The sequence below is a fragment of the Diadema setosum genome, chromosome 14 (genome assembly GCF_964275005.1).
Source record: "Diadema setosum chromosome 14, eeDiaSeto1, whole genome shotgun sequence".
Lineage (NCBI taxonomy): Eukaryota > Metazoa > Echinodermata > Echinoidea > Diadematoida > Diadematidae > Diadema > Diadema setosum.
The window spans coordinates 18,624,416-18,733,333 of NC_092698.1; the positions used below are offsets into that span (position 1 = coordinate 18,624,416).

Sequence of the window (108,918 nt, forward strand, 5' to 3'; positions counted from 1 at the left end):
ACAAAAACATGCATTCAAAACAAAAAGATATTTTCCATCAATGACAGCATGAAGGGGTCTTCTATCCTCATACAGAAGAGGCTTTGAGCATGAAATGCTTAAGAATGTTTTTTATTTTCTCTGCACTTCCCTGGGTGGTGATATTTGCTGTTACTGTATATGATTCAAAACATCATTCATGCGCAAACAATCCCCAGTCCACTATTCATTGCGAACTGATACCATATACAAAGTTACATCAAATTTTAAGACGCAATCACAATTAAAGATAATGAATTTACTTAAGCGCTCTAAATATGAAATATATAATTCTCTATTAAAGGTTCTGAGTTGTCCTGTAATAATGAGTCGCATATCCAACATCTTCAGAGTTTCCAATAGTACAAACTTCAAATGCAATGTCATACACGTTGACTTTTTGAAGTTGTGCAAAGATCAAAAAGGAGAAGAAGTGGGCTGCAATATAAAACACCAGTGTAACTTTCTACAATAATCATATCATGCAATTTTAGAATTTGACTGGCCACTTGGTCTGAAACTTTTACTTAGAATCATATTCTGTGGAACAAACATGATATATTATTGAATTTTCTACATAAGCATGGAAGTCTTAGAACCTAACTCTGCCTTTTGACTCTGATCTTTGTTGAATTTTTCCCTGATTCAATCGTATCATTGCTCTCTTGGGCTTAATCATAAGAATGAAAAAAGCAAAACAAAACCTAAAATCCACAACCACCTTGGCTAATAAACACAGATAGATGAATCATTCAATCACATACATTGTACTGTCTTCAGCACCCTCAGTACAGAGGCAAAAACATGGATTTTAGCATGTAAGAAGAAGGCCAGAATACATAAACAAACATACAAACAATGAATAAATGTCTTTTGAAAAAGTAGACAAACTAGAAGATAACAACATGCTATCAACCAATAATTGTACTTTTGTACGATAAAAGTTGTTGCATTTTAGCATCTCTGGTAACTAAAATATAAAATCACTCTATAAATTTTTTAGCTGTGAGGTATTTACTGGGAGTAAACTAACTAGAGCTGTCACGAGTTGCATCTCAACCGTACCATTTGCTAGGGCTTGAGAGGATAGGTGCGAGTGCAGAGGTGAACATGACTGACGACAACACACGGGTTGTGAACCTGACAGCTGGTTTACAGACACAGCATACACTTGAAACAATCAAAAGAACTATCCATCACATAGTGGAACAAATCGTCCTCGAGTACAAAAGAGATGTCTCGATGGTCTTCCGTGATTTTAATGCAGCATTATAGATAAAGGGAGCTTTTCAAATTCTTCATGGAAAAAAATCAAAACTGCCAAGCAGTAAAAAACGGAATGCAGTTTCCATCGTAGGTAACCTAAAAAAGTCTATAGACACATCAACTAGTGCAGAGACAGCAGCCTCACTATAAGATGGAGCAGCCCTGGAGAGGGGAAAAAACTGACTACTATTCCATTTTTGTCTTACGCTATCAAACTTACTGGGAAATCTTCTATGAGGGCCTTACTAGGGTGGCTATATCATGCTCTCTTTCCATGACCACCATCACTGCAATTTGAACAACTTTATGAAACGTATTAGTTTAGATATTCAATCTAATGGGTGATGATGAACGACAGATAAATGTTTTATTGTTGCTACTCGTAAAGGGGAAAATCCAATTACCAAATTAAAAACTAATCTAATTTGTGCATCATCATACATCTTTGCCCAATAATACTCATCTGCACAACCATCAGATGGTTATGGAATTACGATACGGTCAAGAAAACGCAGAGAGCACAAATTACTGAGACGTCACACTCCTGACTAGCGATGTCACTCTGACTAAAAAATAAACTCACCAAAATCATGCACTACACTCTTCCTCATTCCAAGACCAGAATTATTTTCTTGTACAGTCATCTGGTTCTCCCCATCACAGCATGCAAAGAATAAGGACGTCACAGTTACGGAGGATACTTGTCTCTTTCCAGCGTTATTCCACGAAAAGTGTTACACAGATAGCACTCCGTGATTCTTGCAGATGTCATGCTGAAAATGCTGCATTCAGGGGGTTGAATATCCCAAGCAGGCACAAATGAAGAGGCTTTCTCATAAACCCAACTCGGGCATGCAGACTTCTTAAAGAAATCACTTGTTTTCTTTGTTTCTTGCATAGATTGGACTTCCTCATTCCTCACCATAATTTCACAGAAAATGTCAAGTTAGTGACCAAGGGCACAATCAGCGAAGAGTTTCATCACTTCCGATCTACCAGCTCAATTCAAGCAAATCAGAGTTGCTTAAAGAGTGTGCACGCAACTCCCGATCAAAAACCATTCACACATCAGTCACATACTTAACAAGATCCATAACTCATCCACGTACCTCGAAAGTGAATGGGCCATCAAGACAAAACATAGTACTTTTAATCACAGCATCAACTGCAGCTTCATGTAAATATGGAATCAGCGACTTAGAGAAGTTTTATATAAGTCTACCAAATAAACAAAGTTCTGAAGATGCATGAAATCTTTCTACCTCTCTCCCACTAAACATCGACAAATACACAATTCCTCCAAAACCTTAACACTCTATGCTAGGCTTACGGTACTTGCGTGACCATTGCATCAGACACACTCAACAAAGTCTGCATGACATGATTTCGGGGGGGGGGGGGGGGGGGGGGGAATCTTCCTGTACCAGGCGGTCCACAGCATGTTGGACTCTAACAAACAGACTGTCTGAATGCACAACCAGTGTCATGTAGGAAGTGCACACAATGAACAGGTCTCTGCATGGGTGTCTCCTATCGCAATGTCTTGCTCACCATATACTTGGGGCCAATTCAACATGTTGCCAAGGCCTGGCAAAAGTCGGGTCATATCCTTCTACTACTGCAGAGAATCATATGCACCATCATAGCAGTGATGAGGGTAGCAACATTCTTTTCCACACAGACAATTTCCAGGGACCAAACTCACAAAGGTAGTGTGAAAATGAAACAGAGGATGAAGTTTAAGTCTGTGACTATCAAAAACAACCACAAACAACCATTGACTAGATCAATCGCTTAATCTCGCTTGTGCCCATGTCAGCGTGCATTCATAGTTGGAGGTCTGTTGGCACAGGCCTACGCAATGTGTCACCCATGAAGTTACATAATCCGTGGATCTACCGTTTAAACTACCGTCCTGAATTTCAGCCCAAGGGGCAATGTTGTGGCTTCCGTCCCTCTTCGGATGAGACAAGAAAGAAGTGTGACGATTGGAAGCGGTCCATGGATGGACTGGTGCCACCAGCATCCTCAGCTCTGGGTCAGGATGTGGGGTCAGTCTGGGACAGCAAGAGAGAAGTCAACATTCGCTCACACACAGGAGAGTGCAAACTTTCAGAAACACGTCTATTCCAAACAGCTTTGCAGATCACTAACTTCATCCGTCTGTGATAATCAAAGCTAACATACTGACATGAGGTATTTTGACCTACACTTATGATGATAAAAAAAAAAAGAGTCATCCCCATTTAGTTGAGAAACTTTCAAATGTGTGTGTGCTTTTTTTTTTTCTGTTATCCCTTTGTAAGAACTATTTAATGTATCTTGATATGCAACAGCATGAAACACACATTCTCTTCACATGAAGAATTGAAGGCAGAATTGAGTACAAACTTAATAGTATACGAACTGAAATATTTGTCATATTTCCAATGGAAGAGTAACAGAATATCTGAGTTGCTACAGTGTCTGAAAGCTTCAAATTAATGACTTGTGGACTGGTTTAACACAAGCTTTAATAGACAAACTATGGTATAACTGAAAGCTTTCCAGTGTGAAGACTTTGAAGGACAAGTACAAATCAAATTGAAAATCTTTCTTTAGTGGAGAAAACAGTTATAAGGGTATGTGCCAAACTTTCTCTGATGTTGAATAAGTGGACTTTGAAAAAGAATTATCACCAAAAAATAGTCTCATGAATTTAATCCCAAATTGTTTCTGCACTCTTCACCTACTGCAACCTCCATACCCTTGTATTGAGATCCAAATGGTCTTTGAATTTAGTGTATTACTGCACTACAAAGTCAAGCTATTTGGAAATTATCAGTGATCTTGAAATGAGTATTCTGATGTTTGGTTTTCATCTCATCACGAGATACATTAGCTTAAGCGTATCCATCAGCTGCAACATCGCAAATGACCTAAAACCCAACATGATTTTTTTTTTTTTGGCTGCATCTTTGAACATAACTGAAAGGAGTACGGACGGCTGGTAGTCAAATTATCCCTTGAAACATCTCCCAACTACAACACTACTCTACACAACATGTATACATATATATGAAATACCCATCGCCCCACTATGCAAACTGTATAAGCACCTGCCATTCTGAAAATCTCAAAAAAAGTGTTACATGACTGCTCAAATATACATTTACGAACCATTCCTTTACTAATACAAAAAGACAAACACTAGATCTCATGTACACACATATACTTTTATACATTTCTCACGATGACCCTCAGTACAGCAAATCAAGACCTCAACATCTCAAGTACAGCAAATCCCCACCATTAAGTCCCAGCCTATCTGAAACTGTCCTCAACTCTCCTGCATTAACAGCATCCTCTGCACTTCACAACCCTTGGAAAGTTAAAGGTCACCAAGCAGCAGGATTCAAGTTAACCTGTTGAAGACTAGTGCCAAGTATACTCAGGCAGGTGTCTATGGGGAATGCGTGTTGAAAAAAGTCAACACTCATTTTTTTCCCATCCATTGAGGACGGGATGAAAAATCATCCCGTCCTCAATGGGTTAAAGAAGTAAAAGTGGAGGAGACGAGAGAGAGGAGGGTCCATCGGGCAAATTGTAGTAAGTGACTCGAGTACTCCATCGCATCTAGTCATTGTCGACACCAATTCAAAGAATGTGAGGAGTTATACTGCGAGTAATATTCCCCATACTAATAGATGGGCTTAACGAGATGTTGTTGTACAATACATAGTCATAATCATAATATCATAATGATATCACAATGGTTACAAGTACAAATATTATATAGCAGGTTTGCTCCTTGATCTTCATCTGCCAAACTGTATAATTGACAGTATGTCAAAATCTCTCATGATTCCAGGAGTCATTTCAGTGATCACGGCATGATGCCAGCTACAAATGCATTACTGCCTGCCTAATTGTTATCATTTACTTCTCCTAGTTGAGCTTAGTATTCTACTACTCCCCCTCTTGTGATGCAGGGGAAAAAAACAATAACAGCAACAACAACATTGAAATGATGTACAGAACAAAACTTTGGCAGAACTGGCATCCTAACTTTATAACGCATTAAAATCTCATGCATACCTTCTGTATATCCTACAAAAGGGATTCGCAAAACAATGTGTGGTATCACCTAGTCAGAGGTTTTCCTCATGCTTATTATGAATTATGCAATCTGTTGGATTGCTTGTCACCATACAAGTACAAGACGAGCATATGCATCTTTGAATGTTTAAACTGACCAGGTTACCATCTGCCTCTACTGCTGCCTACAAAACAAAACAAGACCAAAAAAAAAAAAATATCCTAAGGCTTGGAAGAAGACTAGGAACACTCGGCAGGGTGTCTCTTCTTGAGGCCGTTGCCATTCATGGCTGCCGTCTCTTTCACAACACTGTCATGGAGTAAGAGAAAAAAAAAGAAAGGATACACATTTTAGTATAAACTCAAGGGCATGAAGGGTCCACAATACGAACGCATGACACAATTCTTAATATAGTCACCTTCACTTCAGTAGATGTAGAAAAATCCCTTCAAAATGTAATAAAGCCTTCCAAAAATGATATACAAATGATCCTAAAACTGTTCCAAACCACATCAGCGATTGTATACAGTAAATTGAGTCTCTAATGAGTTGGAAAGCGTCTATAAAGTGCTGAACTACAAAACGAGCTGCACTCAGAGAGTCCTATTAACATCTGAATTACCATTCCTAGAGGGGATTGGATACCTGATTCAACTTGGGAGCACTTGAAATAGAATCAGTGAGAACATGGGGAAATCATCATTTGGTTATACCTGAAGGATAACATGAATATAATTAGAAGAAAAAACAATTATTCAGTCCTTGGGGAGTTCTGCTGTATTATATGTGACACACTTGACTTCAAAGCGCTTCTTGAACCAAAGATTTAAACATTAAATATTCTCTCAAAATTTCATTTTCTGTTGGATATCAGTGAAACGTGATATGTCACCAACAGCATGTAATGCATACTTTATATATAAATGTAAAAATCCCAAGAGCCCATCTCCGACTGGTAATAACCTTTCAGTGTGTATCATTACAAGAAGAAAATAAAAGTGAAGTTTTGCTCATGCTTTGGTCAGTTAAATGGGCAACTTTGTTAACTACAGGTACACATTTTTTTTAAATCAAACATAGTCCAAGGTATTCTAAAGAGTGAGTCAATTTTGTAATACCCAAAGGATATTAAAGGGATTGAATAGATTTGGTTCAGACCTAACTTCATGTTTCTAAAATTTTAAGTGAGATAAGCAGAAACCTCTAATAAAATATGAAAGAGAATGTAATTCCAAGAGGAATTCACTGTTTATTTGATGAAAATTGGTAATTATTCAAATTAATGAAATTCTTCAGTCGAGAGGTTTTTTATGCAACTGATTGACAAATTGCCCTTCATTGACGTAAATAAGAACTGAATTGATCAGTGTTTTAGTAGTAGCCATGATAAAAGAAATCATGGGCACACGTACTCGAGCAGGATTCGAACCTATGACCTCTTGATCTCCATACAGGCATCATTTCCACTAGACCACCACTTGCTGTCAGGCAGGAGCTTGGTGATCTAGTGGAGATGACGCCTGTCTCGAGGTCAGGAGGTCGTAGGTTCAAATCCTGCTCCAGTACGTACACCCATGATTTCTGTTATCATGGCTACTACTAAAACACTGATCAATTCAGTGCTTATTTATGTCGATGTAGGGCAATTTGTCAATCAGTTGCATAAAAACACCTCAACGAAAGAATTTCATGGGTTTGAATAACCCTACAACTGCAACAAATCACGCACCCATTTGTGACAGGCTCTGGGGTTTCGTGAGTGGGGCCGTTCGGTACGCTCTTCGCCTTGATCTCCGTGGCCTCGTCATCCTTGTTGTCCTCACGAATGTCCTCCATCTCTTCCAGCTGCTTTGTGAAGATCTTGTACAAGAAGATGGCGATGTACTGCAAAGCACAAGAAGGAATCGTGAAGGTAGGGAACGTACACCAGTGTACATCAGACGCATGCCCCTGCTGCTTCACTTTGTTTGACAAAACTCATGTTTCAGGATGAATGATCTCCCCCACCCCTTTCTCTCACTGCTTCTACTTGTTTTGTTTTATTAACCAGTTGAGGATGAGTCCCAAGTATACTTGGGCAGGTGTCTAAGGGAAATGCGTGTTGTAGCAAAATCAGTCCATCCTAAATGGGTTAAATGACACGCTGATTATCAGATGCATTATTGGGGACTCAGGAATTGACATATTTTATGCACTAGGTGACTCAGATGGTACAGGCATGTAGAATACGCCATGTATCATTGTATCATAAAGTGGATTCAAGAATACAGCCTATCAGAAGTGCCGAAATGAGTCACATGTGTGCTCTTTATTTCACTAATATGCATGAGTGTGCAAAAAGTGTGCAGCTAAAATGCATAACTGCACGGCATGTTATCCTATGGCAGATTACCACTTGGTTTGTGCATACATGTTACATGTGTAGCTAGCTGTGCAAGCAGCTTTAAAACCCAAAACAATGTCTTTGATTCACATGGTCATCCGCATGGCCGATTGCATCTAAATTCAAAGTTTTACCACAGTCTTGAGTATGCCGATTCCTAGCTCCGCAGGACGTGGGAAAGCAAGGAAGATTTTGTCTGAATGCATCAGGGCCGACATGAAAATGGGTATACCCAACTTGCACTAACCCATGAAAGGGAGTTGCACAGAGAGTGGGTAATACACACTTGAGCCACCTCCTGCCAACCCCAGAATGTGGGAAACCCGCAGCAGATGTAAACTAAAATTCAGACATTGTGGTATGAGTCACACATATCAAAATACTTGATAAAAATCAGCCTTTAGACCAAAACTGACCACACAGCCAGCAGGACTACAGTAATTGGTTGGTTTGCATTTTTTCCAATGGTAACTTACCCAGTATCTTGTCAAAGGGGGAATAATTTTAATTCACTTCTGAAGACTGATGACCTTACAACAAACCAGTCTTGATGATGGCGAGAATTAACATTCTCTCAATATTACCTAATATAAATGTACAGCTGTTATGTGTATCTTCACTATGATTCATAACACTTTGTACCACTGTGTAATTTGTTTATGGACCATAAAGTTACATTGAAGTTTTGCTAGAGAATGATGCCATAAACTTTTGGGTTCTTTTCGAGAGCCCACTCTACAATCACTTATCATTCTGTTTCATCATTATCTTCCCCCTCTGTTTTCAAAGCACACGTGGATAACACCCATTCCCAGCGCCTCCTGTCGATTCTAAAACTTACCACAAACCAGTAGATGTCGAGGCACATGAGCAGCCACATCATGAAGTTGCACTCGATGCCAAAGGGCAGGTGATCATGGTAGTACACTTTGGCCGTTGCTGGTAGAACATTGTACAACACTTTCATAGGGAATAGGTACATCCTCATCAAAATCCTGTGATATTGGGAGGGGGGGGGGGCATGTGGAAAAGGGAGTTGGGGATTTCAAAGAATAGAGAGACAGAAATGATATTGAAGTAGTATTTGGTATTGCCCCAACAGTGGACTGTAACATCTGTATTGTAAATCATGGTTAATGCACAAGATGGCGCAAGAGAAACTAGGATTTTTAGCATACCAAAAATAACTAATCCACATGTACTATTATTACGCCTTTTTTTTTGTTTAATCTGGTTTCATACAACATGTATATGACTATAAAAACCTATCAGAATGACACTCTTTTCCTGATCTATATAACATGCAATAGCAGAATTTCAGCAAAATGAAATGGGATCTGAAACTTTGGGACATTTGGGGAAAAGGGTACTAAGAATACAGCTACTCTACTTACCCAACCTTTAGATGACTATATTTTGACATAATTCCAACAAGATATGACAGTATTTCCTAAAATATTTTCAACATTGTTGAAATTCAGCACAGCAAGTGATAAAACGGTGCATGAATTAATTTACTGGCTCTTACAGATTGCATGACAAATGATCAATCCCGTTCACTGCACTCATAGTCTCTTCATGTACACTCATAGTCTCTTCATGTACAGAGTAGAGAAAGTGGTCAGAAGAAAAGGTCGTAAAGGGTAGTATATTTAAGATATCATGGACAGAGGCCCTCCTGTGACCTTACAAGATTTCCTTGACCTCATGAAGAATATTTTACAAAACCAAAAATATCGCTACGGCAACTGGTGTGCCTCTGCCATCTTGCATCATTCCCCCAATAGGTCTACAGTACATATTGCCAATGTGAAATGGCAATGTCACATGACGGGCAAACAATCATTATCTGGTAATAATACATCAATTTCCATAGAAATGCTTTGGGTGACTTTCAAAGTGTGAAAAACAGACACATTTTTTAATTTTTACTTGAACTTTGACCCAATGGCCCAAAACTTCCAAGGTTTTATGAAAATACAGTGCAGAGGTATAGGAGGAAATAGTAAAATTTCAGCATTTGACCAGACATTTGACCTTGAGCATGTGCACCAAAAAGTGGACAGACACAACTTTGTCCACTCGCACATGCATATAGATGCCATGTTTCATTTAGATACCTCAAGCGGTTCGTAAGTCACATTGTCCACAAAATCAATTACGGATGGACAGATGGACAGATGGACAGACGGATGGACGGAAAACCTGAAAACATAACGCCTCCAGCTACACTTCATGGCGGAGGCTGTAAAAAAAGGCCTTACAAATGAGAAAGGAAAGACAAGGGAAATTGCTCTGGCATAGTGCCAGGGTCAGATGGCTTGTTGGACCAAAGACCATACGACCACATGGTTAACCTCAAACACGTAACACACACTGGCTCTGCATCCTACTTACCACGAGAAAGTGAAGACTGCAAAGCTTGCATTGGCGATGTATTCATGGATCATGTACTTCTTGCCACCACGATCCTTGAAGTATACATTGCACTTAGAAAACTCTAAGAAGATGTCGTTGAAGTCATGGTATAAGACTACCATTAGCCCTATATAGTGGTATCTGGGAAATAGATGGACAATACATAGGTATTTCATGATTTCATTATGCACTTGATAAATGGTATGGAAGGAAACGTACAGAATGATCAATCAGAAAGGCTTGAACTGCTCCATGAGGGAGGTTCAAGAGTCACAAAATTAATTTGGGGGACTTAGAACCTCCCCACAAAAGTATTTCAAATCATAAAGAATGGCTTTTGATGCATCTTTCTAGTTAATAAATAGCAGCTTTTGTTTGGCGAGATGGTTTGTACATCTGGAACCCCTTGATGTCAAGCATCAGATTCTCAAGGAAGGCTGGGCCTCACTGCGCGAAACTTTGCATTGCAATTGATTGCAACTTAAATGAATTGCATTTAAATCAAACAAAATTTTACTATCAATTGCAGGATATGTTGCATTTAACACAGAACATTGAGATTTATTGCAACATGCATTTGATATTTCATCTGTACATTGTATCAATTTAACAGAAAGTGCTGTAACAGTGCTTGAAAATTTGACATCAATAACAAGAGTGAATAATTTTTGACAATGCAAGAAAAGGCCACACTCAGAATCCACAATTCAGTTGGCAATCTCCATAAATTGCCTCCCTTTTGCCAGTCTCGGTTGCTGAAAATTCACAACACACAAATCAGTTAGTGGCAGTGTTGAGGCTGGATTGATGCAATGCTTTTTGGGACATGAATATTTCACTACCACATTCATCACAGCTCATCATGTACATCACAGTAATTTTTCATGAACAGTGGCTGTGATATTCTTATTAAACCAATGTGACCTTCTAATACCATAAAAACAACCAAGATGGTTTTGACGATATATACCTGGTAACCACTAATGTGTAGTAAGAAGCAGTCTTTGCAAGAGCTGCATGGAGGCATGACCTCTGAAAAAAATAGGGTCAGCTGCTATAACATATGCAACAAGGATATGATACTTATGTCTGCTGGCCTTCTAATTTGATATTGTATGCAATATTAACCAATCATGGCAGGTGTTGAATAAATTCTGATGTTCAGATTCATTAAGTAAATGCAAGTTATCTTCATCACCATGAATCCATGGTTCAGGGGGAAAAATATCTAAAATTTCCATAATAACTATGATGATTAGTGTAAAAAACATTTGGAGGGTGACTGGTATAGTCCTGACGCTTGAGGTCACAATGCTTTGTGTTATTTGAAACTGAAACAGTTCTGTACATACATGTACATGAATGTCTGCCTCCTACGTGTACATCAACATCTGTTACTGATTTCTGCATCACTATACTCCAAGGGGTTTGTCGTGTCTGGGATTACAGGTAAACTGCCAGTCTGACTGTGGTGACTGATTCCTTTGTTTTTGCTAAAATGTAGGCAGCTTTGTTGATATTGACCAGCAAACGCAAATAGCAATCACCTGCGAAAGCTACATTTGACAGATCGAGAATTTTGTGTCTATCCTTTAATCAACTTGTCGCCCCATAACATCTGAGATTAAAGTTCTTTTTTTTTTTCAATCTCAGAAATTTAACAAATCACTCCACTTTTTTCTTATCACTTTGTGCAGATTCAGTGATTTCAACCATATTACTTCCAAATTTTCTCTCTAACATCTAGGATGTGCAGTAGTATCTAGAATTGCCACCTTAAAGAAGAAAAGATGACAATTGCACCACAAAGATACCCCCCCCCCCCCTCCCCGACCTGATGGCTAACTTGTGGAGAGAATGAGGAATGCCTGTCGACGCCCTATGAAGTTGTACCTGCATGCATACGAGAGCGTGATTAGTACGAGGGTGAGGACATGGTGCATGCATAGCACCATGGAGTCACTCCGCCACACGTCGAGGACAAGGACAGTGGCCAGGCCGTGAAGGTAGTAGCTGCCCTGGATGAGGTAGGCCAACCTGATGTCCCACGGAATCTCCATGTCAGCTGACCAACCTGTGTCACGCATCAAAGGCATAGAGAAGAGAAGTTCATTGGGCAATACATGTACATTGGGGCAACTGCCAAAATCTTTATACTCTGAAGAATTTCTGATACATGACAATTAGTAAGTACAGTACCAACAACAAAAGTTTCATTTCAACAATAAGCATTACCATTACACATAAAGCATCTCTAGTATAATTACATTTGTTACATATCAATTTGCATACAGAACGGCTGCCAAGAATAAGCAACAAGCATGACTGTTTGGTAACTGATACTTTATACAATGAATAAAACGGGGGGGGGGGGGGGGGGGATCCAATATGATGCTAATGGAAGAGAGGTAATTCATTATTTACAATATATTTACACCAAAATCTACCATAACCAAAGCATGCTTGTGCTGCACAACGTTTGATATGACTTTAACAAACATTGACATTGTAATAGCAAAAATATTGATTATTATGCAGTCTTGATAAAAAAAGATTACATTATTTTCACTATTAAAATATATCCCCTTACTGTACAGAAGAAATGTAGTGTAATATATTATGCTGGAATGAATTCCATCATTATCTTAGTGGTTTGTTTGTTTTTGGTTTCTGTTATATGTCCTGATAATGAATAAATCGTTACATTTTGACTGTCACCCTTCACACCCAAGACCATCCATACCTGGTACATGTACTACATAAATGTATCTACATTCTGAAAATGGTACAGTATACTGTATGTACAGCGGTATGCTGTAAAGCAAATGTATCTTATTGGCTTTCTCAAGATCGTTAAACATTCACCTATGAAACTCTTAGGAGGGTCCCGCACGATGGCAGAATGGTTGTAGAGCAAGGCCCACGCGACAAACGACCACGACGTCAGGTAGAAGAAGAAACGCCATGCACTCTCTGGCATCTTGGTCTGGTTGGTCTTGGTCAGTTGCAGAACTCTGCCTACAGGCTGTTGAGATCAAAGAGAGACAAAAGAAATACTAGTATCAGGCAAAGCGGACAGCATTCGGAAAATATCAAGATGACATAAGAGCGTCCTGTAGATGACAAATATGCAAACACGTAGAAAATTATGATTTGTCTAAATATGGAGTTAATCCAGAGATATCACTTGCAAGAAATTAAACTGCCCAGGGTATTTTGCAACTAGCCACTCCCAGGAATGTCTGCTAATACAGTGTAAAGTGAACACACTCTTTACCTTTCTGTTACATTGTACCCTCCTGCAACTATTATGTGGGATTACAGGGACCATTAGGAGCAGGCAACTGTCTTATACACACTATTAGTATTACTAATATTGTAAAATACAAATGAATATATGTGCTATGTAGCAAATCATGTTCATTTTGTCACAAGTATAAGCATTCTTAATTCTAGCAATTTCTGAGTGTTTTATTATCCAGGAATGGACTGAAAAATATACACAACACACACTTTACTAAAACATATACCCGCATTACTTCAGAACTTCAAGAACCTAGTCAGGAGTCTCTAAATGTCACTCTACAGCTGCCCATCTTGTCCTATTCTGGCTCTACACGTGCGCCATGATCGCAAGTGCATTTGAAGAAGTGTGGCGACATCAGCATATCACACGTTTCTTGGTGTCATCACGCACTGCCCATCACTGGTGGCAGTATGCACCAAGAAAGCATTTTGAGGATTAAAGTAGACTATGATAGCTCTGTTATTACGACTTATCCTGTATTTTGCTCTCTACAAACATAAACCTGTCTGTATATCTGAGTGTTTCAAGGTTTCATGGAGACTGTCAGTTCATGGGGGTAGAATCTTGGGGTCAGTTCAACACTAAAAAAAGACATACAAGTTTTTTTTCTTCTTCTTCTCTTTTCTTTCTAAAGCTACATCTGTACAAAGCTACAATGTACCTAGATAGACTCTCTTTAGATTTTGCAAACCTGTTCAGTTTCTCGGCAGAGAAAATGTCAGGAAATTATGTGGCGCCTTGGAGCATGGTGGGAACCACAGTCATGTATTAAATTATGAAAGGCATACGAATAAGTTATGAAGATCAGCTGTGCTTTTAGCACACCTTGGGACATAATCACCCAGAGATGCCTTGAGCATGCTATCAACTCAACTTTGCACATTATTTTCTCCCCAGCTACAATGTACATACTAGGCACGTTTCAACAGTAGTAGGGGTGAGATTTGGATGGCGATCCAAATTGCGATCGAAATCTCACTTCAAGATCACAAGGCAAAATTCTTCTGAATAAAATTGTGATCAAAACTTCAATTCTTTTTGGGCAGGGGTTCATATGTACATTGTACGACAACCTAAAATTTCACTAACCCACTCAAGCGGAAATGCGGAATGCCTGTGACCCCAGTCTGACCTCCAGCAGCTGGAGACTACCCAGCATGTAGCAAGATTGTGCACGTCGCGCACATTCATGCTTTGCAGCACACTCGACACAGGCTCGCGGACATGGACATGCAAAATTACTACTGTACAATCCAAATCCCATTCCCAAACTGCCATGTGTATCCCCCTATTCCGACCTCAAACAGATTTGATGTCGTTGTTGTTGGAAGGGGGAAGGGATGCATTCTGATTGGCAGACAGAAGTCTATGAAAAATGACACATAACCATCTAAATTTAGTGGTTCGTAAAATCTAAAATAATATCATCTGTACTTCCAAATGATCTGCAATCCATCAAGCAACTGAAATGACACAGAAGAAATTAAAAGTCATACTGGTGGAACATTCTCGGTGACAGATAGTGAGGAGCAGATTACAAAGTGGCACTTAAGGTCCTTCTAATTTAATAGTGGTCGTCAAATTTAAACTGATATCTACATGTACAGTACCTCTGAATAATCAGCAGTCCACATTAAAAGTGACTTAGTCAAGGTAGAAGATAATTAAAAGCCATGGTAAGTGATGAACCGCTGCTTAATAACACACCCACCTGCCTTCTTCTTATGGTTTTAATCATTGACAACTCAAAGAAAAGAAAAAAAATTCAAATATGAAATGATTCAAAATGATGATATGTCTGTCACTTAGTGGTAATGGCAAATCCGTAGACCATGCATTACTTAAAAGTAAATGCACACATCCGGGCTTCAATATGCCCACTCCCTTATGCAAATACAAGTGTACACCATTTGACAGGCTCAATTACTCCGGAATAATACGCTTCTCAAATCCATCAACTGCCTGGACAACATGTCCAGGTCATTACAGGCCCTTCACTGGCCATGGACAGCATTTTACAACATGACAGCATGTGTACCCTGCCAAAAGTGGTGTGCCTCAGAGGCCTACAATGTAGGGATGGTGCTCTTATAGCCTGTTGTACATGTGCATTACTCCAACACATCATGTATTATTAATTCACAAACAGTACGTCTGTCAATCTCAACTGCTGTAAGGCGTGAGCAGTGAAAGTCAACTCTGAGATAGTGTGCACATACATTGTAAGATTTATCAAGTATAAAATTTCACCGATTACCTTTAAAAGCTCAATCAGGGATTTTAGTCATTTTTTTCTTTCCACTCACACACCCTCATCTTGATTACTTTCCAACTCCATTCATTAGTGATGGTTTTTCCTGTTTGTTCAAATAAAACTAATCTCAGGATTCCCCCCCCCCCCCCGTCATTTCTTTCAACTTTTTGTTTGACATACTGTACTGTAAAAGTATGTCCCCCCGCCCCCCAAAAAACCAAAAAAAACAAAAAAACAAAAATTACAACGAGACCCTCCACAATGATTACATTTAAAAATAGCGAATCAATCCAAATTCAATTTCAGGGTACAAAAGTATAACTCATTGCCCACATCTATACAGAAAACCCCATTTGATTTGCTTCAGTGGTCAAAGAGAAATGAGGAATTTTGTAGAGCATGTCAGGAATCTCTTCCCTCCAAGTTCTGTCTATTGTGTTCACACACAAGAGCATCCAAGTGCTAAACTTGGAAGAATCAGACTCATGACATGCTTTACAACAAGCCACATTTCTCTGTGACTGCTTAACCAATGGGGTTTTCTGCAAAATAGAGCTAAGATGTTATATTTTAAGACCCTGAAGTAGCATTTTGACAATCTAATCATATTGGGTGTTATCAATGCGAAAAGTCTGATTGTAAATTATTTTGGGACATACTGTATACCAGAAACTGGAATAATCCTTGGGTGTACTACTCCTCAATTTGCGGTGAAACTGCGAAATTTTGATACACAGGAGCAAGTGCTTTGCTTCTAGAACTCAGCTACAAATGAATTGAACACGTGCGCACATGTGCGATCTCGCATATTTTCATACGCAGTAATGGCCTGCATAGTCTCGATATCGAGACTTACAAAACAAAATTATTTTATAGCCTTGGCAATTGCCAATGTATCATTATAAACACAGTAATATTGTTTCACACAATGCCTAGTCTGAATTACATCACAAGTGGTACATTCATTATATAATTATATGAAATGCCATTCAATATTAACCTTGAATTAATCAATGAGAGAGTAAAATTGGGACAGTAACAGTTTCATTTATCTAACTTCAGCTTTAAAAACATGTGATGCAGAACTTCAAATCTCTACATGTTAACAAACGAGGGACATGAGTAATGTGTCAAATATAAACGCAAACCTAAAGTTTCATGTTTGACATGAATTCAAGCAGAAATGAAAATATTAATTTCACTGTTTGTTCTCTAGAGTCTCAATATCAGTAATGACTTTCTATAAAAGTTGAGAGGGTTGCAGTTGCTGAATCATTGACTAAAAAGAAAATTTTGTGATATTTATTATAATGCTAAAATCAGTGAGAAAGGGTGTTCAATTCATCCTTCTTGTCCACATCAACTTACGCAAGAAGTGGAGTTTCCTTTTAACAATGCTACAATGTGTAACAACCACACATTATCCAAACGAACATGATAGGCAAAACTATTAGTGTGTCTACCGGTATCTTCTACACTGTGCATGATATTCTGAGAAGGAGTCAAGATATCGATATTGGGGTTACTAACAACACAATGTCACAGCGGTCAATCATTAACAGTGGGCAAAGTTTGTCATTGCACTCTAAAGATTCAGACGCTTGGTCAATCCAAATCCTGCACAAGCTGGTAGGTCACATTCAAACCACAGTCAGTCTTGATATTTGCTGGTACCCCTCGTGTACTGAGCCTTAATTGGCATTGGTACAGCATGGTAATGTATTGTACAGCCCAGTACATACAATGTAAGCACCAGCAAAATTTGCTTAATAATTAATGAACACGACTGGATGAAAGCCCAGTGGCCTATTTGGCAAATCTCCGGCTGACTGTTAACACTTTCCTGTTACTTTCAATGAAATGTCGCTAATACCATGATACAATGTACATACATGTATATCCGTCGTCAGTGATAAATGTAAGGCAAAAGTCGGTGGCTGACCTCTAAAAAGTACAAGGTCACTGCTACCTTTTACGACCTATTTTTTTATTTTGCTCTGTCCCATCTACATGTGAAGAGTTTGTTTGCAAAAATCGAAAAGTCCATTTTTGAAGATTTTGAAGTGCGGTCTCTGTCATAAAGTACAAAATAATACCTTTTAAATGATATATTGGTCACTACGTATAAAGGTACATTTTTGAAGTTTCCGTCAAAAGAAGCAAAATTTTTCTTATTATTCTCTTTATTTTTCTTGACCTTTAATCGCAAATATCTCCATTTGGCAAATATGGACTTATCGGTTTTTGCGAACAAACTCTTCATGTGTGCCGGTACAGTATGCATTTTGATTGTTCCTTTTTTTGGATTTGTTTAAATGACTTTAATTTCATCTTGGTACTGTATGTCCATACAAGCCTCAGGGACTAAAACATCAGTGAAGGAAACTGACTATCTTATCACAAGTATACAAGCCCTACGCTTTACTGTGCTCAATAGAAAAGTTGCAAAACCAAAGAAGGAAAACATTTTCACTGGTGAGAGGTGCACAAGCACTTACTATGACAGGGAGAAACAAAAGCAATTCTAAGACAAGCGAACTTTTTAGGCAGGTGCCTTGCGACCTCTGGCTAAAGTCCAGACTGTGAGAAGACCCACATACAGTGTAATGTGCGGCTAATGTACACATCCAACTGTGTCAAGGAAACAAATCAAAGTAAAACAATTCAACAAAACAAAACACAACCCTAGGATGTCTCCAAGCAAGGACCCCTACAAAGTTTTCTACAATATCAAGTTTTCCTTTCCGTCAAAGTCGGAAAAATATTTTACACACGTGACGCTAGACGTCACATGCATGTTTGGTAACTCTTGCCTTTTGGTTGACTGCCTGTAAAGAATGCTCCGTTCTAACCTACCGGTAGAACAATACAATGTAGAGCTAGTATTTGACAGTGATGGTACAGATCCAGGATTGGCACATTGTTTGGGACTTTGAGTTGGGTGAAAGTGAAAGCTGAACTTCCATTTCTGTGCATTTCCTTTGCAATACAAAAACCAAAGGTCACACAGCCCATGATGCTGTGCATGTTCCACATTCATCCACCAAACTATACTACTGTACAATATGCCAATAACGACAACAAAATCATCGCCATCACCATTAACCACCATTATCATACCCTCAGCTGAAAACCATAAGGGCTTTATTGCAATTTTGGGGGTATTATTTATTGGTATCATGTTATAGAGCTTGATCTCCTCTACATTATGGTGTCAATATTGAATCATTTCAATTTTCAGTAAAATGTTTTTACCCTATATTTGGAACAATGCTTTACAAATCTAGCCACTTTTGATTGAAGTAGATGTCACATATGCATATATTTGTTAAAGCTGTTTAAGTTTAAAAAAAAAAAACTAAATAGATTTTTTATTTCATGAAAATTGATTGCTTTGTCTTTATTCACAGTTAAATCTTAGAAAATGGTAGCGCCCTTCTGGTTCTCAGCTGACGACATACTATCATTAAAGTGAAATTCCATGCCATGTTCAAGTTACATCATCCAGATCAACTAAAAAAGGTAGTGCAGTATGTTTCATCAAATAATTAAAGGGATGGTATGGTATTAGTTGAGATAAGGATTCAGCTTATCACTTCTTGTGAGATACTTAAAAAACACAAAATGAAATGCTCCAGAACATATTGTACAATTCAAAGAGGACTTCAAAGTTTATATCATGAAAATCGGCTTTGAAATGACCAAGATATCCAAAAACAAAGTAAAACAAAACAATCCTAATAAAAGATAGGTCCCACATTTTATTAGGATTGCTTCCTTTTGGATATCTCAGCCATTTCAAAACCAATGTTCATCAAATTAACATTGAATTCCTCTTAGAATTATATGCTCTTCCAAATTTCACAAGAGGTTTCTCACTACCTCACACTTAAACCACCATCAAAAATGTTGCAAACCTGAAGCCCCGGTTCAACCGAAACTGCACCATCCCTTTAAGTACAAACTACTGTACCAGCATGCAACCCTCTCCTCCCTGAAAGATATCAACACAGGAGAGGTTAAAAAGGACGATACAAGTTTTCCTTGATTTTGTATTGAAATAAGAAACTACATTGTAACATACATGTACAATGTATTATGTGGTGAAGTTTAACTCTATGTACAATCCATGGGCGACTTGGAAGGTTGTGACATCATCATGCATTGGATATGGTCACCACTGCATTAAAAGGTGAGAATTTGTAATTCTTTCACATGTCAAGCTCTGTGATTTCATGAATCCTGTAACATCTGACTTGCATGGTTTTACTCTACATGAATTCATGAAAGCTAATTTGAACATGGCATAAAAACGGCTGTATAACCGAGGACATTGCCAAGTGAAGTTACATAGTACAATATGAGGCAAGAAGAGGGCGTGGCACGGGTGCATCCTATAATACTGTAAAACATGATATTTTTGCGACATGAAATTTTTGCAAAGTGCCTCTGGCATTTTCTGCGTCTATAATGAAGACAAGAACTTTCATGTGCATTTAAATTTTGTGAATCTTTGCTCTAAATGCATGCGAACATTTGGCTAAATCGTTGACAGTGGCAAGCAAGTGCCTGGATGCATACCGGTAGATGAGATTCAAATGCTGACCTGCTTTATAATGAGCTTTCAAAAGAGGTTGACATTGACATTGTACATTGTAGTTGCAATGAACGGTGTGCTTTTTCACCAAGTCTGATGTGAATTTTGGAGCAATTACTCATGCTCACATGGATTTTCTATACTCGATGTACATTTGTACAGGCCTGTCTTCCATTACAAGAGGCACAGTGCAGCTTAAGTCATGGGTAAACAAAGAAAATCAGCAAAAAAAAAAATGTACTTAAAAAACATAAATCAGCAATCAAGCACTCCCCATGAATCTTCTTCACACATCACCGAAGTCTACACGCTCTGTCGTGCAGAATAAATATCAAATCGATATGAGTAGCTGGCTTTTATATAGTCTGCTACTTCAGAGACTGCGTCTGTCTTTTCCCAGGGCTCAACAAAGCTACTGAGAGTCAATGAAGCTCACTGCAGCCAAAATGCAATGCTGCAGGGAAAGTGGTCGGGGAAACTGGAGGCACTCATCACGTTTGAGCACCGTGAGGTGCAAACACCGTTGCAAAGCCACTGCCAGTAATCTTGTGGACACCAAACCGGGTCTCGCTGATTGGAAGAAGCAGTCGCAATTATTGCTCCAGTCATTGCGGATTGAAGGGTACACAGCACTTATACCACCATGCATGATTACCAGCAAACACAAGTCATCCGACATTAAAGACATCGGATGATATATTGTCAATTACGCCAACTATTCGCACAAGGATGAGGAGGCATCAAATTTGTCAAATAATGAGAAATTTCATATTTGCGCTGCAGGTAGACCGTCAATGTCTAAGTGGAATAATTGTCTCTTTCAAATGCGAAAGGAGTATACTTTTAAAGTATCATTTTTAACATAACACCCACAAGGAAGATTAGCTTTTTCAGTTTTTCAATTGTATTCTCGTCACATAATGAACTGCATTAATACAGATTTGGTGTTTTCATCACTTCAGCACTCTCTATATTCACCACTAACTGACAGCAGTTTACAATATACCACATATTAGTTACAGTTACTGTACATTCAGATAACAAGCCTTGACCTTGAGGTTAAGCTTGTACATGTAGTAAGGGACCGTGTTGAGGTAGTTAGCTAACATCGAGGTTAGCTAACCACGAGATACCTCAGGGTTAACGCTCCAACCAGGGGGGTGCGTAGTTAAGCACAGTGCGGACACAAAAATCAACAAGCTCAAAGGGGCAGGAGCTTAACTTTGAGGTTAAGTACACTATGTACGAGTATGTATGAATTTTTACAGTACATTGGGCAAGTTTTATGGAATGTTATCAATGGTATGAAAAAAAAAATCTAGCTTTTTGAAAGTTGAATGCAATAGCCTAAAAACTACAAAAGTGTGCTTGCAGAAGAAACAAAAACTCAGCATTAGTGCTTTTAAATAGTTCTTAAATGTGAGTTAGGGATAGAAACAACCACATTTGAATCCGTAGAATCGATGTTAAGTATTGTTAAATACACAAAATGTGAACGATAGTTTTAATAAACATGTTTCCAGACTAAACCATCTACAGTAGTTTACGGTCTAATGAGAAAAATACTGGTATCTCCTGGAATAGGCTTTATTGCAAAAATGTTATACAGTAGGATGTTTTGTAATACAACAAACCTACACATACAGTGCATCAAATGTGATATCTTGAACATTTTTAAATCACTGCTCCAAAAGGTAAACAGGACCTTTAAAACTTTGTCATGTGGAAATTGTTTGTAAATTGGTCTGTTTAGGGTAGCATCCTGCAGACCAAACAAGCTGAAAAAAAAAACCAGCACTACTCTCTGTGATCACTGGATGTAATTAACATGTACAATGCACATCTTTGGGGTCTTTTTTTTTTTTAAAGATATGAGCCTGTTCGTATGCAGCATAAATGGAAACCACATGACTTTAAACAGATTACAGTTAGTTCTGCAATCAATTGAGGGTTGTGAAAACACCTGGTGCCTGTCATTCGCTTGAACCTGAAGCTGAGCGCCACAACTGAACAACAGAAACAAAGAAACTCCACAGCAATTTTCAGGCAATTCTGACTTTTGTAGCAAAGGGACAACATCTATGTGCGTTTTGGACAGATTGGAGGGGGTGTACAAGCTGGGCAGAACTAATCAATGATTTGTGTCCAGAGCTGATCGATCTGCCCAACAATGGGACAGCGGTGGTCAGCGTGCAAGGGCTGAAATGACACCATCTGCCACCCCTTTGGCTCTTAAAATCTCTACTCAGAAGACAAAGGATCACAAAAGGATGGAAGGGGAATGAGCATGAATGAGCCTGTGGAATTGTTGAATGGCTTCTGGCTTAGCATGAGGCCAGGCACTCCCCCTTCTCAAGAGGAAAGTGTAATCCCTACTGACGAGGGATTAATGCCAATTACAGCCCCCCACACAGGAACAGATTTCCAACAGCTGAGAATGCAGGCTATATAAACATATCCATCATAAGAAATATTGGGAGGGAAGCTTTTTGTTTGATTTTTTTTTTTCAAATATAAATAGGCCTAATACCAATTAAGGTATTAGTTGCAAAGGGGGTTCCAATGTAAACAATTGTCTACAATACTTATCTTGGTAATCCATGTCTCTTTGTCAGCTACAAGGAATACTGAGGGGGGTGTTGCCTGACACGCTTACTGTATACGCCATATATTTCGCGAGTCTAACATTTCGCGAGTCTAACATTTCGCGAATCGGGTACTCCCAACAATTTCGCGAGTGGTTAAATTCGCGATCGTGGAGTCTTGTACTGGAACGGAGAAGTGTACATGCGTGCGCTACATTCACATCGGGATCAGGGTCAATATTTTCGTGTGTCTTTAATTTCGCGAATAGCACCTGACTCGTAAAATTTGCGAAAATAAAAACCTCACGAAATATTCGGCATATACAGCATTTCATGAAAAAATACTAGTTTGCATTTGACCAAATCCACTACTTTGAGATCGTGCTCCAAAATTGTGATGATGTGATTATTAACAAGCCAAACTGTCACGCAACTTCAGTAGTACATACACCCTGTAAAATCACTTGACAAAGGGCAAGGTCTCTGAAAATTTGTGTATTGGAAATATACTGATGGTGTACTGCATAGTAAGTTTCCGGAGGAATTTTTCTGTTCTCCTGCTGTTGATATAGTAATGATTAAATCAAGCAGTTTCTATCTCAAATGCTGCCATTGTTCAAACTTTTTCTTGTGAATGCAAACATATTTCTACAAATTTTTCAAAAATATCATCACATGATTTTGCTGCTTTTCTGATGAAATGTATGTAGGTCTACACAAGTCAAGTCATGACAACTAATGAACATTTTGGTGTACATGTACACTGCACATGCTACAACTGAAGAGTTTGTTTGCAAAAACCGATTAGTCCATATTTGCCAAATGGAGATATATGTGATTAAAGGTCAAGAAAAATAAAGAGAATAACAAGAAAATTTTTGCTTCTTTTGACCATAACTTCAAAAATGTACCTCTACAGTGTATATGTAGTGACAATATATCGTTTAAAAGGTATTATTTTGTACTTTATAACAGCGACCGTACTTCAAAATCTTTAAAAATGGACTTATCGGTTTTTGCGAACAAACTCTTCAACTGTATGTATGCATCTGTACTCTACCTTTGTCCTGTCAAATAACCCCCACCTTTCAGAGTACTTGCACTATGGTATTAAACTACTTTTCAAGCTCTTGCTGGTACCTTTACAATCAAAGAGATATGCTAAGTCATGTTCTCTCCTAATCATAACCCCCTGATCACCCATTACTACAGGTATATTGTATGACACATGATGCTAAATACACTGAAGAAATCATTCTTCCCTAGATTGAATTTGAATAAGAAATAATCAATGACATGCTCCATATACAATAAATGAACAGTTAGTTGTAAGCTCAGAAAAAACTAGAAATATCACTGAAGGTGATTAATACCCCCGCCCGTGACGACAGTCTTACCCAAGGAATGATCTTTCCTTGATCTTCTGCCATTTAAATGCCGTTACCATGGCAACGCAGCTTCCGACAAGTCCGAAAAATATGTCTTGCACATCTTCCCACCAAGACTATTGTGTGTGCCACATTTCATAAGCTTTTGTCAAAACCTGAGGAAGTAGTTCAATCCACAAGATCTTTCCTTGATCTTCCGCCATTAATATGCCGTTACCATGGCAACGCAGCTTCCGACACATCCAAAAAATATGTCTTGCACATCTTCCCACCAAGACCAATGTGTGTGCCACATTTCATGAGCTTCAGTCGAATACAGATAAAGTAGTTCAATCCGCAAGATCTTTCCTTGATCCTATGCTATTTATATGCCGTTACCATGGCAACGCAGCTTCCGACACGTCCGAAAAATATGTCTTCCACATCTTCCCACCAAGATCAAGGTGTGTGCCACATTTCATAAGCTTTGGTCAAAAAACTGAGGTAGTAGTTAAATCCGCAAGATCTTTCCTTGATCTTCTGCCATTAATATGCCGTTACCATGGCAACGTACTTTCGGGTACTGTCAAAAAATGTGTCTTGCACATCTACAACCAAAGGCACACATCTGTACCAAGTTTCATGGAAATTGGGCAAAAACTGAGGACGTAGTTTGCAACACAAAATTTTCCATCATTTTGGCTCATAATATGTGAGCTGTTACCATGGCAACATACTTTTTGTCACTGTCAAGAAATGTGTCATGCTGACCTATATCCTAAGACAAACATTCAATATGAATTCCATGAGAATTGGAAGAACACTGATGAAGCAGTTTTGCCATGAATCATTTTGCCCTATATTTTACCAATAACATGCCGTTACCATGGCAACACACTTTTTGCCACTGCGGAAATATGTGTCTTGCACATTAACATATTCAGATGAACATCTGTACCTAATTTCATAAAAATTGATCAAAAACTGTGGGTGGAGTTCGCGACGCAAGATTTGTACCCATTTTTGCCCATAATATGCCGTTACCATGGCAACGTACTTTTGGGTACTGTCAAAAAATACGTCTTGCACATCTACAACCCAAGGCACACATCTGTGCCAAGTTTTATGGGAATCGGTTGAAAACTAAGGAAGTAGTTCGCGACGCATGATTTGCAAAGGACCGACCGCCCGACCGTCCGCTGATTCCTATATACCCCCTTCAAACTTCGTTTGGCGGGGGTATAAAAAGAGAACTAGAAATGTCGCTTTGGCGACTGGTATGCCTCCGCCATACTGCATGATTTTCTCAATAGGTCTAGATAGTACATGTGGACAATGTGTGATTACATTTTCACAAAATTGGCAAAATATTGAAATGACAAGTTTGTCACAAATGTGTTGAATATTCACCTTCCTTGACCTAGGTTTAATTGGATGAATAGGAGAGCATGTATCTAGGGATTTAAGGACTTTAACTCGACTTTGACCCATTCATACATTTCGGCATTGAGTAATTTTCAAGGTACAGGTGTGGAGAAAAAGTGCAACTTCTGAATTGAATAGTAAATTGTTAAAATTTTCATCTGGCCCTTGACCCTAAAATTCATAAGATAATCACTTTCAGGTAGAACATGCATAATATGTACTAAGTTTCAAGATAACTTGAGCCACTTCCAAGATATGGAGGAAAAAGTTAGTTCAGCACTTTCACTTGATCTTTGACCTTTTGACCTTTGAGGCAAAAAAAAACTTTCCAGAGAATTTCTATTAGGTTACACATGTATGCATACACCAAGTGTAAAAAAAAAAAAACCCTGCTGGCATTGCATGATAGGAGGGAAATAGTAAAATTTTGAAGTGTTGCACTTGACCTTTGACCCCTGACCTTTGACCCCATGAACCCTACATTCTCTAGATAATCACTTCCAGTCAGTATATGTATATACTATGTTCCATGAAGATACCCTGAACAACTTTCCAAGGTATGGAGAAAAAAAAGTTTTAATATTTTTACTTGACCTTTGACCTCATGACCCAAACTTTCACCAGAGAATCTTAATTGGGTAATACATGTATACACTAAGTTTCAAGAAAATATCTTCAGGCATTCAATAGATATGGTGGAAATAGTGAAATTTTATGTATTTGACCCTGACCTTTTGACCTTTGACCTTTGACCTCATGACCCAAACTTTCACCAGAGAGTCTTAATTGGGTAATACATGTATACACTAAGTTTCAAGAAAATATCTTCAGGCATTCAATAGATATGGTGGAAATAGTGAAATTTTATGTATTTGACCTTGACCTTTTGACCTTTGACCTTGAGCATGTGCACCCAAAAGTTGATAGGCACAACTTCACCCCCTAATACACATACATGCCAAGTTTCATTAGGATACCTCAACAGGTTTTGATAGTTACCTTGTCCACAAAAGTCATTACGGACGGACGGAAGGACGGACGGACGGACGGACGGACGGAAGGACGGACGGAAGGGCGGACGGACGGACGGACGGACGGACAACCCGAAAACATAATGCCTCCGGCACCACTTCGTGGCGGAGGCATAAAAAAATAGTGATTATACCTGTTTATAAAATGGGTTCAAGAATGTAGCCAATTGGAAGCGCTGAAATGAGTCACGTGTGCGTGCATTAATTTCTTCAGGTATGCACTAAGAAGAGCCTCTCTTCCACCTCCCTGGCCTGACGTACGTCACAATGTTTACACTAGTAGTGCGCACTCAATCAGTTGTTACAAGTGCGTCACGCGCTACTATACGCGCTGTCAATCCTGTAAACAACTTCTAGTTCGGGCCGCGGGCTGCCACAGCAGCCGGCGGCCTTTCTTGTGCATAACAGTACGTGGCGTACGTATACTCTTATACGTACGTACAGTACTTATGTGCGGGATTTCCGACTGCGACGTGCGTAAATGTTTGGGACGAACATCTTCGGACATCTTGACTTTTGAGCGAGTGCTACATGTAGCTGACTGGTATTGACCCACAAAGGTACGTGAATAATGCTGTTAGTTTTCGACCCATTTTATAAAACAAATGATGCACAGGATTATTTCGTGGCGTTAGTGAAGGTGCGGCGCACTCTCGAGTATTGACAACGGTTGCAAACATGCACTCGGCTGCGCCTCGTGCATGTCGCACCATTGTCAATACTCTCGAGCGCGCCGCACCTTCACTAACACACTCTATCCTGTGCATCATTTGTATAACAACAGTTTTCTAAAATGTGACTTTGACATATCTCAAGGTTAAAATAAACACTGAACATGTATCAACAATAATCCGTCTCCATTCTTCAGAACTTTTCTATCATGTCTTCTAGCAAAAAACAAACAAAACAAAACAAAAACAAGACAAGAACTTCTCACCACACTGAGGCATCTAAACTTGATATTTTTATACCAATGTACAATTGTACTTGACAGCGCATACAACAGACCAATCAAGTAGTAAGGTTTACCATATGTAACAGGTCCCATTTGACATTTGCTCCTGCGACAATTGCTCCCATTAAATATCTGCATGCTAGCGTAAAGCCAAACATAAAATCTACCCACAATCATATCCCTATTAAACCCTAATCCAAATCCTCACATCAAACCAAACATAAAATCCTATCACAACCCTAACCCCAAGTCCTCGGAGAAAATCAGAACAGAGCAATCATCGCAGGAGCGAATGTTGTGTCAGTACCACATTGCCACAGCAAAACTGACTGCAGAGTAAAACAGACAAACAACCCTGCCTCCCCCCCCCCCACACACACACACATACGTGTATAATACAAATATGTAATGTGTAGTGTATGTAAAGTTCTAAATGCTTTCTGCCCATGCTTGCTTAGATTTATAAGTTTTGAATGTGGCTGACCTCCATTTCAAATGACTCTGATTACCACTTTCACCACAGCATGGAGCAAACAATACATTGGATCGTTGCACTTTACATTTGAAGAATATTTGATAGTCAAATTTAGCCACATTTAGTCACATTTCACTTTTGGTTATAATACAACATGTATACACCACCTACAATTGTAGTATGGGTACCTACAATGTATCCATGTACAACCAAGGAGCTACTACAGACATGGAGTCCCAACAGAGTAATTTACGACCGAACTCTTTACGCAACGCGCTTAACTTCAAAGTGCCGCAGCGACGTTATCACCAAAATCTTGCCCCCGGTGACAGCTGCAGCGCGCTTTCAAGATCAAGTTCGATGCCGCAGCTCTGTCCGTTAGTGGAGGAGAGTAAATATTGTCGAAACAAACACACGTCTCTTTTATGCATGCGCAGTCCATAAGTTTGCCATTTTAGTATGCGCAATCGAAATCATCGAATCCACAACGAAATTTCGAATCTGGTAGTCGTTATTTCGCGAAATTTGGACCTGAGATGGGTGAGTTATGATGAAATATGTATAAAAACATGCCATATTACCTTCACTTTTTAAATTCCTCTACATGAAACATGACTTTTGTGGGAACTTTTAAAGTAATTTCGTTCGAAAGAGGATACTTCAACCTTTCGAATGCAACCGAGCATGAGAGTGCCAACAGGTGCCAACACATATTAAAATGCATTGGAAGTGAGCTGACGGTGGGCGACACTGTCGTCTGCTCACGTCTTCATACAGTCCCATTTGTTCATATTTGTGTTAGTCGTCAATTCATGAAAAAGTTTTGATCTCTGCCCAAACTCAGACTTGATTACGAATACGATCCATATTACCTTCGCTTTTTAAATTCCTCTGCATGAAACATGACTTTTGTGGGAACTTTTAAAGAAATTTCGTTCGAAAGAGGATACTTCAACCTTTCGAATGCAACCGAGCATAAGAGTACCAACAGGTGCCAACACATATTAAAATGCACTGGAAGTGAGCTGACGGTGGGCGACACTGTCGTCTGCTCACGTCTTCATACAGTCCCATTTGTTCATATTTGTGTTAGTCGTCAATTCATGACAAAGTTTTGATCTCTGCCCAGACTCAGACTTGATTACGAATACGATTATCCGTTCATCACGATTAATTAACTTTATTCTTAAGATTTAACTTAAGTCTAAGAATATGAATAAAACTAAATTGTTACTTAGTTTACTATAGATCAAAATTTAGAGTAAGAAGCTTGATAAAATAAATATGTGATACTCAGTCATGTCTTAACTCACGAAATTCGTGAAAATAAAATCGCGAACATTTCAGGTAATACAGTAGAATCTCATTTTGTCATGTTTTCCCAAGCCAAGTCACCAATGAAACTCTTAACTAGATCTAGAGTTAAAACTTAAATCAGTAAATTTAAGCCGTTTCGGCTTTCTCCTTTACCTTTCCATCCCATGCCATGGTCTGTTCCTTTTCCCTAGGAGCTAGTTTTTTTTAGTAATAGTACTGTAGTAGCTCCTTGCTTTCCCTCATATTTTCACAACTACGGACACGAAAACATGCAGGTGGGTACCTGTAGCTGTAGTGCTGTACTGTAGTGTAGAATTGGTGTATAAAGACCGATTTGGGGAGGCCAAAAATACAATGAAAATCGACATTCTGTTTGAATCAATCTCAGAATCATCGGGAACCAATTCCAACTGTTCGATTTAAACAGGTTACACAATTCACTGTCCGCAATATTGTCAAAACCCGCCATATCGAACAAAAAAATAAATGTTTGGACGGTACACAACGAATTGAACAAGCAAAATCAAGCAGTTCGAACGCGATCGATCGCATGCATTATGCAGTGTCTCCCAGAAACCGCACAAATATCAACCAATTCCGCACTACCCCCTTCAAACACACATTTCCGAATTACGGATTACAAGTGGGTTTTCCCCGATGAAAACGCGATCGCTCCGTAATGTTTATCACAACGCAGTGCGGAAACCACCAAAGCGTGCGATAGAAACGCCAAACCCGGGCGATTATGCCACGGACGTGGACACAGTTGTCGTAAATCACGCTCGGCTCCCCGCTGCGTATACGCGCGTTCCTCGGAGCGGCATCGAAGCTAGATCAAAGAAGGTTGGCTTGATGGGACTCCATGTCTGTAGTAGCTCCTTGGTACAACTGTACATGTCTGTAAGTGTTACTACGGGGGTGTGTACAACCAAGCGATCACGTGTGGTAGTGGTAGATCCATGTATATTGTCAGTGAAGTACAGTACATTGTGTTGTACCTGATACGTTGTACAGTTGAAAGGAAGTCAAACTGAATGCCTATTATTGATCACGTGGCTCATCTGTTTTACTGACCCATTGACTGCATGGTGTGGAATTGACAATGCTAGCATTCTTGTTGTATAGTATAGTAAAGCATAACTGTACATGACTCAAGGATTTGTCACACTGCTATAAAAAGGAGAAGTCTGAACACCCTGTCATTCTGATGTTGATTACTAAAGGGTACTACAGGTATTTACCACTGATTTGTTTTATTCATTTCCATCTGAGCAGATGGCTGGATAGCCCATATTCAGCTGCACTAGCTGGTCTTCCATGGGGTCCAGTTGGATGTACATTAGGCCCGTTCACACACAAGGGAAAAAGTGTGATTTAAAAATTAATTTTCTTATCGCGATCAAAATTTTGAAATTTTTTCCTGTGTGGACAGAAAAATTTCACTAATTTTCGCGATCCTAATCGCGATCCAACTCGCACTATTAGAGCGATCCAACTCGCACTATTAGAGCGATTTTTCAGAATAATCGCAATTATTTTGCCAAGCGTCGTGTGTGTGAGCGCGATCGAGATTCGGAAATCGGTATTTTTAATCCCATCGTTCGTAGCGCGTGAACGTCAACATTATTGGGACCGCTGGGTCAGTCTTCGGTCATGCAAGTTTCGTGCATGCGCAATTTGGCCACTGATCGTTCTTTCCTTGCTGCGAAGTGTGATTTTTCCTTGTGTATGAACGGTCGAAAAAAAAAGTCGAAATTTGGATCGCGATTGTAATTTCGATTTTCGTTGTGTGTGCACGGGCCTATTGTATGAAAGCGGGACCACTTCACCGGGTTGAACACCCTGCTCTTTGCAATGAATAATTGAGGCGGGATCTTTTACGTGCACGAGTTGTGACTCTCTCACACACGGGACCTCCATTTTACTGTCCTATCTGAGGGACAGAGTTTTTTGCCTCTAACTAGAGGGAACAGTACATGATAACACACAACACTGCTTAGTGGGACCCAGGAATCGAACCAGGGAACAAGTTGGATCATGAGGCAGATGTGCTACCAACTAAGCAAACTCACTACCTACAGCGAATAGGGAGCAGTGATTTAAAAAATGTTTTCAGTTATCATATCTGATGCATATGTGTTCATGTATAGTACACTGTATCACATCCTACCATAAGAAAAATTTGCAATAAAGCATAAAATATCACTGTTTTTTTTTTTTTTAACTAAACCACAACGAAGACAGTTTATTCCACACACAATTTTATTAATGGTTCACATTTTGTAATTTGCTTACTGATTAACATTTTTACATTGGTTGTCTCTTTCCCTGACATTTTAGAACTATTTTGAAGCACTAAAGCTGTGATTTTTTGTTTTGTTTTTTGTTTCATCTGCAAGTGGTTAATAACGCATTAAAAGGGGTATGGGCATTAAATGATATCAGACGTATGACGGATTATGGGCAGTTCAATCATCCAAATCATCGTCCCACCCACATATCTACACTGTATCTACCGGAAAGAATAGCATTTAGTTTGAAGGCACAGAGTTAAGGATTGTAAACAGTCCACAAGGAGAAATACATGTATCTAAGTAGGCCTACAACTTGTACTGAACAAATAAAACAAAATGAGGGAATACAGAACAAGATGAACCCTAACAACATACATGTACAACTATGGTCATCCATAATTTCTGGCTGTGAACTGTGAAACATACATACAGTGTATGTACAGAGTGTACATACTGTATGAGCTTGGTTATTTTTGCATACCTTGGTACAGATGTTTTGCCAAGGACAAGGCCACAGACATTCTCACGAGATGTTGTTTTTGCAATTTGACATCAGCTATTGTATTCACATGCCACTTTTAGAGTACATGGCGATCATATTTGTACTGTATGATATTAAAGCAGTCCAACAGTGATTCGCAAAATTCACAAAAAAATTAAACCCATGCGAAAATACATGTAACAGCTTTTACAGTGACATCAATCAATACTGCTAAGTCACTTGGACCCCGTTTACAGTGCAGGGCTGGGCCGAGCCGCGGCCAAGCCCGGCCTCAATTGCGGGGCCGAGCCCCGCAATGTCCGTTCTCGACGTTGAGGGGGTTAATATCCTGAATAGCGAAATAGTACGGGCAGAGGGTCTGGAAGCCAGACTAAATTTGGTACCGCATTTGGCCTTTTGCGCGTTTACACTGAAATGAAGGCCGGGCTCAGCCGAGCCCGGCCTTTTCGCTCACTGTAAACGGGGTCCTATTCAACCAGGTTCGCATCTACAGACAAAAATATTTACAGGACAGTCTAAACATGGAATTCCACAAACGTGATGGTAGAGGTGGCATTGCCAATTATTTTGTTCTTCTTTATTTTGCTAAATGGGTCAAATTAGTTTATTCATAATCATATTGCAATGTTTGTAGTTTCCCTCCACCACATAAACTGTGAAGACTATAAAAGTTTCACTGTAACAAGTTAATCCGTTGTAACAACAACCTCAAGCTCATAAAAGTAGCCCCAGTCACATGACCTTTGAACTGTAATCTCAACAGCATATTTAGAGGGATGTTTGGATTCTTCTTTTTTCATTTCAGAGATTGTGTAGCCAGGTTAACCACTAATCTTTACCCAAATACATCACAGATTAACTAGGATAAAGAGTTTGTACATTGTGTTCAAGGGCCTAGTATGATACCCTATATACGAAACAGCTTTTGATTACTACACTATACATAAAAGAAATTAATTTGCCAATAGCTGTAAAATATAAAGAACTAGACTAGAGACCCAGGGGTCTCGCGCTCACCTGAGTATCACAAGTTCACCTTCCACGCATTCTTGCAGACTCTTACCTGAGAACATTGGAAACTTGTGGTGGGGGGGTAGCTATGAGAGCTGGGGGCAGCTATGAGAGCTGGGGGCATGTTGCCATTTGCATATTCCATCGCACTGGTAAAAATACCTGCCAAATACACTGTACTTTATAGAATGTTGGACTATGCAGTTTGGAAAATAAAAAACTTAAAGCCCTATCACTTCTGATTCTAGAGAAGAATATCATTGAATATTCCTTAATTTAGGAGGTTTGGGCCCTCCTGGGGCTTCAAAGGAAGGCATGGTGCCCATTCATCTGCAATGAACAAACTTGGAACTACACTCATCAATGTACAAACTCACAGTAACTTTGCTTTATCACCTCTGGTTCTAGAGAAGAATTGTAAATATTCCTTAATGTGGGGGGGGGGGGGGGGGGAGGGGAATTGGGTCCCCTAGGGGCCCCCAAAGGAGAGCATGGTGCCCTATTGAACTAATTGAGATCTTAACCCCCTGACATGTTAACTGTCAAGTTTGGTGAATATTCATCAAGGGGTTTTGAACAATTACGAACACGATTTACATCATCATTTGGACCCATCCCACCCCACTCTCTTGGGTCCCAAGGGGGGGGGGGGGCACCCCTGATTCTGCAATAAACAAACCTGAAACAACAGTCATCGATATACTGACTCACTGTATTAACTTAGCTACATAAATCATTTTTGGTTCTTGAGAAAATCTTTAAAAATTCCTTACTTGGGGGTGGGTTGGGCCCCCTGTGGGCCCCCCAGGTAGGACATGGTGCCCAGTGATGGAAATGAGATCTATCCCCCTAGGGATACTACCTGCCAAGTTTGGTGAAAATTCATCATGGGGTTTTCAAGAAAACGAGGAAAATTTATAATTTAGGCCCCCTGGGGCCCCCAGGTGGGGGCATGGTGCCCACTTGATAAGAATGAGATTCAATCCCCCTAGGGATGCTACCTGCCAAGTTTGGTGAAAATTCATCATGGCATTTTCAAGAAAAAGATGAAATATGTACAATTTGGGCCCTACAAGGACCCTCCCCACCCCTCCCCTGGGTCCCAAGGGGGGGGGGGGGGGGCAACCCTGATCCCACCATGAACAAGCTTGAAACTACATTGTACAGTCATCAATGTACTAACTCATTCATAGTATTAACTTAGCTCTATCACTTCTGGTTGTAGAGAAGATTTTTTAAGATTCCTTAATTTTTTTTTTATTTATCTACTTTTTTTGGGGGGGGGGGGCGGGGATTGGGCCCTCTTAGGGCCCCCCAGGTGGGGTATGGTGCCCATTTGAACAAATTGAGATCCTATCCCTCTAGGGATGCTACCTCTCAAGTTTGGTGAAAATTGGTCATGGGGTTCTCAAGAAGAAGATGAAAATGTGAAAAGTTTACGCACGCCGCACGACGGACGATACACGACGGACGCCGAACGCCGGACGAAGAGCGATCGCAATACACTTGAGCCTTTGGCTCAGGTGAGCTAAAAAGCACTCTAAGAGCGCAGACCTCCGCCAAGCAGCTACTTTCCCCCGATGATCTTGCTCTTCCATAGAGATCAGTAATTTCCACCCATACTAACATATGCATGCTGAAAAATCACCCGATTTCCCAATATAGAAGCCTTTGTTACGTCATTTCGAAACCCTCAGCTGCGCGACGCCTCACCCCAGCAGGAACTAGAGCATGCACTTTTAATAGTGTGTGCATGAAAACCTCAAAAATGCACAGCTTGAACTCCCAAGTTCATTGACCCTACCTGCCAAAATATCAAAAATTCTTCATAAAATCCATAAAAATTTCCGGATCACTACGAACATTTAATCATCTGTTCCTTGCGTCACTCTCAACCTTTCCTGCAAGTTTCATCCAAATCTGTGCCCAACTTTTTGAGTAATTTTGCACACGGACAAACAAACAAACAAACCAATGGTAATGAAAACATAACCTCCTCCTTTGGCAGAGTAACTAAGTCTGTCCAATCACATTGTGAGGTTCCCTATACAATAAATTAACGCAATGAAAACGAGTCCCAGGTGTATTTGTTCAAGCGTCTAGATGGGAAATGTGTGTTGTAGCAAAATCAGCCTGTCCTAAATGGGTTAAATGGGAAGCAGTCAGTGGCTCTTGTGCTCAGTCTGTGCAAGGAGACCGTACATGTACATTGTACAATGTACTAGGCGAGGTCTGTGATTCTGCAGACAGAAATACTGCACTACCAGAATGAGATGGTTCAGCCATACTGTACCATTCAGACTTTGTACAGTATGAAACAAAGGTAAAACAACCAGTTCAGCCTGCCTATTTACACTGTGCACACAGCAAGTATACACTGTACATTTGTATGATACCAGTTTGATTATCAGCACCTGATGCAGGTCTATGAAAACAATGTGCTCAACTAGCAAATGCTTTGGGTTTTGTGACAGTGATTTTATTCTTCTTTTTTTTTTTTTTGGACAACTTTTATTGAATAGCAGAATAATTGTGAGGAATTTAAAACACATATTGCCAACTGATATTTGATGTTTCTTGTATATTTGAAGTTTTTTGTTTGTTTTTGAGTATCAAACCTAAAAAAAAAAAAGAGAAAAAAGAAGCTTATTATGAATAGACAATACACTTTGTTTTGTTTTTTCTTTAAAGGACAAGTCCACCTTTGTAGACATGTGGATTGAGTGAATGCAACAATATTGGTAGAATACATCAGTGAAAGTCGGGGGAAAATCGGACAATCCGTTCAAAAGTTATGAATTTTTAAAATTTCTGCACAGTCACTGCTGGATGAGAAGACTACTACTGTACATGTAAAGTGCAGATGTCATAATGCGTACAACTATATAAAGAAAATAAAAAGAGAATTTCACAAAACTTCACTTTTTGAAGAAAGTGCGCATTTCCTTGTTACTGACATATATGTTAAAGGTAATATTAATGCCCCTGCCTTCTGAAAGAGAGAAGTCAAGTGTTCTTTTGTTATGCGAGAAAAGTGAAAATATGTTGAATTTTCTTCATTCTTTCTTTATATCGTGAATTGTACACGTGACATCACAAGCTACATAAGTCTACCTTCCTGCCTTGAGTGAGCAGTAACTTCATAATTCATAACTTTTGAACAGATTGTCCGATTCTCCTCAAACTCTCACTTTCCTATTAAAATTAAAGTGTTAAGTGGCAAAATTTGTGAAAACTAAACCACCAAATATGACAGAGGTTTACTAATTTTATGAGTGCAGTGGCATTTTTCAACATTGACGGTTTTGAACACATTTCAAAGTGTATGCATTATTGTGTATGCATTGATAATATTTGAGTGGAAGAAATAATCCACTGCACTGGTGGCCCGGACATCACATTCTTCAGCATCACCCAAGGTAGGCACATCAGCATCTGATGGTTGTTCAAAATTTCTGAAAAGACAATATTTTGGCTAGCCACATGGACTAGTAACTAAATGAATTTGATGATTTCTAGCAAGTCTGACGTGATTTTGGGTGGCCCATGGCTAACAGACCATTGCCAATTTGGAGCCCTGTGCTATTATGGCAAGTCAATCAATTCTTCTTCTTCTTCTTCTTTCCTTGAATTCTTCCTGTCAGGAGAATTGCCCAAATCCCTACAAGTATTAGTACAGAACAATGAATGAATGATCATACTCATTGATTCATACAATGTAGTATAACCATACAACTACACGTAGTACAGGAATACAGCCCACAGAGTAACAAAAGCACAATGCAATGCTATATAAAGTGCCAGTGCAGGGAAATTGGCAATGGAAATATGGGACTCCAGGGAGCACAGACCTCCTACCTCCTATTCCGATATGAATGTCCTATTATAGAGAAAGCTGCCCATAATTTGACCTACAACTTGAATAGCCCAACCAGACGCTGTGCTCGATGTGCGAAGCACATAGACTTCCGCACAGCAACTGTACATGTACGGAAGTCCGCGACTTCCGTACAGCAACAGGATTGTGTATTTTGTTGAATTCCACCATACAGTAAACGCCGTCCAAAGTTCGACCACCAACTACAAAACCATTTCAGATGCTTGTGCATGCAGTTGAATTTTGGCACAGGTCAAATTTTTGCCTTTGGTGCAGGTTTTTTTTACTAATAGTAGAAGTAGAAAACATGTAAACTTGTGCTAGGCCTACCCGGTTGAGGATGGACTGATTTTGCTACAACAAGCATTTCCCTGAAAGACACCTGCCCGAGTGAACTTGGGATTCGTCCTCAACGGGTTAAATACAATGTAGGTCTGTAGGGAGAATGGGCCGTGGTCATCATGCTCCTAAACCTGGAAACTTATGTAACTTGATTAGTCTTTTACCATAACAACATACCTGTTTAAAGTTGAAGAATTTACGCTAGAGTCTAAACTCTAAAGTCTTACTGATAGTTTGATACTGATACACAGCCCTGTGAGTGGCAGTGGTGCAAGGCAATGTCGCTGTACAGAAGAGGCGACATTAGTAATTCTGTGCATTAGTGAACGTAATAATTACTTCATTTATACTAACGTTAGAGGTAGTGTAGTTACAAAAACACTATCGATAATCACGAGTGTACACGTACTGACGTAGTGTAAACAGAAAAATCGGTCTGTCCGGAGGAGTCTTTGTCATTTTTAATTTTAGACCTTATCGGCTCTCCTTTGTAGGAGGGATTCCGTGACGCCAGACGCAATCTCCGCGGAACATTAGATATCCTGGATGACCAGATACAGACCGATCTTTCAGTCAAGACGGGGTATGCCAAGGCCAATTATCGCAAGGGCCGAGGGTACTACAAATGTAGTTTGTAGCTAGGGGCTAGGGCATTGGCAATGGGGTAATTTACAGTCAGTACTACAGAGTACAGTGTCAGTAGGCTTGCGCATGTTAACGTTAGAGATTCTAGATGTAGGCACTAGGCCTACATCATGTACATCAACTTGTACATGGTGGTCAGTTGGTGGTCTACCCAGCCAGGCCAGTCGCTGATTGACATTGTGAATAGTAAAATAAACAGAGGTCAGAGGTTAAGCAGAGACAAAGACAAAGTACTTATTTGCGGACGATTGCCGGTACAATAGTAGATTCTCATCTCACCTTGAATATCAACACTGTAAGAAGAGTTCTTACAAGAGTCCATACCACAGCCAAGATCACGGCTGTCTTTACTTCATCCATTGTTATGTAGCCATACTTTCGGAGTTCGTTAAATGTGCCTTCTGATGGTTCGGTCCGATAGTATTCTGGCAAGTCGGTGACGACCATCCGTATCAGTCCCACATAATCAGGATAGGGAAAATATTCCGACCATGACCACGGCACTGTTGTTGGCAATGTTGCTGTCATTGTGGACGATTGTGTATGTTACCAGAGCAGAAAACCTATCACAACGACTTTTCTTCAGTCGTTATCTTCCTCTTTGCAGCACTAAGGGACCCGAATCAAGGGCAGCATTACCGTCAATCCGCAAATAATTTTACTGCAAAATTCAGTAAATTTAGAACAGTTCTTTGGCACGTTGGAGTATCCTAGGCATGACACGATCGTACACATGCAAGTGTATTTCGTACGTCAGCTCGTAGTCACTGCACTCACACATCCAAGCTCTGTAACTGTACTGTGTGTTCACGAGCTATCACATGAGTCATCGCCACACGCACGCTACTATACTAAATTACTACAGCAGCAGTACACATACACAGCGATCGGATCGCGATTGCCGACCGGTCGGTTCGTCCGTCTGATCCCGTCAAGAAAAGAGCTGTCGCTCTATGGGTGCGATAGGTCCAGTGATCATGTGTGTTGCACAGCGAACAAATAGGAAAATAAAAGGGGGTGGGGCTACAAATCACCCCACACCCGCCGTTGACGAATTACCATTTAGATAAATAATACTTTAAATATAGTAAAATTTCCTTTCTGAAAATTGAAATTTAAAGATAAAATCATTAAATATATAACTCATCTAATTTTCTGTGAAAAATTGCAAAATTATTGATAAATTTCTTTAAAAGTATTTAACAAAATACAATTCGACACCAATTCTTGGCATCGATGAACGCCCCTATAACGAGAGATGGCGCTGCAAGAGTTTAAGCTGATGGGCGTGTCGTTTTTCAGAATCTCCGCATGGGCGAGGTTGACATGATCAAATTGGAAATACACGTATCAGCTTCTCATTCTTCCAATACAACCCCCAAAATGAATAACCTGGGGAAAGTTGTCTAAATCTTTAACTATATTTCTGCCTTTTGCATTTATGCGTGGGAAATCACTGATATCCTCGATTTCGATGGTCAAAAGCTGCATGACCAATATCGTTCACCCTTGTTCCCTAATGTGTTCGTCTGAAAACTATAAAAAAAAAAACAACCAAAAACTAAATAAACTAAATGAAGACATAAGACATCAGTGCCCCGTTAAAACGTTTTGTTAGTGTCTCCGCAATTATTCTCACGCAAGCGAGAATCTAAAAGTCACAGTAAAATACTAGTTTGAACAAAGAATTATCGGGAAATATCCCTCAAAAGATATAGAATAAATTATGGTGGTTATTGGTTTTGTAATAATCTCATCTGAGTCAATTCACTATTCCTTCATCAATCCATATCTAAGCCCCCCCCCTCCTTTTTTTTTTTTTTTTGCTTGTTCTCCCTTTCATAGATTTCATTAAATCACTTTATCTATTTCTGTGTCAAGTTAATGAAGCTGGCACCACTCGCGACCAACATAAACATACACACGTCTTTACGATGGTGATCTGCTAAGGTGATTTATCCACCTATACCATATCCGACATGTCCTGCGATGAAAACATGCTTTGAGTGGAAGTCAATTTTTGTTTTGTTTTGTTTTGTTTTGTTTTGTTTTGTTTTGATTTTGATTTTGATTTTGATTTGATTTGATTTGATTTGATTTGATTTGACTTGATTTGATTTGATTCGATTCGCTTCGATTCGACTTGACTTGATAATCTCTGAATGGCATTGCTTCACTATTACATTAATTTCCAGCAATTTCTTTAACACTGAACATGTATTTTGTTTAGTAGGTTCATTCTATTTTTTGTTATAATAAATAACTATATAGCATTATACATTTGCCATGTAATCATGTGCGGTACATCTTAAATTATACCAGAGCAATTGCCAAGAATAAGCACAAAACGTATAACTCAGTGTATGACTGATAATGAATAAATAGATTGAAGTAACTGATAGACCTGTCATCACTAAACAGAGATAAAGAATGAACATTTTGTTATTAGCTATGACCAATGACTTTATAATACATTTATTTTGTGACAAACCCGTGCAGCCAAGTGACAACGTCATCGTTTTGCAAACATCAGCATGCTGTTTCAACCACTATATATCACTCTAATTCTTTTGAAAAAAAAACACAGGAAAATGAAAAAAAAATCAAGCGTGTCGAGTCTGTCACGTTGAAGGTGAAACTTTTCTGATTTTTTAAATACTTTTGAATAAAATAGTTCACTTTAAGGAAGTCTATATGATGTGGAAGTGCATGGGATGGCGCAAGAAAGTGAGAGTTTGATGACTTGATTGTGATGGGCAGACACAGAGAGATAATATTATGAACTTATTCGTGAAAGAATAAAGGAAACTTGGCAAACACAAGACCAGAAAAAAAAAAAACACTGTTAACAGAAGAAACTAAAGAGGTGAATCTTCGTCTATGTAAGGCCTATTCGAAAGATTTCGAGCATGTCTTAAAAAGTGATTTGATTGTAAATACAACTGGGCTGCATAAAAGTAGTATGATTATGATCAATGTGCATCAGACTTACATTTTAATCATTATCCAGCGAGGTTAAAGGATGATTATGAATAGAGATTATGATATAGGCTAACTCCTTGCCGCTGTCTCACAAGAAGTGCAAGAAATATTAAACACACTTTGACTCATTCAACGTAAATTCACTGTCCGCCATACACTCTTATACCTATACAAGGATATGTCACGCACAACTTTTGTGTCACTAACGTGCATGCATGGGCATGTAAACATTAGTGGTTTTTAAAAAAAAAAGAAAGAAAAAAAGTGCCACTTCCACAGACCAGCATCCTATAGGCCTATACCTTTCTCATTCAAAGTACCAAGTTTTACGATGCTTCACGAATTGACAGTCTTAGTTTACAGGGGATTGTAGAAAATAATTTAAAGGGAAGGATTAGTCGGTATATATGTCAATGAATACACAATCTGTACAAAGAGAACAAAGGCCATTATGGGGGGGGGGGGGGATACTTCGTTCGCTCAACATTTTATCAAAGCCTCAATAATGGTTAGCGGGTAATATAAATCTCTGCTTCCCTCTACCATCGAAATACATGTATAGGGTTTATACAATGATCACTTATACGGGCAAGGGCAACGTTACTCGACGTCCTCTTAGCTCTATCATCAGATTATAATACCAAGCTTTTCTTGATGTCTTTGCTACTTTAAAAGAGAACCGAAACCAGCTAGGTCCCGCCAGGGCTTTTGTTATCCACCCTTACCACATCGTAATCTATTTCAACCCGAGATTTCAACGTCAAGTACAGTCTACTCAGTATTGCCGGAGCGTATAATCCCTTAGCGGAACGGTCTCATCCAGATCAACATCATCTTCTTCTAAAGGCAACTACAATGGGCAACTTTCGGGGCAACTTTGCAGGATAGGAAATGTCCAGAATAGTAACCCAAAGACTTATGGCTCAGAATGAGAGAGAGAGAGAGAGAGAGAGAGAGAGAGAGAGAGAGAGAGACGTGGAGAGACAGATGAAGGTATAAGGAAAATGAGGGGAAATCAAAGTTGAAGATTTATGGGAGTGCAGAAAACTTATAACATTGCTTAAAGGGAAGATAAACCCCAAGAGCAATGTGGATTGAGTGAAAGCAACAACATTAGTAGAACCCATCAGTGAAAGTTTGAAGAAAATCGGACAATCGATGCAAAAGTTATGAATTTTTAAAGTTTTGATGTTGGAACCGCTGGATGAGGAGACTACTAGAGGTTATGACGTATGAGTGGACAACAATACCAAGAAAATATAAAGAAAATTCTGCAAAAATCCATTTTTCATGAAAATTACAAATTCCATCAACTTGATGTTGACATAAAGGGTAGCAGATTCCCCCTGCTTTCTGAAAGCGGTTGGTCCATTGCTCTTTCATAATTCTAGAAAAGTGAATTTTTGTTGAATTTCCTTCATATTTTCTTTGTATTGTTGTCCACTCATACGTCATATCCTCTAGTAGTCTCCTCCTCCAGCGGTTCCAACACCAAAACTTTAAAAATTCATAACTTTTGCATCGATTATCCGATTTTCCTCAAACTTTCAGATGTGTTCTACTAATGTTGCTGCTTTCACTCAATCCACATTGTTCTTTGGGTTTACCTTCCCTTTAACCACATGACAGACTAAAGAAAAAACAAAACAAAACAAAACAGAGTGTAGCAGTGGGCCTATTTACGTTCGTCTGTTTCTATGCTTGTGTGTTTTTGATTGTCAATAGGCCTCTACATGCCGGCACAACAGCAATGTTTACTGTGCTGTGTTTTAGTTTCATTGTTTCTAACAAAAGACTGGAATGTTGAGCATTGTTCTGAAAAAAAAAAAAAATTAAATGTATTACTATCTACTCCACTGCAGTGGTCAATGTCATGTCTGCAAATGGGCATTCAATGCTCTCCATCAGTCTGGCAACCGTCACCACAAAATAATTATAACGGAAGCTCAATATGGCTAGAATTTAAGTAATTTTTGTTCAGGTTATTATAGATGTATTGGAATCGATGTACAAAATATGTGCACGTATGTACTTTGTACATTTTCTCGGAAGACTAAATACCAGCAATTCAATGTGTTTGTTCACAATAAAGACACGAGTGGTTGAATCAATATTTGCATACTGTCATTATAATACACGGTGCAGGTGTTGCTATGTTGGCCAAACCTGGCAAGCTTTCTTGTTGATAGGAGCGATCTCTGTTACGACGATGTGCATAGATTCAGAATACACTGTAACTATACACAGTTATAGCCCTGTCGCTGTACACAAGTGCTTCACACGGCGTTTGGTCGGGCTAAATACACTGTAAAGATTCACTGTACTAGTCATCAATTTTAACTCCGGGAGTTTAACTATACAAGTACTGCTCACGATTGTTTCTTTATACATGTAGTATGAGAGTTTGAAGACATTTGCTGAAATCACCACGTTTCATGGACAGTGGCAGATCCAGAGGGGGGCGCACAGGGCGCACGCCCCCTCTTTATTCGTTGTTAAAACAAAAGAAATAAAAAGAAAAACAAAATGCGAAGAAAACCGGAAGAAACACAAAAAATATTGTTTGTATCCCCTCCCCCTTTACGGAATTCCTGGAACCGCCCCTGCATGGAGGAAACGTGAGGGGTATGACACGTCCAATAGAACGAATACCTTTTTGTTATTTTCTTCTTTTCATAAAGAGATGGTATAGTAGTAGTGGTGGAGAAGAGGATTGGGCTTTTAACTTTTTGCGAGATACTACTAAACCACTTATGAAATACATGTAATACAAAACATAGCATTCTAAGAGGAATTCAAAGTTTATTTGATAAAAATTGGCTTTGGAACGGCCGAGACATCCGAAAACAAGGTGAAACAAGGGATCACCTTTTATCAGGATCCCTCCGGCATTTTGCATGTCTCAGCCATTTCAAAACTACAATTTTCATCAAATAAACATAAAATTTAACATGGAATTACATGCTCTTTCTTATTTTATAAGTGGTTTCTCATTATCTCACCTAAAGTGTTATAAAGCTTAAGTTAGGTTTCCATCAAAACTACAGTGTATATGACCCCTTTAAGTACTCGGGGTCCTGAATAGTAGGCAGCAATACAGTTTCACAAAACATTCTTGTGAACATGTTGACCTCTGTGTAGATACAGAATGATTGGAGTGACTGGCATAAAGGATTTGTACATGTACAAAGTTTCTATGGCTCGAGCTCTACACTCTGTACACACCCCATGTACTCGTGACAGACACAGACACACACACAGACACACAGACACACACACATAATATGCACATATTCAAACACTGGTTTAAGCAATCAATTTCAAAGAGAAATATCTCAACCCAAGCTTCAAAAATAACTGGGTTACATCCTTTGCAATCTTGTGCTAAACTACAGAACTCATATCCACACTTGTTATGTTCATGAGGTATTGATTTGAATGATTTTATTTTTGTTTATCTTGTTCATTTGTTCTTTTAGATACACCGTTTCTGTAATTCATTACAATTTATGGATGATTCTTTTCCTGCAGCGTAGTAGGGAAGCATTTCATTAAAGGGGAGTTCCAGACCAGTTATTCAATTCTGAAAAAAAAAGAGCAAAAAAAAAAAAAAAAGCACAACAGTGAAAATTTGATCAAAATCATAGCAAAAGTAAGAAAGTTATGAAATTTTAAAGATTTGCTAATTTCTGTACAACAGTTATTGATATGAATGTGTAAATGCATGAACTGATGATGTCATCACCTCAAAATTTTGAAAAATGTAATTGAACTGTTTATAGCATTTAATTGTGTTTCAGCATAACAAAAACAAAAAAGAAAAAAGGGAAAATTCCATGATTTAATGGACAATGTACCTTATGACAAATTGTGAGGGGATGACATCATCACTTCACTACAGTATTTGAATATTCGTATTGTCTGTTCAAGAACTGTTTTGTGAATACATATACAGTATTAGCGAAGCTTAAGTTAACGAAGCTTCACAATTTCATGACTTCCTCAATTTTCATCCAATTTTGAGCAAACTCCCACTGTTGTGCTTCCTTGCTGCTTGTAAGATTTCACTCTTTCTTTTTAGACTACAGCTGTATTCTTATTTGTCCCAGATTTTCCCTCTAACATCAACAGGCAGGGATACATTTAGCTGTTGCAAGGAAAGGCAGCCTCCACAAGCTTTGTTGGTTGTTAAGAGCAACTTTTGTGAACAAAGTACATTGTATGTATAAAACCAGAAGACATTACAGAACCAGTCTATTGTGCTAAAACATATATTTTGATCCATATAAGCCTACATGAAACTTTGAGTGGTAGTGAGTGTAAGACAGCATGGGAACAGGGTTTGGGAAATCTTCAGCACACTTCAACTTTATCAGCATTTTGTTTCAAATGATAGCATTCCCACAACATCTACAAAACAAAACTACATAGAGTGGACAACCTTTATAACAAAGTCCTCAGGACCGGCACATTTCTCTTGTAATATTGAAATTTTGTTATAACCGAACAAACAAAGAGCGTGTGATGTTGCGGCCTAAATTTTCACTTCGTTGTAACCGGAATTTCGTTATAACCATTTTCATTATAACCGGAGTGCACTGTACATGTATGTACATGGATCACTTTGAAAGAAGATGGAGTAATAGATGTATGCACATGTCCATGCCAAAGTCACACACAATCACACATGTTTCTTTACTGCTGGGTTTTATTTGTCAGTAAACTAAGTAATTCCAGTCAGGCTGACATGACACAGTGTATATACATCTACACTAAACCTTTGTAACAACATTACAGGAATTTTTTGTATGAGTTTATGACTACAAGGGGTAGCAACATCTGACTAGGGAGTGGGGAGAGATTTCTTGATGCAACAACTCAATATGTATCTACTGATTTATTTGGTACCACTTCATGCTGTACAGCATCAAAACTAATGCATGTCTGTGCATATCACAGAAAGCAGTCTCTAATCATGATTATGGCAAAATACTGTAGTTTGAAACTACAGTATTTTGCTGTAATCATAATTAGAGACTGGATGGTATTGATAACAGTTTTTCTGAATTTAAGAAAAAAAATGATATCCTCAGTCTGGTACTTTGCCAGAGTACTAGCAGAATGCCCTCATCCTGATATCATCTACAGGCAACTACAAGAAGTGAAAAAAAACCCCAAAACTAACAAATTACAGAAAGGCAGGATAATCTATCATGGATACAATGCGAGGATGAAACTTCACTGTGTTACATTAACATGAAACAAGTCATAGCTTGCTTACAGCATACTTGAACAAAGAGAAATTTTACAATTTGTACAGATTTGGTTAGTTTCAGGTGCTGCTACGATCTCATGGGTTCCTGTTCTTGGTGGTTCACTTTGTGTCCATGTTGTTCCAATTCTGCCCTGAAGTGGGGACAAAGAGTGTATTCACAGGAAATATAGTCAGCGTAATCTTCATGAGAAAAATACATTGTAGATACATAATACGAATCAGACACTCAACGTATAATGTAAGATGGAGTAAAGAGAATGCCAACATTCAGGGAATGTAACGACATGTAAATGTAAATGTTATCTCACATACGTACACTAACACACCTTGATGTATGCATTTTTGTCGTTACCCAACAAATATCTTGTTATTGCAGTATTATTCCACACATTTCTTAGGCACACTCAATACCTGTACATTTTGGAGTGAAATTTGACAGCTCTGCAGGTGTACGAGAACTACATGTATATTTTACCTTTAACAAGACTCCAGTGCATTGTAAAACTAAAAAGACAGTGAGTCCCAATATACTCAGTCAATATGACACCCGTACAGTCCATAGTATGGTGTACATTGTACCTTCTACAAACCAATTTGCCTCCTTGTCAAAGGAACCAAAACTCACGGTCAGGCAAGTAACATGAATTGACACTTGCTTGTTTGGGGCCTTTGCTTGAATGGAGATAAGTACCTTGGGAATATAATACAGTTTGTACATTTTTCATTTCATCCCATCTGTCTGTGTCAGTACACTAGATGAGATTTGAACCTGTTGAAGACTAGTCCTAAGTTTACTTGGGTAAGTGTCTTGGGAAATGTGTGTTTTAGCAAAATCAGCCCGTCCTTAACAAATTAAGGAATGACATCACAAAAGTGGAAATCTTTTGAGAGGTTTAACCAACTTTTTGATGCCCATTGGCAGATAAGGTCGACAATGATACATATACACCCACAAAGTGGAAGGAAAAAATGCAAGGTGTATAGTCAAACCTGCCTTATTGGCCATCTGTCTTAGTGGCCACCTGCCGTATGCAGCTACTGAGAAATCCCCCCAAGATAAAAGCCATGTTACAAACCCTCTGTATAGTGGCCACCTGTGTAACGCAGCCAGCAGCCACCATTTTTGCCTCCCACGGTAGACTTCAACCTGTCTACAGTGGCCACAGACCCATATGGAGCCGCAGCAAAGCCGATAATTTAGCATGTTTTTCCACTTTGCAGCCGTGCCTGTCATTCATGGCTGGCATTCAGTCATGGCCTTCGCTACATTCATCCGCCATTTAGTCATAGTAATGCACTTAATTGTAAAAACCTTGCTTGAAGTAGGCCTACGCATGCTACTGTGCAACAACTAGATCAATATTGGCATTGTTCAATGTATGAAGCACACGTGTGCCCACATGTACGCATACTACATAAATGTATACAATACATACATGTAGGCGACGCACGCAAAATGTCCAATAACCTCTCTAGAGCAGCCACCTGTATAACGGCCACTCTTTTTGTCTCCCTTGGGTGGGTGCTATAGACAGGTTTGACTGTATTAACTGATGAAAGCCCAATGTACTTTCCCATACCTTAGCTGCACAGAGAAGTCATCCTCAACATTATCATCATCCCAGTTGTCTTCCCACACGTTGTTATCAGATGGATCTTCTTCATCCCTCTTCCACTCTTCATATGAAAAAAGGAATAACAGAGAGATAGAAAAAAAAATATGAGGAAAACGAGGAAGAAAAAAAGGACCACCTTAGTTGTCAATATTCTACATTGTATGCACTTACTGGAACTCAAGTTCTGCATTGTTAACAAATTACTTTGAAATTCTTTGTACTGTCTGAAATATTTGATGTAAATCCCAATTTATGTTAATCATTTGGGTTCAGAAGACTTTGATAAAATGACAGAAAGTTCCTGCCTCTGGTGTGCACAAATACCTCACTTTACTTACCTGCAAATATTAAGAGCAAATGATAAGAATTTTGACTGTATCATTTTACTTTTTTAAGCTTTGTACTTAATGATTGTGGTGGAAAAAAATGAACAATCAAACAAAACTCTGTCATATTTCTGGAAATTAAATAAACATCAATTGATATAAGGGCCACTGTGGCTACACAACCAGTGCATGACAACCAGTAATACACATTACTTCAAAATCATTTTGCCAAGGCAGGCATCAGGCACCACACTGAGAGCAACTACAGCTTTTTATATTAACCAGTATTTTAAGAACTTAATTGAGTGAAGTACATGTAATACTTTCGTTAGAGAAAAATACATGTCATTCTGGTCCACCACATCCATTTGTTTGATTGCTTTCAATCATAGCTAGAGGTAGAAGGTACTCTTGAAATCGACTTTTGTTTTTATGCATGACTTAATTATTAGTTTTCATTTTTCTATTTAAAGGACAAGTTCACCTTCATAAACATAAGGATTGAGAGAATACAGCAATATTAGTAGACCACATCAGTGAAAGTTTGAGGAAAATTGGACAATCGATGCAAAAGTTATGAATTTTTAGAATTTTTGTGTTGGAACCGCTGGATGAGGAGACTACTAAGGCTCGTGATGTCATATGAGTACAATAGTATAAAGAAAATGTAAAGAAAATTCAACATATTTTCACTTTTTTCGCATGATAAAAGAGCACTTGACTTGCCTCTTTCTAAAGAAATGGGAATAATATTACCCATAATATATGTCAGTAACGAGTCAAGGGAATGTGTACTTTCTTCCAAAGATGAAATTTTGTGAAATTCTCTTTATATTTTCCTTATATTGTTGTACGCATGTGACATCATACACTGCAGTAGTCTTCTCATCCAGCGGTGACTGCACAAAAACTTCAAAAATTCATAACTTTTGAACGGATTGTCCCGATTTTCCTCAAACTTTCAATGATGTGTTCTACTAATATTGCTACATTCTCTCAATCCTTATGTTAATGAAGGTGAACTTGTCCTTTAATTCTGTCAAATTTTTCTGTGAATAAAGTCTGATACTGTAATCACATACTTCTGTGAACCTCATAATTCAAGACAAAGTTTAGTCGAGTATATCATTCAACCATGCACATATTTACATGTGGATGAATTCAGAGGTTTGTCTGCCTAAACCTGTTTGACACAAGTTCCATAACTCACCTTCTGCAGGGAATTCTTCAAATTCATCATCTTCTTCAAGAAGACCGAGGTCGACTTTCTTTTCCTTTTCGTTTGCTTTATCCGTCATGTTTCTGTGGGAGGTACATTTTCAGGTCATAATGAAATGGAATTGCCAGTTGTAGCATCAGTACAAAACTACCATAATTTACAAGTACTGTACATACATTTGAATTCTAGAATGGGAGCACAAAATGGCCAATGGCAAACTTCTGACATTAAGACGAGTAAGGGAAACAATCTGTGGATGCATGAAAGCAACCCTCTCCCTTTCCCAATATCAAAATTTAACTATAAGAATGGTTCTTGTTAAAAAAGCATGTGGTCCATGTGCAGGATGAATATGAATCACGAATGCATATCCAAACACATGCGCTCTGTAATTAATAGTGCAGTGCTTACCAGAAATTGATGAAGCATGAATATGGATGGAAATCTGTGCCCAAAGATTGCTACTTTTTGCGGTGAGCGAACTTAAATTCACAATGACAAAATATCACCAGGAAGGGGTGTGTGAATAAACAATAATTGTATCATACTGTACAAATAGGGCTGTAGATTCTACTGCTGTATTTACTGTACACGTGAACAAAGAATCAAATGTTTCCATGTATGATGTAGGCCTACACTGAAACATTAACCCCTCTTTTTTTTTTTTACTGAATCGGAGTAGGTCCTGCCATGCCTACGCCTAGAATTATTTACCTTTAATGTTGGTTAAGTTGTTACTTCACTTTAGCGAAGATACTGGAAGAATGCTGTGTAGCAGCAGTCGAGCTTCCAGGTCTATCCTCATCTATCATGAGGCCACGTTATTGGTGGGTGGTTTCTTTCTACTATTAAACTAGTTTAGTAGGCCTAAAAGTTTACTAGGTTTCTATTATTCTAGATAACCATGATAACTTGTGCATCAATGTAGGTTACACGTATTCAAGTAAAATTAAGATTGTGTATGTAGATTGTATGTATACATTATATATATATATATATATATATATATATATATATATATATATATATATATATATATGCAAGAAAAACATCTACTGGTTCATATATTCCGGCTGATTTTTTACCGACGGCGACAGTGTTTGCTCGGGAAACAAGAATCTAGAACAGTATTACAGATGTCTACTCGTAATCATTACACCACATTCAAGATATGGGACTGAGGAGGAAAACTTCCAACCGCGAAAACCGAAAAACGTGGCGTAACCTACGAAGCAGAGGTCCCATGATTCTTGTGAAAACATCCGCAGGAATCGATAACAGTGGCCATAACAGTTTGTTAACTTATCATTTCTATTTGTTTCTTAAGTTCATTTTATTTACCTTGTCGGATGATGATTTCACAGTACACGGCAACAGGAGAATACACAGCAGCACAAACCTTCGCCCCACTACCAACACGCTTTGTCATATCATTGGATTCCACAATGAGCTGTAGCTGGCGCTGCAGCTAGCGCGACGACTCTCCGCGAGTGAGGCACATGCGCTGCATTGCGAACATCACTCCGTACGTAACCAATTTGGCGCCGTTGTCCATCAAGTTGTACGGTAAAATATACTTGAAATAGCGGAAAAATGACCGCAAGAAGCCAGACTATGCAATCTCTTCTTTTCTCTGTTATTATTTTATTTTCCCTCCAAAGTTTCATGCAATAAGGTTAATTCAAAGGTCTGTTGGTCATTGATAAAAGGGCTAGAATTTAAACTTAGAAAATGTTTCTTAGATCCGAAAAAATGAGAAGGTTAATTGTCGTTTTATAGCATGTCATGTAGGCCTACACAAGTTTTGTATATTTTCACTAAACCGTAATATTCACAAAAATTAGTGATGTTGATCGTCACAATTCCAATTCTTATGAAACTTTTAGGGCCTATATATAATGATGAATTCACAGCTCTCCCAGCAGTGTACATGTATTGTGCATAAAGAGAAATTGAAGGAAATTCAAGGGATATAATATCTTCTTTTTGATTTCATTGAAAAGGAGAGATTGTGATTAAGATTATGATATCATATGTATATATATGTATATATATATATATATATATATATATATATATATATATATATATTTTTTTTTTTTTTGGGGGGGGGGGGGGGGCATGTCAATTAAAATCTCCGGAGGAGACGCTAGTGTGATCCATGCATAATAGGCCCTATTTGTAAAATGTATCACCATTGTGATAAACCATGACCGCTATTTTTTTTTCTTTTCTTTTTTTACATGGCAAAAACTTGTGTCACAATTACCTCTTATTTGTGTCCGGTGCACTGTCCGTTTGTTAAATCATTTTGCCTCTCAAGTTGAACATGGGCTGCATTCCCTCACTAAATCTTGCAATTATTCATTCAATCGTTAACAGCCCGTTAACGATTGCCCCGGCACTGTCACAGGCATGCTATTAAAACCTGGAAACATTGAACTGCACATTACTTGAATAATGAGACCATTCTGAAGCATTCCCACCGATTCCCCACTGATATAACTAGCCATCCCCTATATAACAATGATGATAATGATAAGATGACGATGACAGCATAATATGTGATCATTATGAAGTATAGGCCCTAATCAGGGCCGGCCGGCGCACTGTTTTCAAAAGTGTGGGGGCCAAAGTGTGGGGGCCCACTTCCGGGTTTCATGAGCTAACAAGCAAAAAAAAAAAAAAAAAAAAAAAAGTCCTCAGCTCATCTCTCCCCGTCCACTTCCGGGTTTCTTCAGCTAACAAGCAAAAAAAAAAAAATAATAAACAGATAAATAAAATAAAATAAAAAATAAAAAAAGGTCCTCAGCTCATTCTCTCCCCTCCCATTGTAGTGCCTCTTACGTACTTCCGGGTTGAAAAAAGTGTGGGGGCCCAAAGTGATGACACCTTATGTATTCCTTTGTATGGTGCACAAAAAGTGTGGGGGCCCGAGCCCCCACGGCCCCCACGGCTAATAATGATAATGTTTTGTGAATAATAAGAAGCCCTCTTAAAAGAAGAAAAAAAAATTGTGCGAAACATTCCGAAAGCCACATATTCTGATCTTAAATTGACCTCGTTTTTCTTCTTTCTCTATAGTATACCATTAGGGTAAAAATAAACTTGAAATTTGAATGAGAACATCTTATATGGCAGGCTCATGTGTACAGAACTGGCGTAGGTCATGTTTATAAAGGTTTTACAACACAACATTGCATTGGATGTCCTATCCCACGGACAATGGTTTCTCCACAGCTGCCAATAAACACTGCGTGTGGAGGGGGAAAAAAAAAATCAGCGCTGTGAAGTGGTAACGGGATGATTGGTCAAACATTGTAATATAAAACGAAATTAGAAAGCCCGTTATCCTTAGAAATTTTGGTATCAAAGCCATATTATAATGCTGCTCTCCTCATAGCGATTACAGGTCATGTTCTTTGATGACACGTCCACTGACTTACTGTTGGGAAGCTGAGATAGTGACGCTGTGAGCTCAGAGGATCGACCTATATGAATTTTCCAACATCTACAGACAAAACAAGCACTGACTATCTTTTTTGTTTTGTTTTTTTTCTTTCCATTCATATGGCATTATGATTCATCACCACATATTATGACCATATATCACCAAAGCATTTATATTGCGCAAAATCTTTCATCACTCAGATCTTTTCAAACAACTTTTCCTGCATGCCGCAAGATGATAAATTGCACAACAATTTGGCCAAATTGATGACATTTTCTCTTTCTCCTTCTCTTCTTCTTCTTCTTCTTCTTCTTCTTCTTCTTCTTCATAGGGCGGGTTGATGAAAACAGTAGGCCTTTGTAACATCAAGTAGCTTCTGAAACTCCTTGGTAACATGTTTATACAAATTCTTTACATTTCAAAATGAGTTGTTGTTGTTGTTGTTTTTTCAGTAATGCGCCCCCTCCCTCCACCACCACCAGCAGCTTCGGCGGGAAAACCGCCCTTTGGCGACACGAGGTGGCTGTGAAAGGTCAACTTGCGGAAGTGCACCCTTTCATCGGCCTCTTTCCTATGTGATCGCACAGCGAAACAACATGCCAGTGAGTGATGGACAAATTATAACACATTTCTATGCAATAGATTTATTAATCTGTATCATGAATTGTGTTGAAAGTCGGATAAAATGTCTATGCAACACTCTATGTTGTGTTTTGCTGTTAGATTACAATAAAACTACGTATTTTAACGCATTTCATGTCTTGTGTAGATAAACGCGTTCGATGTTCCTTCGTCGTTCGCGGGTGTTGCGTGCTTCGCGTGCGTGTCATACACACACCACGCGTTTCGCAATTATGTCGCAACGGGGCGAGAGATAGATAGAATGAAGACGAACGCGAAATTGATTATTCAACCTTGTTGAGTTCTAATGAGGGAAACTGTTGACTCGTACCGTCACAGGCTTTGCAAATTTAATCGCAGGCCGTGGTAATAACAATGTATGTAATTGCTTTGTAGAATCTAGTTGCTTAATTGGTAACATTTGGTGTTGCTGTTGACAGTGTGCAGTGTTGTCCTGTTGTCTGAGTGCAGTGCGGATCGTTTGTCGGACGCGAGTTTCAATCTCATTTGAATATTGGCAATGGCTGATGATTGGACTTAGTTATGCTTCATTAACCACAGCTCAGCTCAGATACAGATCATTCCAAATTTGTATGAATTATAAGGGGAATAGTAGACTGATAATTGTACATGCTGTACAAAAAGTGTAGATCAATTAGAGGTCTATTAACTCTATTCTATATGAGGTGTGAGGATCGATGTATTCAGGGCCTGCCCTAAGGCCTACAGTACTAGGCTAAGGGGATGTCTAACATTAAACAACATACAGTAGGTCCTACTTACGGAATGACTGCTTGATATCAATACGGCCGGGGATTATGTAAACTGTTCTTCTTTTACTTCTTCCAACTGGGCACACAACATTCTTTCGTTGTTACATTTCCCACCCTTCATCGATCCTCGCACCTCGTCATTGATCTACACACAGTGTACACTTTGTGCAGTATCGGTCTAGACCTCTACTCTATTCCCCTTACAATTTATCCAACACTTGCAGGGGGGGGGGGGGGGGAATCAACATTTTTCGCTGCCTCTTATCTACCGAAATCAGCTGACTAGCAAAAAGCAAAAATAAAAATAAAAGACAAAAAAAAAAATCTTCATATTTTTGGCTGCCGCTTCTCTCAGCTCCCCAAATCAGAAACAATTTGCTGCTGGAAGATGATCTTTGACCTCCTAACCTAGTTCATACAAACTTTTATCTATCAGAAACTTTCAACATACATACACACACACACACACACAAAGGGAAACATCCAGTGAATGAGGGCAGCAGACATATTGGATATAATGGGGAGGGTAGATGATATATATTCCAAATATGCTGATGAAAGGAACTGCTACATATTAATGCTTGGGGAAATGTCATGTCCAGAACTGTCTCAAGATTATCAGATAATGTACACATCATTATATCATACTGGGTTGATCATACCAACATGTGAACCCTCCGTAGAGCCTACTATTTTGAGATACATGTACAATGTTTGTGAATGTTTGTTTATATCCAGCAACATGTGAGGGCAATAACATTGCACCATGTTTTGTCAATATTGTTTGTCATCGTATACTTCTGTAAAGATTGGAAATGAGATTTCATTGTTATGGTGCAATCCCATTATGTGGAAGCACAGATAAAACTAACACAGTTCAGTGTAAAGCAGTTATCTGCATGTCAGCAAGGAGGTGCAATGATACTATTGTGCTCTGTAACACAAGGAGAGAAGGATTTCTACTACAATCAAACTTGAATAAGGGTTTTACTGGAAGTGCAGAAAAACAAGGAAAATGCCAGTAAGTACTGTGTCATTTTTGCTGGCGTACATCTATTTGTTGATTCAGTGCAGTTGAAAAATTCTGATCTGAAAAAGGTTTTTTCAGACCCCCCTTGTTGATAGTTAGCATTAGCTAGTGGGATATACTATGTAATATGAGGCCTTAGTGTTGATGGAAAATTTCAGCTACCTCATGGCATTTGAATTGACTTCTCTTTCTAGCTCGCACGAGATTTGCTACACCCGAGCCTTGAAACGGAGAAGAGGCGGCACAAGAAGAAGCGTCTTGTGCAGAGCCCTAACTCCTACTTTATGGATGTCAAGTGCCCAGGTGAGTGAGTTCCTTCAGAAGAAATCCTGAAATTGCTTTACTAGTATTTGCTAAAATCATATTCATCTTTTGTCCTGTAAGGTGTGTATGTTTGGAGACTAAAGTAGAGTTGCCACAAACACCTTGTATATGTCTTTTTCACAATTGTTGTTATGAAATATGAATTTGTAAAGGAAAATCTGCAAATGTATGTTTTGATATCACTGTAAATTGACAAATATAAATTACATTGTTTCTTTATTATTATTATTTTTTAAAGCAAATAATTTGATTTAAGCAAAGAAGGCAAAAGCATTGTGCTTATGTACTTGATATAATGTTACACCATTTGGTAGAGGAATGCCTATAACTAAATTGCGGGGAAGAATTACTGATGATGATGTCTCTGGACCTGTGAGGTTATGTGGTATTTGTAAAGGCTGCACTCGTCATAACACTGTAAAATGAAGAATGTTCATATGCATTCTAATTTTTAGAATTTTGCAAGAGCCAAGATTCGCAAATCAAAATGCATGTGAAAGTTCTTGTCGACACTTAGCACTGAATACCAGAGGCACTTTGTGAAAGTTTCATGTCGCAAACAAGGCTATAGGCTCTGATTCGTGGAAATTTCATGCCGTGAAAATATCATGTTTTACAGTACGAGTTCTTTTTTATTTCTCCATGAAGGCTGCTACAAGATCACAACTGTGTTCAGTCATGCACAGACGGTAGTCCTCTGTGTTGGCTGCTCCACTGTACTCTGTCAACCCACTGGGGGCAAGGCCAGACTCACAGAAGGTATGAGGCTTACCGCTTCTTAGATAGCTACACTACTGATATATTGTGATATTATTTCAGCTAGTTTGCTTTGAACTTTGTCACATGGAATCCTTTTGTGCTGCAAAGCTGTGATGGGATATTGTCAAGTGGCATTGCTGTATGCTATGAAGTGATTGTATAAGCTTGCTTACTACCATGCACCATTTATGATTCTAATGATGCAGTTTGTTTGTTGTTGTCGTCATTACTTGTACCTCCACTTTCTGGTGTATTTACAATTACTTAGAAAAAAAAAATGTTTGCACTTCTAGTGACATGATTACATCCATCTCAAGCAGTGAGTTGGCTCAGTCAGTAGCATGTCTGCGTCGCAATCCTAAGGACCCGGGTTCGAACCCGAGTCTGGACTGAGCAATATTGTGTGTAATCATACTGTCCCTTCTAGCAAGAGGCAGAACACTCTGTCCCTCGGATACGAGATAAAATGGAGGTCCCGTGTATGAAAGAGTAACAACTCATGCACGTTAAAGATCCCGCTTCATTCATTCCTCGCAAAGAGCAGGTTGCTTAACCCAGTGAAGTAGTCCCACCTCACATCCAGCTGGACCTAATGGAAGACCAGCTTAGTGTAGCTGAATATGGCCTATCCAGCCATCTTTTTAATGGAAATGAACAAACAAATTAAATTTTATTCAGAGTTGGTTCAATGTTAGCTAAGTATTTGTGAAGTATTGGTATGGTCAAAAGAGAAAGGCCACAAAGAAGGTGTGACTGATAGTTAATTCAATTCACGTTCAGATAAGGTTTCGCTTGGCAGAGAGAAGTATGGATTATACATACAGTGCACTCCTGTTGTAACAAACATGGTTAAAACAAAAGTCTGGTTACAACGAAGTAAAAATTCAGGCCTCACAAGACTTTATTACTTTACCTATCGGTAATTGCAGCAAAAATTTTCATTCTATGAAGCCTTTCCCATGCTGAAAAGCATGCAGTTTGCAAGGAGAAATATGGGAGAGCTACAAGTGTATGAAGTACATAATGCACCATAATTCAGTTCATATTGAGATTTGATGTTTCGCCTGTTTTATTCGGCAGAGACATGTTGCATGTCAAACATTAAAGGACAAGTCCACCTTCAATCATATACATGTGGATTGAGTGAAGGCAACAGTATTAGTAGAACACATCAGTGAAAGTTTGGGAAAAATCAGACAATCTGTTCAGAAGTTATGAATTTTTTTAAGTATCTGCGCAGTCACTGCTGGATGAGAAGACTACTACAGTGTATGATGTCACCTGCGTACAACAATAGGAAAATAAAAAAAGAATTTCACAAAACTTCACTTTTTTAATAAAGTGCACATTTCCTCGACTTGTTACTGACGTATATTAAGGGTAATATTATTTACCCTGTTTCTAAAAGAGAGAAGTCGAGTGTTCTTTTGTTATGCGAGAAAAGTGAAAATGTGTTTGAGTTTTCTTTATTCTTTCTTTATATCGTTGTACACATGTGACATCACAAGCTATAGTAGTCTTCTCATCCAGCCGTGACTGAGCAGAAACTTCAAAAATTCATAACTTTTGAACGGATTGTTTGATTTTCCTCAAACTCTCACTGATGTATTCTACTAACATTGCTGCATTCACAAAACCCACATGTCTATGAAGGTGAACTTGTCATTTAAGGGACTTCTAAATGATTGACACTATTGACAGCTATCATGGCATTTGTGTGATATTAAGATATAAAGGAAGTCTTTCTCTGAAAGGTTGACAAAGTGGTTCAGATTTCTCTTCCTGCAAGTTGCAGTAGGATTTTTATGGCAGGATGATTGCTTGTAGTGGCAAAGAGTTTTTACACAATAGTTTATGTTCTTCATGTGCAAAGCATGAAGGTCATGGAGCAGAAAACTCACGGTCTGGAATAATTGATGATAAAAATTCAGGCTTCAACATTATCTGCTCTGTGTTTTTTTTTTTATTGTTTATTTGTTATCGATACAAAATTTCGATATAAAGAAAGACAACTGCCATTCCAGAGGACTTCTTTATTATGGGAGTCGATTGTATGAGCTATTAGAAGAAGCAGCGACAAGTGATTAGGGAGAGAGATGTCCCAAGTAATTAAAGAAAGTGAGGAAATTCAGACTTTTTGAATACATAAATCTTTTTCAATGCCAAGAAACAGTTCATCTCAATGATTATCAAGGGAAATATTGTCCACAGATAAAATTTAGGCCCAATAGGATTTTGATATAACATAGTTGGACATAAGAGCTTCCCAATAAGTAGCCTTCTGGAAGGCAGATTTTGTAGTGCATTGCTCTCTAATCAATTGCCTTGTCGGTGACAGAGTCTACTTGAAGATAATATTCCAGAATGTACATGTAGAACAGAGCAGGAATCATTCAAGATGCATGATTAGGATATCACAGCAGTATTTTAAGCCTTCTTCATGTGAAAAGATCACATTTATTACTACATGTTGTATATCCTACTCTCATTCCTCTCATTCAGGCTGCTCCTTCAGGAGAAAGGCCCACTAAGGAACGTGAATGTGAGACGGAGGAGAAAATTCCGTGGGATGATGGAGAACCGTGGCACTCTGTTCCGACACAAGACCCAGGGACAGTGACTTGTGCATGCAGCTAAGGAGAAAAATGGGGAAGAACAACCAGTAATGCATACCAATGCATAGAAGACAATGTACATGTTAACAACCATGCCATTCCAATGATATAAAGACACATCCTATAACAGATTGGCCATGGCTATGTAGAACTCTACTATAATAGGTAATCACGCAACAACTTTAAGACCGAAATGGAAACAAGAATTGTTTTCTTGTTTATTGAGATCCTGAACATGTACTCGTACAGGAAGATCTGAAATTGTCTGAGAGCTGTTTTGCATGTACAATATGAAATCACACAATTAAATGGCTATGGCTCAATCTTCTCACGCAACTGGCAGGTGTCGGACTGTTTGTTTTATTTTGTTAGATTTCTTTTGTGGTACCATTTACTGATCATTTCTAATATACGTGGAGTACAATTTCATGCCATGTTTAAGTTGAAAATAATAAATGGGTACATACAGATTAACGGAATGGTGACTATTTCATCAAAATCAGACCCAAAATGAGGAAGATTATGGACTTTTCAAGTTTCGCATATCGTCGTGCACATGGCAAATTGTTCCAGCGCTTCCCTGCGCATGGCAGATTGTCGTTAAGGTGTGGGAGTGCTCATGGCAGATTGTCATTAGGGTATGGGAGTGCACATTGGGTTAACGTTTTGCCATATGCAGGGAAGTGCGCTAACAACTATCTACCGGGCGGAGAAACCACACTGTTATGACAATCTGCCATGCACACGATATTTGCACATATGACAATTTTGTTACTATTTATGTCTGATTGTGATGAAACTTGTATCATTCTCTTCATCTGGGTTGCTCATGTTTATTCAGGTCATTTTGAACATACATTGTACAGAAAAGTACGAGTGAAGAGTGCTGATGATAAGTTCTGTGTAAACATAGGACAAGCGCTGTGGAATCTCATTTGCCAGATCTGCTGGACTACAGATTCCCCCCCCTCGTGCTGTGTAGTATTTCTCCATTTTGAATTTGCAGTCATCTGCCAGTCATATGACTTCACAAGCTATATCTAGCTAACTATACACATCCTGCAAGCACATTCACACCACACATAAAAGCGTAAATGCGCAAAATACACGAACAACTTGGGAAAGTGTGTCAGATGTCCTGAATTGAAATCGATTGTTTATTTCCACACAACTACTTCTGACAATTCTATTATGCAATTGTTCAAACACAAGCCAAGAGTGAGTGACCGTACCATATTTCATCTAGTAATGACCTCCATGTGACCACAATACATGTAATACATAATGGATTTGCAGATACCGACATCGGGGGAAGTTATTGCTTGCAACTTCCGGTCTTGGGGTGAAAGGTAATCCATGCTTGGTACTTTGTTGCCATGACTGTATGTGTATGTGTGTGTGTGTGTGTAGATGTGTGCGTGTGTGTGTTTGTGCACTGTATAACGACATCAGATATTGGGGGGGGGGTGGGAGTATCTGGTTGATAGGTTAACAAAAATGAATTTCTGTTGATTTTTTTTTTTTTTTTTAAGTTTACTGCAGGTTTTGGGAAATGAATTCTCAAGGGAGTGTAACGGAGTTTATTTAATGAAGCAGATATTGATTAATTTGATCATGTTGATCAAAATGGGTTGGTTTTTTTTTTTCCAAGATTTATGCAAAATTTAATATATTTTTTGTTATAAAGAGTATATGCTGTGCAAAGAAAAAAAAAGGTACGTTAAAAAAGAATGATTCAACAACGCAAGTTTTTGTGTAATGAGGCAGATATGGATTGGCTTGATTAAGTTGATCAAGATAGCTTTTTCTGAGAGTCTTCAGAATCTTTTGTCATTTTTCTTATACATGGAATGATTTGCAAAAGAAAGAAAAAAACCAAAACATTTTACTGTACAGTATGTTGGAAAAAAATAATGATTTAGCAGCACAAGAGATAAGAATACAGCTGCTTATTTTTGTTCATATTAATTTCATTGTTACATGGACCTGATATCGATTGGAATTCAAATAAAGAATAAACATGTATTCAAATAAAGAATACTGTATCATAAAACAAACGAAAAAGTGTGTGTGTGTGTGTGTGACCGTAGTTTTGTATGGGGCGCCAAGTGTCGCATGGCCTATTTCGTTTTATACGAAATCGGTCATTTCGTCAACGAAATGACCATTTCGTTAACAAAATGACTGATTTCGTAACGAAATAGGCCATGCGACACTTGGCACCTCACACAAACTACTGTCTTTGTCCATGGTTTAAATCATGGACAAAGATTGTACCACCTTCGTGAATTCGGACCATTGTGTTTATGATATTCATTTGACATTTTTTTTTTTTTTTATTATAATCATCACTGGTTTGTGAGCTTCATTCTAGGGCCTATACATACATGAACTTGTTTGCATCACCCTGATCATCATGTGTGACCCAAATGAAAACGTTTTGAACAGTCGATTAAAAACGCAATAGGCCTACATGTAATGTACTTGTAAAGGACATCATAGAGGTTGTATGCTCCTTTACTGAACTTGTTTGCCCATTTCCGAATTTGCATACTCGTAAAGAGCTGGCGACAGGTGGAGACGAAGTTGAATAGTCATTGCCGAAAATTACAATGTACTGTATGCGCATTCAGTGAATTGGAATGCGCAAATGCGAAATCAGTCGCCAAATTTGTCGATTTGAACGAAGAACAACGATTTGGAATGACGGTACATTTATTTAGATGCCTGAGCAAATTTGACGAAAATTAATGCTTCTAATTTAAATTTAAATGACAAAACAATGAAACTGGCCGGGAAAATCTATACGAGACCTAATATTGTTTGATTTGTACATGTAGATGCTTGTCACGAATGTAAGTTGAAGTAGAACTTAATACATGGAGAGAAATTTCATTTCATTGAAATCATAATAAGGAGTGTTGCAAATGCGTTTATCTCCTCCGATAGCATGAAGTTTCCGTTGCCGTAGAATGCACACATACGTAAGAAAATGTACATGATATACATACATATATTCACAGAAAGACACTCGCCACACACGATAGACGGCGAAAGTTTAATATTTTCATTTCATTTATTTTATTTCCTACAAAGATGAAATTACAATAAGACACGTCAATACAATAATTACACAAAATCAGTACAACATTGTAATTGATTAAAATACTGCGAAATAAGATACGATAGATGTTATGACTTTTGTGGCAAATACCGAATCAACATTGTTGGAAACGGAGGAGACTGCTGAAAAGCAGAGCTTGTAGCTTGTAGTCTCATCATAAACAACAAGTAATAAGCAATTGCTGCGCTAATAAAACTAGGCAAATTGCCTTAAAAACAGAGAAAAAAGACAAAGAAATACACACACACGCACAAACACACAAACTTAATTGTTGAAAAAAAAAAAGACAAACTATAAGCCTGGAAGGAATATGTGACAGGAAAAGACTGAAGTGGGGGAAAGTTTTTTTTTTTTTTTTTTTTTTTTTATTAATTGACTTTAGGTTTGGCACATTATTTTGACCAATACAAATGTCAGATGTGCCAAACACATTTTCCAGCAATGCTGAACAACGTGTTGCCATGATAAAAGCATTTTTTTTTTCTTTTTTAAATATGAACCATACAAAAAAAGAAGAAGAATGTAGCTTGACCTAACTCCCTCGGGTTTTAAGTATTTGGCTTGAAATTTGGCATATATGACCGAAATAGTACATAGATGTGCAAACTTTACCACTTTACAGTGTTGAACAATGCGTTGCCATGGTAACCATATTTTTATAACAAAAACGTCGGATTGAGCAAATTCCCTCAGTTTTGTAGTACAGTATCTGTCTTGAAATTTGACGAAAGTGATTGCTTTGCTATGTAAATGTGCGAACTTCATCTTTTGTCAATGTCAAAGAGTGTGATGCCACGATACCAACATATCAAACGAAAAATATATAAATTACCAATGGATTTTGCTCACTTCAGTAGTTTGTGAGAATTTTGAATTGAGATTTGGCAAATGTGACTAATTTTAATTGAGCAGAACACGTCTCAACACATGTTGAATAATGCATGGCAATGGTAATTTTTTTTTTTTCTGCAATAAAGAACATGAATGCAAGTTATGGTGAATGGGCTTACACCCTCATGTTTAGGTGGCGGTATAAATCACATTCACTGATAGTTCTAGTTTCATTGATACGCATATTCATTTGTCTTTGAGGTGCATATTTCTTGTGTGTATCAATGCATTATTTGTAATTGTTTTACATTGATACAGCTGATTCTGTGGGTGCATGCACTAGTAGGGGAAGAAGGCCTCGAGCCTTGCTGATTAAGTTTGCCTTTTCCTCCCCTTGCCACCAGTGGTATGTACTTAGAATCACCACATTCTTTATATCATGTAATATGATTTTCTGTTTGTTTATTAAGTTGAAACGAAAAATGAATAAGTGAATAGATAAATATGATAATAATAGTAATAATAACAATAATCATAATAAAGACTACTTGATGAATTTGGCAAATTGCTGATATAAAGAAAAAAAAATCAACAAGCTTCCTTCATTGCAACTGATTGACAAATTGCCCTACATCGACATAAATAAGCACTGAATTGATCAGTGTTTTAGTAGTAGCCATGATAAAAGAATCATGGCCGTACATACTCGAGCAGGATTCGAACCTACGACCTCCTGATCACCGGACAGGCGTCATCTCCACTAGACCACCAAGCTTTCGCCCGAAAGCAAGTGTTGGTTCTAATCCTTATAGCATGCAGCGGGTACTGCTTTGTTATTCAAATTCATGATTTTCTTCCGTCGAGATGTTTTCATTGCAACTGATTGACAAATTGCCCTACATCGACATAAATAAGCACTGAATTGATCAGTGTTTTAGTAGTAGCCATGATAAAAGAATCATGGCCGTACATACTCGAGCAGGATTCGAACCTACGACCTCCTGATCACCGGACAGGCGTCATCTCCACTAGACCACCAAGCTTTCGCCCGAAAGCAAGTGTTGGTTCTAATCCTTATAGCATGCAGCGGGTACTGCTTTGTTATTCAAATTCATGATTTTCTTCCGTCGAGATGTTTTCATTGCAACTGATTGACAAATTGCCCTACATCGACATAAATAAGCACTGAATTGATCAGTGTTTTAGTAGTAGCCATGATAAAAGAATCATGGCCGTACATACTCGAGCAGGATTCGAACCTACGACCTCCTGATCACCGGACAGGCGTCATCTCCACTAGACCACCAAGCTGTCGCCCGAAAGCAAGTGTTGGTTCTAATCCTTATAGCATGCAGCGGGTACTGCTTTGTTATTCAAATTCATGATTTTCTTCCGTCGAGATGTTTTCATTGCAACTGATTGACAAATTGCCCTACATCGACATAAATAAGCACTGAATCATGAAACTGAAACATTCTTTTATCATGGCTACTACTAAAACACTGATCAATTCAGTGCTTATTATATGTCGATGTAGGGCAATTTGTCAATCAGTTGCAATGAAAACATCTCGACGGAAGAAAATCATGAATTTGAATAACAAAGCAGTACCCGCTGCATGCTATAAGGATTAGAACCAACACTTGCTTTCGGGCGAAAGCTTGGTGGTCTAGTGGAGATGACGCCTGTCCGGTGATCAGGAGGTCGTAGGTTCGAATCCTGCTCGAGTATGTACGGCCATGATTCTTTTATCATGGCTACTACTAAAACACTGATCAATTCAGTGCTTATTTATGTCGATGTAGGGCAATTTGTCAATCAGTTGCAATGAAAACATCTCGACGGAAGAAAATCATGAATTTGAATAACAAAGCAGTACCCGCTGCATGCTATAAGGATTAGAACCAACACTTGCTTTCGGGCGAAAGCTTGGTGGTCTAGTGGAGATGACGCCTGTCCGGTGATCAGGAGGTCGTAGGTTCGAATCCTGCTCGAGTATGTACGGCCATGATTCTTTTATCATGGCTACTACTAAAACACTGATCAATTCAGTGTTTATTCATGTCGATGTAGGGCAATTTGTCAATCAGTTGCAATGAAAACATCTCGACGGAAGAAAATCATGAATTTGAATAACAAAGCAGTACCCGCTGCATGCTATAAGGATTAGAACCAACACTTGCTTTCGGGCGACAGCTTGGTGGTCTAGTGGAGATGACGCCTGTCCGGTGATCAGGAGGTCGTAGGTTCGAATCCTGCTCGAGTATGTACGGCCATGATTCTTTTATCATGGCTACTACTAAAACACTGATCAATTCAGTGCTTATTTATGTCGATGTAGGGCAATTTGTCAATCAGTTGCAATGAAAACATCTCGACGGAAGAAAATCATGAATTTGAATAAGCTTCCTTCAGGTACATCACAATAGACAATTTTCATAATAGATGTATAAACATTGATTGAGAAAAAAATGTTTGCGATAAAATTCCTGAACCACTGCAAAATCCTTCCTCGGATACCGTAATGTAATTTATGAAAAGTATGTTATAGTCGATGGTATCAAAAACCTTGGAAAAGTGCAGGAAGACACCAATTGTATGATAAAATGTATCAATATTTTTTAGACTTTATCAAGAAAGGTAAGGATTGCATAAGATGTATATTGTTTATACCGTAAACGGAAGTGATAATCAGAAACGACTTTTTGAATATCTAAAAACTTAGTCTTAACTTTAAACAGTAGTCTTGAGGAAATAACGTTGTTCTAATAATTTCGAAATAGAGGTTAGCAGGGATATTGACACATTATAGTTTTAAACATCTTCCCTTTCCCAATTCCTATCATGGACTGGAATTATAGGGAAATAGCCTCAGGGAAAAGACCATTATTTTAATGACATATTACTCACAAGTACCAGCGCGCGGATCAACAGTAAAATCCATGATATTTTTGAAGGAAAAAAAAAACCAAAACAGCGATGCTGTCATTTCTCTCTATGTCTCTTTTTTTTTTTTTTTTTTTTTTTTGTCCCCGCCGAACGAGTTCGAGCAGGGGACTATGAAACGGGCTCCGTACGTGTGTGTGTCTGTGCGTCCGTCCGTCCGTGCGTCCGTCCGTGTGTGCGTCCGTGTGTGATCAAAATGTTAAATTTGCTACTTCTCTGTCATTTATGAGCCAATTTTGATTCTGTTTGCTTTATATAATAGCAATACATGGGAGCTTTGAAACTTCTACACAGAATTTCAGTTGTGACCTTTGACCTTGACCTTTGACCTATATTGTACATTTTGCTACAAAATGCTACTCCTTCGCCATTTCTAACCGGATTTCGATTCCGTTTGCTTTATATGATGGCACTAGGTGAGGGCTTCAAAACTTCTACACAGTATTTTGACCTTTGACTTCTTTGACCTTTGACCTTGATTTTTTGACCTACATGTATATTGTACATTTTGCTACAAAATGCTACTCCTTCGCCATTTCTAACCCGATTTCGATTCTGTTTGCTTTATGTGATGGCACTAGGTGAGGGCTTCAAAACTTTTACACAGAATTTTGACCTTTGCCTTCTTTGACCTTTGACCTTGATTTTTGACCTATATTGTACATTTTGCTACAAAATGCTACTCCTTCGCCATTTCTATCCGATTTCGATTCCGTTTGCTTTATGTGATGGCACTAGGTGAGGGCTTCAAAACTTCTACACAGAATTTTGACCTTTGCCTTCTTTGACCTTTGACCTTGATTTTTGACCTGTATTGTACATTGGCTACAAAATGCTACTCCTTCGCCATTTCTAACCCGATTTCGATTCCGTTTGCTTTATGTGATGACACTAGGTGAGGGCTTCAAAACTTTTACACAGAATTTTGACCTTTGACTTCTTTGACCTTTGACCTTGATTTTTTACCTATATTGCACATTTTGCTACAAAATGCTACTTCCGGCGGGGACATATATTACGCACCGCGTAATTTCTACTTTTCCTTGTTTTTTGTTTTTTTTATTTAGTTCTGATCTTTATATGAAATCGTTTCTTCTGGAAAATTTCTACAATCATTATGTACGATATATTTATGGGTGTGTCTTCAATCGTGATTCCCTTTTGACAGGTGTCCCTTTGAAGCTCGTGAAAGGGCAAATAAAATCGACTACCGGTAAATTTATTACCTAGGTATGTTACTATGCTTCTGACGATCAATACATGAACGCACTTACAATGTCGAATTGCTCTATCCCATCAAATAAGAAGCTGTATTCTGTGTTTGTGTTTCGCAACAGATGAACTGGAGCTTGTACATAAGCTTTGGGTATTATAGTTATGTTCAACTGCAGAACTCTTTCGTTGGAAATCACGACGAACAAGGGCCCGCCAAAGTGGCGAATGGCACACCACTGCATTCCGGCAACTTTCAGCCTATATGTCTCATACTTTCCAGTGGTACGAAATGTACGAACAATCACATTACCCTCCAAAATGAAGCACCGGTAGAAACCTACACCTGCTGGGTCGATGTCTGCAGAAGATCAAAGCAAAATGTTATTCAGTCTACGTATTTCGAAAATATAATGGTGCACGTTCAATAATCTCAGAATCTGCGCCGCGCGTTTATCCGTGTTTTTGGAGAGTTACTGCTTGTTCGGGGGGGGGGGGGGCATTTCATGAAGCGTTTCTGATTGGCTGAGAGCAAATTTGTCCTACAACTTTGTCGGACAAAATGCTTCATATGAAATGCCCCCCTCCCCCCCCCCTTCCCGGTGTCATAAAGTGATATTGATAATATCTATGTCTAAGTATTATAACTTATTTTAGATTTAATATTTTTCTTGCTATTCATACGGTGGACTCATGATAATCTTGTACTTAAATCACAATTTTGATAACCTAATATGGGGGGGGGGGGTTCTTAGTCGATTTACAGTTTATACAGTTTAACAGTAACTGTCATATTCTGTGTCATGTCATTCAGCGAATGTTTGCTTTAATTTGTCGTGGAAACTCCCTTTAGCCTATAAATATCTTGTATTCCCTTATTTTTTTTTTCGTTTTTTTTTATTTCTACGGATAAATATTGAATTTTTATGACCCAACAGGCAAATAGTTTGACCAAAGTCACTGCACCGCTTCGAACACATGAATATGAACGCACATAAAATGAAAGTGAATGACAAGGTTTCGAAATCGGCCGGGAAAACCTATACTATCATGACTATCATGCAAATTTATTATATAGATTTAATGTTATTGTAAATTTAGTCGTGATTTCTGTGAATTCTATGATGTAAAGCAAGCGTATCAACCTTCCATTTTCTGGATTGTCATTTTATATTCGATTTTATAATGATATTATGACAATACGCTATTTATCATCTATAATGGCGGGGAGAGTAATTGAACAATAACATATAAGGAAGTATTTGAGATGTATAGTGCATTTAAAGTCTCATCGTCGCAATTGCGGAATGATTCTAATGCTTCGCTATGAATTATCAGAAGATTATACCTGCAATCTAATAGAGCTGAAATCCTAAAATAACCATACGGAGTGTGTGTGTGTGTGTGTGGGCGTGTGTGTGTGTGTGTGTGTGTGTGTGTGCGCGCGTGTGTGTGTGTCTGTGGTGCGATATTTACTCTCTGGCAATTTTGTTATGTCAGATTACGCACGGCTATACACTTACGAGGCTATATTGCATGAATGATGGGACCCTGAGAGTGATGACAATGTTGAGCTATACCCAGAAGCAAGCTGTCCTCTGGATAAGATCAGTGTATTTTTGATTGACATCAAAATATCCCAACATACTTCACAAATATGCTTGCATGATAAGTTTAACTGGAAAAGGGTTGACTTATGATCTGCTATCAAGGTAAAAACAATGGAGACTGGATTATAATCCTCAAACAATGGTTAGTTATGCACCATGTTTCAACTGGCAGAAGACTTGGATGTTCATAGAGAAATCAAGGATTTCAGTTAAAGCCCCAGTTACGTTCCATGTATTTCCAAAGAAAATCTATACGCAAAACAAATTTATTGTATTGATTACACGGCCTATATAAAGGTTCTTACTTTCGAAATGAACGCGTGTGTCAGACGGTAGAGCTCTTTTTGAGACGATCAGATTCTTTTCGAGACCATCAAATGTCACTGTAATGACCGTATACGTATTTAGGATCACATAAATCAATCTGCAGATGAAAGTGAGAACATGGAAAGACGCTTTGCTTGTAGCGATGAAATAAGGAACAAACAGAGCCATACAGGATATGGCAACTGATTGACAAACTGACAAAGTAGACTTTCATCGACGTAAATACACAACGACTGTTCAAGTGCATACCTTCGAGTAATAGCCATGATAAGAAAATCATATAGTATTTGTTTATACATGTATATATATCAGGGGCGTCGATCCGTTTTCGTGCTTGGGGGGGGGGGGGGGACAAAACTTGGAAGATCTGTGCGAGGAAGCGGAGGGACTGAGAGTGCATGGCGGTGGGGGTGGACAGGGGATCCCCCCCCCCCCCCCCACACACACACACACATTTTAAAAATTGATATAAAACAATATGCTGCACATGTTTTGTGGAATATTCGGAAAATTGTCAATCCCCAAATATTATTGTACCAAGTCTATATGAAGGGGGACAGAGCAAGGGGAGGGTCGAAAAGGGATGTGGGTATCCCCCTCCCATTTGAGGGAGCTTTTGTATTAACTTTACAATTGGACTTCAAACGATCTGGCGCACACTTTTGGTAAAATATCTGGAAATTTGTTTCAGAGAAGTGTAGTCCGCCATGGAGGGAGACCAAACGGGGAAAGGATGTGGGAGGAGCTATATTTCCTCCTCCCACATGAGGGAGCTTTTGCATCTTAATCACCGCAATTCATCTTTGGATGGATGTAATGTAGTAAAGCCATAATCAATGCATGGAGGAGAGTCTTATGGGTATATACCACTTATACGAGGGAACTTTTTGCATTGTAAGAATTGAAATAAACATATGTCGTGTATACATTTTTAATGGAATTTTTGGGAAATTGTCAATCAAAGAAGTGTACTTAATTTATGAATGCACTTTTTTGATGAAATACTCTGAATTTTGTCAATCTAAAAAAAAAATGTACTAAGTGTATGAAAGAGGATCCAACGGGGGAGAATGGGGGGGGGGGGATGGTAGCCCCCTCCCATGAGAGGGAGATGTTGCATTTTAAGAATTGAAATCTAGCAATCTGATGTACCCTATGGATGCAATATTTTAGAAAGATATACTTTGGGGAAAGGACCAAATCGGGGAGGGTGTGGCAAGATGATATCCACCTTCCAAGCGAGGAAGATTTTGCATTTTCAGAATTGAAATTGAACAATCTGGTGCATACTTTGGGTGAAATATTGAGACAGTTTTCTATTAAAAAGCAAGGAAATTTTTCACATATCGGGAATTATTTTCTGATTGTCTGCATTCTATACTATCAATGTCAATAGGAGAATACTGTGGTATGGATTTGTATACTAATAGAAATAAATGCTATGACAATAGCAAACATAATACAGACAAAACATGATTGAATATGATTTTGACGGGGCAATGATATAACACCGGCAGTTACCTGTCTTTTATGTCGAGATGCATTGTTGAGTTTACGACGTACTTGCGAAGCCGTAGAATGATACGTATTGGACCCCTGGTCATATCTGTGCGCACAACTGTCAAGTCATTTTCGATTTCGTTGTAATTCAGCATGTAAGCTTTGTGATCGGAGTGGTCGAGCGAAAGGGAGAGCCCTTTTCCCGGCAGACCTTTTAGAAAACAAGACAAAGCAGAATATATTACAAGAAACAAGGAGACTCCACAGATTGCTAGTGTTTAGAAGGAACAAGGGAGAGAATTAGATAGGGAAGAAAAAAGTCACATCGTTCTGTTCCTCGATTCAAACTCAATTCTCGTTTCACAAGGTAATTACGTATTGCAAAACTCAGTAAGTGACTCAAGTAATTTTTAGTTATTGCTCCATCCGCACACATACATCTGCTATTTATAGACCATAATCAACACTTAAAATGTTATGCTAAGCGAGAAGCGAAATATAATATACATTATTTTGAAACCTTCATTTAACCCATCGCCTCAGAGACCTGAAGCATCGTTTACATATTATAGAATACTTCAGAATCTTATGGAGCAATAGCCCGACCAGACGCTGTTACGCTATGCGAAAACAGCGTCTGACGAGCGCGGCATGCAGCCTCAAAGTGAGGAACCTCAACACAACTACAAAACTTAGGAAAATGTATACTTTTCTCCTTTAAACAGAATACTTTACTCACGTTAAATGCATGTTTCTATTACAGAAGAATAGTTCGCCACACTGGGTCCATGGAGACCACTTGCGATAAGTCCGTGGAACAAATAAATGACACTTTCTGGCGCAATTCCTGACCGTCGGTACGTCGCGACGTACCATGTACAGCGACTGGGCTGTGTATAGTTAGGCCTGGCGTGAAAGATTGTGTACCGTGTGGACATGCTGGATATGATGATCAATTTCGGTAAGTTTCATTGCGTACATTTGAATACTGATAGCATCAGATGTAGAGTAAATATTGAAAAGTATACTCGTTGAGTTTGAGGTGACAAAAATGATGTTAAGTATCAAAATTCAAAGCTATCGTAATACGATTACGTCGCTCTCCTAGTGGTTGGTGGTCGCGCGCGTACAGCCCTGTCGCGACGTACCATGTACAGCGACTGGGCTGTGTATAGTTAATGGAGCAAGTGACCATTTACATTCATATTCCTTCTAAGTAAATAAATAAATAAATAAATAAATAAATAGATAAATAAATAAATAAATAAGTTTATATATATATATATATATATATATATATATATATATATATATGAAGAGTTTGTTCGCAAAAACCGATTGTTAAAGTCTATTTTTTGAAGGTTTTGAAGTACGCCCTCTGTCATAAAGTACAAAATAATACCCTTTAAATAATATATTGGTCACTTCATATAAAGGTAGGCCTACATGTTTAAAGTTTTGGTCAAAAGAAGCAAAAATTTTCTTATTATTCTCTTTATCTTTCTTAACCTTTAATCGCAAATATCTCCATTTCTCAAATATGGACTTATCGGTTTTTGCGAACAAACTCTTCATATATAACACATACACACACACACACACACACATAGAAATCTCTATATACATATAGAATTATAGAGTATAGATAGATATATCGCTGTGGATCAAGTTTCATAAACATTGATGCGACATTAGAAGCTTTGTATTTTTATTTTATTTTTTTTTTAATAATCCCTTACTTCCAGTAATGCTGGTGGTTGCTGTGTCTAGAAGAGAAGTCCGGATAATCGAGTTTGTTTCCTCCTGAATCCAGTACACAGCCGTCTCAACAGGATCAAATGACAGGACAGTGGGAGTCGGTGAGGGCGCTACCCATGTATATGTACCGAAACGGCCAATTCTTATTCTCTTAACTAATTTCAAGTCGGCTATGAAAAATGAATTGGCTTTCCTAATGACTGCAAACGTGCGCTCCTCCAGTGGCGAATCTAACAGAGAAAAATGCATTCTTCCTTTGATTCTATCTTTTAAACATTCAAAGAAAGGGTTTATCTTCAGGGTAAATTGTCATTCAAAAAAATGCAAAGCAAGAAGAAGGTGCGTTAGAGCAAATATTCCAAGGTAATGCAAGTCCTCGACAACATTAGAGGTTAAATAAGTTGATCGAAAGAACCTCATAAATTGGCGTTTGAAGACTGCAGCAGTTTGGTTTCAGCGTAAAATAATCAAATACAGGCCCTCGCTGTGCCATGGGCATATAGCCCCCTCTAAGAACTGAGGGCGGTCTCCTGGGTTAGGAATGCATATACAACTGTATGTTTTACATCTTGAGAATCAGCGCCTGCTGACTATAGCATTGAACCTACAATTTTTAGGTTTTGTAATTTCGGTATCGGGTCAAATTTACATTACCCAACATTACAGGCAACACATCTTATTTGTTTGTTTGAAGGTCTAATAACTTCAGACAGCATTGTCATTATTGAGCAACATCTACTATTGTATATATTATTTGACAACTTAAAAATGAAATCTAAAAAAAAAAAAAGAATTTGCATTAGGCAAAGAACATTCGCATTATCAATGAACATGTCTCCAATAATATATTAGAAATCCTAAAAATAATTCATGGGCATATCTGCAATCCGGTGAAGATGGCGTCCAAAATGACTGCCATACCCGTTTTCACATAACTTTGCAATTAGGTATAACCCATATACACTTAACATGCCTAAATCATCATGATCATCATCATAATATTATAATTATGTTTTGAGGAAAAGGAGCCCAATAAAATACAAGTACCGAAAAAAAAATCAAAAAAAAAAAAAATCTCGAGCTATTTAAAAAAATGAAAATAAGAGTATGACCTCTCAACTGGCCGAAACATCTTTGTATGTGTGTGTGTGTGTGTCATAACTTTGCAAGTAGGTAACCTAAATACACATTTTAAATTTCTAAAAGCTATGTTTTCAGACGTAAGGAACCCAATAAAATAGTTTTTCAGACATTTTGAAAAGTAAGCACCACTTTAAGGTAAAAACCGTTGAGCTCTTTCAGAAATCAGTGGCCGCCATTTTCGGTTTTCTAATAATTTTACAACAAGATACTCCCAAAACATTATAGTTTAAAGTTATGTCTAAATAAATTCAAGGCAGAAGGCAGCTATTCCACAAATGCAAACTGGCCTTCAAATTAGCAGTTTTCTCCCTCTTATTCTCAGAGCTTTGCAAGTTCCTTATAGGTAACCCCGATTTTAAATGCCTAAGTAAATTATGTTTTGAGACAGAAGGAACCCTATAAAACACTTATTTACATAGCACTGTGTGACATACGGTTCAAAACATTTTCATGTTAGAAGTTGTGATATGGTTGCTTACATGCAAAGTTGAGAGAAAAACAGAAAATGGCTGCCATTTCCGGCGCCATTTTTAATTTCAGGAAAAGCGCAAGTGTTTAACTGGTACTGGTGTGTTGTAAAATAAATATGTAGGCCATACGTATGTTCCAGTAAGAATGATTTGTTGTGACTATATAAAATAGGCCAAAACAAGGGAATTTTTACTTTTCTCCTCGCAGAGAACCCAATGTTTCACAGGCGATGCTAGTGCGGAGGTTTGCCTTGCTGGGTCTGAAGGAGAGTTCTTCGCCATAAGCTGTACGGTGCTTCCATCCACCAGTAGTCTCTTGCCGCAGATCGTCATTATCTCTTTGCACTGTTGCGCGGCTTCTCAGCCATTTAAGATAATTAATATGTGAAAAGAGATTAAAATGGACAAATGGGACATAGCATCTGCTATAAAACCAGCAAAAACTGGTAAGGAAAAAAGTTATGGGTTTGTCGATTGGCATACATATATATTACTCGATAACACTAATCTCTGTATATAAAACCGTGGTCTTGGTGTTACACATTTAATTGTACATTACAACACCTGAATTGTCTTGATATCTGCAAAACTTGTTCAAATTCATACTACATACTAAAGGGCATTTGCAAAATAATGACAATAGGGCCTATGTCAGTTTCTACAGTTTTGTAGTTTTTATGAAGTATCTTTAAATGAAATACGTTTTAGAATTTGTGGTTGATATATTATGTATAATATATATGTATATGTATGTATATATATATATACATATATATATATATATATTTATATCATATACATGTACATATACATATTGTATGTTTACCGTACAATGATAGTTTGTGTCTTGATTGAATGTTTAGTTAGGGGCGAAAACTTCGCATTTTCAGTTATGAAATTGACAACTTACAGACAAGAAAAGTGCCTTTATTGTTCATTTTGGTCTTTAAATAATTGATTAATTATTTGTTACAGGGGGGACAAAAAATATTTGGGGGGAGGGGAGGGAAGGGGGGGGGGGGGGGCAAGTGCCCCCGACCCCCCCCCCCCCCCGCTTCCGGCGCCCCTGTTTGTGACAAAACCAACTTTTCATAACATGTTATAAACATAATTATGACAAACAAAGAAATGAAATAAAGTGAAATAAAATTTTACTTTGGTGCATTTGGAGAACATAAACGAATGTGTTCACTCATGCGTAAAATTTTCCTTCGTATTAACCCACTAGGTTGATCGCCAATTGAATAACTATTATGGTATATGGCACATGATTTTTATCAAAATCTACGAAAAATATATACAGGAAAAAGTGTTCACTTTCGGGTTTTGTTTGTTTGTTTGTTTTTTTGTCTTAGTCACACTGCCTAGCATTATAGAAAGGTATTTTTGAAACGATTCATATCTCGGAAGCGTATGGAGTCAAAAATACATGGAAATATTATTATTATTGCTGTAATCATTCATGAATTCAAATACAAATCTTAGATTTTTTAGAATTCTATAACAAGAGAAGCGTGCATCTGAGAGGAACGCGGGTTAAGTCTTCAAATATATTCGCAGAGTCGTTCTTTTTTTTTTTTCGTAATCATGGTAATCGGAGTTTTTCTAACGAATTATGACGGGTGTTTCCCAATGCAAAAAAAGAAGAAAATGTAAGTAAGGTAAAATCAAGGAAGTGTATAAATTCATCAAATAAGAGGAAGGAATGTGCAGCTTTATCGAGTATGTTAGCAATACCAATATTACGTGAAATTGTTTTGAAGATGTCGAATATAATGTGGTCTCCGCGACAATTTAGCATTGACTATACCACAAATTTAATCTTAGATGCATTTTTTCAAGAGTGCAATCAAATAATATATTCGTTGGCAAAACGTCTATCGTCTTGCTGAAAAAAAAAAATGTTCTTATGTTTCTGCAGATTTAGCGACAATTCATCTGCCCTTATCCGTTGAGTATCTTTTTGCAATTTGGAATTTACGGTATCAAACGAGTGCCCATCAGAGTAGGCCTCACATGGCATTGCATGGGAGGAGAACACCCCCTCCCCTCCCCGGTGGCACCTTACCCGCGATGGGTTGCTACGCTACCTCGCTTTCAAATGCCATCAATATATAGAATATATTTTTAACCACTCCTTCCCTTCCAACAAACGAACAAACGAACAGGCACAATATGGCTGTATTTGGAACATTTTACCCGTCCACCCCCCCCCCCCCCCCGATCGGGTATTTACAATGTCGTGCAACATGCACTAGACCGCTGCTCCTCGTTCATATTACTTTTAGCATTGTAAATACCTTCGAGTGCGCTGCATCTCCACTAACTACTCTCACCATCTGTGCATTATTTGTATAGCATTACAACAATACACAGTTAAGGTTGAGTTTTCTGGGTTTTTTTTTTTTTTTTGCTTTTTTTTTGTCTTGGTATTGATATTAAACTACACTATTGTAGAAAGAGTCCCTCAGTGACCGTGAACCTTGCGAGTAGCAAAATGCAGGAATTTAACAGTCAATTTGACACACAAAACGTGCTTTGGTCATGACTTCTCGAAGCACTTTACCGTAACAAAAATTTCTTAATCACGCCATCTCCTGAAACACGGCCATTAACACTTTGTATAAAGAAAAACAAAAACAAAACAAAACAAAAAACAGAAAGAGAGAAAGCTTTGAACACTTTCTTTTCTATATATAGCAACGATACTTTCTGATATATAGATATTCTTACAGCAGCAACGAAGGAACGACATGTCGTAAAATATAGATACGCCTCGCCACTACACAGAATTGAAGAGAGGGAAAATAAAATTTACTTATTCCGGCAAAGAAATAAAGTACTTTTGTCGTCAAAGCCTGCGCTTTTATTGTTTGTTATTCATAGCATTAAGAATATTTCTTATTTCTACACTTCTAATTTTCCCCCGCGGCCGACTTTGTCTCCCACAAAGTTTTTTTCTTCTTTGTTTTTTGTCCAGTTACACTCCCCATGTATAGATCGAATACGAATCTTCTTTTAGTTTTCTTCTGGGACGACACCCCACTTTTGAAAAGTGTTGTGTTATTTCATTTTTGATATGGCTTAAAAATACAGAGAAGTGTTTATCACACTGCTGGACTTTTCAAGCAAAATTTGTACCAATTGTCTGAAAATATCATTAACAAATATATACTTTATCACTGGAACTTTTAGTTAATTTGTTGTAAATCGTATTTTTGTGATAGTAGTATTTGGCTTCTTCTTTTTTTTTCAGTATTCATGGCTTGTTTCAGCATCTTCCTAGTTGGACCTACTTTTGTATAGTGTTAACTTAAACGTTTAACCAACTTCTTGCCTTACTTCTTCGACTGAAAGTTTTCTAAATATTCCACCCGAAGTTTGCACCAGCCTATTGAATTTAAATGTCTGAAAACCTAAGCTTCCTCATGATATGATTTGAAAATATGATGCGAAAATAAAATGAAATATATGATTGTGATCTATACTCGCATATCTATACTCAAATATTGTTACTCAGGTTTACAAATGGGTTCAACAATGTACATATAGTCAAGCAGAAGCACTTGGGTGAGTCACCTGTGCGCTCTTAGCAATGCACAGGTTTAAGTTCGTAACGTTTATAAAGTTCAGATGAAGCTCCTTCACGGGGATTCAGTGCGTCGTGCAACATGCACTCGACTGCTGCGCCTCGTTCATGTTTCAACATTAGGGAGCTTTAGATTTTCGCGACGGGGACGTTCAGAGGGAAAAAAAAGCCTGTTCTGAGCATGCGAAAAATTGCTCATCAAACTCGATCTATACATATCTTACGTCGTCTGAGTGTTCACTACGCGTTCTGGGCTATCTTTACGTCCGCTCAATTCACGACGTCTAAATCTAAAGCTACTTTTCAGCACGACGCAGGGATAGAGGAGAACGTACCAACGCACTCGTCGTCTCAAACGTCCGCGCCGCAAATCTAAAGCTCCATATTGTAAATTATTATTTCTAGCATTACAACAATCCCACAATTTAGGTTTTTTGGTTCTCTTGGTATATGTATTGGTATTAATCTACAGTACACCATTGTAGAAAGAGTCCCTCAGTGACCGTGAACTTTGCCAGTAGCAAACTTATGCAGGAATTTAAGAGTCAATTTGACACAAACACACACACACACACACACACACACACACACACACACACAAACACACACACACACACACACACACACACACACACACACACACACACACATAAAACACGTGTCTTCGTCATGACATCTCCAAGCACTTTACCGTAACAAAATTTCTTTAATCACGCCATCTCATGAAACACGGCCATTAATTTTGTTTATACCCTAAGAACAAGAAAGATCCAAAGTTTTAAACACTTTCTTTTCTTTAGCAACAATGCTTTATTATATAGGCATTCTTACAGTAGCAGTGTAGGAACGACATGTCGTAAAATATAGATATGCCTCGCCATAGAATACAATTGGAAAAAAAAAGAGGAAAAGAAGGTTACGTATTTCCGCAAGGGAATATAACACGCAGAAAATTTCTGAGGCAGAATCGATTCCATTTTTAAAAATCGTCTGTCGCTATATGCTGTGCTGAAGAAAAATACATATAAAAAACAAACAAAATGAAAACATGTTAGGAAGGGTCATTGGGAAAATAAGCAACTTTGCATGTTCTACATTTCAAATTCCCAGGACCCCCCTTCTCTCTCTCTCTCTCTCACACACACACACAGTGCAGTATCGTAAGACATATATTGGTGACTCATAAATACTTGTTTCAATTTTGATTTCTTACACCCAGTGAAGAGGATTTTATGAGGCGAGTTAAAAAAAAAAGGGGGAGGGCGTAGTCCGACATAGTCCCCTGACACTGTCGAAGATGAAATACTATGGGCGATGATTTGGTTCATTCGGTAGCGCGTCTGGTTCCAGATCCGAAGGACTCAGGTTCGATTCATGAGCCTCTAAGCACTGTGATCTTGTAGTAAAAGGCAAAAATACTCTTTCCCTCTGATAGGACATAATGGAGGTCCCGTGTATGATAGAGTGACAACTGCACGTATAGAACCCACGCACTTCATTCATGTCATTCATTCACCGCCAGAGAGCAGGGTGCATAATCCGGTCGACGACACTTCAGGGCTGCCATCCTTACAGGCAGACGTACCAAGAGCGAAGACATCGGGAAGAGCAACAGTCAACCCTTGAGAAAAGGGACTCCTAACGACAGGTCGAAAGGAGAAATCTGCACGGAACAGCGCCAACAAGAACAACACATAAAAAGAAGACCTTTCCCCCAAGACCTAATTAAGCGACACAGGGACAAAAGCCAGGATTCAACGTAACTAACAAGACATGACGTATATCCATGCAAACACTTCTGACTAAAAACAGGAATGGCAATGGACTCAATATAGGCTACATGGAGTGTGAGAACCATGAGGGCCGACGGCCAATGGGACATTCCCAATTAACGCAGAAGCACTGCGGTTCAACGTAGACATCCTTGGCCTTTTGATGAAACGCATCTGACAAACAGACAGACCTTTATAACCAAGGACATCTTTACATGCATCTCGTCCAATAGAGCAGACGACATTGGCAAAAAAAGTGGGTTGCCCTTATGACATCAAAGCATTTTCATCTCGACTTGTAACAGTTAAGTTCAAGATGAATGTATTAAGGCATTTTGGACATCATTCAAGTCTATACGAACTCATTTCAACCCATTTAGTGACCAAGACAGTTGAGTGATCTGTTCTACTGCATTTCTACTCCATCACATCCAAAAAGTTCCAAAGAAAGAGGAGCTCATTGTCATGGGTGACTTTAACGCAAAAGCAGGCCCTGATTTCAGGGCGTACAGACACCAACTCTAGGCAAGTTTGGGCTGGGTCAGAGAAATGACAGGGGAGAAAAACTCCTGGAGTTTTGTACATTCCATAAACTTGCCCTACGTAACACACACTTCAAATACAACAATTGTAGGAGGATAACCTTGATTTCCTCATGTGGTACCTACAAAAAAAATAATAAATCAGTTTGGTTTTAGTGTTACAAAACAAAAATTACTGAAACTCTTCCACCACAGTTACTGTAAATTTTTCTCTTCAGCAGAAATTGGTTCAGATCTTCTCTTAGTCCTGGCAAACATAAAGCTACAATCAACAAAACTAAAACGAATGAAGAGCCTCCTAAAAACTTTTGATGCGAGTAGAACCGAAGATCCTGCCATTGCAGACGACTTTAAAGCAAGGATTGGAGGAACCTTTGAACCTATACTTCAGCCTCCACTTCCCCAGCCTTTTTAATCTTTCCTTGAATTTGTGGCTGATGACATTGAAAAGTCAGATGGTGGTCTCCATAATGGACAGAATGCATATCAATAACGTACGTTATGCTGATGACACCCTCTGCTAGAACTGGTATTTGATGACTTACGGATTTTAACACAGGCATTATAAAAAGCATGTAAATCATGGCGAATGAAAATCATCAACTCAAAGTGTCGAGTATACGAACAAGGTGACATCAAAATGGTAACGCAATAGCAAAGACAGACAAGCTTGACTTTCTTAACCATCAGTAGCAATAATGTTAAACGCAATGGTACTACCCTTGCAGCTCGGCCGTCTCAAAGGAACAATAATGGTCAAATCAAAACATTACAAAAATTAAAAGATTAAAAAGGCTGGGGAAGTGGAGGCTGAAGTATACGGGTTCAAAGGTTCCTCCAAAACCTTTAAAAGTGCGAATTTGTAAAGGACTCAACAGACCAATCGCGACTTATGGAGCTGAAACATGGACTCTAAAGAGAGGAGACACAAGTAGACTCGAATCCTTGGAGATGAGATGCCTCAGAACCATTGCAACAAGTGTTCCATGATCTCCGGGACATCACAAAGTCCCTGAATATTAACATCAATCAGTCAAGAAATTACTTCACGCAAAATGAAATAGTTTCGGCATGTCAGGCGTCTGTACAATACCTTCAATTTACAAAACGACCACCAGCTGGACACCCTCCCCTCCGGTGGAAGGACCAATTACGCAGTGATAAAAGATCATCCCTGTCGACTTTTGAAAACCAGGCCAAGGAAAGGAGAGGTTAGAGTGAGCTCACCCAAAGGAGAGCATAGGAATACATCGTCCTACCTATAAGTCAGTTAATCATATTATAGTAAAGTAAACTATATTAAACTAAACTTAGCCAAACCAGTAGTTATGAGGAAGCCCAGATCGAGACCTCAAATATGTCACTTGACCGCCATCAGCACACTATGCATATGTTGGGCATTCTCTGGTCGTTCGATTCCAGTGTTCAGCGTCCGTTCGATGAACACTACACATGCGCTTTCCTTCATTACTTTACACGATCGCCATGCGGTAACCATACGCTCATCATGCGTGAGGCGTGCGTCTTATACATTTTCCAGTACGCTGAAAACCAGTTTTTCATCAAGAATACGAGCGTGTTCGAGCATATCTGGACTTTGCCAAATTTCCAAAAAAAAAAAAAAAAAAAATCCAAAAACCAAATCGCTTTATTGTGACAAAATGGGCAGTGAGGCGTTGTCACGCTCATGTTCGATTGAGAATGTGCAAGTCAATAAAATTATTTGGATTTAATCGTTAGAGTACTGTGCTAATCTCTTCTACATTTCCTGAGTGACCAAACTTACAATAACATACACTCAGTTCAAACGAATTCTTTATGGAACCCAAGTCAAGCCAAGAGGAGTGTTTATGTAAGTATAAAAATATTCAGAGAATCGTACTGATAAAAGACCACTACATTCTGTTTCATAAAACTGAGACAGCAAATGCAAATGCAAATGCAAATGCACTATACTGCTATACTCACAATCACACAGGATTAATAACCCACACAATAATTACACGTACAGTATACACGTTATACATACAAGCACGTACTGCAATTTAAATGCCAATTACTCAAAATGCTTTTATTCTAAAAGATGCTGGACTAAATATTAACATGCATCACCACCCCCCCAAAAAAAAAACAACAAACAAACAAACAAACAAAAAACCAACAACAACAAACAAATAACAAGGATCAAAAACGAGGAAAAAAGGTAGCGCATAATATGATATTCCAGTATCTAAAGCCTGAAGATACGTACTCGCGGGTATACTACATCCGACTGGTTTGGGATCATAGAAGTATACGAGGGATTCAATGCACCACTCTCACGATCGTACTGTATATACAGTACACGTTTGATCTCAGAATATCGAATGTTGTAAAGTATGATTATATATGAATGTCTCGAGTTTCCATGACTGTTTATAATACGACAGCGGGCATAACTATATGAAAATATTGGTAGATTTTCATGTTATGGAGGCGCAGAGTCACAATTAAACGTGTGAAAAATTATTACTCTTTTAATTATTGTTTTTTTAAACATGCCACTGCTTTGCGAAAATGTCTTAACGAGCATATATACATCTATCAAAGTACACTACTGACTCACCAGTGAGAACAAAAAACATGAGGGCTATTGAGATTCCACCGTTCATGCCGTCACTTTTTAGGCCGGCTTCACTGCAAACAAGTACAAACCTTGCGCGTGACTTGTTACCCTGCCTTTCAGAGTGCTGCAAGACTGCTAACCAGCTTCTGAAGCGAGATATACCTAGAGCTCGGGATAAGTCGTTCTTTTGATACTGCCAATCTAGAGACCGAAGTAGTTTCTATGGTAACCTGTCACATCACCCTTCAGTTTGGTTTCCCGCGAACGCGAAAATTGTTCATCAATATACGTACGCTTTATACACGTACGAGTTCGAAGTTCCGTTCCGCGCAGCTCACATTTTAAAGGAATGATAGTTTTGGTTGAGGTGGGAGATTCAGTATTTGATTTTTTTTTTTTTTTGCAAGATTAGTAGAAACCCCTTTTAAAATATCAAAGAGTATACAATTCTAAGAGGAATTCAAAGTCTATTTGATTAAAACCGACTTTGAAGAAGACGAGTTGGCTTATCATTTAATTTGCATAAAAAATAGACCAATTAAATTCTGTAGTTGTTGCATGATTTCTCAATTACTCATTATGATAATGTTTATCATATTTTATTTGAAACTATGATATTACAGAGTAGCAAACAACAGGGGGGAGGAGTGGAGTGGAAAGGGGTATCTCCCACCTCCCACACGGGGTAGCTTCCCCAGGGGTATATATATCTTCTTTGCGATGCACACTTTGATGGATTATTGAAAAATCATTAATCAAAATAGTAAGAAACTGAAAAAATCGAATGGTTCAAACATGTATAGGCTTAATTATCTGTCAGGTCTTCTGCGTGTGCATCTTCCCTGTGTACCAAGTCTGTGGAGGCTGAAAGCGCTCGCCTTCAATACGGACTAGCAGAAAACAATACAGAGCAGTCAATGAAGGGGTGGCGACATAATACGATGATGCATTTGAATCTATGATCAGAGTTATAATTGATTTGGGAAGTTGAGGTTAATTTTGAAAAGTCATGATTCGGGAGGATGTTATAATTGATTTGTCATAGATCTCCTACGGTTCATGGAGTTATGATTGATTAGGGAGAGTTATAACTGATTTCCGGGATTATAATCAAACACTCTGGGCATTTTGTGCACTTCCTCTCCCGAGCTGCTCAGTGATTTACAGTGGCATTTAACTCACACGATACATAATGTACAAATGTATATTACGCACATACACCTAATATATCATATTATATACAGGGTTCGACACTAATTTGTTTCTCTCGTAGTCCGTTCTGGCCATCAAAATCTTAACTTTTAATCTGAAATTTTGGTGGCCTGAAAAAGAAATGTATTGGCCCGAAATAAAAGGAAACAACATATCCCCTTTTGAATCTTTAGTGCCCAAAGTGCACCAAAAGCGCACAAAAAAGCCCGACATCAATTTTTAGTGACCCCTAGCTACCGCTAATGTCGAGCCCTGATCCTGATATACTGATGAATTATAATTTTATATATAATAGATACGTATCATATATATATATATATATATATATATATTAGATACGTATCATATATATATATATATATATATATATATATATATATATATATATATATATATATACATATATATATACACGTACATACATACATATATATATATATACAGAAATACAAAATACAAATTGCAAAAAGGCTAAAATTCTATGAAATTTCTGATGATTTATTATGCAGTAATTTGCAGTACTTAGTCAATTGCTTTTCACACACCATGATTTTGACAAAAGAAAAATGTTTCCACTCATGCAGCAGTTATTTGTATCTGTTACACTCTGATCTATAGACCTTCTGCTTCGTTAGTTTGTGAGTGTAGTCAGTTGGAAGTCGAGCCAGCTTTCATGTTGCTGCTAAATATCCTTGAGAATAACAACATGTGGGTCATGAGTATTCATTGTGTAACAGAGAGCTGGATTACCCTGCTCCTTCTTTGTGACAAGCAGATTCTCCCTTCCAGGTTTTAAATCGTCAAAATTAAAGTATCTGGGCACCCTTTCATCAAAGTTGTCAGCCCTGACAAGTTGTCAGTCACTGACAATTACCATAGTAACAGTCAGTGACCAGAGCATCTCAACCAATCAAAACCAAGAATTTTGCTGAAATTGTCAGAGACTTACAACTTGTCAGCACTGACTAAATTGATGACGCCCCCTCCCCCAACCCTGTTCTCTTGGTCAATAAAGTCTCAGCTGGAATTTCATATATCATGCAAGTGTGAACGTCATGATGAAATGAACACTTTTCTCAAGGTTCTCTACAGAAAGAATTCCCTCAACTATGGCTGATTTCGTCTGCACGTAATCATTGAACAAACGGTTCATCCTATTCTCTAAAAAAAATCGAGTGAAAATTTTCACTCTTGAAGGAGCGAATACAAAAAAAAGAGTGAATTTAGAGTGGAATTGGAGTGAAAATGTTCATTTTCACTCATTTTGGAGTGACCTCAGGGATCACTCGAAGATTTTGGAGTGATCCCTGACGTCACTCTAAAACGAGTGAAAATGAACATTTTCACTCAAAATTCACTCCAATTTCACTCTAAATTCACTCTTTTTTGTATTCACTCCTTCAAGAGTGAAAATTTTCACTCGATTTTTTTAGAGAGTAAATGTGCGGTGACCTTGTCAAGAAGAATCTCTCCATATCTCACATAAGTTAACTTTCACACATCAAGATCAGTTCCAAAAGACTATAAAGGAGATACTCATGTATCACATGTATCTCAATAATACTTGAGAGATGCTGACTGCAAAACGACTGAACTCCACTCTTATCAATTTGAGATACAAAGTAATACATTCAAAATGACAATAAAGAATGTGATTTTTTAATTGTAACTTCAAGAGTATTCCTTGTTGTGCAACAAGTGTTCCTTGTTATGCAACAAGTGAGGTATCATTGGAAAGGTGCTGTTTTGCTCTATCTGATGGATTTTCTTAAGAACATTAAAAAAATGGCGCCCAGCCCTTTTTGCGACCAAACTTTTTGCTTACTCCCAAATCAGGGAGGCATCCGTGTTCTTCAGTCAAAATTTGAAAGAGCACATAATTTTTGATTGACCCTCCTGCAGAATCACAGAGACTTGGCATCTCTTGTACCATCTGTTTTGAACCATCTTTTTGCCATCATGTACACAAAACAGACCATATGAGTTTCCTCGACCTTGTGAGGTCAGATACCTTGGTCTCTATCTCTGTAAATATCACTACATTATCCTTGATCTGTTCTGAGCACAGTCACAAAGAAAACATGTTTGAGACATGTCAGATTGATAATACTCTGTGCAATAAGTGCATTGGGATTGACAAACAAAATCATAGAGGTGATTGAGACGAGTTTTTAAGATGCCAACTAAAACGCTCTGAGATTAACGTTCTACTGGTCATAGTTCTCTATTCATTTGGTTAATTGAACTAGACCTTTCACTGCTCTGTTGTCTCATTTTCTTTAACTTCATAAACAAATTAAAATAAAACAAGAAATACAGTTTTTAATGTAAAGTAATAAAACACATCTCCATGGGGACATTCTCTTCCATAACGTACTGTGAAATATGCCTTCATTTTGACTGCACATTTGTAACACACTGAAACTCACTTGTGACAGTCACTTCAATGTGAAAAACTTGTAATATTACAAGTTTGTGCATGTTCAGTGGAAGCAGACTTAGTATCAATGTAAATCAGTTTGTGTGTTATGTCACTACACACACACAACTATTTGATATCATTGTAGAAAATTTAGCCAACAGCTAGATGTGTACTTCAACACTCTGAAATTGCAATACAATTTGGAAAATTAGCCAAAATTTAGGAAAATTAGGGAATCTGTTTATCCATGAGAAGTACATAATACTGGAGAGAGTAATTTTTTTATTTTAATTTCATTCTTACTGCATCTAAAAAGAAAAGCACAAAGAAAAGTTCATTGTATTTGTATTTACAAAATAAGAATAGATTTATCAGGCATCTTCCACCTGCACAGAATGAAATTTAACTGATTTTATTTTATGAAGACAAGTACATTTTGTACTTCTTCTTTTTTTTTTTGCCATAAATAAACTTGAACAAACCCAAACACTGTTTGATGGGTCATAATCAGAAGACATAAAGAGCTGCTAAATCATGTTATGTACATGAAAGGTAATTATCACACAAAATATATGATCTACATGCATACACAATATAACTCATGAAATATGCAAAGGGAGTGTACAAAACCATTCTGCTAAAATGAAAAGATAAGTATTGTGAATGTATATTTAACCCTAACTAGGCCGGGGGGGGGGGGGGGGGGGGGGCCTCCGAGGCCCCCCCCTCGACGTTTCGCGCGATGTATCGCTATCGCGAGAAGCTATCGCCGCGACGTTTCATGACTTTTTTCTTTCGAGTCTCCCGCATCTTTTGACACCAAATTTGCGATGCCCGGGTGTGCGGTTCCAAAGTTGCGCATAAATATGCACATGCATGTCAGACCAAAAATTGCTCAAAAACGTGAATTTGTGTACAATTTCAATGCAAACTGTGTTTACAGGCAAATTTCATAAAAGCATGATTATTTTGGGGTTTTATGGATTAAAATCAATTAATAACGCATTTTCTTGTTCGGAACAATGTCACGGACAAATTTCATCAAAAAAACAATGAAAAACATAAAGTCGAAAAAACAAAGAAATACATAAGAAATTCAAAAAACAATAAAATACTTAGGAAATTTTTTCTGATTGCGCAATTTTCTTCTCTTACATTTGCTAAGGACACTTAAAAGAATATTTACACAAAAAATGTGCCTGTTTTGAGCTTTATTTAGTGATTTATACCAAATTGTCTGATTTCATGCATCATTATGCATAAATTAGCATAATTTAGTGTAAATTATAATTTTTGAAAAAATTAACTTCATGGTACTTTAGATTACATCATAGGCAATGCGTGTGCCAATTTTCGTCGCGATCGCGCGGTCGACGGCCGAGATCTTGAGGGGGGGCCTGGGAGGCCCCCCCCCCCGGCTCTATCATCTACCTGAATAGCCCGGCCTAGTTAGGGTTAAGTTCATGAAAGCTTTGAGTACAGTACATTTGCTCTCATTTGCATAAATAAAAATGCTCCACATAAAAGCATCTTAAACATAGTAGTGACACATATCAAAACAACTAAATGACAGCAATACAAATGAAAAGAAAAAATCACACTTTGATATCATTACATCCACTCATAATTACTGTTATCAGTCAGTACTTTTATCAATAAAAACACTCTGTACTTCCCTCTGCATTTTTTTTCAGCGAGCAAGGTACATTGTATGTGATGCATTAGCCCATAACATAACCAATCCTCAGTCATTAATTAATGAGAATTCTCCCTTAGATACCAGTAAAATACCAGTGAATACTAGCAAATTACAAATAAATGGATATTCATTACTCCTGAATTTCACATTCACGGTACATGAACTTTTTGCCATACAATGGAAAGTAAGAAAACTATTTGTATATGCATGTAATTCCACTTTAAAGGGTAAGAGGAATTACACTGTATATGATAGTAGGACTTAAGACATACAATTTCTGCATGAGAATAAAAGAAGCCATCACCTATGAAACTCATAACTATTAATACACAAAGCATTGATGGTGTTGTTTAGTTTCAGAGGAAAAATTCATCAGTGAAACTTGAGGGAAAGAATGAGACCTCCGAGAACAACTCTGCCTTGCAAACAGTGATTTCTTGAAAAGCGTGTAAGATGTACAGGTGCAGATATTGTTGTGTGCTATCTCTCAGAGCATAGATAACCTCAATTTTCTCCTCTGTCTTGTTCAATCTCTCTGTGTATACCATTGACTACTGCAACTCCGACACAACAAAATTTCCATATGAAAGAGTACTTTACCTATGAAACAAACAAGTACATGCAGTCTATGCAGAAATGTATGCAGAACAAGAGTGGGTATCTGAAGTGAATCGTGGCTCTTCTAAAGGATAAAACCCAAGTCAAGATGACAGCAAAAAGACCATCAGCAAAAGGACCACTAAACAAGCAAACACCTAATATAAACTGAGATCAACCAGACTACGCAAGGAGATTGACCGATTTACCCATGATGCCTTGTTTGGCAGAATAGGGAGCTTTAGATTTTGACGCGCGTACGTTTGAGACGATGAGTGCACTGGATGCTCTCCTCTCCCCTGCATCGTGTTGAAAAATAGCTTTAGATTAAAGGGGAAGTCTAGTAACTGATCAGTGGGAATCAGTGCGAATGCTGGGGGATGATTGTTCCAATCCTTGTGGGATTCATTTAAGAGTACATTATATATCTATTGTTGTGTGAAAATGATTTGCTTCAGAACGGTCTCACATTCAAGTAATGTGCAGATTAATGCCCCGTCACTGACCAGGCATGCTAACCTGGAAACATTAAACTGCACATTACTCGAATATGAGACCATTCTGATGCAAATAATTTTCACACAACAATAGATATATAATGTACTCTTAAATGAATCCCATAAGGATTGGAACAATCATCTCCCAGCATTTCCACTGATTCCCACTGATCAGTTACTAGCCTTCCCCTTTAAGCTGGGACGCAACATATAAAAAATACAATCGCGCCCCCATATGATCGGTGCATGAAGTAGCTCTCTACGTTGCAAACTGTGCGGACGTAAAAATAGCCCAGTACGCGTGGTGAAAAACTCAGGCGACGCAAGCTACAAATAGATCGACTTGATGCGCGCTTCTGCTCATGCTCACAACATGTTTTTTTTTCTCTCTGAACGTCCGCGCGTCAAAATCTAAAGCTCCCTAATGAATGTCCACAAACCAATTTCAGGTTAATGGTATATCAAAGAATAATGGAACAGTTATGAGACAACAGATGGGCCTGAGCTCCGACGGAGAGAGAATTACCTCGCTCCGCTTCAATTTTAGACATACACACATCTTGACAAATGACATCATGAATTGCACTAGTCTGAAGCAATGAGAGCTTTTCATGTATATTATGAGTGAAAAAAGAAAAATCCAATGCACAGCTGGGTTGCTTCTCTTAGGACTAAAATCTGTGTATGAAATGAAAAAGACACATCTCTCATGAGGAGGTGGCAATATTCCAAGCCCCCACTTTACAAATCCCCCCCCCCCACCAACTCACACACACAAAGGAAAAACAAGAAATAAGAATATAATAGAGAATAAGAAAAAATACATACATAAATCAATTACTGAATATACAAATACATTAATGAATTAATACGGAAACAAATGGATGGATAAAAATAAATGATTATTTCGATTTAAAGGGGATGGCTAGTAACTGATCAGTGGGAATGCTGGGGAATGATTGTTCCAATCCTTGCGGGATTCATTTAAGAGTACATTATATATCTATTGTTGTGTGAAAATTATTTGCTTCAGAATGGTCACATATTCAAGTAATGTGCAGTTTAATGTTTCCAGGTTAGCATGCCTGTACAGTGACGGGGCATTAAACTGCACATTAGCTGAATATGAGACCCTTCTGAAGCAAATAATTCTCAACAATAGATATATAATGTACTCTTCAATGAATCCCACAAGAATTGGAACAATCATCCCCCAGCATTCCCACTGATCAGTTACTAGCCATCCCCTTTAATTATTAATTGAACTACTTAACATGTAAATCACACATCAAAGATATGTCTTTAAAAGGATCTTTAAATAGTGGAGATTTTTCTCATCAACACACAATAGAAACTGTTGCTTTCATCAACATTGCATCCTTCCATACCATCGTTGTATGGCACGCACACCACATCACATCAAGAAATCAAACTGAAGTAGTACCATCCATTGCTAGGTAATGCATTTGGTATAAAATACGTTTGGTCATATATCATTTGTATGTACATATTAACATAATTTACATCCTTTTCCTTCTACATTAACTCATTTTGTGCAGCACAAATTGACTGGTTTATATCAATGGTCAATTTTTAAGTTTCTAAGTGTCAAGGTAACTGAAAAATGTTCTACTACGGTACAGTGATTTCCAAAATCCACATGCAAATGTGTTCAGCTATTGGTAGTAAAATTATTTTCAATGGTTTTTTTTCTTTCTTTCACTGACTCATAGCAAAGTTGTTTGTTTGTTTTTTTCTTTCATTTGCCTCTTCACAACAAAATGTATTGCACTCATTAATCTAATCATTCCAAGTTTGTGGCCATCTACACCACTTTTGCAATACTGTCATCAACTTGCCAGTTTTCACTTATATAACCTGTATAGATTTGTTCTTCTTCCCTGTTACATAGGGGCACCATTTTGATCTCTTGGTCTTATTCAGTCACTACATCAGCTCTAATGTCAAAGCAATATCAACATACTGTAAAACATGACAGTACATGTATTTGGGACATGAAATTTTCACGAATTGGAGCTAGTGGCCTTTTTCACAGCATGAAATTTTCGCGAATTGCCACTGGCATTCAATGCATATAGTGTAGACAAGAACTTTTGTGTGCATTTTAATTTTGCAAATCTTGGCTCTCGCGAAATTATAATGCAGGCAAACATTCCTCGTTTTACAGTAACGACATAACAGATTTGATGGGCTGTATCACCACAGAGGAACGATCTAACCCAATATTCCTGCCAATTCTTTTATTCCTCTCTCAATGTTTCACAACACTGTACATGTCGTAACTCCTTGCCTCCAGAGTATACTGTAAAAATGCAAAGTTTTGTATGGGTAATTCTTGGCGCTGAGATAAAATAAATCTTGCATGTTCCTAATTCTGCGGGTTCAAAAAGATAACATATATTTACAAATTGCAAGTGGAAACATTCCCACACTTTTATATTTTTTTTTGCTAGTTTCATGTCCTGCAAAATACATGAAAATTTTCACACACAAAATAAAATTTACAGAAATACCTCACCACAGCTATAATACACAGCACATATTTGTTGCCACTGGCAAGGGGCTATTATTAAAGGTGAATAGTTCCGGTAGTGTAGAGGGTGCTGTTGATGATACTGCCGATCATCGTTGGCATTGATACGAAGATTGCCGAAGTTGAGCTGTCATCAAGAGTAAAGCATGTAGGTGTTGCTAAGTAACGTTGCCTTTGTTGTCTTCTCTGCTCATCACGCAGTCTGTTGCAATGCCAGGGAGCGTGCATGTGTTTCTTATTATGACATCACAAAAAGAAGTTTGCTAAAGCTGTCATCCCCTCAGCCGAATTATGAGCCGAACTGTGATTGGACCACTGGCTACAGTGGATCGGACTTCTTCGGACTCGGGGAAGTGGGCCACAGTGTAAGCGCTAAAGAGGAGTTGATAGCGTAGGTCTCTATAGGAAACTTGCGCCGTGCACCTGCGTACGCATTTGACTAAACCACCGGGACCATGTACCTTTAAAGGTAGTATGCTTCTTGCTTCATAAGAGACTCCTCAGTTCAAATCAAAGTTGACCTTCAGATAGCATTCTGTAAATGTGGAGGTGTCGTGGCTGAGTGGATAAAAGCACTCGTCTCTGAATCACATAAGTGTGGTTTGGGTTCAGGGGTTCAAGCCCATGCGAAGCCCGACACGTTTGCTGTTCAGCAAAGCATTTTGCCCACACTGCTGCTCTCCACCCACGAGTATAAATGAGTACCCGGTAGAATGAGAATGTTTAGGTTGGTTGATCAGCATGTGCATGAACCTGTAAGATGGTGACTGGCTGAAATGCTCCCCAGGGAGTGGAGAGTAAGCACTGTCATTGTTGGTTGGAAATAATGTATCAAGTGACCGGGGTAATAACAGTCTGTAAAGCACACGGAAATTCTCACCAAGTCTGAAATGTGCTACATGAAAATGGCTATTATTATTATTATTATTATTATTATTATTATCATTATTATTACAGGGACCATGCTTGTCACTCTCATGTTCAAACCTTAGCCCCTTGCATTGGGATACAAAAGGATCTTGTAGATTTCCTTCTTATTCCTTGTAGTGCTCCAGGCACCCCACAGTTGCTTAAAAAAAGTTGATACACTGATACAAACACACACATACACACACACACACATCAAAAGAACAATTCTGAAGAGTTCCTTGTGGCATATCATGTCACACTAACGCTTAACGCTTCATTTAAAGGTGCATTTGGCCCTATCTCATTCACTTTGTGCCCCTGCCCCATGTTTTGCAAAAACAAACCATGATCTTTGCTGATCTACCACTATATCATTATCTCTGTAACTGTGTGCTTCTAGCTTCCTTTAGCCCGAGACCTTTATCATCTTCATCACATGACTGATATTCCCCGAACTGTCTATGAGGTCATTACTTCCTTGCGGGGTCAGAGGTCATATATCCTGGCTATGATCATCTTGAGGCTCCTGTTCGGGGTCAAGTTGGTGTGACTGAGGGGAGCGTTGGTCATGGGGCTGGTGTTGCGGCTACCGCGCAGCCAGCTCTCGATGGCGGAGCGCTCGTATGTGTACCCATCTGTATCGAGAGTAATGAAATGAAAAAACAAACAAGCTATCATGTGTAAAGTGTGTGATATGAAAGATTAAAGAGATCTAATGCATTCAAGATGAAATGACACTGTTCAAGAAGTTGCAGTTTAGACATGGCCCTTGATTACATTTGATGTGTTTCTTCAATTAACACACTAATAAACTAAGCTTTTGACACTAAGGACCTAATATTGTCAGTTGTCATCACAATTCAAGCAATTAAGGTGGAGGCATTCATATTCAATACTATTTTTACACTTCAGGCCCTAATTTTATCAGTTGTCATCACAAGTCAAGCTACATGTACGTAAGGTGGATGCATTCTGAGAGAAGCAGTGTGTACAATACTTGAGCACTGAAAACTTTCTGGTATCATCAAGACTCAAACTGCTAAAATGGAAACACTTGAAGACTTTCATAGCAAAAGTCTATCATCAGAAAGAGATAACTGAAACTTTTCTAATGAAACTTTTCTGATACCTCTTTTGTTACATTACAAGCAATAATCTCCACGTTATGATTAAAAACATCCTATATTTCCTTTTCATTTCCCTTGTTTGTTTTAAGCAGCTTTAAAGAAACTATCTCAACTTTCAAACAGTGGAGTTAACTCGTTTTGCCATCAAACTCTCTATTTCAAGAAGTAAGCAGTGTGACTCACCAGCTGCTATGACCGGGTCTTTCATTATCTCTCGACTGATGGGACACAGGTACTCATCAGGTACTTGATCATCTGTATAATACAATGAATCAGAAAATGTGGCTAATAAAGTGCAGTCTTGAGAGCTAAAAAATAAAATCACTTCATGTCAAGAGAAACTGGAATCCTACATCATGCAGAGTACTGTTGATTTTGGATTTTGCTTTTCAAGCTCGTGTCTAGATGCTATTCTGTCAATGATTCCATTGAGATAACCTAAAACAATTTCTACATCCAAATCTTACTTGCATGAAAGAGAAATGAGTAATATGCGATGTTGAAAGGAAAATAGGTTTTTGCAATATACCTACACATTTCTTAAGATTCCCCCACATGATACAGGGACTTCAAATGACCATGTAAATCTATTCAGGAAGCAAATGATTCATATGCTTGAGCTAACTAATAATTCAGACACTGCAAGTTAAAGGCGCATAGTCCCGGTAGTGTAGAGGGCACTGTTGATGATACTGCCTATCACTGTTAGCATTGATACGAAGATTACCGAAGTTGAGCTGTCATCAAGAGTAAAGTGCGTAGGTGTTGCTAAGTAACGTTGCCTTCGTTGTCTCCTCTGTGCATCGCGCAGTCTGTGGTGATGCAAGGGTGCCTGCATATGTGCTTGTTATTATGGCATCACAAAAGAAGTTTGCTAAAGCTGTCATTCCCCTTAGCCAAATCATGAGCCGAACTGTGATCCAACCACTGACTACAGTGGATCGGACTTCTTCGGACTCGGGGAAGTGGGCCACAGCATAAGCGCTAAAGAGGAGTCGATAGCGTAGGTCTCTGTAGGAAACTTGCGCCGTGCGCCCGTGTACGCATTTGATTAAACCACCGGGACCATGTGCCTTTAATATCTTACAAACACTGGTATCAGAAAACATAAGACTAACAACCTAAACACTTCCAGAAACTGTGATAAATTCTCTTCCTTCTTTTTAGTTGATGACAAATCATATTAAAAACACACTGTTCTACATTTCTGTGTTTGTTTCAAGGTAAAGTTCATTTGATTTGGGAATTTAATTACTGTTTGTATTTGTTCACTTTTTTTTCTCTGGCAGTACTTTGAGTTTCATGAATAAGGAGAGTAACTTTGGAGGATAAAGGGAGAGTGTATTTCACCTGGTACAGGTCCTTGGGAACCAGAAAAGAAGCCCTTCTCTCTGACTGCTTGAACCCCTCGTAGGATCTTCTGACGGTGACCAAGAGCCTCTGAAAGAGAGAGAGAAAAAAAAAAAAAACCCCAATGAATCAGTGTTTCAGTGCCTTTGTTTGAATATCAACTGCTACGTTATGTGCCCGTAAGAACAATGCGAGTGCACACAAGGCGCGTAGGTGTGCCCAGAAGAATGATGTGAATGCACACGATACTTACGCACCTGGCGGGGATTCGCGTCGTTCTTCTGGGGACATGACAATAAGCTTGCTTGGAGCATGAAGGCCCTTGATATTAATAGGGTTGATACAATCTGGAACAATGGAATGAAATCAAGGATTATGTCCTACCAGAAACCTTCTGTCAACCTTCTCCAAACACCCAGGGTTAATACCAAGTACTATGGGCAGCATGCTTTCAGCACCTTAGCACTAACACCCTGGAATTCTCTTCCTCCCAACTCCGCGATGAATCAACTGTCAACAGCTACAAGGACTCACTAAAAACTTACCTTTTTTTCGCACTGTTATGCTCTGTTATTTTCTATAGATTGAGTTTTGTTTGTTTGTTTGTTCTTTCTGTTTATGCATAATGTTATAACTGTGAAGCGCATAATATAGACTTACGCTTGTATTATGTGCTATATAAGATGTTAATATTATTATTGCTATTGCTGGGTCTTCTCTTATTTCCTCAGTTCCTTTTCTTTCTAAGACCAGAACTGACAAGTCCCTGCCCTCTCTCACTAGTGACCAACAGAAACTAATGAAAAATTATAAAATTAGTTTGTCAATGTGATATTCTTGTTTCTGTCTCTTGTTCAGTGGTGTACAGGGGTAGCTCATCTTTTGTAATCACCATAGACACCGACTCAATTGCCAGCTTGCAGGCTGATTTCATATCATCCACACTTCCTAAAAGTGGAGGCCATTCCCACTACATGGCAAACAACAGGTAGACTCTCAGTTACTGTTGTTATTGGAATTTGAAATCGACAGGCAGTAGGAACATGTAGCAATAACCCTAAATAATGTGTTCTGATCATATCATGATTGACGTAATCTGAAACAAAGGCAAGAAAAAAATACGAATGCTAGATACTATAGATCCATTATGCTCTTCCAATTTAGAGCATTACTATGAGTAATATCAGCTTGATTTCATTATCCTATTGTGTATTGAATAAAAAAGAAATTTAAAAAATGGCCTCATCACCTTCTTTCTTTGATTTGGCATGTGCATCAACTCGACAAAAAAAAAAACCAAACAAACCCAAAATCACAAAATCACAAAATCTTTACAGCCATTATCTTCAGTAGAGAGCACTAGGTTGACTTAGTGATCCTTCTAGCTCTAACTTCTCCTCATCTGTACGTACTGACGCCAAGGTCTCTCGACAGAGTATCGGAGGTCAGATTCTGGAGCTCCTCCCCATCTATCTGGTTGTCACGGAAACCGTCACAGTACTCCTCCAGACCGATGCTGCTCAGCCACTCGCAGACTGCGTCCACCGTCCACTCCGAGATGACATTGTGAGCCAGGGTTGGATTGGTCTCCTTCTCGGGGCTACTGGCGTCTCCCACAGCCGGACTCCCCTGTGGAGGTGTATCTGCATCGAGAACAATGAGCAAGGCAGGATTAACGGACAAGTTCATCTTCATAGACAAGTGGGTTGAGTGAATGCAGCAATATAAGTAGAATACATCAGTGAGAGTTTGAGAAAAATCCGACAATCCGTTTAAAAGTTATGAATTTTTGAAGTTTCTGCTCACTCAAGGCTGGATGAGAAGACTACAATAGCTTGTGATGTCACCTGTGTGCAACAACATAAAGAAGGAATAAAGAAAATTCAACATATTTTCACTTTTCTCGCATAACAAAAGAACACTTGACTTCTCTCTTTTAGAAGGCATGGGTAAAGAATATTACCCTTAACATATGTCAGAAACAAGTCGAAGAAATGTGCACTTTATTCAAAAAGTGAAGTTTGTGAAATTCTCTTTTTATTTTCTTTACATCGTTGTACGCATACAATGACATCATTCACTGTAGTAGTCTTCTCATCCAGCAGTGACCGCGCAAATACTTTAAAAATTCATAACTTTTGAACGGATTGTCCGATTTCCCCCAAACTTTCAATGATGTGTTTTACTAATATTGTTGCATTCTCTCAATCCACATGAATACGAAGGTGGACTTGTCCTTTAATGCTATACATTCGTCTCTGAAACGACCGCATGCTGCAGTCTGACCTTGATTATCCAGCCACAGACTGGCAAACAATTGCCTTTGCTTTTTTCAATGCGAAGTAATGTTGCTAAAAAGAACAAAGACAGAGAGGAAAGCGTATTTCCACTCATATTTTATTTCCACATCATTTCCAATATAAAACATTAAATATCATGTAAATCATTACAGTCAATAGTACACTAACAATGCCTTTCACAATTATCATCCTCAACAAAACTTGCTTACATGTATCATGCATGAGCATATCTCATATCTCACTTATTTAGATGGACACCGGCCCCTACATGGCCAAACAGTTGAGATTTTGACTGTATTTCTCAACCGCATTCAAATAAAAATCAAGATGACATTTCTCTTCATGCTGAGGACATGAAGGAAGAGGGTGTGAAGAGGAGTGGGCTCCACGTTGTTTTACTCAATCTTTTGTTTTGTAACAGTGTGATGGTTTGAAAGGCATAACATGTGCTACTTTGCTAGAAACCGCTCTTTAGGCATTGGAAGGAATTTCAAAATGGTTTGAAAAAGATATATCATTGATACAGACATTCTTTTTATACATGGTTCCTGGAAAGCAGTGTTAAGGCAAAGGACATACACACGTAAGTTTTCGTAAGCGTCAACTTCAGTACAGCAAAATAGCTATCATTTTATTCTTGTGTCTTAAACTTTATCATAACTTACTGTTCACTTAGAATGAAGTTTGACTGACAGTTAGTGTGATTGTGTTTCACAGGATGAAGTGTATCACATGCAATGACATAAAAAAATTAAAACCGATATACATACATATAATCATATGTATATTTTCCACACCACATAGAATCCTTTTTCAATATTCTTCCACTTTGCCACATGATAGATGTCAAAACAACCAATTTGAAGGTGAACCCATTTCTATAGGAACGAATAAGAGATCATATGCATTTTTCCCCCGAGAACTGTAGCTAATAAAAGTATGAAAGTCAATAATATGCAAATTCTTTCTCTCTTACCACAGGTATGTTCTCAAGAAGAGGTATATTTCAATTGAAAGTTTAATAAAAAGAAAACTACAGTAGAATAGGAAAGAGCCCGACTCACTCTCGCTACTGGGGAGTACAGGTTGCTGAAAGCCCAACCTCCAAACATAGACCTTGTGATGTGAGCCAGATGCCAGGTATAGGTTGTCCGGTGAGAAAGACACTGAGGTTACATACCTAACAGACGATGAAATGTAAGAAAAAGTTACAAGAGAAGATCCTGTATATGCCATATAAAACCGTGCATTTCACAGGGTTTAAATTTTCATGAATACGCAAGTCAGGTCCCAGTCCCTAATTTAAGAACATGCGTAAATATTGACTCTGATCCCAACATCAATGCTACATGCATGCAATACATATGTGACCCGCTACAACAAAATGATCCTAAAGTCGGGCGAGGTCGATTATTTGAAAATTGCATGACACAAATCCCTAATCTTTCTGCTTTAAATTGATATATAACACATCGTATAAAAATAATCGGCTGTGGAGATATCAATGTTTAAAAGAGAGCATGTCGATACGTCTGGGAAATCACTGTTTCGAGAAAAGCGCCCTAAAAGTTCTCCTTGCGACGCAATCACGATCAAAGCACACGCAAGTCAGTTTTCACCTCCGAACAATAGAAGGTAAGCCCTAGCAACCCCCGAAATGCTCATTCAAACACAGCGTCGGCGGTCTCCTCACCGACCAATCAGTGACCAGGATGGCAGGAGAAGCGGCTGGGCATAGCGCACCCCGCCAGCACGCACCAGTCGACTGGGCAGTGTGCGAGCTTCACGCTTCGGTTAGCGGCAAGCAGCAAACTGACCAATGAGATCACTCTGGTCGTTGTTAGGGGCGGAGCCGATGTGTGGCGCTCACTCCAAATGTTCGAACCAGTTTTTGCTTCGTTGAAACGCCAAAAAAACATGGCCCAGAAAAACGCTATTTTTTGGTCTTTCCTTTCATCATTTTGCTTCAAAATTTCGACAGATGATAGAAGACATGTCAGACTCTAATAATATGTCGAATTCAGAAAATTGTAAGTTTTGACCAATTTTGATGCTCTGACTTCAAACTCTATTTTGACGGCTTCGACCGTGCGCGACTTTAGGACCATTTTGTTGTAGCGGGTCACATATACTGGTAAGCAGTACACAGTACAAGAACAAGATGTATGATAATACTGTACTCAACAATCACGAATTTAACCACTCACAAAAGTGTCGTGAAATCCTGATTTGTGAAATATTAGACTCGCTAAATATACTGCATATACGTGTACATTAAGTCATCACATCTCTTTAATCCTTGCATCACTCTTGATTTCAACTATAGAGGGCCAAAAGGAATTAGAGTAGGCCATTCACATTAAATTTTCTTGATCCAGGACATCAATTTTTATTTCTGACATATCTGACAATCCAGTAGGACTTTATTTTGCGTGAATCTGACAGAAGTTCTTAGTGTTTGATTGTTGGTTCACAAAACTTTAGTGTGCCCTTTCATGAATTAGCTGGCTAGTTCAACAACAAAATCAATAATGCAACAGATATAGTTATTTAGGTCTGTTATTTATATATATATATATATATATATATATATATATATATATATATATATATCGTCGCTGGGGTGACAAGACCTCGTATCTCAAAAATGTCAATTTTTTTTTTTTAGCTTAATGGTCAAATAATAGGTCAGGTGATGTCTTGGCCAAATCCTAACTGTCTTACTCCAAAAATGAAGCCACCATGACATGTCAAAGAGAAGGCTTTCCCATTCACTATAGTGCTTTGGCCGCCATGTTTTTTCGCTCTCCTGAACATTTGACAATTTTGAGATACAAGGTTTTGTCACCCCAGCGACGATATATATATATCGTCGCTGGGGTGACAAGACCTTGTATCTCAAATTTTGGTGAAAATGACTTTTTTGCATTAGTGGTCAAATAATCGGTTAAGTGATGTCCTGTCCAAATCCCAGCTGTCTTACCCCAAAAATGAAGCCACCACGGCATGTCAAAGGAACGGCTATCCCATTCAGTATAGTGCTTTGGCCGCCATGTTTTTTGGCTCTCCTGAACATTTTTGAGATACGAGGTCTTGTCGCCCCAGCGACGATATATATATATATATAAAGACAAAAAGATCATGCTTTAAAATTGTTTGAAAGCATCGATTGTAGGATACTGGTATGTTGATCCTTCCCGAGTCCAGATCTAACATGCACACTTGTTGACTTAAATCTTTCTTTTCAAGGTTATACAAGAAACGGGACTGACATGTTCTGATTATGAGGTTTTTGATGATTTTGTTTCATTTTGTGTTTTGTTTTTGTGTTTAGTCTTGCTTTGTTTTTTTGCTAGTGCTTTTCTCAGACTATACAGATGCCTTATTTCTTGGGATCACTGTGGGTTTCATATACAGGAAGCTGTCTTTACCGCAATGTCTCTATTTCTCACATACCTTGAATGACCTTCTAAGGTGTACATCATTTCTGCAGAAATCTGTAAAGTAAACCAAAGCATGATAGAAGAACTATTACTGATTTTTGTGGAGAGACAAGATGAGGTGCTCAAGCAAACTACAGCCATCTCATCAATCAAAATCCTAATACTTCAGATGATAAAGACATAAAAACTTGAAGAGTAAAGAAAATTAATAGTCGTTCTATGGCCACACACCCATATAAGTAACACATACCAATGTATAACTCAATATACAAACAGTACTTCCAGACATATTTCAAACAAATGCATGCATACATACATTAAAACATACATGCATACATCTATACAGATTTGTGGGTTTGTATATGATATTATAAGAAAAAGCCAGCAAGAAATGCTCTCTTGGATTTCATAGTTTCAGCTGAGTTTTAGGATATCAGAAGTGGTGGCACTGTGGCATAGTGGATAATACTCCCGACCCCCAATTGGAGGACCCCAGTTTGACTCCCCGAGTTTGACTCCCGCCCAGTGCTTACGTCCTTGGACAAGATATTTTGCCTACAGTGTCCCTCTCGACTCAGGTGTATAAATGGGTACCTGGCAGCGTTAGGGTAATAATAATGGCAGGACCCTCTGGCAGAACAGTGGCAACACTGAAGAGGCTACCCTGGATAAAAAAAACACAACAAAACAAAACAAACCCTCATACGTTTTATCACTGGTCATGAGCGTAAGTCGATGAACACTGAAATCAAGAATAAAATTGTTTATTACTTTTTCTATAAAACTAGTATGAAGCTAGTCTACTCTGACTTTGCTGAGATGCTTACCGGGTTCCATAGTATGACTAATTTGTCCACAGCTCTGCGGAGAAAACGGAGGGGAAAAAAATTAATGTGCAGAGATTATACAACCCCTGGGAATTTTCTCATGTAACTCATTAGCAAACATCGAATCACATTAAAAAAAAAAAAAAAATCAATGAATTTCAAGTAAATATTGCCCGACAAGTTGCCTGTCTTCAATTTTATCAAACAGGTGTAAACTTATCTAAGCCCTGCTGTTTTGAATGGTTGGGGTATCTTGTGTGATTGCAAGGCATTATTATCTATGAGCAATCTTTTTTCTTCCGTTGGTTTTAATTCAAGGCAGTCAATGACTTAATATGTATTCACTTGGCTTCAAACTGGGTATGAAGGTATGAATTGCATCTTCTTGCTTAAAGTCTCTATCTTTCTTTATATATGTAACTATATATCTATTTATCTATCCATCTATCTATCTCTTAGTTCCAAACTGCAGTTTGCGTTTATCCCCGCATTCACATTAGACCCGTGTTTCACATTAGACCCCGTGTTGAGAGGACAGTCACCAGACATCTTATCTTTTTTTACGACTGACCGTCCACACTGCTATCTGGACTGTCCCTGAGCTGTGGGGCAATTGGGACTTGGAGCGAGCTCTGCCACTTAGAACCATCCATTGGGCACGCGCACATTTGATGAATACAGCTGGATGCTATGAATATATTGTGCCCCAAGGTAACTCTACCCTCCAAATCTTGGCCCCGGACTCGACTTGCTTCGAGGGGATGAGGGGACAATTCCCAGTGGGCGTTCACATTATGGCTTTTGAGGAGAAAGTTCCAGAGTGTGGGACTTATCCCCGCATTGCGGGGATTAATGTGAACGCAGGGTATGTGACTGCTACTAGATATCAATGAAAATGAGCTTTGTTTTTAATACTTCAACCACACCCATCTCAACTTTTCCACATGGCAGATCTTACCCTGATGCTAGTAAGTGCCCATCTGCAGAGAAGGCTACTGATTGGACAGTTGCTGAATGACCCGTCAAGTCACACCGCAGCTTGGTGGAACACACTGAAAAAAAAAAAAAAATAATAATAATCACAGACATCAAAGTTGAGTCACTCTACATCATCCCGGAAAATTTGGGAGTGCAGATCATGAATGAAAGGGGACAGCACAATATCCCTAACATTCTTGCAATTATCAGTATGATATGTATCACTTTCATAATTCACACTAACAATCTTGCCAGTATTGGTACCGTGAATGATTATATAACAATGAAATAAACACTTTTGAAGGCACTCTTATACCTAAAGAGGAATTTCACATATCTTTATACTTCAAGGCTAGAATAACACCTTGATCAAAAGAAATATCCTATGCATTCAATGAATGATTAGCACAAAATGTACAATTGTTTGTATTAGAGTCTTATTCATTTTATTGCGAATCGGAACATATATAAATATAAATATTTAAACAACAGTCCTTTAACTTTGTGATTTATTTTGTGGAATCTTAAAAAAAATTAAGCACATAATATCTGCCCCCCCCCCCCCCCCCCCCCCCACGGAAGAAAGCAGTAACTGCATAACTGCTGAGCTGAGATAAATGCGATTTTGTGTTTTTTGCAGATTCTTTAAAAACACAGAAACATTCAAAAATAATTTTGTGGTATGATTATGCACCATACCTAGTTGTCTATTAAACAATACCTAGGAAAAAATTATGTTTCCGTTATTTTTTAAATGTTATTTAGGAAAATGCAGTTACTGTGGTGGCTCACCCTTGATTCTGGGTAGTTTCCCCACGGAAAAAAGCAGTAACTGCAGACGGCCAGGAGTCTGCTGTTTTCCCCATGGAAAAAAGCAGTAACTGCACATGTCACATGACCATAGGAGGAGAATTGTTACCACCACCAGGTTATAAAGTTCTTCTACTTTCTGGTTAGTCTAGATCTATAAGATCTAGGACCTATCGCTAGACCTAGACTAGGTCTTGTCGATTGAATGGCATTCTGTGTAAAAATAAGGTAGACACCTATGTACCCTAATTGAACTTTGGAGTGCCCGGCCTGGCCCCTGACACATCATGACATGACCCTGGACTAAACAATAAAGTCAAGTCTCTTCGTCTTACTCTTAGATCCTAGTCGAACTCTGACGTTACACTTAAGCTAGACTACAGATCTATGCCCAATGTTAGTGCTAGACCTAGGTCTATTACGTTAGATTAGGCCTACTGACATTTTGTCTAACACTAAACAGTTAACAATAGATTAGAATCTAGATCTACTCTGTAACGTTAGATCTGGTAGACCTATTTTAAACTTTAGGGCCTACATCTAACATTAGACTAATGTTAGTGCATTAATACTAGTGCTCATCTCCCTTCAATACATTTTCAGCTCACCTAGATTTTCTGGTTCTGGCCAAAGCCATGGCTACCATGACTTTTCCTCTGCAATTCATGATAGATTTACAGGCATGCCTGGACCGCAGAAACTGTGTGACAGCATGGTTAGCACTGGCATGATCACTCAGACTGTACCAGACCTGCAATACTGTGCATGCATGGCCATGGATGAGTGTGATGTGATGCAATGTTTAGCTAGTTACTGTATGCTGCAGAATTTATGCGCATACATGCAGCTGCTGCACGCGTATTCTGCACTCTGAGCGCGCTGAGTCTGCCAGGTTTGCTAGTCTCCAGAAAGAAGCTTTTTCTACAACTTGTCATATGATTCCCTGCGGGCAGAGTCAAGTTACTGGTGAAACAATCTTTTTATATCTACTCTCCTAAATTATGGGAGAAACTGCTGTTTACATTGTTTAAAAAAAAATTAGTAGAAAAAATAAATGGTATTAGGGAAAAAAATATGCAGGAAGGACTATACAGAGTCTGAATGATAAAGACTAAATTGTTAGTTACTGCTTTCTTCCGTGGGCTTTGTTAGTTACTGCTTTTTTCCGTGGGGAAACTTGCAAAGTTGAGTCAACTGGATGCAGTTACTGCTTTTTGCAAAAGTGAAAAATTGTATTTTTGGTCACTTTCATTTTTCTTTTTGCAAAACTGACCTATTAACATTGGAAAGCATTTGGTAAACTATTCATTTTTGCAAAAAAGTAGACATTCATAAAAATGTCAGTTACTGCTTTTTTCCGTGGGGGGCAGATATACCAAGTAATACTGGGATATCAATGCTGGAAACAGCCCAGTGTATTTTCAAAGACTTTGCTGCTAATGTTTCTGGCTCTACCAAGTAGTCAATCACATCACCACGAAACATTGTTGCAATTGGTCAAGCACCTACCAGGCGCTGTGTCCAGATCCCAGAGTCTGACCAAATTGTCTCCACATGTTGCCAACATGAAGTAGGTCCGGAGCCCAAGAGCCTCTCTCATTGCTGGGTCTATTCAGATAAAAACATGACAACGACTTGAAGTGTAATACAAAACTGTCAAAGCAATTCAGAAATTAGCAACTGTAACATTGAATCCTGAACACCTGGTACATAGGGATTTAAATTCAAACTCTAACCTTATCACTAACCAGTATTTAACTAGGGGGGGGGGGGGGAGGGGGGTAATTTACCTCTGGGGGTAATTGCCCTGATATGTTGCACATGTGTGTGCTCATTTGTAATGACTTATCAGGTTAGCATGAATTCAGATGAAGACTACTGATACTAAACAAAAACATAATATTCTGACTACTGGTGTCTCATTCCCCTCTGCATATTAATCATAACATTGTTCAACAGAACTGTAGTGATTTTCATGTTTGAGCACACAAAATGTAAACAGAATCTTCTCAAAAAACAAAAGAAGAGAGAGTAAATTATCTTACTCAGAAAAAAAAAGTGTCCTGTATACATGTATGTTCTTCTCTGGGTGACTTTATTTTTGGTGATTATTCTTTAACTACCGGGTGTCCACATAATTTACAACATTAGGAATATACCACTTTTTATGGTCAAGACTTACTTGCTGAAGCAAAGGTGGGTGAAATCGCTAGACCAGAAATTGCAAGGTCATGGCAGTCTGGGTCATAGTAAAGACATTTGCCCTGGCCATGAAGGGCGTCCCATATGCGCAGGTCGCCAGAGGTTGACCCCGAGATCACATGCGCACCGTTGGGGGTGAACGCACAAGCCATGATCACGTTGTCATGACCGACCATTTTTCTACAGACGGACACAAGGTACAGACAAAAAGAATCACACTTACTTAAATTTTGAATGATTGGTTCTGACACCGCTACCCTCCAGCTCCTCTAGTGAGTGTGCAGTCTTTATTCATGGTGAAAGCATGCACAGAGTAAATTTTGTTTGCAAAGAAAAACAACAATGAAGTAACTAATTATGACATATTACAACTGAAAAAAAGACAGAGAACACTCCTGGCATTGCAAAGTATCAGTTCGTAGAAAGACTCATTCAGTGTAAGCGTACAATGCAATGCATCCAACAACCAGGGGCAGTCCAATGACATTCAGTTGAAGTAGGAAAATTAGTTGTTTTTTGAGAAACTTTCTAAAGTTTCTCATATCAGGATAGGGTCAGTATTTTTTTTTTCTGTAGATAAAATGTTCACTGATCACTGCAAATATTACTTGTGTGTCATAAGAAGAGCAAACGTAATAGTTTTGACTTGGTCTTTGCGGTCATTGCATAATCCACCAAGAGTTATCACTGTATTAAAAGTGCATACAAGTATGTGTACAATATGAGTATGGCAAGCTTCAATGATGCATATTTGTGCAATGTATCCTATGCGGCTATGCAGATCGCTGTTTTTCCGAGCAGATGCTGACTATATTCTAATGTCGCTATTTTGGCAGTGTACTCACAAATGTTGAGCATGAGAGAGTATTATCTGATGACTATTACATAACTACAATGTATTCAGTGTCTGGGCCCTTTCGCAACTGGGACATTATAGATGACTATAATTGTTTAGGACACAAGTGCTGTGAAACGCTTAAAAAACAACGACAAAATATCCAAAACAAGCTAACTATAACAACCAAAACAGACATAAAATCTGCAGAAATGTATCATAGCAATTCAGTTTCCCAGGGGCCTGATATCAAGTCAGTCAATCATCCATTTCCGTTCGATTGCATGTGAGAGCAAGAGCATGCCTTCGACACATGGATGGGTAGAACCATCCGAGTGAATGCCGTGATACACCTGATGAAGTCAGTGCACGCAAAACCTCACCTGATGCACGTCTTTTTACTGAGGTCCCAGAGACACAGCATATTGTCCGCCCCACCGCTGACGAGGAACTGGGAGTCTGGGGAGAAGGCGCACACTCTGACGATGGGTTTGTTCTCATGCTCAAACACAACCAGCGTCTCACCACTGGTGGTGTCCCAGACGATCACTTTCCCGTCAGTTGAGCATGATGCAAGCTTGGTCCCAAAGGAACTGAGAGTGGTATATGGCATGACATCAATATTACTATACTGTATACAAGGGTCACTTTTTTTGTGTGTGTGAGGTGACTGATAATCACAGAAGTAAGAACTCCGAGAAATATTGCCTCCTGTAAAGTAATACCAATGCGCGCTGATTATTGCCTCCATGGTTCAAAACCAGATCTGAAAAGGGGTAATACTTCCTATTCCTTCACTGTGGTACTCGATCATGAATTTAACCACTCCCAAAATAGCCTCATAAGCCCCAATTTGCGAAATGTATGACATATACAGGACTCCGATGGAATCGATGGTAAATATTCTTCAGAACAGATCAAGTTAGGCATGTCCTGAGATGTTTTCAGCAGTCTACTCATTGATTCATCAACACAAAGTATCAGCCTTATTCCCTCCTTGGTCTTCTTGGGAAAACCTGACACACAGAGTTACTTAACACTTCCGTCTAAAGACTCAATAAAGTATTGATGCTGATTACTTTACATCATAAACAATGTAAAGAATTGCATGCTACATATCATGCACAAGGAGATATCACTCAGTGCAGCATGAATGGAATACAGTAAACCTCGGATAAGTCGACGTCGAGTGAGTCGAAAATCACTTAACTCGAAGCAAAATAAAAAGTCCCGATTTTTCCCTATGTATTTTCTCCAAGAAATATTTGGATAAGCCGAAGGAGGAGAGTCGAAGTAAAACATTCAGTCCCTTTTGTACAAAATACACGTAGTTTACATCACTTGAGCCGAAGAAGATTTGTCTGGCATTCTCAATATATTTAGAGGAGAACAAAAAAATCGGCATGTCGCAGAACCCGCCCCGTCCCTGGCCTGCTGCAGGTAAGCATGCACACTCACCGTACCGCTCTGCACGCATGTCGAATATGTACACATGTATATACATGTATACACACAGCACATCGATCCATATACTTTATCCATACACACAGCACATCCATACTTTATCCATGTCAAGCCAGAACTCCTTGGTCAACCAATCGCTGCATGCTTTAATATTTTAGTGACAGGCCAAGTGGGCAGAGCTTGTTTGTGCGTGCCCGGCTGGCTGTATAGTTTTGTTCAGTGGAGGTGGGATGGGCCTGGGAGAGTGTTTGTCTCAGGGTAGGTTGACAGAGATGGCTACTTAAATGTTGCACCATAGACATAGCACATGCACATTGCCACATTAGCGCAGACATTCTCAGAACTACGTTTAACTACTAGTATTGATACAAATTCCATGTTCAATTCAGAACAAAATAAGAACATTATCTTCAAGAACAGACAAATTTGAATGCAAACTCACATATGCACACACGCACGCACACACACACACATGCATGCATGCAAATGTACTATAATACATGTACATAACTGTGAGTCGAAAAAAATTAGACTCTCGCGAGAGTCAAATTTCACTTAAATCGACGCATTTTTGCCAGTCCCGAGAGCTTCGACTCATGCGAGGTTTACTGTACCTCTGTCATGATGAACAGATCAATTAAATTGTCTCTAGTCCACTCTTGGTTCATCAGCAATTAATTTATTGTTCTAATAAATTGAAATTAAACATAACAATGATGGCATAGAATTCACTGCATTGGTGAAGTAAATGCCACAATGACAAAATACTCTACAGGTGCTCTGATTACTGATTTATGTTTTGAATGGCCGAACAGAAAATTTTGCCTTCAAAACAAACCTCATTTTTAATCAGTAATGCCATTTTTCACAAGTAAACAGTACTTACCTGAAGGTGCACCAGTGCACATAGTAAGAGTGGCCCAGGAGAGGTGAGAATGATAGTTCTTCAAAGGTCTGAGAATTCCAAAGTCTCACTGACTTATCACCTGAGCAGGTGGCAAGGAGACTAGCAGAGAATGCACAACAATTCACATCCTTGGAGTGTGAAGACAGCGTATGAACAAGGGTCGCCATGACAATGGGAACTTAAAGCAGAGATGATATCTGGTTAGCTGCAAGGATCCT

General features: G+C 38.5%; 4 protein-coding genes across 5 annotated transcripts; 1 reads left to right on the forward strand and 3 right to left on the reverse strand.

Moving 5' to 3' along the window:
- Positions 1 to 5,445: 5,445 nt before the first annotated feature.
- On the reverse strand, positions 5,446 to 38,783 carry LOC140237739 (ceramide synthase 1-like). The gene is made up of 7 exons (XM_072317667.1): positions 38,427 to 38,783; positions 13,029 to 13,188; positions 12,057 to 12,237; positions 10,143 to 10,304; positions 8,587 to 8,740; positions 7,092 to 7,246; positions 5,446 to 5,671 (listed from the first exon to the last, which is right to left on the reverse strand). The coding sequence occupies exons 1-7, from the start codon at positions 38,673 to 38,675 to the stop codon at positions 5,602 to 5,604; spliced, it is 1,131 nt and encodes a 376-aa protein (XP_072173768.1). The 5' UTR covers positions 38,676 to 38,783; the 3' UTR covers positions 5,446 to 5,601.
- A 7,036-nt stretch (positions 38,784 to 45,819) lies between these two features.
- Positions 45,820 to 51,058, reverse strand: LOC140237558 (26S proteasome complex subunit SEM1-like). Its single transcript, XM_072317493.1, has 4 exons — positions 50,907 to 51,058; positions 49,557 to 49,648; positions 47,985 to 48,081; positions 45,820 to 46,535 (listed from the first exon to the last, which is right to left on the reverse strand). The coding sequence occupies exons 2-4, from the start codon at positions 49,642 to 49,644 to the stop codon at positions 46,472 to 46,474; spliced, it is 249 nt and encodes an 82-aa protein (XP_072173594.1). The 5' UTR covers positions 49,645 to 49,648; positions 50,907 to 51,058; the 3' UTR covers positions 45,820 to 46,471.
- Positions 51,059 to 53,515: 2,457 nt separating this feature from the next.
- On the forward strand, positions 53,516 to 59,474 carry LOC140238111 (small ribosomal subunit protein eS27-like). Of its 2 annotated transcripts, none has more exons than XM_072318045.1 (4): positions 53,516 to 53,618; positions 55,635 to 55,743; positions 56,413 to 56,523; positions 59,026 to 59,474. In XM_072318045.1, the coding sequence occupies exons 1-4, from the start codon at positions 53,613 to 53,615 to the stop codon at positions 59,052 to 59,054; spliced, it is 255 nt and encodes an 84-aa protein (XP_072174146.1). In that variant the 5' UTR covers positions 53,516 to 53,612; the 3' UTR covers positions 59,055 to 59,474. The 2 variants fall into 2 exon arrangements, with proteins under 2 accessions (XP_072174146.1, XP_072174147.1); XM_072318046.1 differs by lacking the exon at positions 53,516 to 53,618 and adding an exon at positions 55,411 to 55,431.
- A 33,399-nt stretch (positions 59,475 to 92,873) lies between these two features.
- On the reverse strand, positions 92,874 to 108,867 carry LOC140237750 (WD repeat, SAM and U-box domain-containing protein 1-like). Its single transcript, XM_072317680.1, has 12 exons — positions 108,680 to 108,867; positions 106,713 to 106,922; positions 105,475 to 105,674; positions 104,802 to 104,900; positions 102,463 to 102,556; positions 101,505 to 101,538; positions 100,691 to 100,731; positions 98,299 to 98,414; positions 96,347 to 96,577; positions 94,935 to 95,024; positions 93,768 to 93,839; positions 92,874 to 93,092 (listed from the first exon to the last, which is right to left on the reverse strand). Exons 1-12 carry the CDS (start codon positions 108,865 to 108,867, stop codon positions 92,944 to 92,946), a joined length of 1,524 nt encoding a protein of 507 aa, XP_072173781.1. The 3' UTR covers positions 92,874 to 92,943.
- Between the last annotated feature and the right edge of the window lie 51 nt (positions 108,868 to 108,918).

Bases quoted from the DNA above. Each gene is read 5' to 3' on its own strand.
- LOC140237739 (XM_072317667.1), bottom strand. From the start codon at position 38,675: ATGACAGCAACATTGCCAACAACAGTGCCGTGGTCATGGTCGGAATAT. The intron at 13,189-38,426 runs GTGAGATGAGAA...TGATCTCAACAG, and splicing joins TTACAGTGTTGATATTCAAG to CCTGTAGGCAGAGTTCTGCA. The intron at 10,305-12,056 runs GTACAACTTCAT...TCTATTTCCCAG, and splicing joins ACGCTCTCGTATGCATGCAG to ATACCACTATATAGGGCTAA.
- LOC140237750 (XM_072317680.1), bottom strand. From the start codon at position 108,867: ATGGCGACCCTTGTTCATACGCTGTCTTCACACTCCAAGGATGTGAAT. The intron at 104,901-105,474 runs GTAAGTCTTGAC...TTATCTGAATAG, and splicing joins ACCCACCTTTGCTTCAGCAA to ACCCAGCAATGAGAGAGGCT. The intron at 93,093-93,767 runs GTGAGTCACACT...CTCTCGATACAG, and splicing joins AGACCCGGTCATAGCAGCTG to ATGGGTACACATACGAGCGC.
- LOC140237558 (XM_072317493.1), bottom strand. From the start codon at position 49,644: ATGACGGATAAAGCAAACGAAAAGGAAAAGAAAGTCGACCTCGGTCTT. The intron at 48,082-49,556 runs GTGAGTTATGGA...TTTCATATGAAG, and splicing joins TGAAGAATTCCCTGCAGAAG to AGTGGAAGAGGGATGAAGAA. The intron at 46,536-47,984 runs GTATGGGAAAGT...TCCCCACTTCAG, and splicing joins GACTTCTCTGTGCAGCTAAG to GGCAGAATTGGAACAACATG.
- LOC140238111 (XM_072318045.1), top strand. The intron at 55,744-56,412 runs GTGAGTGAGTTC...TTCTCCATGAAG, and splicing joins TATGGATGTCAAGTGCCCAG to GCTGCTACAAGATCACAACT. The intron at 56,524-59,025 runs GTATGAGGCTTA...CCTCTCATTCAG, and splicing joins CAAGGCCAGACTCACAGAAG to GCTGCTCCTTCAGGAGAAAG.